Source organism: Takifugu rubripes, chromosome 21 (assembly GCF_901000725.2).
Source record: "Takifugu rubripes chromosome 21, fTakRub1.2, whole genome shotgun sequence".
Classification (NCBI taxonomy): domain Eukaryota; kingdom Metazoa; phylum Chordata; class Actinopteri; order Tetraodontiformes; family Tetraodontidae; genus Takifugu; species Takifugu rubripes.
The window spans coordinates 8,041,387-8,151,562 of NC_042305.1; the positions used below are offsets into that span (position 1 = coordinate 8,041,387).

A 110,176-nucleotide genomic window follows, 5' to 3' on the forward strand; every position below is an offset into this window, starting at 1 on the left:
AGTGTGGTGACGTCTATCAGGCAGCAGGGGGCAGCAAAGATTCACAGGGAAAAGTATAAACTCACCTGAAGAAGAATTGCCAGAGTGGGAAAAGAGGTATTATTTCAGCTCAGGGAAACATTTATAATCTGACTTAGAAAATATAAAACGTACATTAAAATAATATTTAAATATATAAACAACTTAAAATTAATCAAGTCATTTTGGTGTCAAAATTCAACATTTTGATAAAATTAGTCAAGGATAAAAATCTTTTGATGAACATCAAAGTCTGTTCCACATGACAACTCTTGTGTGGTATGTGCCAGTATGCAGTGTTAATAGATCAAACACTAAACAAATGATGCTTCCTTTGCTGTTTTGTTTTTGAAAAACACAACCTCCATCTCAAGAGTTGCTCACTCATCTGGATTGAGTCTAGCAGTTACATTTTTCTCCTTGTCCCCAGCCTTACAACATTTTTCTCCCAACACATGTAGAATGTTTAGATGCTGTCCCCTGAACTGAATTTGAAACATAACACACACAGTTATCAACTGCTCAGGTGCCAAGTGACTGTTGATTTTGTTTACGAAGGTCAGAGGTCACTGTGGTAACTGAAATACATTTTAATTGCTAAACTGGTGGTTGAACAGTTTGATTTTTATTTTTGTTTTTGAAAAATTGGCTGCAGTGACGGAGTTATTCTAAATTCTAATACTGTTGTAATTCATGAGAGAGCCCATTGTGTCAAATCTGAGTTTTCAGACTGATGATGCTCAGCAGCTCCTGGTCTTAGTTAATGGAAAATATCTATGCCAAATATAATCAACGACATAAATTCAAGAGGATAAAAAGCAGAGTACCAAAGACAGAAACTCAACAGTGCCAGCAACAAAACTGCAACAGGAGGCCGATGAGCTTAATTTCCCAGACCAAACATTCATGTGAACCTGCCCAAATGTGGCTGCAAGGGCAACTCCTTCCTGCACAGACCGTAAACATCAGTATCGAGGCTGTCTGGTTTCATTGTTGCACCACTCCCCCTGCTCTTAAAATTCTCCTGACAACCCTCAGAACCTCTACAGGTCCATGGGAAAATGCTTTTAAATTCTTTTTAAATTTATAAAATTGTTTTCTGAATAGGAATAATATGTGCTATTAAAAAGCATTACCTGTTACCAAAAATAATAATAATAATAATAAAAACTCAACCTGCACTGTTTCTACCGTTCCCGCAGTACAGTAATCTGTTTATGTGCACGGTTTAATAATCTGTGCACACATTTTAGATTATGTTGATGTTGCTTCAGGAGCGGCTTGTATTCTTTAAAGGAACTACCGGTACACCTTGGCTGTGACCTTTGACTGGAAACATTAAATCGGTTAAAGAGTTTACTGATTTTTTGATTTCTGAGGTGTATTTGAAAGCACCACAATGTCTGGTTCACCTGTCTGTAAAATGCGTGTGTTAGGGTTTGGGTTTAACAGATGTTGCTTTACATCTGTGTCTGGTTAAAGCTAAAAAGGCCAATGTGTGAGTCAATGCTGTAATGGTCTTGTAGAACACCCACAAACACCCACCCATACACACACACTTGCATATTTCCAGGAATGGGAGGATTCATCTCAATATTTTTCTCCGATTCTGTCTATATCATCCATCTCTGCTCCAAAAATCCCTCAGTGTGTGTGTTTAAAACCCAAGCCTTTGGCCATTATCCAGATAGATGTCATTAATTATCGTGGAGGAGGAAGAGGATGAGATGGTTTATTTCTGGGTTATCAACAGACAGAAACTCCACAGTCGTCACGGCCTGGTTTTTTTGTTCAAGTGCAGCTGCAATGATGTGTTCACAATCCCTGCAGACCCCTTGTGATTCATCCAGGCTGGCGAGGGACTGAAGGTCAGCCACATTTATCTGGACACTTTTGGACACATCAGAGAAGTCATATCTGTGTTAAAGAATTTTCAGCATTACTCAACCCATGTCACCGCTTTTTGGTGGTGCAGAAGAAAATCTCTAAAATCCGTTTGCATCATTCAGCTTCTGGTGTCAACATTTAACAAATGGGTGTGATGCTGGGTCACTGTTCTGCTTCCAGATTCAGGACATTAAGAAACCTGGATTTCCTGTATTTAAAGTACATATAAAAGGATTCATTTTAAGGCGGGAGCTCAGATTAAAGTTGGTAATACATGTTTGATGAGGCGTTAATGGCTTAAGGCTGAATTTTAAAAATTCTCTGAAAGACTAGATTTCCACCTCCGCTCTCTGTACGAAATCACTTCACATGAAAAATGAAATCTCTCTCTGGTTGCGAGAGGTGTGACATCACCTGGCCAGACATGCCTCGGCGTATTCCTCACTCTCGTCCAACATTCCTGACCTGAGGCCAAAGAGGAGGGACATGTCAGACATAATTTAGCAGGAAGCCTTACAAAACCTGAGCGAATGTCTCAAGACACATCTAAAGGAAGAATCAAGAAGTTCTGATGTGGGCAACGAACTGTTGGCTTTAAATTTATGAGCTAAAATGCAGCCATGTTCTGTCCTCAAAGTGTATTTCCAGTTTGTCAAGACTAACGTCGTGAGGAACTGACGCTGGTGAACAGGTTCCACTGATTAGTTTCCATCTGCCAATTCATTGTTTTTTGTCTAAATTATCTTTTATTTAGAGAAACATGAATGCATGAAACTGTACCTTTAACCTACACAGGAATGGAGACTCTGGGATGCTCTGAGCTTAAACTGGGAAGAACTTTGACATATTTCCTATGAAATGTGTTTGAAGGGCAGATGTTACTAGCTAACCGCAATTTCAAAACGGTTTCATCACTGATAGGAGAGATCCCGTTTCATCACAGCACTTCCTCCTCTGCCTGCCTAGGGTGTGCCAGAATAAACCAAGAGATATGGAAATAAAGGGCTGGGTCTGGGCTGGTAAACCACTCATTTAGAGCAGTTTAAACTGGGGTTCACATCAGTAATCTGCACTTTTCTCTGATCTTGACCCCTGGACTTCCTTTGTGGTACCAGTGATAGCTTCTTCCATGGACAGATTATTAGATAACAGTTAACTCCTATATCTGTAACTATAATGAACTATGGCTGATGTTAATTTTGATTTTCTCAAGAGGCATCTATTGCGGGTCTGTCTGTCCCAGAGAAACGGGTCCCTATTGTTTGTCAAATATTGTTTGTGGTTTAGGGCTCTATATAAATCTGATTTCATTTGATTACCGTACCTCAAATATTAGCTCTGATGAAGAACGCTTGCGTAGTCCCAAAAATCTCAAGGTAGATTTGAGGTGTGCCACAGGTGAGGTGTGCCACATCATGTCATCATGCCTCTGTTCCCTCTGCTATGTGCGGCACGCTAACAGTCATGTATGGCTAGAGTTTATACCTGAGTGGAGCTCCACTCCAGTGGAGTTAAAGGTGTTGCCCTTTACACAAATATTCCAAATAGTTTTCTAATGTCGTGGTTTTCACTCTGAGGGCGACAGACATGACTGTCCAATTCAGGCCATAAATCAATCTCTGGAGAGATTAATAAATCACTGTATATTTTTACTCCCCCTTTCTTTCCACAAATAATGCCAATTTATTGCAGAAACATCACAATTTAAATCATTTCTATTCAGTAACTAAATATGTGATAACTGACCTGACAAAGAACTTTTAAGATGGATAATGGAATCTATATTTCACAAATATAATAAACTTGTTTAATGTAAAATACTAAGAATACTATCAAAATAACTTCATTTTGTCTAGCAGTTGTGGATTTATTGTCTACTTTACTCTGCTGTCTTCTGCTACAACTAACGGGATTTTGATTCATGGAGAAACCCTCATTTCCTCTTTTCTTTCCTCAGATATTTCATGGGAATCTCCAAAATCATTCCTCCCTTCCTGCCCTGTCATGTCTCCTCCTTCATCAGCTTCCTCTTTCCGCTCTGCTCCGGTTTGTACTTGATACTTGCCAGCAATGACTCACAGCCTGAATATTTCCAGGGAAAAAAGGAGGAGGGCCTGGAGAGGTGGAGAAGGTGCGGAGAGAGTGGAAAACCCTTTTGTCCTCTGTTCTCTTTATTGGCCTTCCTGCTTGACTCACTGTGACAATTAAAATAAGATCCTTTAGCTTCTGTTATTAAAAACCCTTCTTTCTCCAGCCTTGATTAAAATATAAACCAGTTTAGTAATTTTAAATAGGTAAAATACATTTCCATGTAGAAAAATATGATGAAAATGTCAATGTGAAATAATCTATAATCCAATAAGTGAAAGAAGACCAGTACACCTCTACAACAAAGTAATTCGATATAATACTGTCAACTAAAATACAAAAAAACACATATTATGTACTTTATTACATATATATTTATTTGGAGAAATAAAGTATGATAGTTATCACGTCGACTCCTGATATGATGTATTTATATGACTTTCTGTGATCATATTTCAACTTTTGCCTAAACTTTATAACCCCATTGTTGGGCACTGCAGACACGACTCAAGACCCCCCAAATGCCAACACACACTCGACTGGGTGAGGTTGGAATTAAGATTTTCTGAAAGTTGGTTCAGGGCAAAACCAAGTGGTGCTGGAGGCAGACAAACACAGTCAAACTGGAGCAGGCTGGGTGGTACGAACAGGTGTCCGAAAGGCGATCTGCGGGAGAGACTAACAATCAGTTCAGAACTGGAAACAGGGATCACGAAACAAACTTGCGTTTAGAGTTACAGGAGCCAGGCTGTACCACGGGGGGTTAACAACAAATTGACGATGATTCGAAAGTGGTCCAGGCTTTTAAAGCAGGAGACAGGTGTGGGTGATTAGCTGGAGATGAGTTAAAGGTGTGTTGATCGCCTGACAGGAGAGAAGCTGGAAGAAGCCCTGCCCAGCCTGGAAGTAAACAGACACACAAACAAAAAACAGAAGGGGGGGGCAAACACTCGGGAACTCCTAACACCCATTATATTGTGCTGGTTGTGATTCTTTCTAGCTTCATGTAGTCAGTAGTTGATGCACCAATTTCGACAAAGATCCAAATGTGTTAATGGGTGGGAAGATGACACAAGTTGCAGCATTAACGCACGGGCAGGAGTGAAGAAAGAAAAAGTGGGTAAACTGGTTTTTGCCTGCAGCTCCTCTGTTTCCTTCTTATCTTATCTGCTTCCCTCTAGTTCCCCTGCAAGAACCACCAAAACAATGCTGCAAGATATCTAACGTGGCAAAAAAAGTGCATTCGTGTTTATCTACTTTTCATTTGATTGAACACAAACACAAGCTGCTGCAGTGTGTGTTTGTTTTAGTGTGTTCACAGCAGATGGAGTGTGTTTGCAGTAGCCTCTCATTTGTGTAAAAAGCTATCACGACAACAGTTTCCAGGGAGATTCCTGCAGCACATTTATGGTGTGCTGGCGTGTGTGTGTGGGATGACTTCCTGTCAGCAGCTGGTCACTGAGGTCACCTCTGCAGTACACGTGAGCAGTCAGGGTTTTCTTTTACTGCAAAAAGAAACACACTTAGCCGCGGTTAGGCTGAATTACAGCAGTGTGTGTGTGTGTGTGTGTGTGTGTGTGTGTGCGTGTGTGTGTTGAGGGCTGACACTTGTGATGCCTGCAGAGCTGAGCGTGTTATCACACTGCGGTTAACCTTCAGTGATGTCGGCCTGTTATTCAGACGATCCTGATAAAAATAGAAGAATAACGTAGCCCTTAAATATGAAGTCATGCGGCTGTTTGGTGAGACATTTAAAAGGATGCTTGGTTGTGAAATTTTGACCATCACCGTTTATATTAACTTCACCATCCACGCATATACAATTTCTAAATAAAGCTAATTTAACACGTGTCCCCCTCACAGAGTAAAAGGACACCACAAAATTGTAGCCTGGAACCTAAACTCATCAAATGGATATGACCTCTAATGAAAATACATTTCCAGAGGTCGTCTCCAGAAGTTGCTCATTCTGACCTGCAGTTTCCAAGATTAGCATCAATTATTGGATACATGATACAAGAAAACTGTACAGTAAATCCTGTGAATAACCGAGCCCCTCAGTGCTAAAATAACTTTATATGTGAGAACAGATGCTTGTAGAAGGCATTTCATGATGATTATGTGATCACGTTGGTCACATAAGTCAGTTATACATTTCGCCACTAGGGGCGCTCGCATACGACCAGGTTCGCTAACATGGTTAGCGAAGAAAGGCAGAAAATAAGACCTTCCTGAACAGGTAGGAGGCAGAATATCTGTTTAGATATGTAAAAGAGAGACCTACCTGTCTTGTATGTGGAGCCAATGTGCATTACAAGGAGAACAACAACAGATGACGCTATAAAATGGAACACCAAGACAAGCACAAATACCTGGTAATGACTCAAAGGTGCCAGAAAGTAGAAGAGATGAAAAGGCATTACATTTACATTACATTAACTTACAATGGAAAAAGATTACTGTTGAAATTTAAAAGAGAAGAAATGAATGCCAGTGATGTTTTTTTTTTATTTGAATTTCGATTTTGAATGTGTGCAATAATAAATTATATGTTGTATTGTGTTAAGCTTTGCTTGTTCCATGTTCAGTTGTTGAGCAAAACTAGGTTGGGTCCATAACAAAAGGTTCCGCGTTGTAACTGGAGGAAGATTTTTTTTCAATAAATATCAATGTTGGCCCGTGACTTTGTCCCAGTTTTGAATTTTGGCCCACTGGGTATTTGAGTTTGACACCTCTGCCCTAATCCGTTCCAAGCCCCCAAAAATTCGGACATATTTTTTTTTAAATAAATCATAAAAATGCATCAAAACATGTAACAAATACATGTTAGAATTAGATTACCGCACAATAAATGTAGGAATTTAGTGCAAGGCTTCTCCAGGAACAAAATGAACTTCATTACAGGCTAACACTTGTGGTAACACCGCCATCTAATGGACAAACATACGAACACCCACAATAAATCCCGAAGACGAAGAAGACGCTGGGATACACACAAAGTTGTACATATTGACGTCCCTCCTAGCCAATGGGATTACAGGAAGATGCTAGGTGATAGCCAATGGCAGAGCAGCTACAAGCATGTTTGCGTTCGCTAAACTCCGCGAGCTGCGAGTAGCAGTGGTAGCGTATTTTTACCTTTCGTATCCTGAAATTTCTTTCGTAAGAAGAGGAAATATTTTCCCGTTGACACGTTTCGTAACCTGAAAATTTTGCATGTAGAGACGTTTGTAAGTAGAGGTCCCACTGTACCACAATAAAAAAAAATTCAATTTATAAGGAACAAATAGGTTAATTTCATTAGCTTTATCATTTAATCTCTAATTCTACTAAAACTTTGAAGAGAATAAATCACTTTGCTGTAATTTTCCACTGGACCACCATTATGACTCAATGAAAGCATCTCAGTGAATACGATTCCAGCACGTTTGGACAAGAGAATTGAGCTCCGCAACATTCTTTATTTAAATTACATAACGTGAACACGTGGCACGATTGAAACACTGCCGAAGCTCTGATTGGTGTTGTGGTTCACAGTCAGTCAACGTGGTTGGTTCCCATAGCTACACACATGGGTGAACATCAAACTCCAATAACATTTTCCTTCCTGCTGAAAGATTTCTGCACATAAACCACAAAAGCCTGGCCTATTCCTAAATCCTAGTGGACATTTTAATAACCTAAGTTGTGGCCACGTCACCATTAAACAACTATCTCTTTACTTGATGAGAAAAAAGTCTCTTCTTCTTGCCAAGTCTGTAAACATTTTTCTTGACGGATCTCTGCAGAGATAAAGCTCAACCTTCCTGCTGACAGTGTCTTCTGTTTAGACTGTTTGATGGTCGCACAGACGTCATCAGTGTGTCGATTAGTGAGAGATCTCTGATTGGTCAGACTTATATAACAAGAAGCAGATGATTTTCTTTAGCTACAAAACGCTTTTCTCTCCCACACACACAGGCTGGCGATCAAAGAAACTCACCACTGTTTATTTGGCGTTCGTTCTCTGCATGGCTGCTCAGAATGAACCAAAGCGCCTCTGTTTCTACGGTGTTCTGTTTGCAGAGATGCCCTCGATTTGTTTTAAAATCTCAAACACTATGTCTCACTGACACCCATGTATTTTTATCTGACAACCATTTGTGTTTCTGCAATCGAATGCAAGGAGGAACAGTGGCCTCATCTTGAGGGATTTCCAATCGGATGCACAGGAATGCAGCAATTCATCATTGGAACAACAGTCGAATCACTTCAGATGTGATGTCATCACCACACTCAGCATACATCAGATTTGATGGGTCTGGCAGGAGTGAAGATAATGAAAGCACTTCTGCAGAGGACACATTTCCTGCAAGGAACACTTTGGTGTCAAACTGTAACTCAACATTTTAAGGATTTCCTTCCTGTGAAACCAGATTTAATCTGTTTCGCAGAGCATTTTTACTCAGGCAGCAGCGATTTTCTAGAGATCTGTGTGGCACAATCATTTCATCACAGCTTGAGAGAGAACATTTAGTTTTGTGTCAAATATGCCACAATACCTGTCCTATATGTTTAGTTTTATTTTCTAACATTAACAACTCTGAGAGGTTTGAAATGAAGTTAAAGGCAGCTGTTTTATTTCAGCACTGTAGATTTTTAGAAACTTTAATTGATGCAGTTTTTTTCCCCATTGCAATGAAGCTATTGTGCCACATATCCTGAAATGTATAAAATGTAACATAATATGTTTAATATCATATCCAAATCCCTCCCAACAATGAAATTAATCAATCACTTGAAAGCCAAAAAGCAGTTTATGTTGATATTTTTTTATTAAAATTATGAGTCAATAAATAGTAAATAAAATAAATACTAAATAAGACATAACACAACATAGAAGAACAGTTTCAGCTTTACAGCCTACAGTAACGACTTTTCTTTTTAGGCTTTTTTTTTTTAAACACCATTCTCGCACAGGCGCGTTATTGCATTAGTACATTTGTGTGATTATTCTGTCACACTGAGATAAAAGTTCAAGTTTTCTTGGTTTCAAGTTTCAGGCTTTTTAGAATTGTTCACAGTTTTTCTCCGTTTTCCCCCCCGTGTCCCGTCTCCGACCCTCCATCTCCGCTCTCAGGGGGCAAGTCGGCGCTTCTTTTCGGCTTCGCTGCACAGGGCGCATCGGTGCTCTCTTGAAGCTACTTCGGGATCATCCCCGACTTGGTACAAGTTCGAACCCTGAAGAAGGATTAGAGTCTTAGCTGTCGCTGCCGAGTCTATGGTACACCAGCAAAGCCACCATGCTCTTCCCGGCGCCGCTCCCCTGCTGCTCGTACCGGCTGCTCTCCGCCTTCTCCTGGGGCTCAGAGCAGGTGACGATCGGCACCATCTGTGCGTCGGATGAGTTGGCGTCCTCGGAGCTGGGTGTTGAGCCGGAGATTAGTTCGGCTTTGCTGGGAAAGTCGCCTTTCTCCTCCGCTGACTTGAAGGGGAAGCCCTGGCAGTCGCTGACCGGGCCGTCGGCGGTGGCCAGCGGCGTCTCCGCGTTGGGCTCCTCGGTGTAGATCTGCCACAGCACCACCAGGCACAGGATCACCAACCAGCGCTTGGCCTGGTTCTTCTCTGGCGGCGGAAGGTGCATGCGGACTTTAGCGGGGTACATGACCCGAGTGCAACGCTTCTTCGGCCGAATGGGCACATAGGAGCGCACGGCGGTGGCCTGAGCCGGCGCCTGCTCGAAGGTGAAGACCTCGGGCTCCGTGCTGCGGGTGGCCATCCCGGCAAAGGCGAAGCGCTCCTGCTGGATGGTCAAAGTCATGGTGTTTGTTCGTGAGTACATTTCTGCTGGAGTTTTGACCTTCGTTTTGTAGCCCTCTGTCGCGTAACTCGAAGTCAGATAGCCTTGAACCGGCAGGGTGCTCACATTTTATAAGTTGTAGACCATGTTGTACTTTTAGAAAACGCCCATGGAGAGCAGGCCACTCCCTGAAGGTTCAGCCAACGCACTTTATTGCTCAATTTAGAAAATAACACAGTTGAAAGCACTTTTCTGTGGTTGAAGTCCACTCATCGAATTCCAGAGAACGATGGCACAAAGCGGATTAGGAGGAATCAGCATTGTTGCTAACAAACCACTTAAAGATATTTAAACCAATATTGCTCTCAATATTGAAAGTTAAAAACAAAAAACATTTATTTCTGTGGAAAATGCCTTAATAATTATCATAAAAGATGATAAAACGTCCAGACTCTTCGTGTGTGTAAAACTGGAAAACCTACATTCAATTTTCATGTGACGGAGTGACGCAAAGCACGGAAAAGGTTTAGGTTGACAGTAAACATGGCTGCACACAGTATGTACCCAGTCACATGTGAGGGCCACTCCGCTGGAAAATTCCCCCTGATCATCACTGAAGACCTCAGAAGCCTGAACAAGATTGCATGGATGCCCTTCTGAGAGACTTCATGTTTGGATGTCGGATGTGACACATAGATGATGTAAAAGTGGACACAGCGTTGTAACACAGGGTTCAAATAAATGAAATGTAAGAGTGGTGCTTATTATCATTCATTTCCCACATTTAAAAACATCCTTCTCAACAACTCTGATCCAAAATAGACATTTATCTTGTATTAAGACATCAGACTTGCTTAAAAGCTGTCCCCATGATGGCTTCCTTGTGATTACGCTCATCCTAAAAATAGCTCTGATTGCCTTCTTGGGGAATTTTCACGCTTTTTTTCCTGTTTGGTCACCCAACTGTTTTGAATGTTTAGATTACAGGATGTTGCATCTGTGAAAACCCCAAAGAGGAAGACATATTCCTGTGAAATACATGTGTTAGCAGATGGCAGCTCAGCTTCTCGACCTCCTCCCCTATCCTGTCGGGTACTTCCATGGAGATATCAGGGTTTAGCCAATGAAAGCATACTTCCATTGAATTCCCGAATTTGCCTGTCAGCGGCCTGTCAGCTCTTACCTCATCATATAAAAACAAACCCCCTCCCCCAATGAAACACCATTCTCTTTGAATCCAGGATGCAAAGCAGGAAAGTAAATATTTTCAGTTTAAAAAATTACCGAAAGCCCATCTGATCAAGCTGGCATCTGGGGAAAAATGAATGCAAATAGAATCTGGTGCAACCAGCTCGGAGGTCATGTGATTTGAGGCCGTTTTGCACAGTTGTGTGCATCACAGTGAAGGAAATCATGTCCTGGGAGCAAAACATGATGTTTTTCCCCACAAAAGAATCAGAGAATCTGATTAAGAGGGACCATTAAACACATCCCAGTGTTCACACATCACAGAATCCTGAATATTGGATTTGTATGGGGAGGACTTTGAGAAAAGTTAGTGCCAGATGATGCTGATGACAGTGAGTAGCCAGATAAAGAGCCAGCCAACAAACCTTCTTTTTAGTGGGAAGAACTCCACCAAATCCACACATCAAACCACCAGCGGTACGCACAGATCTCAAGTATTATTCAGAAGTCCCCTTGAAGGAGCGTCACGGATATTCCTTGCAAAGCCTCCTAATAACATGTTGGACCTGTACAGTCACAGTAAAATAGGGCCTTTCTGTACTTCCCACCAACTTTCCTGTTGTTTTACTCTACTACTTTATTTCTGGGAATTGCTTTTTTCCCACCCACTCGCTCAAAGCAGTTTAGGCCTCACAGTGGTGACCAGAAACAAATCTATTTTTATCCAGTCGGCTTAATGTTTTTTTAGAGAATAGAATGATCCAGGAAGACAAAGTACAATAATGAAGCCACAGGATTTAGCCAACTTTACATATTTAAACCTGTGAAACTAATGTTTACGCAGCTCTACTGTGGATAATAGAGGAAGTGTTGCCATAAAGTCTACATCTACAGAGCAGTGATGCAGGTAGACTGAGCCAGTGTCCCCTTTTCGCTTCTTAGAAATTCCAGTTGCACCAGAACCCTTTCAAGGAAGCCTGTGTTGTTTATTTGGGCATGCCACACATAGCTGCCATGTATTTTAAGTTCCTTTTGATTCTGTGAGCTGCAGCAGAAGGAATCAGAAGCATGTGAACATGCTACAGGGTGAGGACACCGTCGCCATGACATCGAGGCTTTTCAGCGTGAGACTCCTCACCCATAGGTGCAGACACAGTGAGTCCAACGTCGTCATCGTCACCACCAGCGCCAAAGGTGAATGAAATGTGGGCTGACTCAGGGATGATTTGATGGGTCCGATCCAGCCCACTGTCCCAGATATCCAGTCTTCTGTAAGTGGTTTTCACCCAAGTGACAGTTGTGTGACACTGAAAGGTGGAAGGGAATCCTGGAAAACCTTGAATCCTGGAAAGTAGGCAACTAAATGCCTGTCGACCCAAATATCTTTTGTCTGCGGCTTTAACTGTAGTTATCGGTTTTCTCTTCCCTGTTACAGTAAATCAATGACAAGACAACAGTTTCTCTCTGTCCATAAATGTAATTTTTCTGAACCTGGGACTGTCAGTGTAAAGCTGTACTGTATTCAGGAGAATACAGCTGCAAAACATCTCTGGCCAAGAAAAACCTCAGTTTTATTAAAAAAAACAACAAAAAAAGTCAGCATTCTTTGTATGTGTTTCATTTCCAGCAGCGACGGGAACCGACCTCACTTTCTCCTCTGTCTGGAATTCAAAACTTCCATGCCGTTTACAGAATTAAGTAACACACACACACACACACACACACACACACACACACACACACACACACACACACACACACACACACACACACACACACACACACACACACACACACACACACACACACACACTTTTACTCGATGAGCTAAAAGCGACTTCCAGACTTTGGGCTGACTCAGGATTACAGTTTGCACCATGTGGTGTGTTTTACTTTCCACCCTGTTTGGTTTCACTGTCGAGGATTCAGAGCCTTCGGACCGGTCTCGAGCTCCAATAAGCTTCGGCTCAGCGTGCACGCGGCTTCCAGGTCGTTATGGCGACATTGTGATGTGGGTCACCATTGTGTGGTAATTCTGATCAAAGGGGGCTTTGATTGGCCATGCTGGCTCATGACTGGCCTGTGGCCAAGTGAAAGGGTCTACGTGCAGAACAGGACAGCGTCCATCAGGCGACGGGCCGTGTTTACTTCCCCCTGTGCCAACAGAGAAATCCCTTAGAAACACAAAGCGATCCGGCAGCAGCGCTGTTTGTGCTGACAGACGCTTTTACTGAGCCCCTTTTTATGCATCAAACTCTGTCCCTTATCGACTAATAAAAATTACCATTCATTCCTGGTTCATGACCTCACAAACGCCGCTTGGAGATGGTACATTCCACTCAAAAACGATCACATTATAAAAGTCTCAGTCTTGGTTTAAACAAATGTACAGTTTTCATTTGTTAATTTACATCAGCCTTTGTTGTGTGAAGATGAACGCACACACAGCCTGTCGACCATTAAAGTGTTAAACACAGAAAGGACATGTTTCAGCCTCAGCTCCCGTCAGAGCAGAAAACTGTCTCTGCCATATCGTAATTTTCCGTCTGCGTCTGATTGGACTAGCAGGGCTGAGAGCCGGGAGGAGCCAGGGCGGAAGAACCTTACGCACGACCCAGCTGCATCTGATTTCAGGAGGCTCGAGGTGGTTTGGAGAGCAGCAGAATCTCACACCCAAGTTCACTTTGTAGCAAACCAAACCGATGCTCCCCCAGTGCTCTGAGTAACCGCCGATCCACGTCAGCGGCTCATCTGAGTTTGGAGAACACTCGGGAGAGTTGAGGTCACGCTGTTGTGTCACGGCTTTGGCTTTTTCTCTGCTACTGTAACGGCTGCACTCAAACTGACCCACGGAAAAACCCAGAGACTGAGGAAGTGTAACGGATTGATCACACGGTCTGACAAAAAGATCCCTCTCATTAATGACACGGGATGAAACAGGATGAAGTGACAGAGGGTCTCCCATTTCTGAGCTCAGGTGAAAAGGTTGCAGCCAAACGTTTGGATGGTCAGAAGCTTTTAGACCCATCCAACTACCCACCCATCTTATTATTATGGCAAACTAACTAAACTTAAGAATGTCTCACATCTGTTCCTGGATATTTCCTTTAAATGTAAAAGTGGTAAAACATCTTGAACATGACAAAAATGACTCCTTCTATTGAAAGGCTATGCAACAAAGCATTTGTCAGAAGGTCTGCCTGCCTCGGGGGGGGGGGGGGGGTTTGTAGGCAATGATGACTGTCACCCCATGATCAAATCACTAGTGACAGGTGCATTTGCTTCCATGGCAATGCAACACCAAACAACAGGAGAGCGAGGTCACCAAATAAAATCAACATGTGATGCTTAAAAAATGTACACTTGACTATGAGATTTAACCACTGGGCCCCTCAGAATGGACTGTTTGATTGATGGTTTGTGGCATCAGTAGCAATTTTACGTAAAGATAATAGAAACTAAGGTATAAGCGCGCACACATGTGCGGGGACATGTGCGTGTGTACGTGACGGTTGCTTCAGATGATTCCAACAGACAGAAACTGACTGTCATGCTCACCAAACTCGTCCTCTGTGGTGACGTGGTGTCTCGTTTCTGTTTTATACCAGTCACCTTGCCCTCCTTGCTGACTCACAACGACAATTTTCAAGCCAGAACTACGAGTCATTAATACTTCTTATTTTGCTGCATATTAATGCAATTCTCTACTCAGCAAAATCAAAAGCGATTGAAATCACAGGCGTTCAAGTTTAACTTGAATTTTCAGCGCACACTGAGGCTCAAACACATCGATGCTTGTAGATATTTAGGTGAACCAGTAGGTCCGGCTGTCTAAGGTTCTGGTCCCCAACATGTTGCTGTTGGCCTCCATCGTTCTCCGAAACAGAAACAGGAACAGCAAAGGCAGTTTTGGCATCTCATATGTGCCAGCAGTCTCAGTGGTTTGCACGGCATTTAGTTTTAGTTTCGGTCTACATCCTTCTGGTTTGTGTAGGGAGAAAAGAGACCACTCTAAACACACAGGGTTTCCTTATAAAGTCATCCTGCTTCAGTTGTGTGATTCAACACTGAGTCTTTTTATGCTTGCTTGTGATGCTTGCTTGTGATGTTTGGGTGAGCTCAGATGCTCAAAGTGCTGTGTTTTCCTCTGTAGTTGCCTAATTTGGCCCTCCACATAAAAGAGATATTTCCTGATTATGGTACAATTTGGTTTAACAGTAGATTCATTTTACTCCTCAGATTTTATGTAGATAAAAAAATCTCTCGATTTTTATATTTGCATAAAAAAAATCCTGACCGATACCAGCTAAAGTCACACTTTATGTCTCCAAGTCAAGTTAAAACCTGAAGGCTGAGCTTGAAGCCAACAGTATAACAGCAGTGGGACTTTGTGGAATTCAGCTTCACACACACACACACACACACACACACACTGTACATGTACGGACACATTTAGGGTCTAATACAGTGATACCAGCCTGTGCAGCAGTTACACAGTGGTGTGTTGAATGCCTTTTAAAGCTGTGTGGGCTGCATGAGGAACCACATCTCTGAGTCACGGGCTCAGTGGAGAGACCCCCTCTGCTCTGAGGAACCCCACCCACGCAAACACTCCGCCTTACATACACGCCAGAAGTCCTCACACGTTTATAGCATAGCAGAAACAGTTTGCGCTCCTCACCGGTGGTGCAAGAAAGAATCCACATCCAAACAGAAAACCGCAGTGAAGTAAACATCCCGCTGCATGTGGCGCTTAAACAAATCCTGAATCTGCATCAAAGCGGTGCTGTTCTGCCCAACCAAGTAACTATTATTAATTAAAATGGGCTCTCCAAAGCAAAATCACTCACTGACATTTATTCAGCGAACAATTTATTAATTTCTGTGTTAAAATAAATACATGTCAAGGGTCATGCAGCAAGGTCATGTTCAGTAATGCTTTTAAGTGGATGTCCTCTTCATTTGCTGCCCTTATTCTGCTCTATGGGACATGAAATACGTAAAATGTTGTTCCATCAGGACACCACACACTGCTGAGGTTCTGATGGTCCAGTCCCAGTCTGAACCCTCCAGGGTTCCTCACCTGGTTGTACCTGAGCTGCGGCCAGACCGCCATCACCCTCCTGGGACCGGGACGATGGCGTGCTCCGACTCTGACTCTGGAGATCTGCAAGTTAAAGCTCGTAAGGTTTCATCTGGCACAGAAAGTTACAGATCAGGAAAAGGTGATAATTAACAGAGCTCTTATCACTATTTTAGTCCAACCTGTGCAAGTGTGTGTCTCCTCTGTGAAGACCTGCAGGAGGACGCATGCAGAGAGGAGCAGCAGCCAGCGACAGGCCTCATCTGGGTCTTTCCTCCCTGGTGGCCTCCTGCATTGGGGAGGTGGGTAGAGGACATGGCGGGGGTGTAAAGCACGGAGACAGCGGCGAGGGTGGGGTGAGGAAGACGTGAAGGTGCCGCTTGCCTCCATAGGTGCTGGTTGCAGTACGACGTGTGCATGATCGATGTCCAAACTCCTGCTCTCACATCAGCTTCAGTCAGACCTGCTGGATTTCCTCTCTGTCACCAACATCTCCAACCTGCTTTCAACAAGAATACAGACATTTTATATACATGCTGACTATGAGTACGTGTCTTCCCCCACAGGTGGAACCAAACCAACTCAGAACATTTTTGTTGTTGTTTGGGAGTCATGGCAACCCCTCCTGACTGCAGGCAACTGTCTGCTCGTCGTGTGTCGCTGAAGGGGACAGATAACGGTCACGATTCTGTCCTTTCAGCTGAATCTGTCCTCATTTTACATCAAAGATTAAATCAATTTGCCGATCTTTAGTTGTAAATCATTGTAACAAACAGTAATAGGTCACACACACAAATAGGAGCTATTTTTAGCCTCCTGCTGCCAAAGCCAGGTGGCATGGTGGTTATTACACAGATTAATCTAGAACACCTGTAGACAATCACACCCCCCCTCCACAACAATAAAAGTAACTTTCTTTTGACAAGGACACAAGCCTCTTTTGTCCAAGATTCTATTTTTATTCTTGTTTATTTTCGCACAGATCTCCTTTGAGACGGCTCAAAGCTGACGTGCGTCACTGTGCTAAGAACGAAAACCGGATCCTTCATTCACACAACATGCTTTTAGACACTTGAGCAGCTCATGTTCGTGCTTTTGACAAGTACCCAGACAAACCTCTGACCTCCTTCAATAATGTAGACAATGTTAAAGGGCACATATGCAAACGAAAGCAGCCATGGCTTGACTGTGGAGGTTCTCGCTCTTCCAAGTCACTGTAGTGACATCTATTACAGATTACAGATACGTTATTCTATATGGAAAAATTATTTTCTGATCTTTGTCAGTTCTCAAAGGGGGGTTATTGCCCCCCCCCGTATTAGTTGGAAATTACCAGCTAATACAGTATTGCTTAAATTCAGAGGGAGGATTGGCAGAAATGTCTGTGCCAAAGTATAATTCCTCCAGGATGAACCACAAAGACAACCGGTGAAAGATTGCTTCAGAAAGGATATGACTGATTTCACAGGCAGAAGGAAGTTCTGAGTATGGTTAAAGATGTTGGCTAATGGGGTCACTGGTAGATCAATAAAGGGGAACTGGAACTATAATTAAAAAGATCCAGGGTATAAACTATTATTCTCTAGATGCTTCTGTAGCTTATGTTTAATTTTCTGTGCATGTGAATGTTTGTTTGATGCTACAAAACATCTGAATACCGATGTGCTGGGTCACTGCTGCCAGGAGGAAAGGCTTGGCCTCTGGACCTGCAGTGAACAAGAAGAGACAGGGGCATGTTAGAGCATAATCGCTGGTATTTCACCTCAATAATAAGAGGCCAATTATTCCCAGACCTGTTATTATAGCCGCTAATACCCTGGAGGTCCATCTCATGGTGATGGCTTAATTGTAACAGGGATGACTTGAACCGCCATTCCTTTTCATGTGGGCGCAAAAGATCACAGCACACGAGCTATCTGGCTCCAAACAGGACACTAACTTCCGTTTCTCTTGGCCAACGTCACGTGTAATTCTCCGCTCAACCTTCGACCTGCTGCGCAGTTTTCCTGCCTTGCAAAACCTACAGAAATTTCTGTCCTCTGCAATTTCCTCATTTCATCAGCACCGACTGATGACACTTTGCTACCATTACTGGGCACCAGGCAGCGCTGTCTGAGGTCAAGGTCAAACCGGGATGACTGCTGGTGACAGGGATACGTCCCTTTTTGTGGAGCTGCTGGTTTGTTTACATTGTGCACATCGATGTCTTGCGTGTTGACATCATTCCAGATATCCCATTACACCAACCGACCTGCTGTCTTTATGAAATGACTTACATTCCCAATTAAACTGATGCTTTCTGATCAACCGGACCCTAGTGGCTGGAACCTTCATCCTCTTTACCTGAGCTGTGCTTGGGTTTTGTCTTGCACGTGATCCGCACCACCCAATAATAATCCCCCGAGGCCGTTTTCCCTGGTTGTGTTTATGTTGTCTGCATCCACCCAAAGGCTAACATGAGAGGCTGATGGGGTTAAAATAGAAATAACTGGCCATCGGCACCAACAGTGACAGGAGTGTGTGTGTTCTTGGGCATGGTGCAAACTGAGCACCAGGATATACTTTCATTTTTGACAAGTGAGGACATTTTAGCTGGACCTCACAGCTACAAAGGATTGTTGTGGTTTAAGGCGACTTAAGGCTTCCTCATGCCATGTCGTGGTCACGGTTTGGATCAGAGCAAGGGAAGAGACTCCATTAAGTAAGGCAAAGTCCTCACAAAGATAGAAGTGTGTGTTTTATAGAAGAAGCCAACAGAAACACAAATGGAAATATAAAGCACTTTGTGGTGAAAAATGAAGGTGTCGAGATAGAGGGAGACATTTGTAATGAATGTCATTGTTTTCTCTTTAGAATCAGATTGGTTTTTTAAAAAAAAAGAAATTTTAGAAAATGAACATTGGCTGACAAGTAGACACACTTATGAATGAGGTCAGATTGTCACATCCCTACTTTCACTGACAGGATGCATGAAAACAAAATTAAGATACTGACATTCTTAATCACAACAGCTATTCTATTTGTTTTACATTATTTTTGGATGTGCAAAGCTTCAATCTTCCAGATTTTCCATTACCTATAAGATGACAGAACCATGTCAGTTCAAGCTTTTGGGCAATAACATTCTGCAACCTTGAAATTGTCTATTTAAATTCAGTTTTGTGGGATTTTTTTTTTTACTTTTCTGGTGTAATGTAATGAATCAGTAATGAATCACACTAAACACTGGAGCCCACAGGGTGGCCAGCACATGCCAACACCTTCACCTTTTTCCCCTGTAGTGAAGCTAGTGTCAAGAATGTTGTCAAGAATGTTGTTCCTATAACACATTTTTCAAACCAAGTGAAACAGTAAAACAAGCTCTGTCCTGGAGTTTAGTCACTAACATTTTAGCTGAAAAAACTAAATGTTTGAGACTGAACTTCAGGATGGATAATCCTGAAAGGTCACATGATACTGATCATAAAGTATTTTTAAGTTCTCTAGATCTTCCCAACAGCAGAGGACAGTGTTGTCTCCATTTTTCAGCATTAGTGTAATTAAAATGTTCTCCAAGTACATAAATTAAAACAGCAAAAACATTGTTTTGGACAGTAATTTGACAACACAACATACATCAGTAGATTCTATTGCTTGCTGTGATCTCTTGGTGGGCAGATTATAGGAGTTTGAGATTTCAAACACCTCCCAAAATAAAACCCGTTTAACAAAATTGGGAGCTTTCCTGTAAAGAACTGCCTTTTTAAAGAGCATACCAAATGAAAAACGACATTGTGAAAGCTGCAATTATAAATTTATTTAAGCTTTAAAGTGACAATGGAGTATACGTCCTACTAAAAAGTTCCATAAATATATAAAATCATTTATTTTGTGTGTTGCACTAAAACAAGACACCCCCCCCCCCCAACACATGGAATCCGATATTAAATTTTTTTTGACAACTGACAGAACCTATGCTACAAAGGAACATTACAATATTAAAACAATTAAAATTAGTTGTGCTTAACGTCAGTCGGTATAAGCAACAGTTTTAGGTAAAGAAAGTGGTTTGGGAGTTTGTGGGACAAAAAGTACCACAGAAGACAACTATGAAATATTTAGCTCCTTCCTGTCACAGCGAAGGTTGTCTCAGATCATTTTCAGGGCCCCTGTTTAGTCAGATTCAAACGTGGAACAAAGCCTTTCAAAATGCCAACAGCTAGCAGACAGCGCCACCTGCCGGCAGGGTTATGTACATCTAGCCTTACCCAGTTTGTGTCTAAACTGGGTTAAATCGTTGAACGTTATTCCAAATAAGAACTGATGACATCAGGCAGTCAAAAAGTCCAGCTTCACTTCAGTGCTGCAGGTCATCCCCAGAAATGTGTATAAAGCTGTGTTCTGTAGTGTTTAATAGTCCATTTCAGCTCAAGAGTTCCCATTATTCCAGAAAAAAAATAAATGATGCAATCCCTCTTTATCTTCTTGCAGTCTGGGGATGATGAATGTTACACATCTGGATCAGTTTTCAGCTTAGTAGCAGCAGAAGTGAACCAGATGTGGCTCACAGACTACACATAAATCCCCGGAGAAGGTGGAATTCTACAGCTCACTCCGGAATCCCTTGTGTTTTTCCATCACAGACTTACGGAGAGGCAGGACTTGACGCAACGCGACGTTACTCACTTTTGTCATTTGGTCTGAAGGTGAAGAGGAAGACGATAATGCCCATCAGCAGGACAATCATCAACACCACAGATGTCAGGAGGAAGGCTCGGCACGCCGGCCTTCCCATCAGCCGACTCAGAGCCTCACTCACACCGCTCGCTGCGTCGCGATCCCTCGCGCGTGGGCTGGGAAGCCCGACGTCTAGAGAGCGGTCTGACCTCCGACGCCATCTTCGCATACCTGCAAAGGATCTTGACAGGAAAGAGGATATGACTGTTTCTCTTCCTGTGGTGGATAATTGAATTTTACGGTCAACAGCCTGACCTTTTGACCTGAAGCCTCCCTTTGTTGCGCAGGAAGCGGATGCTGTAGACTCTCTGCATCGCGGACGGCAGGTAGGTCAACACGCTCGCGTCTGTAGCCAGCCTGGGCAGCCCGAGCGCAGGCAACATGGTGACCCCGCGGCAGAGGGGGCACTGGATGGTGCTGGGCTGGGCCGACTTGACGTTGATGCGTGCCAAGCACTCCAGGCAGAACGTGTGTCTGCACTGAAGCATCTTGGGACAGCGGAAGACATTATTGAACTGGCTGAAGCAGACGGCGCACTCCAGGTCCGGGCACGTGTTCTCCGAGCAGCGGGACTGGAGGGGGGACAGATGGAGGTCCGGGGATGGGATGATCACAGAGACCTGGTAGGTGGGGGCAGGGAAAAGGTTGGGGGTAGAAGGGGTTTCTGGTGGCAGAGTTTGACCCGTGTTTGGCTGGTCGGGTCTGAGACCAAAGCCTGGATCAACCCCTGGGAGCATGGAGGTGGAGTGATCTGGGGATGGGATCAGATTTGGGCCTGAGGAAACCTGAAAGGGAGCAAATCTCACAACCGACACGCAACTGTGGCCCGTTTGGACGGCTGACGGTGGCGACGGCGTGGCCAGGAGAGCTGGATCATGGGAGGGGTCACAAAGAGGGTCGCGAGAGGAATACAGTGGCAGAGACGGCTGCGAACCCAAGGAGGCGACGTCACTTGGATCTGGGGTCCCGTAAGAATTCATGAATGTAGGAGCACGGTTCCGTGAGCCGGACTTCTCAAACTTTCTTCAGGTCTTCAATCTTATGAACTAGTGAAAGTGGGGGGGGGGAAGAATCAGGAGTATAAACTGTTTTTCAGTCGCAATTTGCCTAAAGAATAGACACCTTTTTAGAAAAAATAAGAACTAAACATTGCATCGTGGCAGCAAAACAAACGCGCGCGCACACACACACACACACACACACACACACACACACACACACACACACACACACACACACGCGGGGGTGGGGTCATATTTGCATGGCACCATTTTCTTTGTTTCATGCAAACCAGCCTGGACTCCTGCTGGGAAACATACAGGGAGAACAAAGATACACTGCAGCCATGTTCCCAAGGTGCAGTCACATACCTGCAGCAGAACCTTTAGAACACACTCATGGTGCACAAACGTGAGCTGAAGTTGAAATCCCCGCTTGAAAAAGCCAAACTGACACGCAGCCTCCCGCGTGGATCTAAGGATCAAACGGCAATATGAAGATCAAAGGAACTGAAAGACTTGTCTTTTTAAGTCCTACCAGAAACTCAAGAAGCAACATTTAAAACGGGCCATTTCAAACACGATGGAATTAACGGAAAACAAAAAACGTTTTCGCGTAATTTGCGTGTCGAGTTTATTAGAATCTGGTTTACAAAATGAGGTGGATTGAAGCGGCAGATTTTAAGACAAAACACTCACGACGAAATCTGCAGCTTTATCTTCTCGCCTTGTCTAAATTCTTCCAGCCAACAGGTCGGTAAATCCTCACAGAACCCGCAGAATTTCACATGGTGCCAGTTTCCTTGTGCATCCCACAAGTCAGGTTCCCTGTTGCTTTTTCCATCCCCGCACATTTGAATAACAGGAGGAAATTGTTCAGTTGGCGCACCTGCTGGCCTCCAACCTTCAGCTGCTCCAGCAGACACACCTGAACAAGGCGAGTCTCATTACGAACCTTCACGCCTGCGTCTCCAGCAGCAAGTCAATATTGTTCTAATCAGCACAAACGCAGAGGCCCATTTTATTTAAATCACACGGCTGACATGGATTATTTTATATATAGTAGGAATACATGCATATTTACAGGAGGCCAAGGTGATGCAAAACTGTGAATTTAAAGATTTAGAATGAAGGAACAGCAGAATGGAGAAATTTCAGGTTCCTCAAGTCTCCAGGATCTGATGTCTCCAGCAGGGACGTCCATGAAATGGCAAGAGTTGGAGAAGCTGCTGTATAACCAATATATTCAAAAACATTACAAATCTCAACAATCGGAAAAGCCGGAAGCAAGTATCCCATTAGATGAAGAACACAGGGCAGAACACCATGAGGTGAAAATAAAGGATTGGAGATATAACATTAAAGCTCTAATGATTAAATGCAAAAATCTGCATTAATGACATTAAACTTCAACACTTCTCCTGTAAAACTCAGGATTCATGAATGTTAATCAAAAACATGTATTAGCGTCCACAGGATGAAGAAATTAAATCCACGTCATCAAAAGGAACCAAAATGTCCACTGCTGCAAACGCACAGAGAATATGGCCGACTATACTGATCATCAACAGTCCTAGGTATTCATTTCCATGTCGGCCTCTCCGAGACTGCAATGACATCACTCATCTAATGTAAGCAGAAGAAGTGTCTCGTCAAATATTAACAAAGGGCTAAAAGACAGTCAAACTAACATTGTGGTTTGGACTCAATGAAAGGAAGGAGAAAACGTCTCATGTTACAAAGTAAGTACAGAATTTAGAAAACAGGGGTAGCTGGATTTGAACATTTCTGGAACAGATTCAGGAACTGAAGCGCTCAACTCGGGAACAGGATGTGCAGGACACTGCAAGAGCTCAGAGGAAGAAGAGCTTATCCGATAGCTGGATGGATGGCTCCGCGTGCAGGTACTGGCCCGACAGGTAGGCCAGCTTGTGGGCGTACTTGCATGGAGCCGGGACAGGAATGGTCCCAGGCCAGTTCCAGTACAAATGACACATCTTAAAAGTGAGCCTGGGTGGACATCAAAGTGATTTGGTTATTATTTAGATTACCTTCAATCCTTACTATAACATGTTGGCAGTGCTCACAAAGAGCAGTGATACCTCTGCAAATGGTCTGGAGTCAGGTTTGTTGTGTTGTACAACGATATGTAGTGTGTCGGGACTCCATGACCCTGGCGGATGTGATGGGACATCAAGTAGAAATCCACCCTGAACACAAACCAAACCTGTAGCGTCCAACAGGAAATACGCTGCGTTTGAAGACACATTCAAAACCCACCAGTTTCTCTGAGTAAGGGTGTGATCCAGAATAGTTCCAGGTGGAGGTATGCCAAAGTTGTTTGCCGCACAGGAATAAAGAGTTGTGGCGATGCGTTTTTGGACCACGATGAAAACCAGCTTTGGAGCATAGTTGGGGAAGTTGTTGAAACATTTGATCAGCTGTGGAATCTCAAACTGCTCCACCAAACTCAGCTGCCCCTCTGACACGCCGTCCCGGTACACCACGATCTTGTCGGGCAGGTTGTGGTTCACCTGCACCAAGAAGACAGAGACACAAGGACGGGTGATCAGGAAAGTTTTCTCCTGGATATACCGCCAAGAGTATGAGCCAGATAAAATGTGTTTCTCCACTAAACCTCGTAGTACTTCTGCAGTGCTGCAACAAAGCATATTCTAAAGCCATGAATCAGTTCTTCGTTGGGTGTCTGGAACATCACTCTGGAGTACCAGCGGGTCAGAGTTCTACAGCAGAAAGTGTCAATAAACGTGATAAAACCAGAACATCGTTTATCTGATGATGCAATTTGTGTCAAGTGTAGGAAAAAAGTTCACCCATTGACAGTTGCGACGAACCCCATGACTGAGTGATGCCTCTTGCTGGTGTCATGATGAACATCAACTCCAACCACCATCAGATTTTTCTAGCAAATATACATTTATGTTAATTATGATGATAAATGTATAAACACACACACAATCTTGATAACCACTCACCAGAGGAATACCGACAGTCCACAACTCTCCTCCCAACTTGCTGTTCACTTGCAACAGAATCTTCTGTGCGATACTTTTTAACTTTGCTTGTTGGGAAATTGTTCGCACATTTATAGCCTAATGGAGAAAAACAAAATTAAAAACATTCAGTGCCCAATGCTTCACATAAAATGTGTACAGACAGTGGACAGTGTTGCAAACCTGGGATGGAATGGGATTTTTGACACAGCAGATCTTCTTTATGGCACTATAAAGGTCATCTCTGTTGCCCATTATGATGCACACTACAAGCTGTATATTTGGCTGAAATAAAGAGCATCACAAAAACTACAAATAACTGAGTCAAAACCAATCACACAACCACAAAAACATTCAATTAAACTTTAAGGACAACATAAAACCATAGATATATTTAAATGTCCCAGTTAAACAAGCCAGAAAAAGAGAATGAAAAGTCTTCTTGTGACGTTTGAGTGTTGTCACAGGTTTGACCTAAAGGTGGCAGCATTACACCACAACGAGGTGCAGGAGGCTTCCTGCTCACACGCAAAAATAAAGGAAATCAAAGCTGTTCTTAATCCTAATGTACTGGCATACACAAATAAGGTTCTGCCAAATCCTTAAATGAATAACAATTACAATTATTTGATCAATCCCACTATTGAGTGATTAAACTACACCTCATGCATCCTGCAAGTACAAAACTTAGATGCAGTCATTGCACTTGTCTGGCAAAGCTTCAATTCATGCCAGTTAACGACAGCAGATATAGGCCAAACCATTATGTCGTACCTGGCTATTGAGGTGAGACTGAATGCTCTTGACATAAGTGTCAGTGTGATCATCTCTCAGCTCTACCCACATGGGCTTCTCCATATGAACACCAATAGGTCCGGCCACCTTCTTTAAGGTTGTAACCAGCTCCTCAGTCTGCTCTGCACAGCGGCGAGGATAGAAGATAGCCCAGATACTGAGGGGAATCTAAAATAAAATGAATAAAAAAGGAGTCAATCGGCACTCTTTTGGGGTGGGGGGGTGTATGTCAATATGCACACATGTCACCATCAGAAAAAGGAATTTAGACTGTCCAGAATGAGACAATTCCTCACACAGCTGATGGAGACATATCTGACAACCTCTCTGGACCAGGAAAAATCGGTGCCTGTTGTAAAAGATGAAGTCTGGAGGCAGATGGTTTCAAGAGGTAGACTTCTACCTTGAATCTGCAAAACAGGAAACCAGTACTGCTGATGTAGAACGACGCAGAACAGCGGCAAACTTGGAGGCATGTGCAAAGAACAGAGGACAATTGTAATCTAACGCAATAGTAACGCACACTCACCATCAAGATTTGTGAGCCGATCTCCAGCCCCCACTGCCCCAATTGCTTTACGCTCTCAGGGTTTGTGCTGATGTTCTTCAGCAGCTGTTTGACCGAGTGTGTGTGCTGTTCTGGAGTTACACTGATGTGCATATTCAGGTCCTGCAATACAAGAGAAACACGGCACAGTGCACAGCTGATTAAATGAGTCCAGCCCTGAGGAAAAGAACATGAGAGTCACCTTTAAACTCTTAGGATGGTTCTCTTAACAAAGTGAGGCACTTTGCCCACCTATTATGCAGTTGTTCTCATTCTGTGTATTATGTAAAACAGCTGAGCTGATCACAAGCTTCTAAAAGCACCAACGGCACCCTGACAATTTACTCTGAGCTTTGCACGACAGAGACAAAGAACGCTGTAGATCAGCAGACAGCAGGGAAGACCATTGTGTTCAAAAGACACCATCCAAGAAAATGTCTTAAGTTCCAAGTGTCTTCGCTCTTAAACAGACACACTACACAAGACAAAAAGCAGCTGGTTCACAGAGGAAACTCGAGCAAATATCACAAAGGGAAATTTATGTTTGGCTGTGATGAAGAGTTTTTACAAAACCAAAGCAGAAAGGTCACGGATGATATGTTATACCTAAAGGTTAGTGAAAAACGTGCTAGAGCACCTTCATAGCTTTGAAGTCTTTCCTCATTTTGTCAGGGATTCCTGTCATGAAGGACAGCTCTGGCACCAAAAGGATCTCCCCACTGCTGATTTGCTAAAAAACAAAACATTATTAACATTTCAATTATATCTAAAGTACTCCCTGTAATATCACCTGTAATACCATCTCCATCCAGGTGGTGGCGTCTGCACATCTCACCTTTGGTGGCAAATTCCTCAAATATTCAATACACTGCTGCCAAATTATTGTACATCAAAAATGGAAGAGATCTTATGTATATTTAAAGAACTAAACACAGATTTTTGATCACTCTCTGGGACAAATCATCATTCGAGTGTTTCAACAAATTTTATACATGTTTTACATCACAACTTCTTTACATTTGCTCAAACTTATTGTGTAAAATGAGATGGTGATTCAATTTTACCTTCCCTCCTGGTTTCGACCTCTCTTTTGGCCAGTGCAGGAGCAGGGGCTGGTCGACCTCTTTAATTGTAATCCCGTAGTTCTTACTGTCGACACGAGGAAGCCCAGTGTCCAATGAGCAAACGTTATCACAGAACACAAAAGGGCAGCGTAACTTTCTCTTTCACCGATGTGATGGATCATTGTCACCTGTAGTACTCCACAAAAGTGGTTTTGGTGCCATCCATTAAAGTGAAGGTGTCTTTGGGGGATTTGTTCCACTTGATATCATCAACCCGGTAGGTGCGGTTGTTGTAGCGGGTGATAACGATGCTGCCGACGAGTTCTTTGGTGCATTCCTCTTGAAAGTTTTCTTTGCTTTGATGGTATAATGTATTCCTGGCATTAAAGACATTTTTTTTTTCCAATTCTGAGTAAGAGAGGACTGCCAAGACTTTGTAAAAGACTGCACATCTGATAGATGAGCCACTCTATCTGGAAAAGGCTGCCCCCACATTTACCCTGCAATCCCACCGGGTCCCCAAGTGCAGTGTTAGAAGTGTTAAGGATGTTCACAATAGACAGGCTATGGATATACCATATTCAAATATGCATGACTCACATGTCCATCAGTATGAAGCATCTCATGTAACTGTATTCACTGCATGTACTGTTTGAAGTTGCATTTTTATAGTTTTTATAGTTTTATATTTATATTCATATTCTATTTTTAATTTATTCTATTTTATTGCTTATTTTATTATATTTTTATTATCTTTAATAGGTTTAATGGGGTGTAATGGTGGTGGGAAATTTTGTACAGTGCTGTACGTTTCTTTGGAGATGCTAATTTCCCTGATGGACACCCCCTAAAGGGATCAATAAAGTACTCTTGAATCTTGAATTAAACATGAAATGTCCTGTAGAATTTAATATTAATCAGAGCCAATTTCTAACTCGGTGCCAAAAAATGTTGTCAAACACACCAAACCATAGCTAAGCCACGCGAAATAACATGTGGTCAATATTCCAAACTCCGTAACTCACATGATGTCCATTACCGAGTCGTTCCTCAAGACTTTGTGAGAGACATCGACACACATGTAGAGGCCTCCGTCTGTGTGTTTGATGCAGGTGGAATAGCCCGGCCACACCTGCAGCCTAGAAAAACCGAGAATAATGAAGAGACTGAAGCCGTTGCCTTCGTCTTTCCGATTGCGACTCTTACCGATGTTTTCCGATGATGATGGCACTTTCGGGATCGTAATGGTTTCGCCCCACCAGCTTCAGGCCAATGATTTTCATTACCCTTGAATGACAAACCAACACCAGTGTAAAACCTGACAGAAGATGTGGCAAGTAATTCCATTTTATTTATTTCTCCAGCAGTCTCACTTTCATACACATTTTCCCTCCACAGCCAGATCTGAGTCAACATGGGAACTAATGCGAGCTTGTGTACAATTCCATTATATCTCTCAGACACCTAATGCAATTTAAATTGGATATATTCAAAACTTCATTTCCAATAGCTGTCAATAGCTTCATTTCCAATTGCATTAAGTTTCCTTAACACACAAAATTGATCTATTTTAATGTCTGTGTACATCGAAATAAATTCATTTAATTCAGGTTTTGCTCCCTGAGTTCAGGTCATGTTTGGAAACCTGTTAACAAAAGATTACCTCCTCAGCACAACGTTGTAGAATGGGAGACACAAGTCAGAGGTGGGTGGTAAAATCTTCGTCATCTGGATTTTAATTTGTATCTCCTCTCCATCAGTGCGTCTCACAGCTTTGAGATTAACCTCCTGCAAACACAATGGGAAAATAAATTCATTAGAATTCCCTGACACTCCCCAACGCTAACCCAAATGCCCTGGAGACTCAACGACTGAAACATACATTGTCCAACTTAACAGGCAGGTAGAGTATGGAGCCATCGAAAGCTACGACGCTCCCTGTGGTGGAGCGGTGAGCCTCCATCATGGCAAAACGCATGGCCATTGATTCAATATTGGGACTGCAAGAAATCACCCAATACGGGAAAGAATCGTTTAAAAAAACATACCCTTTCAAAATGCATCTGTGGATTTATTTTAATACAGGAAATAACAAAACTATTGAAAACCATCTGTGTAGACATTAATTGCAACCTGAACACTTAACAGTTAAACTATTGCTCAACACGTAACATTCACAGCGATACTTACGTGAATGAAACATGGTATTGATAAACGGCTTCATTCCTGCAGTTTACTGGGATGTGGTTTGAGCCAATGGCTAAAGGAGTTCCTTTTGTTCCACTCTTGTCAAGCGGTTTGCTGATATCAGATGGAGAACACGACATTCATCGCCACACGATCATTCATCCAACTCCTATCAATACAGCTGCTAACGGTCTTGATACAGGAGCAGTTGTCACAGCATCATTGTGAACGTCAAGACACTGGGATTTTATGTGCATTTTGCCTTCTCTTTAAGAATATTTACCGAACTTCCTCCATTTTCAGCTCCTTCTTCACAGGTTCAACAGCAGGTACATCAAATACGTCTTCAGTGGTCGGTGCTGAGGTCAAAGTTCATGACATTATTTGCATTCTAAAATGCAGTTATCTTCTTAGATATCATCTAGACATCTCTTATGTTAATAAAACAGAAGGACAAGGCAAGTATCCAAGAGACATTTTACTGTATTTCTTACCAGTAGGTTGACTCTCACAGATTGTGTGTGCCTGTTTGTCAGCTCCAGGAGGAGTGAGACCTACTAAAAAACCTCTCCCTGCTGCCATTTGGGGAACCGCAGCTCTTCCTATCCCCACCATCGTCTGGTGAGAAAAGGCTGGGCTTCTGAAACTGTAAGATCAGGGGGTGGAAGGGTTTTTGAAACGTATGCTCAAAATTAAAGGTAAACTACTATAGAGAAGCTCAAAAATATAAGACTCCTGAATGTTACCCAAGCACTTCCACAGAATTCTCCTTACACACGAGTGTCCCACAAAATCACTTCAGGACCACTTGTCTCTCCTGATTACATACCTACTTCCTCTCCCCATCATCTCCTCAGGTTGGTGCCTGCTCTCTGGTCTACTTATCCCACTTACAGGGGAACCTTCCAGTGGCTTCACCTCTCCCGTTTCTCTTCCTGCACAAAAAAATTAAGTTCACCAGAATGGATCATGTAGAACATAAACACTACAAATTTAGAATTCCACTGATATTACTGGTGAAGCCGATACAGTGATTTTTCAATGAACTTTACTGACCCACAGGACACAATCCTCTTCCCAGTGGGATCAAAGCATGATCAATGCCTATTCCTCTGAACATGGAGACAAGTGCTGATCTTTCAGCATGTGCTGGCAGTCCCACCTGCAAACAGCCAAAGGCGTTAGCTTTCATAATATGGGGAAATATATCCAGAGAAAAGTGACCCCCAATTTCCACATAAAGCATCTCGCACTGTGAAGCAGATACACTTCCATTCTAGTGAGTAGCTGCATTTCCACAGCGAGTGCCTCAGTGCGTCCCAGAGGCACCACGGCGCTCCGCTGTGGTGGAGGTACTCTCCAGTTCTATTTTTCAGCAACTTCGCCTCCACGATGTTCACCACACCGAAAACACACACGACACATGGTAAATGCTACGATACGACAATCCTGTGTATGGACAGTTCACATCCTATTACGCACGTTGTAAAAGCGAGGTTCCGAGGAAAGATAGACAAGGAGAAATTGATGGTTAAAGTGGAATTATTTTTTACAAACACCGTGGAGCCTTTCTACAAGGATACAAACCAAAATGAGTTTTGGGTGTGAATGTCAGGTTCAACCATCCAGCTAATTGTCAGCTCAGGTTTCTGAGGTGTTTAAATTGAGTAGTAATAATGATCGAGCATGTCGCACTCGATTAATGGCGACGTGTGGCAGAGGCTTTATGTGGAATTTAAGGGGAAAGCAAGCATCTAATCTACACCGGTTTCGTAGCAGCAGGTTCTTGCGTTACATGTTGGGTTATGGGATCAGATAGACTGCCTGGTTGCTGTTGTGGCTTCAGACCCTGGAAGATGGCACCTCTTGCCACCCCTACTTTTGCTTCCCCAGTTGAAAGGAGAAGGCCTCTGCCTTGGTCTGACTGTGCCACCAGTCCTTGTGCACGTCCACACACGGGTTGAGTAGGTGGGAGTGTCTCTCCCCGTCCTTGGGAAGTATCATGGGAACTGGGGAAACTTCTGGTCTGTCCTATACCCAGCGCTCCTGCGGAGAGGGCCAGCCCTCTACCATGTCCTGCAAAAACCTGCAGAGGCTGCATTGCTCTTCCTCGTCCCAAGGGCGGAACGCCCGTCATCCTCTCGAGGTCAGGCGGCGTGTTCGAGTCCATTGGTCAGCTGTGAAATTAAATTGCAGAAGTTTACATAACGAGTACGTCTACACAGTGAGTAAAGCGCTCCCATTTTAGTAACAGAGGATTTATTGTACATCAATGACACAATGTGACCAACACCATCATGACCTGAGGATTTTTTCTTTTACATTATTTTTGATTTAGATTTCCAACACGGTTTTTCCTTCATATTTCTGGACCGACCGCACTCATTCAAACTGCGCCCGTTTCGTCGCTTTTTCGTGATGGAGGCTTGGGCGTATTGGCTCTATCTCCTCCCTCTTCTCCCATTTCAAATCCCAAAAAGAGATCGTTGTTTAAATTGGCCATTTAAAGGCCATTTAAAGTTGTCTGACAATTTAGCGGCAACGGTTATTAGCCAGACAATATGGCGCCTTAATCCTCAGCCTCCAAACTTACCTTAATGTCACCGTCAACCAGGGTGCTTATTAATCCGTCCAATAAAATAAATAAAAACTTTTCACCTTAACAACCGAGGTCACCTTGCTTGAACAACAACAAAAAAGTGAAAATACCTAGGTAGCTATCTAGCTAACAAATCACGTGACCAAGCAATTAAACGTGAGGCTAAAAACCCAATTAAACGCAAGTATAAACTAAAGAAAAGGAAGATTTTGCAGATTTTGTTAAACATCATGAGCGCAAATAGTTGACATTGTGGTAGAAACTACTTACATTAAAGTGGAGCGCTATTTCTTCTACCTGGCTCGATGTCGAAACAAGTCTAAATTAATCCATCAGTCCGAGGGATCACCACCCATTCGCTGTTCTGATAGGACAATCCCCAGATTCTGCAGGATGGTATTGGTCTACTGGACCTGTCAGTCACAGATTGTAGTTGTCTTGAAATATGAAATATGACGCCACCTAGTGTCGATCTTCTGTTATATCGTGAACGAAAAACTAAAGAAACAATTTTTGGATTTTAAATGTGTGTCGGGAACTATAAAGGATTAATTGAATTTCATAAATGTTTTGTAGACCTTAAGAAAGTGTGGGAAACTGGAGGTATTTTGTCAGGCAGAAGGTGATTACTGCTCTTTAAAATGTATAACTGTACAGAGATTTGGTTTTTGGGTCAGCAGTGACACGCATGGCCAATCAGTCTAATGCACTTTTTAAATATGACAGACAGAAATGCCCCCAGAGGCATTGAGGCGGCAACATTATGCTAAACTTTGGTTCTTCTGAGAACAGATGATCTTTTTTAAATTTATTTTTTTAGAAAGTAACCATTCTTTTGCACTCTCAACATACACAGACTCCCCCTCTAAAAAGGAAGTTCAAGATTGACAACAGGAATTACAATATTTATGTTAACCTTACACTTTTGTTGTATGGGGCGCCTGCTCCTTTTATCTAGAAAGAAAGAAAATATCTATCATATGTATCAGGTTCAACATGCTTGATCAACAAATCCAACATCTTACACATATTCACAAACTGTGGGGGTTGTCTCCTTCCACGCATAAAAGAACACCTATTTGATCTTTGGTACACGTTGAAATGGGAATAAACCTTGACAACTGCTTATGAAAAAAGCTAAAAATAATAGACTCCTTCCTTCAGCAGAGTTCAGCTTTATGTTAAAAACAAAATAAAGGTCATCTTCCTCTTCAGCATCCCACCTTTAACAATCCAAACAGGAAGCAAGCTGAAGAAGTGCTTATTACTTCTATTATTAGCATTTATTTATTTACCCCAATTCTTTTTTGGAGATCACAGGTGAAGGCAGACGCCTCCAAGGGGAGGAAAGCTTTGGTGTCTATTATTGTATGCAGGGAGGTGATGCTATTGATGTTCTAAGCCCAGCCATAACACAGCCTTGGGTGAATATATGCCATTTAAATCTGTAACATGTGTTGCTCTGCAGAGAAATAAGCCTGTCCATGTCAATAACAACAAAGTGAGATGACCTCTTTCTCCGTTTCAGGATGTTTGAACACGGGCTTCTAACAGACACCCTGTTTTAGTCTTTGAGGTGATTTATTTTATTTTATTTTATTTTGCTCCACAGGAAACAAAGATGAGAAATGGAATGTGACGTTTCCTTCCTCCAGTTCATCAGTCGGTCTCTTCACAGAGTTCTCTTTTCATATTTGGAGCTGTTGAGGTGCTCATTTGTGAAATGTGTTTACTCTGTTTAGTCTTTAAATAACTGAATGAAAAGCAAGTAATAAAAAGATCAACCTTCTCTGTGCTATTTTTTTTACCTCCTATTCATGCTTCTCTCAACATAAAGCAGTTACATCAGATAGTTTTTCTTCAGTTGTCTTTTTGTCCTTTCTTGGAATGAGGTTTTTTTTAAGTGAGCTGTTTGCCGCCTCCATCCAGGCCTGACTGGGTCACATTATTAAGGTTATGGTCACTCTTCTCCCTCTTCAGAAAGACAAGATGTTTGATGTTTACGTCCCTCTGGCCTTTGAAAAGACGAGGGCAATCAGCAGCCACTGGCCCTCAGCTTTAATTTGCATCTCAGCGGCAGATATTTGGCTACAAATGATTGACAGAGAAGATTACGCCTGTTCTGTTCAATGGCACAATTTGGCTCCAAACTGGGACAGTTAATGGTGTTACCTGTCACGTCTAATGCAGCATGTGTGGATCAGACCCGAGGGCAGCTGTTGGCAGTGGACTCTGACATTTAACTGTCAAAAAGATGATTGACACGCTGATGTAATCACAGGTCAAAGCTGGTAGCAGCCCGCATCTTTAACATTTTGGATTTTCGGCCTATTTACAGCTGCTGCGGCGGCCTGTGAGCAGGAATGACTCAGCCTCACATCCTGACAGGCCACAGAGGACAATGACAGCAAGGGGGATCAATCAAGTTCTCATTTTGAAGTCCTTTTTACAAATTGGTTCAAATTAGACAATGAATCATTGGGCCTCACCTCAGGAGTCTTCTTGTTGGAAAGGAAGAAGAAACAGCAAAATGTTGGAAGCAACCACAGTAATATGTAAAACCTGACATTATAATGAAACTGTCTCATTTTCTAGTTACTAGTTCATGCTGTCCTGTCTAACGTTTGTCTCTACCATCTCCACTTGTGGGTCCACATTATTTAGATTGTTTATTCTAAAAGGTGTTGCTATGTTGTCAATCCAACATTCAAAACTATCATCAAGGCATCGTCTTTGCATTTTCTGCTTGGTTCAAGCATTCCTTCGTATAAAGTTTCAGTTTTATAGCTGTTTTGCCTCAGTTTGCAAATGAAGACTGAAATAATAAAAGAAAAATCATTCACCTTAATTCCAGAAATATGTCATTAACCATGTTAAAGCCTCTTTGCCCAGCAAGCAGGTAAAAGTATTATTTTGTATTAACTGTGACTGATTGAAAAATGAAAAGTTAACAGAAAAAGGCTGGTAGATGACAGCCTGGGCCGGGTCCATTCTGTGAGTTCAGAGTGAGTAATAAATGGTGACTTGATTAATTCCATTTGAATTGGAAATAGGGGAACGATCCTCCATTCCTCCAGGAAAGGATTATTTGAAGGTTCTGCAGAATCATTTGTTATCTCACTGATTCTCATCATTGCTGTCAGGGAGCAGTAATCCAAACCTATTTAACCCCTCAGACAAGACCCTCGCTGGGTGCTTTGCATAAGCCCCGAGCATTCATCTCCGAGGCTTTCCACCTTGGAACCCAGACCCGTCTCCTCTGATGCTTCTGTGATCAGTTTTGGTAGAAAAGACCAGATCTTAGTGACAGCAGGAGCTCTCACTGGCACTGGTCACTGGCGTTAATCTGATGTGACAGTCATTACAAGCCTGTCTGTCAGAGGCCAGTAGGTAATGCGAGGTAAAGGCCACGGCTGTGGTGGCTGATGTGTGATGGCTCAGTGAAGGCAGGCTGAGAGATTGTGGGGTAGGGAAAAAAAAAAAAAAAAAGCACATACAGGGTCCTTCCAAAGCCTGGGGGTGGGTGGGGACCCAGCTGTTGTGGCCTGCAAGGGGCCATGTTAAGAGAGACTTTCCCATATGGTGTCACTCTTTTTCAGAATCATTGGCAATGCTTGATTTCATTCTGGACAACAAAAATCACAACTAAAAAGTACACAATAGTATATAAACACGTGGTTTCTGTCAAATAACGTTATTGCTGTGATGTATTTATAAAGAATAATTTTCCTTGTTTGGATTGATGACAAAATGGCTGCAGTCTCTTCACATTAAAGAGGCTTGTGGGAATTGCATAATGTATATTTAGATCACAGACCACCTCTTTTAGGCATCATTAAAACTATAAATGATTTTATTCAGTTGAACTTGAAGGGATTCTGGTGCTGAAGTGATTCGGTTGTGTTTGTTCACGTGTTCGGCCAGTGCAGACAATAGAGATGGAAAAAATAAAATTCTATCAATAGAATTCAACTTTACAGAATTAAATAGCACGCAGGCTATTTCGATGTCGTTGTGGGAGGTACGGGGGGGAATACTTTCTGCTCGTGCGCAAAGAGAGTGAATTATTCGGATTCGGAAGCGGCGTCGCGCCACTCCAGCGCGTCTCCAGTTATGCGTCACACGGATAGGTGCGGTTTGCGCAACGCAACTCCCTGAGCAGACCACGTTTGCCCTTTAAGTGAAACGAGTCCCACATTTGGAGCTGCTGCTTCGCGTCAGACCTGTAACTTTTATCGTCTCCCTCTCTTTATGGAAGTTGCTTTTTCTTCAGGGATGAAGCGCGCACCTATCGCACTTCCTGGACTGCTTTCTAAATAGAACTCGGTGAACAGCGTCAGTGAATTGTTGGTGTCTCTGATGTGGTTCATTGGGAATATAATCCATCTCAAACCGCTGACGGGGAGCCGAGCGCGGCTTGCACGAATCCAAACATGCGCGTAATTGGCACTGGCGAGGCGCCCTTCGCATTGCTCTTGAGATAACGCTGTCGTGATGTTCAATACTTCGAGAATCGAGCACACTTTTAACAAGAAGGAGGATATTTCCGAAGTTCTAAATGGCACTCTGCAGCGTCTTTACACCGTCCTGGTCACCATCAGTCCCACGAGCATGTGGAACGAGTCATGCGGGGAGCAGCTATTGGATTTCGGGCGCCCGCAGAAGATCTTTATCGGGGTGATGCTGGCGATCATCACGGCGGTGACGGTGATGGGGAACACGCTTGTGGTGATCGCAGTGAGTGTGGTGAAGAAACTGAGACAGCCTTCCAACTACCTTCTGGTGTCCCTGGCCGTGGCGGACCTGTCAGTGGCCATAGTTGTGATGCCCTTTGTGATAGTCACCGATCTCACCGGGGGCAAATGGCTTTTTGGAGAGGTATTCTGCAACATATTCATCGGGATGGATGTAATGTGCTGCACGGCCTCCATCATGACCCTGTGCGTGATCAGCGTGGACAGGTGAGTTTCCAGATGCATTCTGAATATTCAAACCATCTGTTTGAATCTTTGAAATGGCTTCAGAATTAGGCAGGAAATAAGGAAGGACTGCTTTATGGTACACAGCACATGGGATAACTCATTTAAAGGAATGGCCTAATAGAGGGTATTAGCATGCCTGAAACCCATGAAGCAGAAAATTAGCAGTCAGATAATGCAAACAATTAGAATTAGAGGTGATGTGTCTGTAGGATCTGTAGACCAGGTCAGACAAACTTCATTTGACATGATCTGCTCCTGATTATGTCTCCATTACATTCAAACCCATTTATTACACAGGAGTTGCAAATTGTACTTTCTGCTTGGGTCTGCTCTGACTCACTGCCACCTTGCTGTTTTATATCAACAGTGTTGGAAAATTATTTATGAAAGCAAGCTCCAGCATGTCCTCTTTTTACATGAGTTGCTTCAATTTTGGCACTACGTGAAGCCCCTGCAGCCCATCCTCCGCATCCCTGCTCTTTTGGGTTTTGTATTAGCAAATGATCCTGATAGCTTGAGACAAATGAGAGAGGTCCACTGCTCCCAGTACGATCCACAACCAAATACAAGTCATGAGATCAGTGTTCTGCCTCAGTAACCACCAGTTCCCCACTGAAGCAATGTTATCCTCTCGTACAACTGTAGATTTAGTGGATGTGCTGAGCCCACGGAGCTAAATACAAGAGAGCCAACGGCATTATTAAAAGAAGTAGATCATGGCTGTCCTACTGTGATGAGGCAGCCGGTCAGCTGTATGTCTGATAGAAGCCTCAATGTTTTAGGCTGCAGGGTTTGAAGGTAAATGGATTAGTTGTGGGTGAAGCGAGGGTCATTATGTGTGCTTATAGTGTAGTGTTAAAATGGGTTAAAAGGCATAAGAAAAGATAATGTAACCACTTAATTTAGACAACAGGTCTGAAAATTAAATGAAGCTTTAACCAAAATGAAATAGCAGTAAAAGGAATCCAATTAAAAGCTACTGTAAAACTCTAAAGACTCTAATTACAAAGCAAACAAGAGTCAGGATGAACTTTTTAACTTTTTGACTTTAATTAAGTGACACAATCATGATTATCTGTGTGGAGTAGATAACACTAATACTCATTCTCAGGAATGGGGGGGGGGGGTGGATAAAGGGACTTTGTTAGATGGATATTTAAAGTTAATCCCAAACCCCTAACCCTAACCCCTAACCAGGAAGTGAAATATGTAAAGGGGGCGTGGCTTATTCTTCCCCTGCAGCCTGTCACCAGGGGTCAGACATTAGGTCAGAAAAACCAATAACCCATTGCTCTGAAGTGCCTTTACAAAGAGACTTTTTTTTTTGCCACCATCAATAGGAAAAGATTTTTATTTTAGTGGAGGTTATGGGGTGGAGGTTACGAAGGGCAGCTGAGGGCATTTTGCTTTACGGACAGGCTGCCCTTAACTGTTTTAACCTTGATTTTACAAACCAGGCCTGTTGTAATGAATTAATAGAGGATATTTGACACATGATCACAAGTGGCATAATAAATCTGATTCAACAGAGTCACAAATTGCCAGTTAGACACTTGATTAGCGGGAGCAAGATCCTGTAATTGGAGAGTCCCATGCAAGGACAAATGAATTAAGGGAAGCTCAGGCTAAGCACAGCTTTGCTTGTGGATGATGACAACTGGGAGTTCTGGGGATGATGATCTGCCAGATCTCCATGGGGAAGCGGCTATAGGTTATGCCAATACGTTTGTGGACGCAGCGACCACCCACTGTATATGGGGCCAGTGGATTCTTGACCTTGCTGGGAGTTGACAGGATGTGACAGATGCTGCTAACGTCCTGCTGGAGAACAACTTTACTGAATTCTCCATCCACCTTAGCAAGAGTCCTGAGAGTCTCCCTTTAAACCACGTGGGTGGGTTTTTTTTTTTGTTTTTGTTTTTTTAAATTTTAGCTTCTTCAGCTAAAACAAGCTGCCAGCTCTCACTGTTGGAACCTAAATATTACATATTAAATTTACTTCACATTTAGATTCACATGGATGAAGTTATACTGAGATTTACAAATAAAGCTCCTCTTTGCCACAAGGATATGCTGGTCCCACATCAATTACACAGTGGAGCTGTTAAATGAGTCGTTGTTCAGTTTTGTACTTTCGTGTCACTGCGCTCAACACAAATATATTTTGTTATATTATGATTGATGACAGCATAACACAAATTATTGATTTTCTTGTTTCCCAGAAGTGTAGAGTTTTAATACAATTCTTATAGGTTGTGTGTTAATTGAAAGCTGCATTTGGGGGCTTTGCTAATCCATCCATCCATCCATCCATCCATCCATCCATCCATCCATCCATCCATCCATCCATCCATCCATCCATCCATCCATCCATCCGTGGGTCAACATCCGTGGGTCATGTTGTGCAATAGTTTACTGGCTAAACTGTTTACTCTGAGGCATTTTAAATATTTAAAAGAGAGACCAAATATGGATAAAGCCACCAGAAAAAGAGGAGAGCATGTCTTCTTTTCTAACATTTCTGATTCTAAATTCTTAAAAAGACACATGACATAAACTCACCCCTGCCTGGATCAGGAATGGCTCATCCTCGTCATTTTCCAGGACTTCAGAGTAAAACAGCTTCAACGTCTCATTTAATTAAATAAATAGAAAGTTAGCATTTTGCCTGGAGAGGTCTTTACAAGAAATGTGTAAATATTTTTAAACTCTCTCTTTATTTATCTGAGAATCTAAATAGTTAATAAGGTAGTTCATTCAACAAAATGTTTTTTATGTTCCGACCATGCTGGAAAGAATTTTTAGTCGTAAACCTACACAAAAGGTTTGATGTAATCATAAGAAATAACTTTGGTGAGGGCCCAATAGCAATATATCTGATGAGCCTTAACGTATTCACAATTAAAACATAATGATATACAGTTTTTCAAAGTTATACTGTTTAGTGTTGTTAGTATATAAAAAAATCAAAAATTACGTGTTCAAAAATGGGCATAATGTTCAGATATTCACACATATTCATTCACATATTTACAAAGCAAAATAATGAGTTTTGCTTCCGTAAAACCTGGATTTTCTTTAAAGTTGGTTTTTGGGTCAACAGTTTACATCAGCAACACAAGCGTTTTATCTTCTGTACTCGTCTCAGGTAAACATTAGCTTTGCAGTCATTCCTCACAGATTTGCAGAAGCAGAAAAGGTCATCAGTCCTGTCAACCGCAGACTTCCGCTATTGTATTGATTTTTTACCGTGGGTGCAAATGCTGATTTGCAGCCAGGAAGTGTTGCTTATGGTTCACTACCCATTCATCTTCTCCATCCTCCATAAGTGAGACTTAAATGCAGCAAACTGAACCTTTGACACACTTACACCTCGACCCAACCTTCACAGCAGTGTCGTCTGAAAATCAGGGCTGTTTGTGCACGTCTGTTTCATTCGATTTCTCCTTTTTGACGCAATATCCCAGCATGCACTTCCTGAAGAACTTGCCTAAAACTAAAGATCTCTTTCTTTTTTTTACCATCAGTGAGTAATGTGCTGTATGTTAAATAATTCAAATCTCAAATATGAATGATTTATTCACAACTGTGGGAAGAGTAGGTTGTCCTTTTCACCAGTTCTTCTCAGACATCTCCAAAAAGAAAAGAAAAAGCCAGCATTAAAGGAACAGTGGAAGGATTGTGGAGCGGCAGACAGAGCTAAAACTGCAGCAGATCAAGAATAACCTGCTTTGATATGTTGGATTTAGGTCAAGAAGTGCATCATGTAACATGAAAACCGAGTAAACTTTCCTGCTAAAGTTCTGCTGGAAAGGAAACAAAGTGTAGGTGTGATCAAACCTTTAAGCTTCTGCTGGGGATTTTCGTCCAAAAATCTCGCTGCTGCTCCCGCCTGTGGATGGCGGCGGGATTAGCCACAGCTTTCACATCAGCGCTGCCTACTGGTATGTCACCGATGAGCTGATTTTCTCAAGCAGCCCCCGCGTTGACCCGCCCTCCCTCCTCTGCGAGGGTGGTGCATATGATTGTCCCAAGAGAGGCTGTCCTAGCTGGGGGGTCGCAGCATTCCACCTGGGTGATGCAGCCTCAGGTAATCCGATGTGACGCCTGGCTCCGTTCCCACAGGCGCCGCCCGCATCCCAACTGCTCGGCCACCTCGCTGAAGCGTGGAGGGTTGGGCGTCTCCCTGATAGATAGGCCAGTGTGAACACATCAAAGGCCGCTTGTGCTCACGAGGGAAGGCGGGAAGTGTGTTTCCATACTAAACAGCATCCTACAGTGATTTGTTCAATCCTGTGATCCATCCATTTTACACAGAGTTCTATATTTCAGGGGTTTTGAGATGCAAACATGTTTCAGCTCAATCATTACTCAAGCAAACCTGCACCATTAAGTTAAATCGTCGATGAATGTTGCTCCTATTATCAGCCACAGCTTTGCTTCCACCCTGTTTGACTTCTAATGCAGCAGCACATGAGGAGGAACCGGAATCCTCGGGTTTCGTGATCAGATTGGGTCCCATGTGGAGCAACGGCTCCAAGCAGAGCAGAAAATCAAAGAACAAATTTAATGCGGCGGCTCATCATTCATGTCACGGTTATTCTTTAACCCTGTTTTAGCTGAAATATATGCAATCTCTCTGGCAGTGACAACCAGAGGTGAGTAGTTTGGAGGATTATTGCGCTGGATTTTCATGCATAGGTAAAATATCCTAATGTAGATTTGCAGTTTGGCTCATGGATCTTTTCCATTTAAAATAAGCTTTATTAAAATTTGAGTCACTCTACAGGCGATGCAGACAAATGTTTGGTGTGTGTTGCTTAAAAGTTACTACGGCAACAATTGACGGGTGCTGTATAGGGTGTTCTGCCCTTTTCAACTTTGCTTCACCTGTTGTGCTTTATTGTGTCATTTTTCTATGAAAATTCACTCCGACAACCGACGTTGCGCTTTCACATCCTGTTTCAGGAGGGGGTGGGCTTCAAAGTTGTGTCGTGGTGTGAACTGCTCTGCATCATGGGTTTCTGTGGCGCTCAGACGCGGTGCTTCTTCGCTCTTGTGCTTGTACACAAATTGGCCTGAAGAGTGGTGCATCCTGCTGCCGTTAAACCCCAAACAACAGTGACCTTAGCTAAAAGCACCGCCACCTTTCTCTGTTTCTGTCTTCATCCCTCAGATTGACTGCTCCCCTTTGTGCTGCTCTCTTCGCAAGACTGAATTCTTTGTGGTTTCTTTGTCTTACATTTTGACCCATCAAACAGTCTTTCTGATGCCGGGGCGTACGGATGCAAGTATTTGTGGACCCATCATTTTTCAACAGTGGGAAACGAAACAGAAACGTGAAAACATATGCCTCTCGGGCGGTCGCAGACTGCCGTTGCATTATTGAGGAAGTTCATGTCAGGCTGTGGCACAGGGTTCATCGCTGTAGCTACGCTGTTCTCATGGTGTCAGTGACACCACTGCTGCATCCGTGCTTTAACAAGGAGCCTGTTTAGAATTGACGAGACGCCTATTTGTGTTTAAACAGCGCAGAGATTCACTTTTCACTGGCACGCGCCCTGTGATTTGATTTATTTGGCTGATTTATTGGCTGCCCCTGCAGAGAGCCACTTAACTCAGATTCGTGAAGTCAGTGAAATCTCTGTGAGCAGCAGCTCTGCACCATGTCTGAATTGTGGAGTGTAGTATTGACAGATCAAAAGGCTTCCAGGAAGCGCGAGTTCATGATTTTTATGCGCCGTCGAGTGGGTTTACTATACTATACTAAGTTGACGTTCCTGCTTTACTTTATGGAGCTGGAGTTAACAGCGTTATGATGCAAGTTCCTGAAGAGCTGCATTATATGTCACCTTCCCTGTACATTTTGAAACTGAGCAGTCAAAATTCAGAGATGAGGTTTATTTTGTTTGGCCCTGCCTGTCAGTCTATTTAGCCAGCAATCTCCAGAGGCAGCGAGGAGAAAACAGCAAAGAGCTGAGTGACAGTAGTGTGGCATGAATCACGCTTTGTGTTTGGTAGATGGTTCATTATTCATCAAGATTGAAACAAAGGGCCACCAAGCTTTTACCAAACGCTGAGGATAATTTTTTGTATAATGAAGCAGCGGAGAGATCCATCATCTTGTGAATCCTTGATAATATGCCTTGAATATTTATATCTCCAGCTTTAGTATTTGCGGTTCTATGATTTAGCATCAAGCTAGAGCAGAAATAAGAGCCAGCTGTACTTCTTCCTTATCTTTGCTTGCTCTTTTGGCGTATCGATATGGAATGGAATTCGAGTATTGGAGCATTTCTCAGCAGAACGCACACAGCTGCTGGAGGACATGTGTTCACATTACTGACTCCAAAAGGTGGATCCAATCTGGCGTCCACTCCCATGGAAAAATAAGGAACTGTTTGTTCATATAGAAAAGCATTGCTGTTTGTAGCACCAGTGTTAGTTAGATGGAAACTTTTGTTTCATTGTTACACAAGAGGAAGTTGTGCAATGAGATTTTTGAGATGAAAACAAGTTTTAATTTTACACTTCCATGGCGGCAATTTTTTTTTTTTTTTGGTACTTAATGAAGTTTGTGATAAAAAAATGAAGGAAACTTCCCTTGGGCAAGACACAGAACCTTGGATGTGACCACCAGAACTGGGTCACGGACCAGCGCTGCAGCCATTCTTGCATGCTTTAAAGTGCCTGTGAGTGCAGTCCTGTCTGAAACTTTGGAGCGCTTTACCCCAGCACCTCCTGAGACTCCTGTTAGGGTTCAACAGAAAACGAATGATTGATTCATTCATCACTCAATCAATTATTGCTTAGTTGTTGACGCTGTTGTTATTTCTGGTGATTAAGCTACACTGATGTGAATTAACAAGGTTCATTTATCAACTCTGAAATAGCAAAAAATACACTTTATACAGCTATTCTCACTCATTTACATGTAAAAACAATATAAAATGATCAAAATAGATGGTAATGCGAACAGTTAATAAAACATGGTTTGCATCAATATCAACAAGAAAAAGATGTACCGTACTATTCTCAGAATTAGGAAGCTAAAAAAAAAAGATTAGCTTCCTAGCCAGGAGCGGTGCAGCAGTGTGGATTGTGTGGGAGTGTCTGTGAGGATGTGTGCATGGAAGTAGACCCAGTGAGATGGGAGAGTGTGCACTATATTTACTCCGTGTCACAGCAAGGTTAAGGCACGTCTGTGCTTTTCTCCTAATTTGAGGTAAAGGACTTTTCTGCAGCTCAGCTTCTGTGGTAGAGTGTGCGACTGTGAGGGAAACGATCTGACAGGCACAGATGGGGGACTTTCTCACATTAACCATCCCCCAAAAATCTTATAAGATTAAAGATTTGGTGATTAAAAGTTGATTTTTCATGCCCCATCCACTATTGTGGACTGCTGAAAATAATGCTTTGGCCCAGATGAAGCTGGATGCGCTGTTTATGTGGGCTCTTGTTTGCCCCTGATTATGCGCACTGCTCTGGAAATGCAACACTGACCTTTATTCCACCAGATTATCAGGATCATTACCTTGTTTTCACAGCTGTGTTTATTCACCTACAGCAGCAATTTAGCTCATTTCTTTCAAATGATGCCGCACGACAGACAGATGGTGACACCGTGGGGCAATGTCATCACACGAATCGTGTATGTGAAGGAAAATACACATATATGAGCTCAAATGAGGATAGGAAGGACCATATTTAAGACAGCATTAAAATATTAAAATAACTTATAACGCTAAGCTAATGCATTCAGGAAGTCAACTCAATAAAATATGCATAAGGGCCTAAAATTATTTTTAGGCTTTTCCTTTCTAACCTTGTTGACTAACAACCATAAATAATATAAAACCACAAAGCTCGTGTACCCAAGTATCTATATTTTTGGATTCTGCTGAGTTTACTTGTTATTGTGGGTGAAGATTAAATAATATATTTCCCAGATCATTCTAATGTAACAAAGCAGAAAATCATCATGTCTTTTCACGTTGCTGACGCGTGGGAGAAATGGTGCTCGCGGCTTTAGGGACCCTTCAGGGAGGCCAAAATGAAAAATGCGAAGTGAAATTCTGAATTTACACAATATTCAGTCTCTGTCTCAGCCCTCGCTGTGTAGATAAGCGATGAAGATTCTCCGCTTGTGCGCATAAACTTACATGTCTGTGTCTGAAGTCCTGATGTGGTCATTTGGTGCAAAATTACTTTAAAGTGAATTGACTTTCTCGTCGACAATCACGTCCATCTGTCTGATTTTATTGGTACAACCTTGGAGTGTCTGATCAAATTAGAATAGAACATCACATTCACCTTTCTTAAACCGGTTTCAACAATAATATTTCTCAGTAAAAGACTGAATTAATTCATTGTATATTTTCCTGCAACTGTGACCCGACCTGTGACCTTTCAAACACACAAAGTTTAAGGTCACTTGCATTAAACTATTCAATTTGACTTGCACATTTAAAACATTTGGCTGCATTCAGCTGATATTTTAACCTATCTGGCACAATACAAAGCTTCTATAGCCTTAGTGGGACTTTCAACTTAGCAGATGTTAAATTGTTTATTTTTGTAAAGTACAAAGCACAATTTGTCTCAACTAAAATATATTTGCCTATATGGGAGTGACTGTGGGCTTCTATATTCTTATCATACTAACATTTAACAGACAGATAATATTTATGCAGTGTGTAAAAATACCAGGATTTTGTCAATGAATGAGCTTTACATTTTCATCTTTTCTTTTCATGAAATATTGTTGATATTTTCAGTTCCCCAAAATAAAAGGTGATAAAAGTCTCAGTGTTCTGCTGGATGTTACACACAGGCTGTAGTTCCTGAAGAACAAATGGGATATATTTCCTCCTCTGCTGTCCTGTCACATTTGTTGAGCCACCGCATGATGGCACATAATGGTCCGTCCCGTTTCCCCAGATATACGAACCGCCGGTGAGACGCCAAATTGGAAGAAAACTGATTCGACTGACGCGAGGAGATGCCGGTTGTATCCTTGGCAACAAAATTACAAACTTTTTCCCCCTAAAATGTCAGCAGCAGAGCAGGGGCTATTGAAGAATTATATTCCTTCCACGCATCTCAGACCTCCTTGAAGCTTATTCAATTTTTTGAAGGTGGCCTTAGTAGGAGTGTGAGAGTCAGGGGGGCTGGTGACGGCTCCGAAGGAAGGTGGCAACGATGGAGGGGCTCTTCACACTCGTGCTCTCGCAGCACCATGATGGGAAAGGGAGAGGATGATGGACTCTCCGGCACTTCTTCGCCTGCCTAACAGACTTGTCTAACAGTGAAGTGAGGATCAGCACAACTCATTAAAATCTGACAGCTTTGCCAGCGCGCTAAAATAGCCGAGCTGTTAGGGGGACGCTGAACACAGCAAACGTGTCACTGTGTGCAGTAAAGGCACTTAGATGTGACGTGGGACATGCAAATGAGAACGTCTTTGTGGCCCCTGCATGTAATATTCCTGCAAACAGAAGCCTGTAGAGGTCTGGAAGCTACACACATCACAAATCATTCATGATAATGGAAGCCTATTGAAGGACTGACAGGGAAAAAAGGCTACATGCATAAAAAGTAGACAGCAATCAGCTGGTGCAACAGTAGCCTAAGGCTCTGAGGAAGTTACTGAAAACCACACAGAAAGATCTCAGCAATCTTCTGACATCTATGGATATTTGAAAGACAAAAAGTACAAAACCTTTATCTTTTACTTCTCAGTCTCTCTCCATGAGCTTTCAAATGGACACAAAGACCAGGGTAATGTACGGTACAAGAGGGACATGAGAGCACAGAGAGGATCTCTCATGGCTGCTGTTATTGGAGTGTGAAGGTTCAGATTTCCAGAAGTCTGTTGGGATGCTGACTCTGGCGAAGGAGCTGAAAGGGAGCGGTGTTAAATAATGAGTGTGATGGAATTCTAAAGTGTTTTTTTCCCCCCCAACATAAGCTCCCCATCCTGCAAATAGCTGTGCGAATATCAGCCCCTCACTCGTACCATGCTCCAGTCTCTGCTGGTCAGATGGCTGCAGCTCAAAAAACGTAAGGGCTGAGCAGAGATTGCCATGAGATGACTGGAAACATACTGAAAACTATATAAAGTGATGCTCTATGATGCTCACTCAAATCTGTGACGCACAAACTGTACAAACGGTGGTTTAGTGGTCGCCAGACACAATTGTGATTCACAAACATTCCTCCGTGGTCTCCGTGGCTAAACTTAGCTCTGATGGCTATTCGCAGGCTGTTTGACATCAGTCTGACCTAACCTGGCAGCTGTGCAGGTATAAGAAGAAATGTGAGGGAAGAAGTGCGTCTATTCAGGCATGAGTCAGTTGCATTTACGTAAGAGTCAAAATGAGATACAAAATAAAACCAGCAACCTCCAATGATGCTGTTTACTTATTCACCACAAACTTGCACTGACTTTAAACAGGTCAGATGAGATCACTTTCTCACGAGAAGGAAAACTACAGCCGAGCTGGTGTCGTATGCGGGCTGTTCTGAGAGGAACGATCTCTGAGTCACGTGTGCTGTGGGGGTTCCCCCAATGGGGAGACGGTCGGGGCATTCCTGGAGGAACGGTTTCCTCGTTCTGGAGAATCCCACCATTGGGAATGCTCATAGTTGAGATGGCTATTATTTTACATTTTTGTATTTACATTCATTTATTTTACATAATGAAATAACTAATTCTGTTTAAGAGCAGAGCAACTGTGCCTGAAGTAAATGCAGCCAGGTTGGAAGATCAAAAGCAGGCACGCTGCACAAAAGGCCCTTATCTCTTCAAGAGGAGACTGTTTATAGCCTCCCCTCAAGTGCAGGAGGACAGGACATTTTAATGGATTCTTCTGCAAAGTTTTTTTGGCAAAACTTGAATTCACAGACCCGTAGATTTCTCAGTGACTTTTTTTTGAGAGAGCGAGCCCATTCTAAAAGTACCCCTCTTCTGCCCAAAGCTATTTCGGCATGGTAAATATTTCACCGTACATCCTCCCTCAGATATAAAGGGCTTGAGAGGTGCTTTTGGAGATGACTGATGACTGGTGCTCACCGCAGAGCCGGTTACAGAGTTTCAAAGCTGAAAATTGTTTACTTGATTGTGCCCTACCTGGCAGCCCCGCAGGGGTAATGGAACTCTCCATTAGGTCGGGTTCAATATTTGTCTCTGGCCTCCCAGTCCCAAATGACTGCTGCTGCTGAGAGTATCTGCTCCACATCCTCCAGAGATGAGAGAAACACTTCACCGTCACCGTGTGTGTCACCGAAGTAGTTGAATATTCATGCAATTATGTGCTTCAGCTGTTTTTGTTAAGTGTTTCAGGAAGTAGTTAACAGATATTTGAAGCTGAACGGTGAAAAAAAAATCATGCTCCACATGGAATTTATGAACCATTGTTGTATATTTAAAGCAATCTTAACAGGAGGGGGCTGGATTTGTTGGATTCATGGCAGTGATTAAGCCGTTGCTTTAAAAAACATCACTGGATCCCGATGTGTTAGCAAATTATAGGCCGATATCCAACCTTCCTTTTATCTCTAAAATTCTTGAGAAGGTGGTGGTGACTCAGTTACTGGAGTAACTGCAGAGAAACAGCCTGTTTGAGTTGTTTCAGTCAGGCTTTAGAGCTCACCACAGCAAAGAAACAGCACTTAATAAAGTTACTAATGATCTTCTTATAGCTTCAGATCATGGGCTGGTTTCTATGCTGGTTCTGCTGGATCTCTAGTGCTGCTTTTGATACAGTTGATCACAGCATCCTGTTACATAGACTAGAACATGTGATTGGGATTAAAGGGACAGCACTAGACTGGTTTAGATCATATTCATCTGATAGATACCAGTTTGCTCATGTCCATGGCGTTCCCTCTTCATACAGTAGGGTTAGCCATGGAGTTCCTCAAGGTTCTGTAATTGGACCAATCCTCTTCACATTGTACATGCTTCCCTTAGGGAACATTATTCGGCAGCATGGGATAAATTTTCATTGATAAATTTTCATTTCACTCAGCTTTATTTATCCATGAAACCAGAGGAGACAGAGCAGTTAGTGAAGCTTCAGACCTGTCTTAAAGACATAAAGTCCTGGATGTCTTCAAATTTCCTTCTCCTTAAGTGAGGAAAAACTGAGGTCATGGTGTTTGGTCCTGAACCTCTCAGGGATAGATTAGATCACATTATCACTAGATGGTATCTCATTAACATCTAGTCTCTCTGTGAGGAATCTAGGAGTAACTTTTGACCAAAATCTCTCCTTTAACTCACACATTAAAACAGTCTCTAGAAGTGCCTTTTTTCACTTGAGAAACATCACAAAGATCAGGAAACTACTGACGCGGCATGATGCTGAAAAGTTAGTCCATGCATTTGTTACTTCCAGGCTGGACTATTGTAATTCTTTATTATCAGGGTGTCCAAACAACTCTTTAAGAAGCCTCCACCTGATCCAAAATGCTGCAGCCAGAGTTCTGACAGGTATTGACAAAAGAGATCACATAACTCCTGTACTGGCGTCTCTTCATTGGCTGCCCGTTAAATTTAGAATAATTTTTAAAACCCTTCTTTTGACCTACAAGGTCCTCAGAGGCCTAGCTCCATCCTACCTGGAGGAGCTAGTGACACCTTACCAGCCCAATAGACCGCTCCACTCTCAGAATGCTGGTCTACTTGTGGTTCCCAGAGTCTCTAGGAGTAGAATGGGGGGGCCGAGCATTCAGCTACCAGGCCCCCCTGCTATGGAACCAGCTCCCTGTCCAGGTATGGGAGGCTGACTCCATCTCTACTTTTAAGATCAGACTTAAAACCTACCTCTTTGAAAAAGCTTAATGTTACTAATTCTGCAGTTCCAGTTACTATCATAGACAGATTATCATACTTAGGGGGTCGTCTAATCATTAGGTCACATCTTAGCTATGCTGCTATAGGCCAAGGCTGCCGGGGTCCAGAAACATGATCACCTGACAGGCCTCTGTCACCCCACTGGGTCATGGTTTCCTCTCCTCTCCTCTCCTTTCCTCTCCTTTCCTCCTCCTCATCAAGCAGGCTAGCTATGCTGATTATTGTGTAGTTTTTCTGCTTCTCTCCCCCCCCCCCTCTTCTGTATTCATTTACAGGTATCGCCGGCTTCGGAGCTGCATGATGACCTCTGGCCCCGCTAACCCGCTGTATAAATAGTGTATTTTGTGTGTGTTTCTGTACTCTGTGCTCTGTGCCCCTCCTCTCCTCTCCTCTCCTCTCCTCTCCTCTCCTCTCCTCTCCTCTCCTCTCCTCTCCTCTCCTCTCCTCTCCTCTCTCCTCTCTTTACCCAGCCGGCCATCAGCAGGAGGGTCCCCCTACATGAGCCTGGTCCTGCTCAAGGTTTCTTCCTGTTAAAGAGGAGTTTTTCCTTGCCACTGTTGCTTGTCTGGGGTCAGGCTCTGGGATTCTGGAAAGCACCTTGAAACAATTTTGATTGTAAAAGACGCAATATAAATAAAGATTGATTTGATTCGTTCAGGATTAGTAGCTAATCTGACCAGATGAACACTTTGTGTTTTCTTCCCGATTGTCTTGGAGACACCAAACAACTGATCCTCCTGGGAAATGAAACTGCTTAAAAAAGGCTCCAAACTCTTAACATTTCTTAAATCAAACATTCGGATGGACTCGGAGCTCTTTAAACTTCTTGTGTGTGTTTGTGTCCAAACAGGTGAAGCAACTGAGCTCAGCAGCTGCTGCCAATTAGAATCACTCAGAAGTGAAGAGGAGGACGTGCAGGAAATTTGGAAACCATTTTGGCTCATTTGCTGACAGATTCATATTCAGGGTTACGTTTTTGTGTCAAAGTAGTTTGTGTTTTCCTCAAAGGTACCTAGGAAATTGAGTGTGGAGTTTAATTCCGACGTGACGCGCGTGATCTTCACCACTACGACTGATTCCTTACTGATAAGGTGCAGAACCATCAAGCTAGAAAAAAGAAATTAAGAGGCCCATCCTCATGTTATCTCATGTTTGCTGTCAGTTTTAGTGTTCTGCTATTTTTGCTGTGCACTCTCACCATTAGCTGGATGTTGTCATAACTCAATGTACAGAATAATGGCTCATTATCTTTAATCCCTTAATGTCAAAATGCGCCAAGAGCAAGCAGACATCCCACAGCCACTCACAGCTGCTCCACTTGGAGTATTAAACGCGTTTATGTTTCTGTTTGTCTTCACAATGAAGAAAGAAACACAGCTATAGGGACTGGATGCACAGAACGTGAGATTTATTTCTGGATGAGCCAGACACGCCATCCTCACAAATAAGCAGCACAGCCACCTTTGTTATGCATGAATAATGCATTTACTGTGTTTCCATTATTTATTCTAAATTCCCACAGCCGGTGGTCCACCCATCTCAGCATCTGCCTTGTATCTTCGTGACATTGCTTGCCGGGATCTTTTCCTCTGCTCTTGTAAAGCTAATGTACTGCACATGCCAGCGAGGGTAATAGGCCAGCAAGAAGAGAGGTCTTGAGGGATTGGTTGGTGGATGAACAAAAATTATTGTTATTACATAACGTTCCCCCACTGTAAGTAACCTGGGCCAAGGGAAGCTCAGGAAACACCCAAAATGAAGCTTTTGTATGAGACGTTGCCTGAAACATGATAACAAAATAGTCTATTTAATTTCACCCAGGTCCTCGAACGAGGGAAGAACTGCTGACAAATCCATTTTTGTGGTTACTTGTTGTGTCCGCGCCTGTCCTTAAAAGGCTGCCCTCGATTAGCACTTCTGTACTTTGCAAAGTTCTGTAAAACCTTAATAAATGCCCGAGCTGTAGTTGGGCTTTGGCTCGTGTAAGCTCTCTATCTAAGCTGCTGATGAAGTGGAACCCACTCAGGCTGACTGGGTGTGATGACCAGGGTGCTTATGGCATCACTGATGGATGGCGAGGCGAGCGGGCGACCGCTGCCTTTTCGTTGAGATGGAGTGAAATTCTGAAATACTGCCGGGAGAAAAAAAAAAGAGTAGAAAAAGTTGCAGCTTTTGTCAATGATGCATTTGATGCTCATGAAGCGTCTGGGCATTAAACCAGAACAGAGATGTAGACACAGATTTATCATTTTGTGGCTATTTTCCCACTTTTCTATACAAATCAGAGCTGGCTCATTTTATGTTAATTTTTTGGGACTCCTCCAGATGGTGTTTGATATCATTGAGCTGCCTGTTTGATTTATTCCCACATGAGAACCTGCCAACTTTTCCAAAGCAAAAGAAGAAGCTCAGATCAAGACCGTTCTGTGAAACTGGTCATTGTCACCATAGAAGACAACATTCACTTATTAAGCAGCGATAACGGGGTCAATACCGAATGTCAAATATGAAAATGAGCCACTTTACATTATATACCTGCCTAGAAGTTAATCCTTTTCTTTTTGCCTTTCCACAGATATCTGGGCATCACGCGGCCCCTCACCTACCCAGCACGACAAAATGGTCAGTTGATGGCGAAGATGATCCTGGGGGTGTGGCTGGTGTCAGCCTCCATCACCCTGCCGCCCTTCTGCGGCTGGGCCAAGAACGTCCACAAGGCAGGTGTGTGCCTCATCAGTCAAGATTTTGGCTACACCATCTACTCCACGGCGGTAGCCTTCTACATTCCTATGCTGGTCATGCTGGTCATGTACTACAAGATTTTCAAGGCAGCCCGCAAGAGCGGCGCCAAGCACCGCTTCATCGAGTTCTCCCGCCGCGAGCGCCTAGAAACGGAGGCTAATGAGGCGCTGCGAATGCAGGGCCTGAAGCCTGCCGGAGTGGCAGAAGAGTGCGCCGCGTTGTCCCGCCTCCTGAACCGCGAGCGCAGGAACATATCTATCTTCAAGCGGGAGCAGAAAGCAGCAACGACACTGGGGGTTATGGTGGGGGTGTTTGGCTTTTGCTGGCTGCCGTTCTTCATCCTGACCACCGCCCGGCCGTTCATCTGTGGGGTAGAGTGTAGCTGCGTGCCCTTCTGGCTGGAACGCACGCTGTTGTGGCTAGGCTACGCTAACTCCTTAATGAACCCCTTCATCTATGCCTTCTTCAATCGGGACCTGCGGTCAACTTATCGTGACCTTCTGCGTTGCCGCTATCGTAACATCAACCGCCGGCTGTCTGCCGTCGGCGTCCACGAAGCCCTTAAGGTGTAAACCGGGATACTGGAGACCCTGAGTTGGAGGATACCCTGTGTTTGTGCGCCTGGTGCTGAATGGCTGCACACGGAACCTTTAGACGAGACAAAAACTGACAGAATGGGAGTCCTCGTTGGGAGGCTCAATTGTATGCCTGCAAAATCTGGAGACAGCAAAATCACTCCTGTGTGTGTGACTCAGTCATTCTATTTTTAGAGATAAAACACAGAGTGAATTTGATGGGCTATTCAAGTCGACACGTAAAGTCAATGTTTTGTCCCGCCTCAGCTCTGGATTGATGGTGGGATAATGGAGTAAAGAAGATGTAAACACACTCAACAACCCCCCCCTTCCCACCCGGACCTTTTTTTAAAAGAGACATGCAGCGAAAATGTGTCTGTATATTAGTAAATTAATTAAAATATGTTTTATTGCGCAGGGTCTCATCTGTGTATATCCCAGACCCATTTGTAACACAGAGATGCGGATACTTTGTGCCAAGATGAACGACTTCACTGGTGGCTTCCCAGTCGCTCCTCTTACAAAATTAAATGGGAGCCCCTTAAATATTTCACACTTTTCTTTACAAAATGCTGATGCCAAGAGAAAGGAGACAGATGGAAAATTATATAAAAATGCAGTTTCCATTCATGGAAGTGTTTGATCCTTAAAAAAAAAATCCTAAACCTCCCCCACTTGCCAGGTTTTTCACATTTTAGCTGAACACTTTAGATGAGCTCATCATGTCGTGCGTGTCCACTGTTTTTACTTCATGTTCATTGGGTTCATGACACCCTTTTCTCAGAGCCGACCTGGTTTTCGACAGCTACTTGTGGACTTTGTAGTGTCACTTCAAAGACCTGATGTGTAGATAATGGAGTCTCTCTCAGAGTCGAGGGTCTGTCAGTCAGACGACCTGAAAAGGACACTCGGCATCGGGAAAAATGCACTTTTCAAGATTTCCTCAGACATGCTCCATCACTCTTCACTCCATCACTCATCACTCTTCTTATTTCAATAGAAACCAGGATGTGGTCACTTCCTACCTGTTTGCGAGCACCCCCCCCCCCGAGCTGAACTCTCTCGCAGTGTGTGTCAAATCAGTCATCAGTGGTTACGTTTTTCTACCTCGAATTCAATGGCACATCTTGCACGGGTGGCCGTGCTACTGTGTCGCATCGTTTTTGTAATGAAGTGCTTTTATATCGTGGAAAGATCCAGACGTCTGCAACTGAAACCTTTGTGGCTATTATCAAACAAACAGCTGTGCAAGTAGAGAAAAAAAAAGTCACTTTGTGAATAAAAACAGTCTATCATACTCCATATGGCTAATTCTAACAATATATAACAATATTACTTCCTCACACAGGTGATCTAGAATTTTGTGGGCTTTGAAGCACAAACATACCTCGCTCTAAGGTCGCATGACTGTGAAAAATAAATAATTCTGAAATGAAAAAGTTGTAGCCGAGCGTATGAATGACTGTTATAACCCCCCCCCCCGGCTGCCTTTGCCCTTGTTATCTACTGTTGAAATAACGGCTTCTGAAATAATAGGACAGGGGTCAGAACGCAAGCACAAACAGAGTTACCGAACAATTTATTTGATGACTTTAGATGGAGTACGGCTTGAATTTCCCACCAGCATTTGAGCTAAAATAATGAGGATGCTGCGGCACACACAAAGAAGAGTATCTCTTTTTTGGAGCAGGGGAAGGAGGCAAAAACCAAAGGGTGTGTGTGTGTGTGTGTGTGTGTGTGTGTGTGTGTGTGTGTGTGTGTGGTGCAGAATATGCTGCCCTCAACAAAACACATTTGCATACACAGTTAATGCATAATGAGGTCTTATGATGATCCAAAATTAAAGTTTTTGGGACTGTGGTGGCTCCTGCGTGGGCAGAACAGCGATTCACTGCAACTAGAGCACGAGGGCCCTTTTTAATTATAGAGTTCATTATCACAACGAGTGACTTTCCACCGCGCACTTCCATCAGGTATGGCTTCATTTACATTAGAGCCTGTGGCATTGCAAGTATCAGTTTTAGCTATTGTTGGATCGCAATACCTCCTGTATGTAGCTGCCGATCCGCGTGTTCGTTGAATGAAGACTTCGAGAAGTAAAGTACCAATTTCAAAATGTATTTAACAATAGAATCAATTCCAGATACAAATATTACAGAGCTCCGGGCCAGTTCATAACCCTAGCAACAACAAAGTTAATTGTCAGGGCACGAAGTCTGACAAGCTAACTATCCCTTGGCCCAGTCCTTTATAGTCACACACATGCAAATTCACAATGTCCATGCAATCCCCCGCTGAGATGTCCCCGTCCTCTTCCTCCAGTCCCTTTGGTGTTGGTAGAGTTCTTCTCTTCCATTGTTTTCCCAGGCCAGATCCCATTCTTCATGCAAATGTGATCATCATCAACCCCCCTGATGTCCTGTTTACAATGAGTGTTTGACACCCCCTGCCTGACTGGCTCCTGAGATAACAGTAGATCAAACAACAATCCTGCAAATGTCTCTGTTCTTAATTACATTTAGTCTACCTTGCCTAACTTCTAAGGGAAGACAGGAACATATGGTGAAACACATAACAACAAGATAAAGACAATTCTCAACACTATGAAGCACAGATCTTTACAATTCCCTGCAGAAAAGTGCAGCAACACGACCCCGGCCAGCCAGGTTGGCATTTTGTTAAGCACATAAGATAACAGGCCAACCCCTCTGGACTTTAGAGCGTCTCCCCTAAAATGTCCGTTCTTCTAGCAGCAACGTCAAGAAGTGTTACTCGCAACGGAGTGAGCGCCGCCACGTCCCCGGAGGAGCTCGTCTGGCTCACCTCACGCTCTGACTCCCCGCATGTGTCATCGCTATGAGTGAACGGGACAAAAAGGTGTGTGATGTAGGAACTCATTAAAGCGAAGAAGCAGAGCAGATGAGTACTCCACATATGCTGTCCACAGGCTTTGTTGTCTCACACACACACACGCACACACACGCACGCACGCACACACTTCTAATTTTAATCCACTCTAGTAATTAAGTGGAAAATCTATGGGGACCTGGCTATCTTGCAACGAATCTGTCACTCCTCTGTACATAAAAGAGGGAAAGGAAGAGCTGCATTTACCACTTCCTGCGGTAGCTGTGAAACATTCATGTGATCATTCCTTTTCTTCTTCCTAAACTGTGCACGTGTACAGCGCACTCGCTGTCACAGATACAATTTAGGTGAGCGACACACAAACAGCATGTTCTTTATTTATGGGATCTCTGATGCGCTCGGCTGCACCGTCCTACTACATCTATACTAATGATGTCATGTTTATACATTAAAGTAAGAGTCTCCATTCAGCTTTGTTATGGTGGCAGTTTTCAGCATCAGAAAATTACTTTCCTGCTTGCAGTGAATTTACCATCACTTGGACTGTAAATGTTGGCTTTCTTCCCTACGTTCCAATCAAACAGATGCCATAATTTCCCCTGTAAACATGTCACTTACGTCTTAATCCGATTTATGCGAAATGTCCCAAAATATCAACTTCTTCCCACAAAAACCACCGTTGGCAAATCCCAGCGCACGTATCTGCTCTTCCCGCGGGGTCGGGCCTGCAGCAGTCGGTTGTTGGGGGGGGGGACGTCTTTTTGCAATTAGCCTCCTTCATAGCGCTGGAAGGGAAATACATGCTTTTTAAAGTTGCCAACATTAAAGTGAGTGCACGCGGGGCAGCCGCCCCCAGTACCCTTCAAAGTGAACACAGACATCTGCCTGCTTGCTCTGTATTGATTTCACTGTCACCTACAGCGCGTTATGAGCATCTGAGCGTTGACTCATTGCTTCGTATTTGCACAACATGCAGACCAAGACTCACAATCCTCCTACATGATGTGGTTTAAATAAGCTCGTCTATTGTTTTCATGCTGTGCGCGATAGAAAAACACGCATATGTTCTAATAACATTATCCCTGTCTTCAATTAATATTGAGTCCGCTAATGGAGATGCACTCTCTCCTATCTTTTAAGGGATCCAATAATCAGCTAATTACTACATTTTAAGGAAGACGGATAAAAGGTCTGTTTCTTTCCCCTCTTCTTAACAAAGTACTTATCAAGCACAAAAGTGTTTGTGCTGTATGTAGGTTTCTTTTCAAAGTAGCTTATATTTTGAATAGTTGACTCATTAGTTAACTCCAGATAAAATAACAGATGGGATGATGCCATGTTTACCCCTGAGACTGGCCAGTACAGGAGGAGATCCAGACAGGGCCAGAAGAGCACATCAACCCGGCAGCAGGTCCAGGAGGAGCAGCAGGAGCCGTGCCAGAGCCCTACAAACCCCCCTGCAGCAGGCCGCCGGTGCATGTTTCAGACCAAAGTGTCTGGAATGAGCAGCCCAGGGACGTGGCTGTGCTGGCGGAGCTGGACCGATCGTGCTCCAAGTAACCTGCAGCATTCATCTCCATCACGGGGACTTTCCAAACCTAAAATAAACTTCATCGCATTTCAACCCGCTGTCCTTTCCTCTTTTCTTATTCACAACAACTCAAACTAATCTGAGTGTTGTCATGCATTATTTTGTGTTATTCCCTAAAAACAGAAAACGGTCCATTAAATAATCAGGCTTGTAACCCAGCGCCCCCATTTGTGATGCATCTACGTATGTGAATCTCCACTTATATAACCCAGGTGACATCATCAGAGAGTAGCTGTCAGCTACTTGACGTTCCCTCAGCTGCTGCACCTCTGACTTTGGAAATTAGTTAAAAAGACAACAGCAGTCAGATGAGATTTAGATAATGGACAACATTTTACACCCTCGGGTCTCAGCATGCTGCTTATGAAATATCAAGTATCGTATAAATGATGTCTTCTGAGTTAATTATTTGTCATGCTTGTCTGCCAGACTTTTTTTTTTTTTTAAAGCAAAATCATTCATCACACATTAAGCAGCAGCCTTGAGACGGACTCATATTTCAATTTGAGGCTGCGAGTTAGCTTAAAAATCCAATTGATCTCCCACTTGTTAATTTGGAGTTAAAATAATACATTTTCTATGGCTTTGACATTCCTTTTGAAGCGCCAAGATTAGACGTTCATTTCCTCTTGCAGGTTGTACGTTACCCTGACAGGTTTCACTCACTAACACGTTTCGACTGGCCCTAATTGCGCAAAGATGGTACGGCTCTGCTGTAGGTGCATGGGGGCAGCCAGGAACGGCTGAGGTGAAAGCATGTCAGGCACCTAGCGAGGACTGACAGCAGTCTGTGAGTGAGGACTGGAGAAAACTGGAACGTTCCTGTGCTGTGTGAGCTGCTTCCTGCTGCAGTCAATCTGCCACTTACTCCCGACTTTGCACATTGTTGCTAACCTGTGTGGAGGAGGGCGAGCGGTTGCCCTTCTGACACCCCGACTGACCCCCAGTCCTGCCGTCATCTCGAGGCGCCTTGACACTGAATCATCACTGCACTGTGCCGGTTAAAGCTTTGATCCACAGCCGAAAAGCAGTTGAACAAATCAAGTAAACTTGTTTCCATGTTGGTTCACCTGTTTCCTTTACTGTACTAGCAAGGACACACTCTTGTGGTATTCATGCTGCATCTGTGACCTTTATGTTGGCAGTGATGTTTGGCAGAAGCTCAGACCATGCAGCTCCAATGACCTTCAGCACATAAGATTTAGAGGACAGCGCTTATGGAGCGTCCATCCTAAGATTTGTGCGCTCACTGACACAAGCCTCGTGCTGCTGACCTTCAGCCTTCCTGTGGCCTCTCACAAGGCAGCTGCGTGGTTAGAAATGTGAAAGCTTGGAGCAGAATTTCCAGCAGGGCTACTGATGGGGAGAGCTGCTTCCCTTTCTGGTTCCCATTTTCCCAAGTTTTTGCTCAAGCTTGCATGTCAGTTTTGACAGTTCAGGAGGCCACACATCAACAGAACACCAATATTCTGTTGCAAAAGCCCCACAAACGCTGGTAACAGAATACACGTGTGTGGTGACGAACACAAATGTGTCATTAATCCATTCATGAATCACGTCCTCCATCTGGGCCGACGACTCACGTTCTGTCCCTTCAGTAGTGTCTGTGCCCTTTTCATCATTGTCTCCATCCTGGCTGAAGCCGTGCAAAATGAGGACGTGGATGGCTGCTTTTTATTTGCAAGAGCGAGATTAGTGTCTGAGATTTCCTTTGCCGATAGCTCGACTCGTGTTACTCAGGCCCCCCACAAAAGGCAGCTCGGCGCTGCTTGAATGGGTCAGTTAACTTGTTCATAATGAAAATGCGACAGACACCAAAACCGCCTGATGCACATGCTGGTATTTGGGAGGAATTAAATACAGATACCACGGACACCGAGACCAAATGAGAAACGTAATGAGATTTTCTCACTTTTCTTTGATGTCAGAGATTCATTCGGAATTCCTCCTAAAACAAGCTTGGTTTGTGTCGATGCCAACGGTGGCACAACCTCCCTTAAAGGCACTAAATGTTATATGCTTCTGGTTCATAATTCCATAATAAAGAACAACCCATTTGCGCATGGGTGAATCTGAAAAAGCAGAGCTCCAAACCAATTAGACTGGCAAAAATATCTCACGAGAGTGCTTCTGTCCTGTGTTTCTGTCTGTCTGTAGATGGAACAGATAGATGGATCCTTTGTCGCTGAGCACTTTGCAGTGTTCCTGAGAAAACAGCCCATCTCTGCAGTCTCACATCTGGTCACTTGAAAATTACAATGAGGAGGCAGTTGGGTGTCATTAGAATGATTTTTGAGCGTGCACAGATGTCAGCTGCCTGCCCTGATGTTGCCTCAGATGCTGTAACTCACATTTACACCCCCCCCCCCCACACACACACACACACACACCCCCGCCACACTGCTTCACACATTGACATGAAATAATGAAGCTGAAAAGCATCAATACTTCAAAAGGGTTTAACAAGCTCGGGGAATTAGGATGGTTTAAGTAAGTATGTAATTTACAGAGTATATAGGAGACTTTCGCTGAGGCGTTTCTGCAGATGTGTGGCTGTGGTAGAATCAGCTGAGCAGCTTCAAATGTCATTTATCATGTTCCTTCAACAGCAACATCCTGTGTTTAAAATGCATTTTGTTACCAGTTCCTGTTGGGTCCCGGAATGAGGGAAAAAAGGACTCTTATCCCGGAACTTATACTTAACTTTGACATTCACATTATTCCTTTATTTAGCAGTGTTATTTCTTGAAGTTCCAGGCGGCCGCTTGTTGTATCAGCTGTAGCTTATACGGGCCAGGTATGTGAATAAATCAGGTCTCGTGATTTTAATTTAGTAATAAAAATCTTTTTGATAGCAATCCAAACTCTGGCAGTTTAAAAAGTTTGTCAGGAATGTATTTTTCTAAGCATTAAGACACTGAAAAGGATATTATCACATTAATGGAAGGTGTTACAAATGATGTTCTCTTATTATTAAACTCATTCAGCCAGCGTCCAGTGCTGGAGGGGAGGAATCACACGATTATGACAGCATAAAAAGACTAATGACACCTCTCTGCTCAACACCCGCGCTTTTCACACTTTCCTGCTGCAAGAATCAGAAGTAACACCGTTTTTTCCTCAGTGGATTGTGCATGAGAAAGTTGCTCTTTCTCATGTTCGGCAGCTCCGGACGGAGAGCTTTTGAAAAACAAGGGAGATAAAATGGAAATGAGTGAATCCAAGAACAAGGCAGAAACTGCAGAGCCTTTTCCGTGAGATAAAAAGCTAACAAGTAAATAAATTACCATACCTAGCATGAAGAGTTCCGAAGAAGTTCGAGAAATATTTATAAAGTTATTTACCTCCTTTAAAATTCATATCACAGTCCAGTGAATGCCGCTTTGGCTCTGGAGTTTTACCACTTGTGAATCAATTTCTGCACTTTCTTCACGCCTGTAATCAAATTTTGAAGCTGGAAGCCAAAGCCGTATTTTGCATTTCACAGTACTGGCAGAGTTGTTGTAAATACCCTCGCAGATGAACGCTGAGCCCGACAAGTCTGCATAACAAACAGCACAGACATGAAAAATGCTGTGAGCTTTGTGATTCCTCTAAAAATACAAGCCATATTACGCAATCTCTCATGGCTGGAGCACTTCCTGTTAACGGTGCGGCGTGTGAGAGGTCGCCTTACTTGAATGCTTTTCGGTGTCATAATCCACGTCTGCTGTAGGTGAGATCTTGCCACCGAGGAAGTGTGTGACATGTGCTTTTAGGAGGTTTTTCTATAAGCCTTGACAAGCTGCCACAGTTCTCCCTTTAGGATGCCTCCTTCACACTGTTGGGGGGGGTTATTATCTCTGCAGGGGCTTACAGACTTCAGGTAGATCTGAAAGTGACAACAGCTTCTGCAGCTCCATAGAGTTCTATGTATTATTCCATCACAGAATCCTTTATTTTAACACGTGATGCTCTGTGGGGCAGGATTCCTCCAATAATTATTTATCCTTCTTAAACACATCTTTTTAAAACAACACCTTGCCTTTGCTTTGAAAAACCTCCCAGCATTCCACACCCTCGCTGCCATTGCTGCCGTCTGCCAGAAAGCAGAGAGCAACGATCAGGCCATTTGCCATCAGCCCTCTTAAAACTGTGAGGATCCATGTTGGGAGACGACATGGAATCATGGTTAGACTGACTGCGGTCCAGTTTGGAGTCAATGTGCATTTGGATTGCATTCCTAATGTGTAAATCACGTCTTGTTGTTCAACGCTGCCGTCACGCTGCTCTGCAATTGCGCGTCTGCCCCGGTTACCATGGCAACCGGTTCAGACACTGTAGGCTCTCAAGAGAACCAAATCCGATTTGGCAATTTTTGCAAGAAAAAGTGATTAACAGTCCACCGTTCCACTGGCCTGTTACAGTCACACATTATTATTCATTTCTTTTCAAATTTTGGAGGCTCATCTTCCCACAACTGACACGTGGGCCTGAAACGCTCACTGCGGTGCTTAACTTCCCACTTCATGCAGCTCATTTTGGGTCAAACTCATATCTGCACTCAGCTTCTCAAGTGTGACAGTCTTTCATCCACGCATCACTATTTTATGACCATGGCTGTGCTGAATAACGATCCTACAGGAGATTCAACACGAGACGCTCTCACAGGACCGACATTACAACACGTTACTGTGTTGCTTTTTACTGTGTTGCTGCTGAATTTCCTGCTCAACACTTGTCAGTTGAGTTTCAGGAGATTCTCTGCCTCAGCCGCTTCGGCTCTCTTCCCTGCATCCTTAATGCTGACACTAATTCACAATTACTGGTTCAGCCAGGCTCTCCTGCAAAGCGACATATAATCGGCGCCGCAAAACTTGCAAAGACTCACTTGCCAGACTCACTGTGCTTTCCCCCGTGTTCCTGGTCACTCAAAGCAGGATCTTCTTTCCACTCGGTCCCCAATAAGATGACGGTGCTGGGCGAGGTGGCGCTAATGACTGTTGGATAGATTTTCTGTCACCTGTCTCGCCCTCATCGCTGCTGGACGCTTCAAGCTCTCGGCTGTCTGAGTCAGAGGCGGATCAGATTTCATCCCCTTAAATAGAAATATTAATTCTTGAGACCATATCGTCCGCTTCAGAAATTCAATTTGTATTCAGAGTTCATAACTGCTTCAGAATTTTTACATCTACCCTCAGGCTTAAGTGCTGTAATGACTTGATTCTTTGGGGATAAATCTGATTACATGTCACGTTTATTTATGTGGCGCAAAAATATTTGAAGCATGAAAATATTAATCATCTTTAATGACAGTGATGGAATTCAGGGCTTGACTTGGTGGAGATATGGCGGCGCTCACCTTCCTCTGCCCCTCCCACTTCATGAAGGGAAACCACCAAAAATATTGACAAAGCAACCAAAAGGTCATACATGCGCTTGCAGTGTCATCATTAATTCAACATGTCATCATTAAATCATGTATGCGGTCATAGTAAATCAATCTGCTTGCGTACTGCTGCTTTTACCAGCTACAGCTACGTCGTAGCATCAAAAGGTTGATGTCAGCATCCTTCTGCTCATAATTCAGCTGCATTTTGGCAGTTTTATGTTTAGAGTCACGTTTCATGTTGTCTCCAATTACCTTAGTCTCTGCCTTCTGCTTATATCAGGCCATCCTTTTGTTCCTCTTGTCTAGTCCGATCTGGTTCCTTCTAATTCCAACCTCTATACCGTATCCAAAAAAACTGTTTCCTGATGTCCTTAATGTGTTGTGATGCTTCCGTTGATATTTGCTGTTTAAATGCCTCTCATCTCTTTTCCATCCACCCAACATCAGTGGTGTGCAGAGCAGCGTGGGAGAGACAACAACTCTCTGCACACAAGAGCCGTGATTGTCGAAGCGTCCCACAAAAACAGTCCAGCAAAAGTGGGGTCAACACAAGAGTTGAACTGGTGAAACTGGTCTGTTACTCAAAATCATGGAACATTGAACAATGACAACCTCCAGCTCAAACTCTAGTTAGATCGTCTACTTTTAGATCTGCCCCACAGCGCCACGGGTCATGTGATCAATCACCAGATCCCCTGTGAACTAATCAGTGCGATGCAGATGAAATAAAGTAGTGAGAAAAGCGCATAGATTATTTCCATCTTTCATCAGGCTCAGCTAAGTGTTTACACTGCAAATGAAATGAGGCAGGCGGGATATGTACAATTAACAGCTGGTTATTCCCCAAAGGTGAGCCCTAAACACACTCTGGAAGTGACTGCTCACTGCTCACTAACCCTTCCCTTCAATGAAGCTAAAATGTAGCAGAGCCCCCGGAACAGATTAAAACTGGTAACAGAGTGCAGCTGCACCCTCCCGAGCCAGCGTAAAGCAGTGTCTCAGAGGCATGCGAGTGTTGCTGCTCCCTGCCTTTGCAGTATTCTCATTATTTATAATTAAAACGTAGTAAAAGAGTGTTTCTGGGAGGACATGCTGGGAGGGGGCTGCAGGGGTGAAATAATAGCCAGTGGCTCTAACATAAGCTATTACAGATACAGACGCCTCCATTTAAATGAAGGTTTTCCCTTTTTCTTGCTTTTAAACCATCATTTTACTGTCTCACTCATGGGGCCGGTAGACATATGCACCCACGGTGGCGGTGGTGGTGCTGATGTGTGTAATAAACGTAGATAAAGGGGAGGGAATCTTACTTGTGTCCTTTTCTCACGGCTGCAGTAATTTAAACCTCTCCTGCTGTAAAAAGGAGCAGAGATATGAAATCAAGCGCGGTGATGAGTCATTATTCTGCTGCAGATACAGGATAATGACCTAGGGAGATTTTTTTTTAAATGGTGGGAATTATTGAGGAAGGGTAAATTAATATATGACAGATTAAAAAACAAAACTGTGGGTATACAAGCACCTGATTGGGCAAGTATTATAAAGCCGTTCATGGAAACAGATGAGAGGGGCTATTTTCAGGTGTAAACAGAGACTTAGTGCTCTGTTGTCTTGATCCTGCAAAAAGAGGCCTCGGTGCCAGGACTGAACAAGCTGTTCACTTTAAATACTTAGAGGCTGATCCAGACACCAGTTTATCGATGCTTCCAGCACAACAAACAGGATATAATTCCATATTCATCGCATTATAAATCAGAGGGCAACATTTTGCTTCTGGTGTTGACTGCTGCTTTAAAGTTCCTCCACCTTAATATTAAATATTGTTGAATGGGGCAGAATTCATTTGCATTTTGATTAATTTCATATTGCTGAAATGGAATTCGGAGCTCTCATGGACTCCTCATGGGAAAAGGGGCTTTTGTCTAAAAGGTCGGTGCTACATTGATACGACCCCCCGCCCATCCTGCTCTCCGGGGGGAGTTTTTGGGGGGTTTATCTGGGCTGCCAGACCCGCTCTCCTTAACGTACAAACAGGAGCGTTCACGCTCACTGTGTAATTACTGTCAGGGCAGCCTCTGCACTCCAAGTGGGCTTCAGCCACATCCTCCATATAGATTCACGCTCCTCAGATTGTTTTCAGAACAATGGGAAGCTGACTGATTTAGTCTGCCAGGTCCTAGATAGAAATTACTGAATGACCTGGAATAACATTTATTTAACAGCTGCTGTTTTCCAACTGCTGTTGTCAGCAAGCTCCAAGCTTCATTTTTCACCCTTGTTTATGTCAATGCCACGTGTCTGTTTAGGGTTATTGATAAAAGCAGGCCAACAGTGTGGCCAATTACCAAGAGAGGAATAGTGTAAAATATCCCGAAAGGTTTAAAATCAATTCAGTTTCAGATCAACATGGTCTGAAAGACTCTTTAGAAAGGGAACTTTGTACTCTGACGGCATCAGTCAATCAAATTATGCTGAAATTTTGACCCCTTTTCCCAAGGAAACCCTTTGCAAACCTCATGGAATTCTATAAACTATCGACCATCTACACCAGCGTGATTCAGTTCCATCCTTCTGTTGGCCAGAGTCTCGGAAACACACCACTGACCGTCTTTGACACGGAATTGAATTTGTCTATAATCTCAAATGTAAGGAGAGCACCCCGAGTAAACATTTCCTGCAAATGAAAATCAGAAAAAGCCAAGGTTGTAAAGGTTTGACTGCAGCGGCAGAGGAGATGCAGCACGCATCTCCTTCATATCTCTCAGATTTACATATTTACCTAGAAAAAATATGATCTAACCTGATCTATTACCGCCATAACAGTGGAAAATATGCATATTTTTTCTGCCAGCCAACAGTGTGGTGGGCAAAGGTGAACCTTCATCCTCTCAATGCTCATTTGTGAGAGGCTCGTACCGACTGCACAAACAAAATCCACTGTTCATTTAAAAGGCTTATTTTGGCTATTTGTCTATTTCCAGGATTTAGGACACCCATTGACAAAGCAGGATGTAGACACAATTTAGGGCTTTCTCAAATACATGTAGACTTTCTGCTGTAAGTAAAGCTGAGCCTCAGGGCAGCAAATTTTTACAGTTTTGCCCCCAAATTTCAAGTTTTGAGGTTTGGATGAGATATTTTTGATTAGATATAATCTTCCAACAACCAGTTAGGCAAGACTCCAGTGCAGAATTAATTACAGTCAATTTGGGAAGTTCCGCTTTGTGCCTTGAATCAGACAGGTATAAACGTCCAAAAACGGCAGACAGAATCAGGTCAACAATCCAGGCGGTAAGACCCAGTGTGTAATCCAAAACACCGGAAGAAAACACAAGGAGTGTACTGGATTCTTGCAGGAAAGCCAGATTGGGCCGGGAGGGAGAGAGAAGAGGGTTTAACAAACGTGGGTGGGAAGGGGGACAATGAGACGCAGGTGTGGACACATGAGGGTAATTAGGGTGGACGGGACAAAACTCTGACGTCAAAGATCAACACAGATGCCGACAAAGATCAACTCATGTCTCTGAAGTTGGGCGGGCAAGTCATCGTTCATGTGAGGTTTTTTAGGCTGTAAGTTCATTCCTAAGTTATATTGTTGGTTGTCATAGTAACACAACACACAGGGTACAGCGATATTATAAATAGCTGCTGTCGACAAGAGTGAAGGACAGATTTGTCACGAAAGAAAGGCTCAATACTGCCAGCCTTCTCTTTTTCTGAGGCTAGAAAAATGAGCCAAACCGAAGGCCAAAGTTTCTGCAGAGGAATTCATGAATGAATAAACCCTCAGCTGTGTACATCAGCCACACATGACATGACAGACTTTAACTATTTATAACATAACCATATAGCGACAATGCTGACACTGACTTTCGAATCAAACTCACTTCTCCCTGTGGGTTTCTGTCGATTTCACATTTTTGTGTGTCCACTGTTTGATTTTCACAGTCGTTCATCCTGTTTAACTTTGTGTTCACATCGTATCTGTTTAAATATCCCATGGCTGAGTCGGAGCTTTTCCTTTGGAGTAACTGTAAATAAAGCAGTGTTTAAGGCTCTCTGTGACATGTTGTAAATCATTGCAGACTCTATTTGCATTTCAGTGAAGGCACCTTCTGTTTAAAAGTGTTTTGAACCCTTTTTTAAAGGTCCAATTCTGTGCTTTGTGCAACCATAAACCAAAGGAAAATGACTGCTTAAGTGAGGTGGAGCTGGTCTTATTGAAATGGCATCTGATCTGATATGAAACGGGTCATCTTTGATTTTGGAATTTAAAACAGCTGGAGCTGAGCGACATCCTGATGGTGCATCTACGGTGACAGCAGCCGGCTGGTTGCTGCATCAGACGTGGTTGCGAACTGGCGGAATGATGGGATAAACAAAGAGGGTACCAGGAAGATGGAGGAAAGCGATTTTGTTAATAAGATTGAGCTGTGCCGCCGCTGGCTTTTTAATCTGCATCAGAACGTCTGACGGGTCAATGGCTGCCCACGCTGAGTCACAGAGGTGGAAATAAGTCAGCAGACTCCCAGGACACGAATATCACACAAAACTTCAAAAAAGCCTGAGTACTACCCACAACTCACTCACAGGCTCCTTCGTCCTCCTGCGGGATGTGATGTATCTGCAAGAGGCGGGAATGCGGTTTGATTTGTGCAATTCCTGTTTTTCCAGGGGGGGTGAGCCCACCTTTGTTAAACACCCTCATCTTTCCCTTATTAGTCCACTACCTGACATGTTTGGGAAGGTCAACATTTATCACACAGCTAAGAAACTGATACATTTAAGAACATTTAAAAAAAAAATCACTGCAAGAGTTAAAACCTTTAAAGGTTTGCTAATGTTTTCCAACACATTCCGCTACTTATCAACTCATTTCATAATTACTTCTACAACTCATTTGCATTAGCTAATTATTAAGTAATAATTACATTGGCATATCTGTCTGAAGGTGTTTCCACGAGAAACAACGTCACAGTGCAGATTCCTGCAGCTAACTGAGGATCTTTATGAATAAAGAAATATGAATAGAGGGTCATGCTTGCATGAAAATGTAATTGGGGCTTTGATGTCTGTAAAAAGATGTTGTGTTGCGCATCACTCAGGAATCTGTAAGCCAGTTGATTCCTGTTTTCACTGCTGTCAGCAGAAGTGACAGTGCTGAGCATTGCCAGACAAACCAGCCTCTATGATTTATGACTGTGAAGTTTTTGCCAGGACCAAAATGCAATACAGTTGAAGAGAACAAATTAGAAGTACAAAAGAGCTCTCAGAGAGCACAGACCTCTGCCAAGCAGCTCATTTCCCCACATATTGGGACTTACCCGTAGTAAAGTATATAGAGGCAGTAGTAATATAAGGCTATAAGGTTAATATAGTACATTGCTTCATATTCAAAGACCCTTGGCCTTCATTTTTGAAAGCTCAAAGGTCCCTCTGGAATCATCTGTTCCTTGGGCCATTTTCAGCCTTTCCTGCAATTTTCATTAAAATCCGTTCTGGTCTGGTTATTTTGCTAACTGTCAAACACAAACCACAGCTGACGTGTAACCTTGGCGGAGGTAAATATTTCTAGTATCATTTGCAAATAAAGGCTACTGCAGCTGTTTCATATCTGAGAGGCCAAATCTTTAGGACAGGAAAGGCCGTGGCAAAAAGAATAGACTAGAATAGAATCCAACTTTTTTTTTGTCATTGCACATGTCCCAAGTACAGAGCAACGGAATACAGTTTCAAAGGATTCAAATAACAAAAAGGTTTCAGTTGTATAACTGAGAGCAGTGTGCCAGTGCTGCCCCCTACAGGTTCGGAGGTCTAGAAATTTCATCCAGGAATCATGAGCTTCTCTTCCCATGAGGGTGATATTTTATAAAATATGTGATAAATTCCTTTGATGTGCTGAAGTCTACACTATACATCAGACATATACAACATGAATTAAGTAAAATGAGTGAGTAGTTCAGCAGCATCATAAATTAAAATCCACTCATCTTTCACAAATGATTTTATATAAACAACTGCGAAAATAGTGCAATCAGTTCACCTTTTAATAGTAGATGTTGGTAGCTCGGTCTGTTGGGGTCCGGGCTGAGAGCTTTGTTCAAGCCCCCTCTGGGAAGGCATTCTGGTAATAGGGAAAGGTACCAGAACGCCTTCAGAGCACTGTCGAGGTACCCTTAAGCAAGTCACCAAACCCCGAAATGCTCACAAATGCTCTTGGATGAACTGGTGACTCATGCCACCGCCCATATGTGCACCCTCCCCGTGACCCCGAAAGGGGTAAAGCAGTCAAGGAGACGAGATTGTAGATGTTAGGGATGGTGGACGTCACAAACAGCTCCCATTGATACCTGACGTGCGCTCTGTCTGCCCCTCCTTGTGTTTGATCTGGCTGTTGCCATTACATAAAGCATTTCCAGCAAAGCGAAAATGTTTTCAATCAGTCCCACCGGCTTTATTTTCTGTTTTGTCGCAAGTGCAGGGTCTGTTGAAGCGTGTGAAGGCAATTCAAAGCAATCAAACTTCGAGGTTCCAGTCGGAGCGAAAAACATTAAATGAGAGAAGAACAGGTCATAAGAACAGAGCAACAAAAGACCTGAATCTGGTGAAAGAAAATGCCTTCAAATCGTTGTATGATAACAACTACTGCTGAAGAAGATGTCTTTTCATGACCCATTACCTTCTATATGCCTCTGTTGTATGTTAGCTCTCTTTAATTTGCATTAATTTATCAAATTATGTCCAACTGATAAATATATCCTGCTATTAAAGCTCAGAATGATGTAATTATCTGTATCTTGTAGCTTATTTTTGGTCGAATTAACCAATTGACACTGAAACAACATGGATCATAATAATTAGGAAACAAAGCATCCTCTGTTGAGGTGAGACACATCACCCATGACATAGGTGGAAATTCCTGGAATTGTGGGTAGATTTCTGAGTCAATTTTAGGGCTATAGTACAACACTGAGCTGCCATTGCAGATGGGATTTCTTTCTTTTTGCTTTTTAAGATTCAGATCTTTGAGCGTGTCAGATGATTAATTCAGTTCAAATCAGTCTTTATCCAAGACTTTTGGTCCACAGTGGGGGAAAGAAAAAGACAAAGACAGGGGAAAAAAAAGATGGCAAACACAAAACCATGCACAAGTCACACACTTCCATACCGGCAGCAGCGCCACTGGTACCACAGATCAGAGGAGAACCCGGCTGAGCTCTGACAGGAGAGGACCAGGTCATCGATGTCATCAAGTTAAAAGGTTTTTCATGATTAACCATATCAAAGGCTTCAGTGACATTTTGGAATGGTGCCCTTTATATAAATCCAAATCTCCTTCAGAGCTAAGATGCCCCATCTGTAACCCATGGACACGTGTCAGTCATATTTTATTTGGAATAGCACCACTGGCTGGTGCCACTGAACAGCTTCTGGCTGCGATAACGGCATCTCGGTTTATTCATTTGCTTCCTGTGTGGAGCCTTCAGGGGGAATGAGTCATTCCCTGCTGCTCCCGTGTCTCAGAAATGAACTACATGGCCTCCCGGTGCATGATTAATTAGCCGTCATTATCCCATCTCCGCTCCCCTCAGCAGCTTCTTTGCTTTTTGTCCTCGCCTGTATTGCCACAGCTACCTGAACGCCACCAGCTGCCTTTTGACATGTCTCTAGATGGAGCATCGGACTGACGGCGCTGCTGGCGGACTGTTGGCGGCTGTCTATGGTGCCCCCCCCCCCCCCCTTCGATCTTTCATTTCAATTCCACAAGAAGAAAAGGGAAGCACGGAAGGAAGGATACTGTATATGTTCAATGGGTGACAGCAGGGGTGTCATTAGACCTATTTAGAAAAGCATTAGCCAGAATTTTAAAAAGAGTAGCTTGTTCACATTTTGGGTCAGAATCATATCTACAACTAGCAGATTACAGGAATTGTTAATCGCTGAAGCAACCGGGAGGGAAAGGAAAGGACTTTCAGGTTTCATTTATCTGTTCCAGTCATGTTGTGCTAGCTTGGTTTCACTGGTGAATCACTTTATTTGTGCCTGGTCTCGTCTTATTCTTAATTTGAAATTAGCAGAATGAGAGCAGAAAGGGTTTAGTGTGTATGTAGGAATAAAAATGGCACTGTTGTAGCTGGTCTGGCAATGCTTGCCAGAACTGTAATGAAACAGGAGATTAAAGAGATTTTTGATCAAATTAAAAGGTGGAGTAATTATTTTATCTTCTGCATATGCGGCGGATTGGAATACAAAGCAGATGACTGATTCATGGAAAATATTTTATGACGGTTTTGGCGAATATGAACGGGACAGAGTTGTGATTATGATGTTTCCTTTTTAAGCTGTTATGCTGATGTCATTTTATTGGTGTTGACGACTACCCAGTAACGAGGTCAGAGACGCTCTCATACTTTCTGGAGGATCTTTTCGAATAGAAAAGTTTTCCTGTGGAAACAACTCCCTTTGGTTCACCTCTATAGCGGTCCAGATGGGCTGGTTCACCTCTTTACATCAGGTAAGACAGAAACACACCTTCAGATGAGCTTTGTCCTGCTGCTGCTGTGCTGGAGACACGTCTTCCACATCTGGTCAGGCGCGAGACGAAGCAGGTGGGAAAGATGAATGGTGAGCAAAGATGGATCGCTCTGCACCCAACGGAAGTATGCAACTTGTCTTTCACTTTTCAGATTAGTGGCAGCTCAGTTCACTAAAATCACAGGATTGGAGACCTGCTGCCGCCGTGCTGGGTCGGAGCTGTCAGTCATCTCCTATTTATGGCGACGCCCCGGTTTGTGATGTCACAGCTGCTATTTACCATCTGTAGAAAGCTCCATTTAGTATGTTGTGTTGGCAAATCCACTTGAGGCTTCCAATCTTTAATAAAACAGAAGTGTCTCAAAGGCACAAATTCAATTTTGGCTTAAGTCCCTGAACAGAAACACTGAAGCTCTAAACTTAAAGCTCTCACTGCGGTGACTAATATTTGTAATTAGGCCTCTTTCCCCCACACAAACAAGCCTGACCAAATGGTTGGAAAACAGGCTTCTTTATATTCAGAAATTTTAAAGACCGGGAGCTTTTGAAAAGCTAGTTAGCTTCATGTGGCTAATGATACAGGAAGCATGTGAAAGATTCATCCTGTTTGACCCCCTATTCAGTCTCCGATCAGCTCTTATGTGCATAATGGTCGATTCTGAATGTTTGAAGTGTAATTAGCAACATTCAGTGTTGGCGACAGATTAATATGCTTATCAAATCTAAAGATGAGACATTTGTGAATACACGGACACACAAGTGCATCGGTGGAGCCGACAAATCTGGAATGACATCTAGAAAAGCGCCTCCTTGTCTCAAATGGCATCGACTGTGATTTAAAACATTGTTTTCAAGTTCTGCAAACTAACAGCTCCACTTCTTTTTTCGTATCAGCCTGGTGTTGGCTATAATTATTTACATTCTTCTTTTTTAATTTCAGACTTAACTGTCTTTTTACTGTCATCAATGACTGAAATCACCGCCGAGCGTATTTGTTTTTCCCTTTTCACGCTGCCTCATTGCCGCCATCAATCTTTAGCATTTTCAGCCAAACTGAAAGGTTGGTGAAAAGACTTATGTCCCCCACTGCAGAGCTTCAAGCCTTAACAGCTGGCTTCCACTCAGATTGCCTTCACAATTTTGATGCATGAGGTGCTGCGACCGTGTATTTGTGCTGTACTGGCTAATTGGTTCTGTTTAGATTGAAATCGAATATGTTCCCTGAACACTTTTGTCTTCAAAAGTGAAGAAGATGGCCGAGACTGAACTGCTTCTGCTTTATGACAGCATAGCGGTTTAGCCTCTGGCTCCACCTGAGCTGCTGGGGCTTCCAGTCTTGGGAACATAAAGCAGATATCTGCAGTTTTCTTCTCTGCAGGTAGGTTTCAAACAGACAGCTCTAGCCACGGGGAGGGGGGGCCCTGCTGCGACTTTGCTGCCTCATTATGTATAATTATGCCTGAGAGCCTCTATAAACATGACGCTTACTGATAGAATTATAATGACATCAATAAAAATTCCATAATCACATGCATACGTGGGGAATGTAAAGCCACCAGTGTTAATGATGATCAGGGAATGTGTTGAGGTATTAGAAAGCAGGCTGCTCACAAATGAGGGCAAAAGCCAAACTAAAATGCAGCTTCCTGTTAATGCGATTGAGGCTGCGGCAGCTGCAGGGCGCAGGTTCAAATCTGAAGTTTTTGAAAATCGTTTAAAAGCTTTTATTGCAGCATATATCATCGCCTCCCCTTTAAATCTGTAGCTCCTGTGTCTCGTAAAGACATGAATACACAAAGATGAGCTGATTTACAGAGACATTTTAATGTGATGACTACATGAGCAACTTCCTCCTGCTGCAACTGTCCATCCTGGGGTGATTCAGGCTTTTCTGGCTTCACTCACTTTTTTTTTTCCCCTACAGCAGCACTCACATAAATAACACAAGCATCATCAAAGTGTTCCCTTTAGAGCCCTCAGCGCCTGCAGAGTTCATTCAGGGAGGTTTAATATAGGTCAGAAACTCACTCGATGACATTCAGAGTCCCCCAACCCACCGGGGCTGCTGCACAGACCCCCACAGCTGGATGAAACTCTACACGGGGGTGGGAAACAGACATGATTGTATGACCAGTATGACCATGTTTTACAGCACATGCACACAGCTGTGACTGGAGATGGAAGAACTCCATGCGTGTTTCTGTCTTCAGGGACATTCTGCTCGTCCACAGCTGCTGTTGACGGTCCAGAGAGTCCAGCCAACGTCGTCAGGACATCCTGGTCCGCATCATCGTTGGAGAGTTCAGCGATGATCATCAACATGAATGAAGGAGCGGATCAGCCTACTGGGAGCCCAACATGCAGCAGGAGGAGGAGGAGAGCCGGCACAAAAAGATGGACTGAACTAAAGACAAGAAATGGAAGAATCAAAGCCCATCTGGAGAGTCAGCATGGACGCTCCTGGACTGGGGAAGAACAGAAGACGAGACAGAGAGTGGGGGGATGAAGGGAACAAACCCTCCAGCTGCAGGTTAACTGACTCCTCTCATCATTTCACAGCACTGACCCGAGCTAGAGTTCATATCTAAAGTCAGCACATGTGGACTTCTGTCCAGATCCGAATGCTAAGATAGCAGAAGATCTAAAGATTGAGGTGAATCCTGATGACCTATAATTTACAATAAGGGCAAAAATAGAGATGGATTAAATGAAGGTTAAATTGCGGACGAAGGTTAAATTTACAGAGCCAAAAACACGTAGGAAAACCAGAAAAGTGACACACTGAAGAGGATGAAGAAAAGTGAGGAGAAAGAAACGTTCTCTGCCCAAACACCAACATCTTCCACCTCCTCACGTCCTCGAGTGTAAGAGTTAAAGGAACAGATTTCAAACCGAAATCCAAAAAGATACTTTTCCTTTTCTTATTTCTAGAATTTCAGCATCAACATGAAAGAGAAGAAAACATCAAGAGAAAGCAATGAGGGGGGAAAAAATCCCTTGTTATCATGTTATTAAACCATTTATTGACCAAATATTTAACTGCCGTCATCTGATTGTTAGGAGGTCACTAGATAATTCTGCAGAAATTGTGAGGGTGTGCCTCACCCTCTGGCCGGTCCCTGCCCTCCGACGTTTGCCTGTTGCCCCCCACCAAGGCAATTGAGTGCATTTTGTGCAGCGCCATGTTGTGCAGAGCCTGCAGAATGTCTGCTCGCAGCCCCTCCCCTGGTGAATGTATGCCAGAGCTACGGGCAGTCAAACCTGGGGTTAAAGTCCAGCCAGGTTCTGGGAAAAATTGGTGTCTCCACACCAAACCTCCCTAGAGGAGGCACACCCAATTAAAAGCTTTACATATTATCACTAAATATGTCTCTGATTTGCTTTTATTCTCAGCTTTGATTTGGGGTCCTTTATGATTCAGTACAAGGATTTGATAAAACCATCAGCTAAGTGCACGTAGACTTTAAAAGTGCAACAATATATTTGCTTTGGTTCTTTTATTTATGCTGTTTATAAGATTAAAATGCAGCACTTCAGACAGAATAAATGACATATCTGGCCAGCCAACCGCCTTCCTGTTTTCATTATAAATATACCTCATAAATATAAAGCTATAGAATACCTTGATTGTAATTCTACCTTACTCTGATGGAAAGGGTTTATTCTGGAAACTCCGACCCACACGAGGAGCTAACTGATTTCCATCTTTAAACTTCAGTTCCTGAATTCTGAGTGTTTGAAATGCAGACTTTCAACTTTTCAATTTGCGCATCTGCCCATGCGATAAAAAGACTAAATCAGTAAACCAAGCGTTCTCTGGCCAAACAGCTGGAGGCCCATTTTCCACTGTGGCACCGCTGAGCTCCTGATTATGCTTCCACAATAAGGCTTGTGTTTTTTTAAAAAAATGATCCTAGGTGTGAAACCCTGAACATGGGCAACAGCCAGGGCACCCTGCTGAGAAATGTTGCAGCGATAACAACTGCCACTGGTTTTTCTGAGCTCGCTCGATCATGTCTGATAGCTCAGAGGCTTTCAGCGGACAGTGACAGAGCAGAGAAGGGCCATTATGGCCTCTCTGCACCACTTCTTTCTGATGGATAAAAGCCTGAGCCAATCAGAGAGGCGCCAAGAGCGGCTGTACAGTCAGGCCACGGCCAGGGAGAAGCGAATCTGTCTGTGCCCGAGCTTTTGTCTCAGCGGGAGGCCTTTGACATCTCCCACCGCCTGTGCCTCAGTTTTCTCTGTGTTTACCGACTGTGAGCCGTCCTCGAGTCGAAAAGGATTAGAATACAGACACAAATAGCTCGTCAATAAATTCATGAATAACTGATCAATGATCAGAAGTGCTCCTCTCATTGGAGGCAGATATTCAAATATAGCCTCACCATCTGCCCTCATGCAGGCCTCCGCTAAGCTTTTGTATCGATCTGGTGCCACATGAGGCACTGCCACAACACACCTGTATATCCCATAATACTGCCTCTATTGAATTAAGGAATGCAAGACTTTCACTCTCAAACAAGTTGTCCTCGTCTGAGCTTTTGGTGGAAGCTGTTAAATAAACGGTGGTTGCACTGTTGGCCGGTTTTATTGGCTCGTTCATCCTTCAGAGGCTGCAGGAGATCTCTCAGCGTCCACAGGAAGGTGGATTCTGTGGATTCAACCCAAGGATCGACCGCTTAGCCTGTCTTCTGTTGATTTGGGATTACGTTACTAAGTTACTTACTTACGTTACGAGACTAATAAAAAGGAAAATGTGCAAGCAATGAAAACTGGCGGGACTCTAGTTTGATTAAAAGAAGAAACATTTTTGTTGTAAAAAAAAAAGAAGATAAATATTTACTTTTTTATCATGTATTAAATACACATGAGGTTTAAATACAGCATCATATCAACACACTGTTAACAACCGGGTTAAAATGACTGAAAACGACACGCTGGTGCGACACCACGACGAACAAACTGATATCATATTCAGAATTTGGGACTGAACCACAGGTGCACAGTCGCTGGTTTACATGGCAACGTTTCGACCTTTCACAGTCACCCGAGGGGCGCTAATGAAAAGCAGCAAGCGCCAGAGGATCAGAGAGCCTCGCTCGCCTTCCAGACCGATGATGCCACAGTGCCACCAAGTGTTGGTGGCCGAACGACAGATTAGTGGCCCCCGATCTGTGGAGGCGAGCGAGAAAAGGTCTGCAAACAGAATCACGGCCACACGCTGCGACTTTGTTGGGTTTGTTGCACATAGTGAAGGTGGAACACGGAGTTACGGCTTCAGACTGACAGGGATTCAAAACAAGACAAGTGAGCATAAAAGAGGACTGACAGGGACCCCCGATGTGCAGCGACAGACGCAGCTGTCACTCCCTGATTGATGCCCAGAGAACATGAAAGCTCGGAAGTAAAAAAAAAACAACAAAAAAAACAAAACAATGCTGAAGTAGAAGCTTTGAAAAGTTTGACGAGTAACAGCTTAAAAAAAGTTTTTCATATGAAATGGAGAGAACCATCAGCACCAAGCTTCCAAAGTCAATTTTCCATCAGAAATATGAACATGCAGGCTGTAAAACGCAGAGGTACAACCGTGTGTGTAGAGCTGCTCCAGCTTCAGGACATTAGGGGGTCTGTGATGAGCTACTGGATGGATTTCGGCACATTCACGTCTTGATTAAAGGCAAACAAATATTTACAGATGTACTAAATGTGTGATCATACACTCTTACCAGCAGTGATCACGTTGACTACAACAGACCAGGCTTGTTACAGGGAGAGTTCACCAAACAATGAAACGTCACTCGCTATCTCATCAGGGGTTGGCAACGTGAAGGATGAGTTTGGGGAGTTTTTTTCGTTTTGGGGGAAGAAAAAGTCCCATCGGTGGTGCATAGCAGAGGCATTTTGGATTTAATTCTGTTCTGCTGTTTGGTCTTCGGTCACATCTGACTTCTGCTGTATTGGATTTAGCTGCAAGGCTGCAAACATGTTCTGAGGAGTCAGAAATAGCAGCGAGAAGAGGACGAGTGAACTTTCAATATGGGTGGAAATCATCCCTTTAAATGTGAATATTTACAACGTGCGCTCCGTGGGAGCTGTAATTAATTACATGATCAACTATCTCCGAATCTTTGTCTGCGAAAAAAAGGGAACTGAACTAAATAAATGAGATAAAGAATAAACCCTCCGGCGTTAAAAAAATAAATCTCGAATGCTTAATCCAATCCCTTTGATCAGGATTTTAGACGATATAAACTGGAGTCGTAGTTTGTGGTATTTCCGTGGTAATTGAACACAAATCCCTACTCTTGAGGAATACGTGTTAATCTCTTTCTATTGTAACCTCTCAGGTCTGTGTTTAGCTGGAGAGACATCACATGTCGACGGGGCAGAACCGGACGTGTGCGAAAGGATCGAGGTCACAAGAGCTGCAGGAACATGTTAAGTGCTGCAGGTTAGTCCAGAGCGACCTCAGGGACGACGGGCAGCATGAAAGCCGAGGCCTTCTTCGACTCCTTCATCTTGTCTAGTCCGAAGAGAAGGTCCAGCTGAGTGATCGGCCGCAACCGCTCCTCCTCCACAGCTCTGGTAGCAGAGGGTCAGAGGTCAGCAATAAGACCAGCATCATTATTTCATGTCATATCATGTTTCTATGTTCATTGGTGAGAACCCACAGTTCATTAATTCTAGCATTCTGTTCATTTTAGAAATAGAATTAGGATTTGCGTGTTTGACGTCACGGTCGAACAGATGTTTCATCACCATCGTTTCACAACTGAGCCTTTAATGGCCTCTTATGGTACTTTTGCTTGGTTTCGAGAAACAAATCCCTAATCACACTTGTAGTTACTTTGTCCTGTTAACATAAGTGCTGCCACACGGACTGAAGAGTGCACGTCTTCAAGTGCTGCCTTAAATCAATGCAAAAATGAGGTTGTGTGAAATGTGTCTTTAGAAGGCTGCAGGAAAAGTTTAGAACACTTTCAGCAACAAGAGCCCTTCTCTTCCACAGGGGACACAACAGTCGCTTAGCAACAGCTAAATCCTGGGAAAGTGAGATGAGAAATTGCAGCTCTTATATAAAATATAAGCTGTCAACAAGATGCCGTCCAGCTGAATGACATTATGGAGGAGCTCATTGCCGATTGTGCGCGTTAGAAATGATTGACTGCTGTTTCAAAAGCAGAAACGCCTTAAAAAGGGAGATCTAATGAGCTGAAATCATTCATATATCGGGCAAAATAAGACTGTTATCTGCTTTCCTACACTATTGTAGCCTCGGACGGAGGGCAGGTGTAAGAGTGAAGAAACGAGGTGCTCTGTGGATGCGTTGCCCTATAAAATCTTGTGGGTGTTTGGCTGTGAGTCATACATTTCCTCCTCCAAGCCACCTTGGAGCTGCTGAGCGATCTGCCTCATCTGTTCCTTGCGGACGAAGTCTCGGACACGATACATGGCGGCATCGCGGCAGAGCTCCCGGAGGTCGCTGCCAGAGTAACCCTTGGTCTTCTCTGCGATCTCCTTCAGATTAATGGCATTGCTCATCTAAAGGAGGGGAAAACACGCACAGACTATAATCTGCAAATCATAGTCCGTGTTTAATTATTGATTCATTCCTCTCTGGAGACATTAGGGCAGCATTTGCTTTCATTTGTGTGGAACAGAGAAGAAGCTTTCTTGTAGATTCAGAGGGAAAAGGTGAGAGATAACCAACAGAACATCTTTACCTGATGTTACTCTCTGTGGCTGATGTAAATACAGTCACACTTTATTAGTCACTTCAGCAAAGCAAATAATCCCAAGCAGGCCTGTAATCCTGCTTAAATGAAGCAAAACAAAAATATGCTTCCCTATGTTTCAGTCTAAACGCCCCATTAAGCTGCTGCTGGTGTTCGATTAAACAGGATTTGACAGTGAATATGAGGGCGTAAATGATCCTCAACGGCTTTTCTTACATTCTCTCCAGCTAAAATCAGCCTCAGGATGTCCTGTCGCTGTCTGGTGTTCTGCAAAAACAAAGAGGGAGTGTAAGATCATTATTTCCTTTTTTAGCACAACAGTCATAAGACAGTGAGACAGGGGTTCAGTGTGTTTCCTTTTACTTCTCATGCACCTACAATTAATATTTGACTAAAAATGGATCAACTCGAGCTTGTGTATTAACTTACTGGCAGGCCAACGTGAAACATCGCTGGCATCCTTCGCAGGATGGCTGGGTCCAGGTCCTGAGGACGGTTAGTTGCTCCCATCACCATCACCTACAATTTGAAGCATCACAACGGAACATAGTGATCAACCGGCTGGTCATTACTGATCAGCAAGCTGCGTGATTACTGTTAATATTCATTTATCGGTGCTGGCAAATAGGAAAACACGTGTCAAACCACCTTTCTCTCAGCACCATGCTCACAAACAGAAGACTTTAACTGCTTTGCATCACACCTCCTACTAATATCTCACCCAAATTCTCTCCCACTCGCAGGATTTTTTAATTATTCTCTATAATCTCTCCCACTCTGAGGGCGGTAACAGAACTGGTGCAGGGATGTGCTTTAACCTGGGTAGTGGTGGAGGTATCCAGTCCATCCCAAAGGCTCATGAACTGGGCCTTCATCATGGCCGTGGCCTCGTGGTCCTGACTGGAGCGGTTTCTTAAAAAGGACTCTGCAGTAAAACCGCAGATGGAGATAGCATTAAAGGAAACCCCATGAGATAAAACTGAAATAACAGCAAACCCACTGTGGGCAATATCACGGGGATGAAACAGGATTAGAGCGATTTGCTTGTTTATTAGGCTGATATTACTGGTTTAATAAAGAATAAATGGATTATAGCCAGACAACTTGTTTATTTTGCCCCAAAGGACTTTTATGATGAAGAGAAGCATCTGGAGCTGCAGCAGCAGCTGCAAACACGCAGATCTCACAGCCACTTTTAAGAGGTCAAACTGAAATCAGAACCCAGAAAGCTTTTAGTGAGATGTCTACAACAATTAGCAACTGTGCTACCTCAGCATATTAAGTTTGATGCCGCTTTTTGATGATAGGTTGGTAAATGTGCATTGGCCTCATCCAATACATAAATAGACATGTTAAAGAGTTGCAAATATTTATGATTTATTTTCCATTAGATGCTTACCCTACTTGTAAAGTTAGAAGTTATTAGTATGTAACTACTGCAAAATATCCCTACAAAATAACAGAAAATAACATTAAAATTTGAATTTAAGGAATAGTTCAGATACTCCCTATATAAAACTGTAGAGGACATGTTACAATATCAGCACCAACATTTTAGCTAGGTTGAAAGGCCAGACAAAAACGTACCAATCTCATCAATAAAAATAATGCAGGGCTGGAGTTTGACAGCCAGTGAGAAGACGGCGGCGGTCAGCTTCTGTGACTCCCCGTACCACATGTCTGTCAGCGTCGAGGCCTGAAGGTTGATGAATTTGCAGCCCGAGGCTTTAGCTGTTGCCTTGGCAATCATAGTCTTCCCACAGCCGGGAGGACCGAACAATAGAACACCTGCAAGAATCACCAGATGTGTCGCACTCTACCACATTTTACCCAAACTACTTCCCTGTTTGTGATATTCTCAATATTAGCTAGATAACTGTATTGACTTTAAACGAACAAATCTGTGTGTTTTGTATTCTAATCTGTAACAGGGTACCTTTAGGGGGTTGAAAGAGTTTTGATCCAGATAAAAGGTGCCTTTTCTGGATGGGCAGGATGACTGTGTCTTGTAGTTCATTGATAACCTCATCCAGACCTGCGATATCTCTCCATGTCACCTACAGGAAAGGAAAGGAAATACAAACAGATGGATGTTCATTATTCATTATCGATGTTGTCACTCAATGATCCCAATTCTACAGGCCAAAGACTAAAACTGTTGCCTTCATAGTTTGTGGATCCACAAGATGAGATGCGATATTCATTTCGTATTCAGTTAGTTTGACCCCCTCGACACCGATTCTCTTCATCAGCTGCTCTGCCTGAACACACAAAGACACAGAATATTAACTAAATGGACAAACTATATATTTCCTTTTAATTCTTAATCATGACTTTTCTGACTAAACTAGATAGCCAGATCCGCTTTTAAGTCCAATAATACAGTCCCAAACATGCTTTGTTCCAAGTACCCTTTTCTTGGCCTGGTTCTTCTGTTTGGTGGTGGGGTCCATAGCTTCGACGACCCATTTAATGCTGTAGTAGGTGGCTGCTCCAAATATAGTCAAGCGTAGCAGCATTCCCACCACTTCATTCCTGGTCAGGGGCCGTATCAGGGCATCTCTAGGAAGATCTTTAAACAGCATATTTCACACCTTCTATCAATCCATTGGCTAGACGATACTGTGGGCAAACATAAGAGAAAAACTGTAATTGTAATTGCTGACAGTTTTTCCAGTTACACAGGTCATCAGAGACAAACGTCACAGTTAAAATTGCATTTTATTTTCTATTCTCCGTTCTATAAACAGTGAATCGTTGCCATTGCAGAAGTGCTCTACATAACCGATCACATCAGTCAATGACAGATAAAATCAATATTGATGCACGAACTTTAGTAGTGAATAGTAATAACCGAAGTTGTCATTTTAAAATGGGACGCATTATATGATCTTTTGCGGTACACCCCAATGCTGTCGTAATAGCTATCTTCTTCTGGGGACTGTAATGCGAGAAACAGGTCTAACATAACGTTACGCAACATTTATTTAACGTCTATAGTGTAAATATTCATTGTTCAAAGTCAACCGCCGGTTAGCATCTGAGGCGAAGCTAATACCAGAGCAGCAGCAATAGTAAACACAAAACTGTCGTTTAAATTATAAAATATTTTATACTATAAACCCCGGTGGTTTTCCCATAGTCAGTATGTCGGCTCATATCGACTTCACCACTGAAAGATACATAATAAAACAATTAATCTTACTTATAAGTGGTAAATCCCTATGCAGATGCTAAAACACCGCAGGTGCACCGCACTCAGTCACTCGGGTAGAAACAAACGAATTCAATACGGGATTTGTTGTTCCGCCCAACCAGTGCACCGGCATTCTTTCAAACTGGCCACTAGATGGCAGAGTTTGCATAGAGATACCGCCATTCTCAACAACAAGGCCGGCGCCCCCATCACCCCTGCTGCGAAGAGAACAAGTTATTGTTGCTTTAATGTACCCTTGTCTCACAAGCAGATGCTTTTTGTAAAAACTAAGTCTTAATTATACTTTCATTGCAAAATATAATGCTACTATGTGTGCAAATTAATTGGAATAATTAAACAAATGAATTATGCAGAATTATAAACTGTGCCTACTGAAATTGAGGAAAAATACGTTTTCGTTAAATGTTAGAATGTCATTAACATATATTAAAGTAAGGGACATTGGATATGGAGTTGAATATTTAATTATGATTGTCGACTGAATAGCAACGTGTTTCCTTAAGAAAAGTACATATTTTCATTGGACCAGTAGCTCAGACCTGAAGCGCTGTTCTTCTGGGGGGTTTTACATAAGTCTGGAGCTTCCTAATAAAATATAGCCTCATGTAATTTCATCCCACAGCAGCCTCAAAGGTAAAGCTGGAACTAATTAAAATCTCCCTTAAGCAATGTAGCATGCATGAGCAAAAAAACAGTGTCGCAGTGTGTTCCAGGTTGTGGACACATTTTTGAAACGCTTGTATCCAAATTTCAGTTTCAGTATTTCATTAGTAAAATGCCGAATAATGCAGTTCAGATTGAAAAGCAAGTGAATTTTCATAAATTGTGCTTGTGACTACTCAGCTTCCACTGCCGTCTCTCCAAAAGGCTCATATATTCATGTGAGCTTAAGTACAATCTGGCCACACTTCTCTGAGAACATAATTAACTGGATTCTGAACAATGCTCCAAAAACCAAAATGGGGCTTTTTTCCCATTGCTTTTTTTGTGCAGTCACTTTGAAGTGCAATAATTTGCTCAAATTGGACCCAACATAATAACCAGCACAATGCCAGCTTTAAGTGTCCCACACCGTCCAACAATTTTGATGCCAAGCACACAGGCTGCTGTTACTCTGACCTTTGCCTGAGAAAATACCTCATAAATCACTTCAATCCTCCAGTCCTGCACCAGCATGAAGTCTCAGGAGAAAGCAGCTTGGCATGACTATTTTGATGGGTTCGGGCACGAAGGCGCAGGCTTGTGTATCTGTAAAGTGCAGCTGGGGCTCCCATAACGCCCAACGCTGTTCCCAACAACAGCCTTAAACTGGGTGGGTCGGAGAGGAGTAAAAAAAATACAAAACAGAAAACAAAGCCTTTAGCGTCCAGGTTGTCACAATGCCATTTCGCAAATAAAACTCAATTTCAAGAACACAGACTTCAATTTGACGGTTTTAACGTGATAAAGATGGGTGGAGGTTGTGAATACACACATAAATGTCCCCATCCTTTCATAGCTATACCGCAAACTTGAGTTAATTACCCTTTTAATTTCACAGAAAAAATGAGGAAAGGTTTGAGGAAGGTTATTTTTTCCCCGTCCGTTACTCAGAGGCTCTATTTTCATAAACTCTCAGCACAATAACAGACCACTCGCAGGAGTATACACTGTTCGGTTATAAATGGGCTGCATCGCTGTTCTGTTTGTGTGCTCTCTTGAGAAAGGATAAAGGCCAGACTGCTGTTCAAATTTAATCACGTGCAAAGCCGTCTTTAGTGCATAATCTATTATCCTGGAGTCTATCGAATATAGCTGTTTTCTACAGTTCTGCATGGAATATTCCCCAAAACTTTACTTTTATGGTCCTCCATCTCTTCAAATGCAGAGTGGGAGTCCGTATCTGTCATGGAGCTTCACTAAGTTTACAACAAAAGGAAGTTACACCCTTTGAAATGTGCGTCATCATCTGCAAGGTGTCTTGTCACACTCGAAGGAAGGAAGAAAAAATCAGGATCACTCCACACCTCCATTCATTCTCCCCATAGTCCACATAATTAGGACCATTGTGTCCTCCCAGGATGAGGCTGAAAGATAATAGAAGCAGTTTGTGCGCAGAATTTTGCCACTTCTTACAGAACATGCAATGTTATCACTAGAAAATGAGCAGCAACTCATTGATGATTGTGACTCTAAATTTCAAAAGCGAGTCAGGATGAGCTGCTATTGTCTGTCTGGTGCCCTTCTTCCATTACACGGCTGCCACTCTGACTCCTGGCTGCTGCTTTGGCACCGATCAGCTGACAACAGTTCAGAGGCCGAGTATAAATGATTCATTTCTCCTATCTGATAAATAATCCCCTGGCTGTCATTTGGCATCCACAAATAGAGGCCTTGACGAAAAGCGCATGAAAGATGCATTGTCTGGGCGAGACTCGATACTCCCCAACAAAGGGATTTCATGTGGCGCTGTCTTCCACAGGCGTCCTGCAGAGCCCAGGTAACTCGTGCAAGTCGATATCCTGCTGGAAAAGGATGATTGCAGCGGTAGTTACAGAGTGCCTCCTCCTCTCCGCGCGCCACCACAGCTACAGAGACGCAACAGTAACGGCTTATTAAAGAAAATCTTTTGTTTTCCGCTGCTGCTCCATCACCTGAGACAGGTGAGGAAGCAGTGCATCCTCATCCCATATGGATCAGGCTGATTTCAGGTGGGTTTGTGTCCTCACGCTCCTTCAAAATCTCACCCACAGTTTTTCTTTTCCTGCAACAACGTTGAGCAGTAAACAAGAAAGGACTGAATTATTCACAGAAACAAGGGATTAAAGCATCAAAAATACAGCCGTGTTATTAAAGCTGGAGGGAGGAAGGCGAAGAATTCCCAGACTTTTAGCATTAAAAACAACATTTGGAAAGAAAGAAAGAAAATATATAATTCAATTACTGTTATTTATTTATTGCAATAATGTTATTTATGTTTTTTTAAAGCCAATTTAATTCCATAAGACCCAAACTAAATGTGAATATTTGCACATTCACATGCAGCTGACTGACAGATAAACTAATTTAAATTATCCTACTTAAACACTTTGTTCTTTACACCACTTATTAAAAAAAAACATTTCTGGATGTATTGTGTTTTTACATTAGTTCATGTGAGTGTGCACGGGGCGGCCGCGCAGATCTGCAAATAAATGTCATTGCGGCTCAGGAGTGAAAAGGGTAACACTCGCGCAACATGTTTGCTGACATTTAATTGGCTCGGTTTACTGCTTATGTCAGGCTGGCTGAGCAGTCGGCCTGGCTCTGCTTCTCCTGTTTCCTTTTGCAGAGGCAATTATTAGCCTGTTTTATAAAAGGTCAGGCATGTATGGATGAGGGTCAGAGGTCATTCCTCCCGTGGAACTTTCCTTGCTGTCCGTTACAGCGCACGTTATAACAGAAAGAGCTGAAACAGAACCACGTCATGCGGGTTGTGAAGATTTTTTGAAATGAAAACGCCTCTCATCTGAAACAGCTGAACGGTTGTCTGGATGTGATCGGGGTCCCATTTCTAACCCTCCCCTGGGTGATAGTTACGGAGGTACGCTCTAACAGGGAAGGCGGCAGGCTGTCTGAGACAGGCGCTGGGGTACGTTTAGGAAATTGGCAGTATGAAACTTGCCTTTAAAAGGCAGATCCTGACAAGGGGGACGTCTAAGTTCCGAGAGTTACCCTGTCTGGTGAAGGCAACTGCGCAGCTCCATCTCCCATTCTTCACAGTGGCAGCGCTAGTCCAGGTGGAAATGAGTGAATAAATAAGGGCGAATACGCTCAGCGTGCAGATAAAGTGGAGCCTGCAGGGTAAAGTGCTGTCTGTGTGAATGCCGCTCAGCTCTGTCTGGCAAAATGACACGACTGAAACGCCCTTCTCCTTAGCCAACTACGCCGAGTACGCAAATGATTTCTGACAGCCAAAGCAAAATTCCATTTCAACAAATGCGCCTTTCACCTCACATTAATGGCTGCAGGGGCCCCTACTGGGCTGCTGTCTGGTTTTGGTCCTGCTGTCTGCGCCATGCAGGAGAAAAAAACAGCACTGTTGACCTGAGAGGATGCACATCAGCGTGCCTTTGTTGATGTGGAAAAAAAAGGCATTCAGGTACAGAGAATTATGCTTCACCCTCGCTTCCACGCTCTTCGGCTGGGACCTGCCACATCTTCTCTGTGGAGCCCGGCTGTTGGTTGCTTGGTTACCTGCCTGTGCAGGCCTGGAAGCTCTCCTACATATGCAAGTCAAAGGAATAAATATCTTTGATTAGGAGGCAGCCTGCATCGCAGAGGAGGATCTGAAGACCTGCTGGGGTCATCTCAGCAGATCCTCTGTCTTTTTAATGTTAATGGGGAAGCTGTCAGGAGGGCTCTCAGTGACCTGTGCACACAAAGTTTTTAAAGTTCAGTCCTAATGCAAATAATATAAACACACACACACACACACTTTAGTCCATGAATGTAAAGCTAATGTCAGTGACAGAGCAGGTAAACCCCGGCTGAAGGTGAACAAAGACAGGCTGCGATTTAATCAGCATATTCATAAAAGTCCACATGCCAGATGAGCTTAGATAAGATGGAGACACTGTATTAATTTCATTTCTTTTAAAGGTCATGCAATGCTTCTTTTTTAGAAAAAAAAGAGAGATTTTATTTGAGGATTTAAGGATTTATGGGTAGCTTTTTATCCAAACACAAAGGTGCAGCTGATACCGCTGACTTCATTACCATTCAGACCCGAGATTTGAATCATTATCGTGATCAATTCAACTTTGGGTTGCATTGATTTTCCCTCCAAATCTAAGCATAACTTAGGCTGATCAAAAACAGCAGGACTCCTGTTTCCCTTTCCATCAATCTGTGTCTCACGTAGGCCATTTTTCTCCATTATCATCATGGGAAAAGACAGATGATGGCTGCAGACACGCGTGAGGCCGATCGCATCAAGAGTCAGAGCCGGCTAATGAAAGGATGCACATCATCAGTGGTGCTCTCGTCCTCCCCCATCCTTCCCCAGTGAAGCCACTGGAGGGTAAGGCAAAAAAAAAAACCAAAACAATTTGTTGTTTGTGTGATTAAAACCACTGTCAGGATATGAGACATCTTCACTACCACAGTGAATTCACACCATCTATGCTTCCTCTATTCCTCCATCAGCCAGGCTTGACTGTGTGTGGAACGCCTCTCGTGAGTCCACCAGATTTATTCCCCCCCAGCGCCGGAGTTTGGTCGGTAGCTCAGCTCAGCCCAAACCTCCCGGTGCTTTCGCCAATCTATCAAGTCCATCAGCGCCTCACGTCTTCAGGGGGATGCTGGCCGACAGCCTGGTTGAGCTTGCTCATCTCCCACCTGTCTCTCTTTCTGCCGTGTCTGTCAGTGGACGCAACTGTTTGCATTTCTCACTGAAGAAAGGTGTTTATTTTCTTACTCTTCTATGCTCACCTTGGAGTAAATTCCAAAAAGGCTACAACATAAAGTATTTAAAAAGTTATAAAAATAGTAGAAAAGAAAAGAAATCCCAGGGACCGACTACTGTTGAATGTAGCACGCTAATTAGCAACAGCCTTTGCACATGGCCGATCAAAAATGTCTAAACAAATAAAACCATAAATCTAAATTATAACATAATTGAATATAGAATTAGCTTATAGATTAGCATCACTCTTCGGGCTTCATTTGATAAATGGTTCAGCGATGCGTCGATCTGTGTACACAGTATATTTCAAATCATTCAAATTTTTATCTAAATGGGTTTAATTATCGAGTAGGAGTTGCAGATTATTTGCTGCATGTGGAGCTCGCTGACACGTGTATTGCTAGTCTTAGAGCTTTGAATTAGAAGTTGGGGAATCATGAACCCATTTGTGTGTTCTAATTCCCTTGAGTATGAAAATTACTATTTTTTTGGTTAAATCGGTAATTCATCTTCTGACCTGGGAAGGCTCATTTAGACAGTCTGTGATTAAAGTGCTGCGCCTGCAATCATATATCAAGCTGAAAATCAGCCACAAGTGGATGAACAGTGTTTAAAGGCCTCTCTGTCTCTGTTCAGACAAGAGCCAATGTTGTGCAGAGAATCGGGTTGTCGGTGCATCAGTCACTTGTTGTGTTGCTGTTCTTCATCATGTGAGTGTGGTTTCATCAGTGCATGCAAATTAAACCACTTAATTATGTTTTCTGCTCGATTTTTTCGAAGGTTTAAACATTTAAGCTTCTGGTTTCTGCCACCACCTCCAAAGCTGACAGAAACAGCCAGGTTTGAGAGCTGGATTGAGCTTCCTGTTACTCCAAACCCACAACTGTCTCCCAAAATGTTTCTGTGCTAAATGACTACCTCAAAGTCTCGCACAGGCTCTTTAATCATTGTACAGTCACTAATGGACCAGTGCATCATTACGCTCCTACAATCGCCAAAGACATTAAAATTCCATACCCCAAGTGGGGAGCTAAATGGTTCTTCCTGAAGTTATTTTTGATAAATACTAAAAACCCCCTTGGACTGAAATTAAACAAAGGCCATTAATCACTCATAAGTACAGAAACACAAGTTTCATGCTGCGCTGTGATAGCAGACAGCAAGCTAACACATCTGAAGGAATGCCTCATGGGAAAAATGCATGGAGGTCTATAACTACAATCTCTGTATGTAAAACTGAGTATATGAGTGAAGGCAGGTCCATCCCTGCAAGACTTGCCAATTCATCGCAGGGCACTGTGTGAGCATTTGCGGGTTTGGTACCTTGCTCAAGGGTACCTTGGCAGTGCTCTGAAAGTGTTCCGGCGCCTTCCCCTATACCAGAACAATTTCTGTGTTTTGTCTGCACTGGGGCTTGAACAGAGAATGTTGAAATTGGTAAAAAAGCAGAGATGCTGGAAATGTCACTGACCCTAAAGCCTAAAAAGAGATGGGTCAAATCGTGCAGGTGAAGGAAATTCAGAGATTGTTAAGAGAAGTGAGCCACTGTGAAGAACTCCTGGAACTTTAAAGGAAAAGTATTGGTTGAGGTGCATTGCCATCTTTTCTGGTGTATGTTTAATCACTGAGAAAAGAGGAAATATCTCTATTCTGATTTGGCCTGTCTTACAAAGGAGAGTCTAAGATGAACTTGAAGAATGCAAACATGGATCATGTAAGTGTTGCGGAAAATGGGACTATAATAAAGATTAATTTTAAACTGACGTGGACTCACTTGGACACCAGGACATATTACCAAAAGAAAAATCAAAAGGTAATGAAAAATATACTAAAAAGTATACTAAAAATGCACTTTTCTCTATCAAAGCTGTTATTGAGGTCACCCGAATAAGCACATGTCTGATAACAGACCTTAATGAAAACCTTGATTTTTTTGTCTGTTCAAAGAAAAAGTCATGGATTTCTTAATTTGTGCTAAACTCCTCAGCAAGGCATAAAGACAAAAGTGTTTGGTGGAGCATCGGCTTGGTGGTGAGTCGCTAATAAGCGAATTGTTATTTAAAACACAACCTTAACTTGTAATAATGAGCCCCGACAAAAACAGTAATAAGTGACAATTGAGGGATGAGAAAAGGCCTGCAGATCAATCCATGTGGTTCAAGTCTCAAAGTTTTCTTAGCTTGATCAGAATTAGAAGTGACAACACTCCACACAACACAAAATTTCACGGTGATCCGTCTTATTAATCATATTGATGTTTCTGTCAAGGCTAAAGTAGGGGATGTCGGAACATCTGACAGGATAAAATTGCTATTGATCCACCGCTTCGAACAAACAAAGCAAATGTTGTTCTTCAGATAATTCAAAAGCTTTTGTCAATAAATAATTCAGTTGTTTTAACAGGAACAAACTTTTAGGCAACACAACTGTAATCGAAGCTGTTCAATTTACATACACAAAAAACACCCAGGTCATCTGGGATTTATTATAAAAATCCACCCAATCAGATCGGCTCAATGAGATTCTGCCCATTTCCTTCTTTTTGACACTTGAAATGGTGAATCAGCTTTTGTGCTTTTGGGCATTAGCTTAGCATTAATGCTCATTCTAGTTGATATTGTTACGAATCAGTATTTTTACTCAGCCTTTGTTATGCAGTTATTATCTGGTTTCACTAGAGAAAACCTAAACACCTTGGCTTTTCTGGGCTCCCTGCAGACACACTCTCCTCTGCATCGTGTTTGTTGAGGAATGCTTAGTCTTTGTTGGACTTGCTTCACATCTAAAGTGGGAACATCTAATGTTCCTATTGTCAAGATGTGGTTTAGAGGAAGAAAACAGCGCAAAAGGACACTTAGCTGGGACTTTTAGGGCAATTGGGCCACTTTGCTTCGTAAACAACAATGCTATGAGCGCTTCTCTAGACTTCTTAAATAACATTTTATTTTCTTCACATTCTTAAAACTGAGTGGACAGTGTGTCCTCTCAATGCTTTATTGGAATCAAAGAGGCAAACAATGAAAATATCAGACAGATATTAGACAAATATGACAGCATCTAATGAACAGAAAGGAACAAGGCCTTGGGCCCTGAGCAGCATCCTGGAAAGATTAATGAGTGTTCCAGAGGGCCCCAAATTAAAATAGCACCACTTCAGATATCATCAGGACATGGACTACGGTAATTAATTAGCAGCCCACATGCGCTTATTTTCAGAAACGTGTTTGCATCTCATGCACAAAATGTTGCATCTTCCAAAAACAAAATTTGCCACTCGGTTAAAAGATGTCTGCATTGGTGGGTTGCCAGTAGGTTGAGCACACACTTGGCATCCAGAACTGCTGGCTCAGTTACTCACTCCTCAAACTGGAACATGGACACAGTATGGTCCTGTTTTTAAATGAGAGAGCAGCACCTAGAGGGAGAAAATGCACTCTAAAAAGCCACAAGGACAGCACTTCAGCACTTTAAGTCACAGGGACCGATGGAACATGCAGTATCTGAGAGCAACCTGAATAAATTACAGGGTGTCTAACTGAACAGATAGCACACGCTAAAAGCAGATAGAGTGTGTGTTTACTTCAACCCCTCATCAATCAAGTAGGGAAAGCAATTTAAACATTGTCAATATACGACAGCATGGAGAGGTCTTGGTTGAGTAGGGCCAGAAAGAATCCATACTACTAACACAAACAGCAGTTGCTGTTGGGAAAAGTTACCCTTTTGAGATGTTGCAGTGGAGAAGCGTGCCAGTGCTGCAAAAAGAAAACTAGTTCTTGTGGCCACTCTTCTGTTAGTAACCGTCTGAAGGGCTGGAAAGAATCAGGAAGGGATAAATAAAATTTTCAGATTCTGTGCCGTCCTGCTGCTTATACTGCTCTCTTTATTCATTCCTGCCTACCTGAGCCAAGAGGGAAGAGGCAAACCACAAGTGAATCCTTCCTGTGAACCTGAAACCTCATTATTATGTCACTCGGGGATTGTGTATCACTTGAGAAATGGATGAAAAGTTTTACAATAACGCTGTTGAAATCCAGACAAAACAAATCAATGAGCTGACAGAAACTGTGACCTTATTTGAGGGAATGAAAATCGACAATTTGGGCACCAAAACCCAAAGTTTTTATATAAAAAACACTGGCAGATTTTAAAATCACAGTGAGATTTTTTTTTGTATTATTATTATTTCCATTCTCTTCTCTTAAATAAGGGCACATATGAAGTTTAATTCTGTGTACCCATCCATGGAAAGTTGTCCGTGTGTAATGTGTGCAAGTCTACCACATGGTCTACCAATTAGTGAGACTGGGATATTAACCCACCGCACTAATCCAGGTGGCAGCCCACAAGCGGCACAGGAAGACAGAATACCTAATGACACCTGTAGAATAGAACAGACCACAAGGTCAACCATCCCCTGATCAACCACGATCCTGCCCCTGAGGTAGAGCAGTCAAGAACTGCCAAATGGGCTCCACAGAAAATAGAAAAAAAGAAGAAAACTCTCCTTGTCCAATGTTGATTGTCAGATTGTCCGTTTAACACCTATTGAAAGCCCATATGCAGGATATCTGTATGAATCTTGCTGCCACTGCCGTACCTTGAGGACCATTGTTCTTCAAGCTCTGAATGGTGGACAGATGCTATTTTCCCCCAACAGGAGTAATTTCTGCCACTGCTCCAGGGCACACAGGTACCCCGGGGACCCCCACTGCTCTCCCCCCAAACTGCTGGCAGCTTCCTGTCTGGAATGGGGTTGGAGAAAGTAGAGTTTCATATTTATGTGATGCAGTGAACCTCCACTGCAAATCTCCTGTAAATCCCTAAATTTCTGTGCATTTAACATTTTTGGGCAGAAAAAATGTAGTTAGACAAAGGGAATGGCTGCCATTTAGCACCCCACTTTCATCCGCCTACACGTCCCTCAATCCCAATCGTACAGAGTGGAAACAGTGGGTAGTTGGGTGTGAAATTGAAAAGGTGTATGTGTCTTGTTAAAATGGTCATTTTTATTTGGCTTTTGACACATTTAATCAACTTATTATTCTGTAATGTGAATAATAGAACATCTATAGATATGCTTGAGACCTCTCGCGCTTGCTGAAGAAATGCTTCACTGCAGAGAAGATCTTGTCCAAATAGTTCAAATTTTTGGTCGGTTCCTTCAGAAGACTCTTGGCTATGGATGTAATGCAACGTGGAACCGTTGTATCACAGCAATCAGTCCATAACTGCATGATCTCATCTATTGTGCCCAACTGTTTGCACAAGCTCTTGTGGATTGTCTCATCCAGTCTCTTGAATGAGTTGGCTGTGATATGACACTCGACATCCTGGAGTTCACTGCAGACTTTCTGAAACATGTGTTCGACTAAATCAATGTTGTAGTTGGGTACCATCTTTGCATCTCGGTATAGGTGGTGTACTATCTTCTCAATTAAAAACCTGATGTATACTTGGTTTGCTGTGTAATGGGCATCGTGTGCTCTTTCAGTATGATCCAAAGGCACAACTTCTGGCTGTGTTGTGGTTTTCCGGGCTGGGAGGTTAACACTTTCAACGAGCTGTGTCAGCACAGTTTTCAGGAACCAGTTCATCATTACTTGACATGTCCAAGATTTCCTCCATATGTCTGCATGTAATTCATATTGGGATTTTGGAAGACCCTTACTTCGGCCATCAGCTTTTTGTATATTTTCCTGCCAGTATTTGTTCAGAAGTTGAAATAGTTTTTCAGTAAAAACCAAGTTATTAGTGTTGGAAACATTGTCAAGTGCAAGAACTATGGATGTCTCATTTTTACTATGAAGCCAAGACTCAATGTTATCTATCAGCTCCTTAACGGACTCGGTGCTCTCCGCCTTCTTGCTGGGGCAGTGCTTCCTCTTTAGTTGGTCAATTAGGTGGTGAATCCAGATGTTAAGAAAACACTTCATAAAGAAATTTCTCACCTTGCACCTTATTTTCCTCAATTTCTTTTTGTCCTGGGTTTTGTCATGTGACTTGAGGAGGTCACCTGAGAGGACACTAATTTCTAGAGCAGTGTCATTCCACACCTTCTCATATTCTGTGGCAGGTACATGCTCCAACATAGGACTAACAATTTCATTCAACTCTTCTTCCAGTATTTCTTGTATACCTTTTGGTGGTCTATCACTGCCACTTAGGACCCTTCCATATTCCTCATGTTGAACTTTACATTCTTGTTTGTGCTTTTTTGGCACAAAAGATTTCTTCATTTTCTTCCCAAACCTCTTCAAAAGTCCAGAGGCATAACTTATCATGGAATCCAATCCAAAGAAAGGAGTGACCCGCTCCTTATTCTTGGAAAGGATAGCTTCCAGGTTTTTTCCAACCTCTGTCTGAATCATTTCAGACAAGCTTCTTAATGTTTCATCTTCAGCTTGATCTGGAATGGCCAGAGCCTCAGAGAAACTCCTGGGAAATGATTCATTCATACTGGAAACAATACTTGCCCTACGTTTGGGATTTAATTTGATTTCTGTCAACAAGCTGGCTGTAGTTAAAGTCATAATGTCCAAAAGGAACTCGGCCAGCAGGATTCTTGTTTTTAAATCAGTGCAACCAGATATAATCAAGTTCCATTGTTCTTCTGTAATTTTTTCAAAAAGGGTTTTGACAGATGACCTGAAGTTGTCCACTGTCAATGTCTCAATACGTTTTCTTGAAGAGCTCATCATTTTTAACAGTAGCTGTGACTATTATAGTTTGCTTCTACAGTATTGCGTGTAGTTAAATTTCTGCTTGACTGGTTTATGCTTGTATGAATGACTAAAATGAGAGGCATTATAACATCAAAGGCACTATAGCTTTGAATTGTTAATGAAAGTGTAGATGGCTTGTCCTTTGACTACATGTTTCTTGTATAAACATGAAAGCTGCCTATTACAGTCCTGGAGGATCAGTCAGTTTGAAGAAAACTTCAAGACCATGAAAGCTCAAGGGGTCTTTTTTCATTCCACGTTCAAAAAAGGTCACTAAAAAATGAATCCAATTATTTAAGTTAACAAAGATCAGATTTTAAGATGTTCAAAACCTCAACTTTCACTGAAATTGTGTAGGTCCACTTTCATTGTTAACAGGCATGCATGTTCAAATGTAGACTTTTTAATATTGGATTAACTGAGTAGTTTGTATTGTACATTTCGATATTGACACTACAGTACAGTATGGTTGAGAAATCAATACCACTTTGACCAGTGATGCAAAAGAAATCCACTAAACTTGTTTGAAGTGGAATATGCAAAAGGTAATCCAAAACAAAAGAATAATGGATACAATTAAATCTGTGCGCATTGTTTTATTCTGGATGCCAAGGTGTTCATGTCCACTGTGACCACCTGTAGCATATATAGTGTATAGGCAGCAGTGATACAAGGTTGCATAACAAAGCTTGCTGTCAGGGTTTTGGGGTTATGTCGGTCATTGTGCTGTAGGGGGTGGTGTGGGGCACAGTTGGTTGCAGCTGGCACTGCTGGCAGGCACACCTGTGGGCAATTTACATTGGGCTGCCTATTTAAGCAGGTTGCGCCTGCCTGTCAGGGCCAGGGTGTCTGTTTGTGTCGTGAGGGTGTTTGTTCGGGTTCCCTCGTCGTGTGTTGGATCTGCGGTCCTGGAGGACTGCTTCTGTTCCTGAGTTCTCTGCAGTCCTGGAGGACTGCTTCTGTTCCGAGTTCTCTGCAGTCCTGGAGGACTGCTTCTGTTCCGAGTTCTCTGCGGTCATGGAGGACTGCTTCTGTTCCGAGTTCTCTGCGGTCCTGGAGGACTGCTTCGGTTCCCGAGTTTCCTGTTGTCCTGGAGGACTGCTTCTGTTCCGAGTTCTCTACGGTCCTGGAGGGCCGCTTCTGTTCCCTGTGCTCGGCTGCGCCCACTTTGATGGTCCTTGTAGGGCGGCAGGAGGCGCCCGTTGAGGGGGGGGTAATGTCAGGGTTTTGGGGTTGTGTCGGTCATTGTGCTGTAGGGGGTGGTGAGGGGCACAGTTGGTTGCAGCTGGCACTGCTGGCAGGCACACCTGTGGGCAATTTACATTGGGCTGCCTATTTAAGCAGGTTGCGCCTGCCTGTCAGGGCCAGGGTGTCTGTTTGTGTTGTGAGGGTGTTTGTTCGGGTTCCCTCGTCGTGTGTTGGATCTGCGGTCCTGGAGGACTGCTTCTGTTCCTGAGTTCTCTGCAGTCCTGGAGGACTGCTTCTGTTCCGAGTTCTCTGCGGTCCTGGAGGACTGCTTCTGTTCCTGAGTTCTCTGCAGTCCTGGAGGACTGCTTCTGTTCCGAGTTCTCTGCGGTCATGGAGGACTGCTTCTGTTCCGAGTTCTCTGCGGTCCTGGAGGACTGCTTCGGTTCCCGAGTTTCCTGTTGTCCTGGAGGACTGCTTCTGTTCCGAGTTCTCTGCGGTCCTGGAGGGCCGCTTCTGTTCCCTGTGCTCGGCTGTCCTGGAGGGCTGCCCGCGTCTTCCTTGTGTTGCTCCCCTTCCCCCGTAAATAAAACCTTGTGACTATTTTACTACTGTGTCCTGGCCTGCGTTCGGGTCCTGTTCACCCCCCTCCGTGACACTTGCTCTATGATGTAAGTCCCTTGACTTTGATATTTGGAAGATCAAAGTCCCTCTAGAATCCAGAAAATCAGCAAATCAGCTCTTCCTCGGTCCACCATAGTTTTATCCGTCAAAGTACACATCTTAAGGTTAAAAATATATATGGAATCAAAATTTATCCAATGAAGGCTTCATGTAGGTGTATAAATTACATTGTGGCTGGGCATTTATTTAATTTAACGATACTCCTTGAGATCGTTAACTAGAATAAAATAATATTCTTCATTTCAATCCTGAGCCGGACAGACTGCAAGTTATCAAATAAGTTAAATTAAACAAAGAAATCCCCAACTCTACACGCTGAAAGAGTCCTGTCCATCTAGTCCTTGGTTGATTAGTTTCCCCGATTATCAAGAAAAACTTCATTGTGCCTGATTAATTAATATATACTGTAACACTGATAACCAGCTGTCGACTTTAAGGCCACTGAATACAATGATTCACACACTGACAGTAAAGGTTATTTAAGAAGAACACAAAATATCTATTGTGTCTGAAAAACAGCTTGGTCAGATATTCATTGTGGTTGCCAATGGTCTTTCAAAACATTAGAGGACCGGTGTTGTCAGATTCAGATGTTACATGAAAATAAACATTTTTGGTCCTGAAAAGAAAAAAAAGAACAAAACTCACATTTCTCATTGTACAATGTTGATTGTCAGATTGTCCGTTTATCACCTATTGAAAGCCCATATGCAGGATATCTGTATGAATCTTACTGCCACTGCTGTACCTTGAGGACCATTGTTCTTCCAAGCTCTGAATGGTGGACAGTGAGGGTGCAGACAGAACAGTCAAGAACTGGCAATGGGGCTCCACAGAAAATGGAAGAAGCATCAGATGATCAGGAACAGCACATTCCTAACCCCACTGGAAGCCAGACACACTATACACCGGCATATCCACACGAGAGTTGTCACAAGCCCAAGGGTACAAACCTACCCGACTATGGCCAACCACCCTCCAGAGAGGCCAAAGTACCTGCCGCCCACCAAGCCCAGTGAGAAAAAGAGGACCCAACCTGAAAGCAACCCCAACGTGCAACACCCGAGAGAGCCAACTCATACAAACTCATAACCACTCGCAACACACACAGGTGCACTCAAATACCAACAACACACATATCCGCAAACACACAGAAAAGAAAAGAAACAAATAATCGGATCCTAAATGGTCAGTTTTTGTGGGCACTCTAGAGCACAGGGTCCAACAACCCCCCATGACGTATGGGTACCCCAGGCCCAATGCTATTTTCCACGAACAGGAGTAATTTCTGCCACTGCTCCAGGGCACACAGGTACCCCGGGGACCCCCACTGCTCTCCCTCCAAACTGCTGGCAGCTTCCTGTCTGGAATGGGGTTGGAGAAAGTAGAGTTTCATATTTACGTGATGCAGTGAACCTCCACTGCAAAACTCCTGTAAATCCCTAAATTTCTGTGCATTTAACATTTTTGGGCAGAAAAAATGTAGTTAGACAAAGGGAATGGCAGCCATTTAGCACCCCACTTTCATCCGCCTACACGTCCCTCAATCCCAATCGTACAGAGTGGAAACAGTGGGTGTGAAATTGAAAAGGTGTATGTGTCTTGTTAAAATGGTCATTTTTATTTGGCTTTTGACACATTTAATCAACTTATTATTCTGTAATGTGAATAATAGAACATCTATAGATATGCTTGAGACCTCTCGCGCTTGCTGAAGAAATGCTTCACTGCAGAGAAGATCTTGTCCAAATAGTTCAAATTTTTGGTCGGTTCCTTCAGAAGACTCTTGGCTATGGATGTAATGCAACGTGGAACCGTTGTATCACAGCAATCAGTCCATAACTGCATGATCTCATCTATTGTGCCCAACTGTTTGCACAAGCTCTTGTGGATTGTCTCATCCAGTCTCTTGAATGAGTTGGCTGTGATATGACACTCGACATCCTGGAGTTCACTGCAGACTTTCTGAAACATGTGTTCGACTAAATCAATGTTGTAGTTGGGTACCATCTTTGCATCTTGGTATAGGTGGTGTACTATCTTCTCAATTAAAAACCTGATGTATACTTGGTTTGCTGTGTAACGGGCATCGTGTGTTCTTTCAGTATGATCCAAAGGCACAACTTCTGGCTGTGTTGTGGTTTTCCGGGCTGGGAGGTTAACACTTTCAACGAGCTGTGTCAGCACAGTTTTCAGGAACCAGTTCATCATTACTTGACATGTCCAAGATTTCCTCCATATGTCTGCATGTAATTCATATTGGGATTTTGGAAGACCCTTACTTCGGCCATCAGCTTTTTGTATATTTTCCTGCCAGTATTTGTTCAGAAGTTGAAATAGTTTTTCAGTAAAAACCAAGTTATTAGTGTTGGAAACATTGTCAAGTGCAAGAACTATGGATGTCTCATTTTTACTATGAAGCCAAGACTCAATGTTATCTATCAGCTCCTTAACGGACTCGGTGCTCTCCGCCTTCTTGCTGGGGCAGTGCTTCCTCTTTAGTTGATCAATTAGGTGGTGAATCCAGATGTTAAGAAAACACTTCGTAAAGAAATTTCTCACCTTGCACCTTATTTTCCTCAATTTCTTTTTGTCCTGGGTTTTGTCATGTGACTTGAGGAGGTCACCTGAGAGGACACTAATTTCTAGAGCAGTGTCATTCCACACCTTCTCATATTCTGTGGCAGGTACATGCTCCAACATAGGACTAACAATTTCATTCAACTCTTCTTCCAGTATTTCTTGTATACCTTTTGGTGGTCTATCACTGCCACTTAGGACCCTTCCATATTCCTCATGTTGAACTTTACATTCTTGTTTGTGCTTTTTTGGCACAAAAGATTTCTTCATTTTCTTCCCAAACCTCTTCAAAAGTCCAGAGGCATAACTTATCATGGAATCCAATCCAAAGAAAGGAGTGACCCGCTCCTTATTCTTGGAAAGGATAGCTTCCAGGTTTTTTCCAACCTCTGTCTGAATCATTTCAGACAAGCTTCTTAATGTTTCATCTTCAGCTTGATCTGGAATGGCCAGAGCCTCAGAGAAACTCCTGGGAAATGATTCATTCATACTGGAAACAATACTTGCCCTACGTTTGGGATTTAATTTGATTTCTGCCAACAAGCTGGTTGTAGTTAAAGTCATAATGTCCAAAAGGAACTCGGCCAGCAGGATTCTTGTTTTTAAATCAGTGCAACCAGATATAATCAAGTTCCATTGTTCTTCTGTAATTTTTTCAAAAAGGGTTTTGACAGATGACCTGAAATTGTCCACTGTCAATGTCTCAATACGTTTTCTTGAAGAGCTCATCATTTTTAACAGTAGCTGTGACTATTATAGTTTGCTTCTACAGTATTGCGTGTAGTTAAATTTCTGCTTGACTGGTTTATGCTTGTATGAATGACTAAAATGAGAGGCATTATAACATCAAAGGCATTATAGCTTTGAATTGTTAACGAAAGTGTAGATGGCTTGTCCTTTGACTACATGTTTCTTGTATAAACATGAAAGCTGCCTATTACAGTCCTGGAGGATCAGTCAGTTTGAAGAAAACTTCAAGACCATGAAAGCTCAAGGGGTCTTTTTTCATTCCACGTTCAAAAAAGGTCACTAAAAAAATGAATCCAATTATTTAAGTTAACAAAGATCAGATTTTAAGATGTTCAAAACCTCAACTTTCACTGAAATTGTGTAGGTCCACTTTCATTGTTAACAGGCATGCATGTTCAAATGTAGACTTTTTAATATTGGATTAACTGAGTAGTTTGTATTGTACATTTCGATATTGACACTACAGTACAGTATGGTTGAGAAATCAATACCACTTTGACCAGTGATGCAAAAGAAATCCACTAAACTTGTTTGAAGTGGACTATGCAAAAGGTAATCCAAAACAAAAGAATAATGGATACAATTAAATCTGTGCGCATTGTTTTATTCTGGATGCCAAGGTGTTCATGTCCACTGTGACCACCTGTAGCATATATAGTGTATAGGCAGCAGTGATACAAGGTTGCATAACAAAGTGTTGAGAATTGTCTTTATCTTGTTGTTATGTGTTTCACCATATGTTCCTGTCTTCCCTTAGAAGTTAGGCATGGTAGACTAAATGTAATTAAGAACAGAGACATTTGCAGGATTGTTGTTTGATCTACTGTTATCTCAGGAGCCAGTCAGGCAGGGGGTGTCAAACACTCATTGTAAACAGGACATCAGGGGGGTTGATGATGATCACATTTGCATGAAGAATGGGATCTGGCCTGGGAAAACAATGGAAGAGAAGAACTCTACCAACACCAAAGGGACTGGAGGAAGAGGACGGGGACATCTCAGCGGGGGATTGCATGGACATTGTGAATTTGCATGTGTGTGACTATAAAGGACTGGGCCAAGGGATAGTTAGCTTGTCAGACTTCGTGCCCTGACAATTAACTTTGTTGTTGCTAGGGTTATGAACTGGCCCGGAGCTCTGTAATATTTGTGTCTGGAATTGGTTCTATTGTCAAATACATTTTGAAATTGGTACTTTACTTCTCGAAGTCTTCATTCAACGAACACGCGGATCGGCAGCTACATACAGGAGGTATCGCGATCCAACAATTTGGTGACCCCGACGTGATGAAGAGAGAAGTCATCTGAGGCAAAGAATTCAACAACGGTCACTTCGGAGGACAACTGACGACAAGGGATCCCTAATAAAAAGGTAAGCAGACACCTGTTTAATCAAGCTCTGCAGATTGGCTATTTCCAAAAATTTGTCGTCACTGTCAATTGAAGTGTCCTAGTTATAAATTCCAGATACAAATATAAAAATATTGACTGCAGGAAGTACTGTTGAAATATACAGGGAAGTACTGTTGAAATATACAGGGAAGTACTGTTGAAATATACAGGGAAGTACTGTTGAAATATACAGGGAAGTACTGTTGAAATATACAGGGAAGTACTGTTGAAATACACAGGGAAGTACTGTTGAAAAACAGGGAATAGACGGTTAGAGTAAACCGTAACTAGTACAGTGCTGTAACGGTTAGAGTAAACCGGAACTAGTACAGTGCTGTATTGCTGTATGCAGTGCACTGTATATCATAAAGATTTGGGTTGGGACTCGGAGCGCAGTTGACGGGACGGACACTCCCGACGCCCGAGATTTGTGTTTTTGTGTGGGGTGGAAAAGTGCCAGAGTGAACGTGAATTAAAAGGCTCTTTGTCCTTGGGAATTAACCCCCAGAGTGGAACCGGATCAAAGACGTTTGATCTAGAAGCTTGTTTCACTGAGGCACTGAGTTGACCGTTGGAGTCATTCACATTTAATCTCACTTGGGAGCATAGTTAAAGATGGAACTGGATTGTGGAAAAGCGTGTAGGGATCAGGGAGAATGTTCTCCCTATCCTCAGTCTGTGGAAGAACAGTGGAAGTGGACTCTTGATCAGGTGGTGAGTGGCATGAAAGAACGGGACAGGAAAAGAGAATTGGATGCAATAAAAAAGTTGTGGAAGAAAGCTCAGAAGCAAAAGATCCTTCCCCCTCCAGAGGTGAAGGTTAACTTAACTGAAGCATTGTGTAAGTGGGAGTCAGAAATTCATACTATATTACAGGATCATCTTGATAATCCAAAATTAGGGTTTATAGCAGGAAAATCATGGCAAAAACAGGGTAAGCAGTTAGAAGATAGGCGTCGAAGGATACATGTTGTGGCTGTGGCCTGTGCACCCATCATTGCCTACTACTATTTCCCCACCCCCGTATCAATTGCCAGTTTTGACTATTAATAGTGGTCAGTTAGATGTGGACAGGGATGAAGAAATAGAGGATTTACGTGAGACAGTGTGGGACCTTCGGAGACAGGTCAGCAGGATGAAACAGGGACAGGAGGAGAATGGAGATAAGTCAGGAAACAATGAATTTAAAGAGGGAGCTCAGGTGGTTCGCTCTAAACTCTCCCAGCAAACTACATTTAAAAAACAGGATAGTCAAAAATCTACTTTAGATAGTTTTAAAACACCTAGCAATCAAATAAAACAAGTGAAAAGAGTTGATCCCTCAGGAGGTTTTGCCAGGGCTGACCGCAGGGAGGAGAAGGCAAGATTGATTTATGGCAGTGATAAGGAGGAGAGTGAGAATAAGACAGATACATACAAAATTCCGGTTACATTTATTGGGGAATTGGAGCATCAGGAGCATGTTCATCCTCAGACAGAATTATATGAAAAGGATCAGGGTTCAAGTATGGGAGATTGTGAAGTAGAATTATGGGAAGAGAGTGAGTGTGAGTATAGAGGTGAACCGTTGACAGGGGCCATAAATAATGAGGAGGCGGCTCAAATAGGAATACACATGCAGAGTAAGGGGCCCGTTTCAGGAATGCCACAGTTCCAGCCCCCTCTGATATAGAAAAGAGGAGGACAGGAACCAGTATATGTTCCATTTGCTATTACAGATATCAATTGTTTAGTGGATAAGATGCCCCCACCCGCAGAGGGAGGCGGCAAGTGGATGTTTAGCCTTTTTAGTTTAACACAGAGCAGGCAGCTGGCATTAGGAGATTAAAGAGGAATGGATGTGTGCCACAAGGTGCCATCCTGGCTCAGATAATCTACACATTACTTTATTCCGTCAGGCAATAATTTTAGGACTTCCACAATTAGTGAAAGAAGCCATGGAAGGAAATCCTGACCTTCCAGGCAGTACGGCGGATGTCTGGGAGAGACATCTTTCACACCACATCAACACATCTAAAGCTAAACAACAGGGAAAGAAAGAGGAGGTGGTGACAGCGCAGGAACAGCTCCTAAAAATGCAGTTAGATGAGGCACGGAAAAAGCTTAATGATAAACGAAAGGAAGAGAAACAGATGGTTCAGCGGTTTTCTCGGCAGGTGCAGCCAGATCAGTTATGTCCGCAACAAGATTTTGCTTCGAGAAAAGTTACAGGGAAATTTCTGGATGATTACATCACCGTGTTTGTGTGTTGGGCCTGAAGGTGTGGCTGCACAGGTTGACCTTACTGCTGAACAGAATGAGTGGTATGAGAGACTGTAAAGGAAATGTTGTCATTTCTGGGTCTCGCAAGCTATAATAGACATTTTATTCCTGCATTTTCAGAAAAGTCTACGCCCCTACGTACAATGGTGAATGAACAGGGAATGCGTGATTTGGCAGCCCGGGTAACATGGACAACTGAGGGAGGGAAAGCGTTCATTGCCCTTAAACAGGCATTCACCACAGCGGCACATTTGGCAGTTCCAGATTATAAAGATACTTTCTTTTTGGATGTTTCTGAAGGAGAACATACAGCAAACGGTGTTCTCTTTCAGAAAAAAGGGGGTGACAGGAAAGTATTAATGGATGCAAGTATAATACTGGACCCCATTGAAAACAGGCAGCCACCATGTGTAAGGCATGTGGCAGGGGTAGCAATTTTTTTTTATAAAAAACAGCACATTTAGTGATGGGTCACGCTCTGACGGTACTTACAACACATAGCGTGGTATCACTGGTCAGCTCAGCAGCATTCACCATGACCTCACTTAGACAGACCAGGATGGACAAGATTTTAACTGCACCACACATAACACACACACATGAAGGGATAAATATGGCAGGGTTTAACACAGCATCAGGCTCACCTATAAAACATGAAGTAGAGATGAGGCAACTGACACAGGCACTCATGGAGCCAGCGGAGGTCGCAGTTGTAAAGTGCAAAGGTCACAGCAAGGAGTTTAGAGGGAAAAAGTAATGAGGCGGCAGATCAGGCAGCAACGAAGGCAGCAGGTTATAAACCAAGTGACAGTTTGTTGTTGGTAGAGAAAACGGTTCATGAAATGCTTACAAGATACGACAGGGAAAGACTTGGTTGTGATCAAGAAGAAGCTCCTCCACATGAAAAAAAAACAGTTTGGAAGGAAAAGGGGGGCTGTGAAAGTTGAAGGAATTTGGCGGGTCCCAGACGGCAGACCTGTTCTCCCGCCCGGTCTGTTAGATGCCGCTCTGGAAGAGGCCCACGGCCTGACACACTGCGGGAACCACGAATGATGCAGAGAATGCTCAATATGTACACACTTTAAGGTAAAATTAACAATTCGACCACAATTCGAAGTTTCCAGTTGCCCCAATGGGCAAGAAAATTATAGATTTCACTGATATGATAGACCGAGTCAATGGGTTCCGATACCTCTTGGTCGCAGTGGATGCATACACTGGCTGGCCTGAGGCGGTTCCCGTAAAAATAGAAGATGCAAAAAGTGTTATTAAATTTTTTGATTAATCCGGCACATGGTTTCCCCAAACAAATTAGATTTGACAATGGAACTCATTTTAAGAATAGAGATTTACAATCCATAGGCCAGCCCAGCATTTTTATGAAATGTAGATTTTATTTTGTTCAACTAAAAACGAATCTCTAAGTTCTCTCCCAACAGGCAACCTCTGTAACCAGTCAGTAAGGATCCAGGAATTCCACACACAGCTGAGTGGGTTCTTCTGAGAGTCATCAAGTAAAAGTGGTCAGAGCACAGGTGGACGGGCCACTTTGAAGTTGCAGAGCAAACATTACTTGTTAACCCTAACCCTAACATACTAACACCCTAACACATTAACCCTAACACTGGTATTACTGGAATCAATGTACCCCAGCAGATAATTCACAGAGAACGCTTGGACGGATCGAGGAACATCTAAAGACGATGGCACCATGATTAAACGTCTATTATTCTTCATTACATCAAGAGGAGTTGTCAATGAATTGTTGTATTGGCCTAGCTTAGGCTAGGCCAAAAGGGGGATTGTTGAGAATTGTCTTTATCTTGTTGTTATGTGTTTCACCATATGTTCCTGTCTTCCCTTAGAAGTTAGGCATGGTAGACTAAATGTAATTAAGAACAGAGACATTTGCAGGATTGTTGTTTGATCTACTGTTATCTCAGGAGCCAGTCAGGCAGGGGGTGTCAAACACTCATTGTAAACAGGACATCAGGGGGGTTGATGATGATCACATTTGCATGAAGAATGGGATCTGGCCTGGGAAAACAATGGAAGAGAAGAACTCTACCAACACCAAAGGGACTGGAGGAAGAGGACGGGGACATCTCAGCGGGGGATTGCATGGACATTGTGAATTTGCATGTGTGTGACTATAAAGGACTGGGCCAAGGGATAGTTAGCTTGTCAGACTTCGTGCCCTGACAATTAACTTTGTTGTTGCTAGGGTTATGAACTGGCCCGGAGCTCTGTAATATTTGTGTCTGGAATTGGTTCTATTGTCAAATACATTTTGAAATTGGTACTTTACTTCTCGAAGTCTTCATTCAACGAACACGCGGATCGGCAGCTACATACAGGAGGTATCGCGATCCAACAAAAGCTTGCTCTATGACCTAAGTCCCTTGACTTTGATATTTGGAAGATCAAAGTCCCTCTAGAATCCAGAAAATCAGCAAATCAGCTCTTCCTTGGTCCATCATAGTTTTATCCTTCAAAGTACACATCTTAAGGTTAAAAATATATATGGAATCAAAATTTATCCAATGAAGGCTTCATGTAGGTGTATAAATTACATTGTGGCTGGGCATTTATTTAATTTAACGATACTCCTTGAGATCGTTAACTAGAATAAAATAATGTTCTTCATTTCAATCCTTAGCCGGACAGACTGCAAGTTATCAAATAAGTTAAATTAAACAAAGAAATCCCCAATTCTACATGCTGAAAGAGTCCAGTCCATCTAGTCCTTGGTTGATTAGTTTTCCCCGATTGTCAAGAAAAACTTCATTGTGCCTGATTAATTAATATATACTGTAACACTGATAACCAGCTGTCGACTTTAAGGCCACTGAATACAATGATTCACACACTGACAGTAAAGGTTATTTAAGAAGAACACAAAATATCTATTGTGTCTGAAAAACAGCTTGGTCAGATATTCATTGTGGTTGCCAATGGTCTTTCAAAACATTAGAGGACCGGTGTTGACAGATTCAGATGTTACATGAAAATAAACATTTTTGGCCCTTAAAAGAAAAAAAAGAACAAAACTCACATTTCTCCTTGTACAATGTTGATTGTCAGATTGTCCGTTTAACACCTATTGAAAGCCCATATGCAGGATATCTGTATGCATCTTGCTGCCACTGCTGTACCTTGAGGACCATTGTTCTTCCAAGCTCTGAATGGTGGACAGTGAGGGTGCAGACAGAACAGTCAAGAACTGGCAATGGGGCTCCACAGAAAATGGAAGAAGCATCAGATGATCAGGAACAGCACATTCCTAACCCCACCGGAAGCCAGACACACTATACACCGGCATATCCACACGAGAGTCGTCACAAAGCCAAGGGTACACACCTACCCGACTATGGCCAACCACCCTCCAGAGAGGCCAAAGCACCTGCCATCCACCAAGCCCAGTGAGAAAAAGAGGACCCAACCTGAAAGCAACCCCGACGTGCAACACCCGAGAGAGCCAACTCATACAAACTCATAACCACTCGCAACACACACAGGTGCACTCAAATACCAACAACACACATATCCGCAAACACACAGAAAAGAAAAGAAACAAATAGTTGGATCCTAAATGGTCAGTTTTTGTGGGCACTTTAGAGTACAGGGTCCAACAACCCCCCATGACGTATGGGTACCCCAGGCCCAATGCTATTTTCCACGAACAGGAGTAATTTCTGCCACTGCTCCAGGGCACACAGGTACCCCGGGGACCCCCACTGCTCTCCCTCCAAACTGCTGGCAGCTTCCTGTCTGGAATGGGGTTGGAGAAAGTAGAGTTTCATATTTATGTGATGCAGTGAACCTCCACTGCAAAACTCCTGTAAATCCCTAAATTTCTGTGCATTTAACATTTTTGGGCAGATAAAAATGTAGTTAGACAAAGGGAATGGCAGCCATTTAGCACCCCACTTTCATCCGCCTACACCTCCCTCAATCCCAATCGTACAGAGTGGAAACAGTGGGTGTGAAATTGAAAAGGTGTATGTGTCTTGTTAAAATGGTCATTTTTATTTGGCTTTTGACACATTTAATCAACTTATTATTCTGTAATGTGAATAATAGAACATCTATAGATATGCTTGAGACCTCTCGCGCTTGCTGAAGAAATGCTTCACTGCAGAGAAGATCTTGTCCAAATAGTTCAAATTTTTGGTCGGTTCCTTCAGAAGACTCTTGGCTATGGATGTAATGCAACGTGGAACCGTTGTATCACAGCAATCAGTCCATAACTGCATGATCTCATCTATTGTGCCCAACTGTTTGCACAAGCTCTTGTGGATTGTCTCATCCAGTCTCTTGAATGAGTTGGCTGTGATATGACACTCGACATCCTGGAGTTCACTGCAGACTTTCTGAAACATGTGATCGACTAAATCAATGTTGTAGTTGGGTACCATCTTTGCATCTTGGTATAGGTGGTGTACTATCTTCTCAATTAAAAACCTGATGTATACTTGGTTTGCTGTGTAACGGGCATCGTGTGTTCTTTCAGTATGATCCAAAGGCACAACTTCTGGCTGTGTTGTGGTTTTCCGGGCTGGGAGGTTAACACTTTCAACGAGCTGTGTCAGCACAGTTTTCAGGAACCAGTTCATCATTACTTGACATGTCCAAGATTTCCTCCATATGTCTGCATGTAATTCATATTGGGATTTTGGAAGACCCTTACTTCGGCCATTAGCTTTTTGTATATTTTCCTGCCAGTATTTGTTCAGAAGTTGAAATAGTTTTTCAGTAAAAACCAAGTTATTAGTGTTGGAAACATTGTCAAGTGCAAGAACTATGGATGTCTCATTTTTACTATGAAGCCAAGACTCAATGTTATCTATCAGCTCCTTAACGGACTCGGTGCTCTCCGCCTTCTTGCTAGGGCAGTGCTTCCTCTTTAGTTGATCAATTAGGTGGTGAATCCAGATGTTAAGAAAACACTTCGTAAAGAAATTTCTCACCTTGCACCTTATTTTCCTCAATTTCTTTTTGTCCTGGGTTTTGTCATGTGACTTGAGGAGGTCACCTGAGAGGACACTAATTTCTAGAGCAGTGTCATTCCACACCTTCTCATATTCTGTGGCAGGTACATGCTCCAACATAGGACTAACAATTTCATTCAACTCTTCTTCCAGTATTTCTTGTATACCTTTTGGTGGTCTATCACTGCCACTTAGGATCCTTCCATATTCCTCATGTTGAACTTTGCATTCTTGTTTGTGCTTTTTTGGCACAAAAGATTTCTTCATTTTCTTCCCAAACCTCTTCAAAAGTCCAGAGGCATAACTTATCATGGAATCCAATCCAAAGAAAGGAGTGACCCGCTCCTTATTCTTGGAAAGGATAGCTTCCAGGTTTTTTCCAACCTCTGTCTGAATCATTTCAGACAAGCTTCTTAATGTTTCATCTTCAGCTTGATCTGGAATGGCCAGAGCCTCAGAGAAACTCCTGGGAAATGATTCATTCATACTGGAAACAATACTTGCCCTACATTTGGGATTTAATTTGATTTCTGTCAACAAGCTGGCTGTAGTTAAAGTCATAATGTCCAAAAGGAACTCGGCCAGCAGGATTCTTGTTTTTAAATCAGTGCAACCAGATATAATCAAGTTCCATTGTTCTTCTGTAATTTTTTCAAAAAGGGTTTTGACAGATGACCTGAAATTGTCCACTGTCAATGTCTCAATACGTTTTCTTGAAGAGCTCATCATTTTTAACAGTAGCTGTGACTATTATAGTTTGCTTCTACAGTATTGCGTGTAGTTAAATTTCTGCTTGACTGGTTTATGCTTGTATGAATGACTAAAATGAGAGGCATTATAACATCAAAGGAATTATAGCTTTGAATTGTTAACGAAAGTGTAGATGGCTTGTCCTTTGACTACATGTTTCTTGTATAAACATGAAAGCTGCCTATTACAGTCCTGGAGGATCAGTCAAGTGTGATCGGCCACTATTTTCTGTCATGCGTGCGAAACCTCTCTCTCATTCCCATGAGATTGAGGACTGATTGCGGCACGGAGAACGGAATCATGGCTGCAATTCAGTGCACCCTACGCCACCACCACAGAGACTACTACTCTGGACCGTCCAGCCACATGTATGGCTCATCCACAAATAACCAGAGGATTGAGTCCTGGTGCTCCATATTCAGAAAGGGGAGGTAAATGGCCTTCATCAAGTAATTTACCTTCTATTTCACTCATTCACTTATACATATGTATATGCTTAGAATGATCATTTATTTTACCAATTTCCATAGGAGTCAGTTCTGGATGGAGATATTTGCAGACCTTAGAGATGCCGGATACTTCAACGGGAGTCATGAGCATCAGTGTCTACTGAGATACTGCTTTGGTGATGTCATTCAGAAGGACTTGGACGAGTGTGTTGGATTGTGGAACAGCCACAGGATCCGGCCCTCCAAAACAGCATCATGTCCAGGAGGAGTGCCCAATGAGCTCTACTACTTACCACACCGGTAATATTTGATGGTAGATTGTCTGCAGTAATTTTGTTTTTCAAATAAATGTAATGATATCTTCTGTGTAACATAGGTTTGACTCCAGAGACTGTAGATTTCAAATCGAACAGACTCAACTGGATGCTTTTCCTGAGGCTCACCTGACAAGAGCTCCATGTGGGGATGCAAAGATGCAGGAGTACCTGGACTTTGCCATGCAGAGCAATCATTTACAGAAGGCAGAGTACTGGCAGTCTGC

General features: G+C 42.9%; 4 protein-coding genes across 10 annotated transcripts; 1 reads left to right on the plus strand and 3 right to left on the minus strand.

The window, feature by feature from the left end:
- Nucleotides 1-15,811: 15,811 nt before the first annotated feature.
- LOC101064877 (RING finger protein 225) lies at nt 15,812-22,704 on the minus strand. Of its 5 annotated transcripts, none has more exons than XM_029830014.1 (7): nt 22,457-22,704; nt 22,130-22,232; nt 21,015-21,805; nt 20,709-20,941; nt 17,702-17,749; nt 16,226-16,542; nt 15,812-16,127 (listed from the first exon to the last, which is right to left on the minus strand). In XM_029830014.1, exons 3-6 carry the CDS (start codon nt 21,737-21,739, stop codon nt 16,526-16,528), a joined length of 1,023 nt encoding a protein of 340 aa, XP_029685874.1. In that variant the 5' UTR covers nt 21,740-21,805; nt 22,130-22,232; nt 22,457-22,704; the 3' UTR covers nt 15,812-16,127; nt 16,226-16,525. The 5 variants fall into 5 exon arrangements, with proteins under 5 accessions (XP_029685874.1, XP_029685873.1, XP_003974745.3 ...); XM_029830013.1 differs by having other exon boundaries at nt 16,226-16,545; XM_003974696.3 differs by lacking the exons at nt 15,812-16,127; nt 16,226-16,542 and having other exon boundaries at nt 17,622-17,749.
- Nucleotides 22,705-22,748: 44 nt separating this feature from the next.
- Nucleotides 22,749-32,325, minus strand: piwil2 (piwi-like RNA-mediated gene silencing 2). Of its 2 annotated transcripts, none has more exons than XM_011615388.2 (24): nt 32,234-32,325; nt 31,130-31,541; nt 30,421-30,526; nt 30,194-30,299; nt 29,859-30,010; nt 29,648-29,723; nt 29,368-29,478; nt 29,060-29,177; nt 28,841-28,965; nt 28,384-28,464; nt 28,203-28,316; nt 27,366-27,554; nt 27,178-27,262; nt 26,751-26,843; nt 26,096-26,236; nt 25,863-25,976; nt 25,546-25,734; nt 24,955-25,056; nt 24,754-24,870; nt 24,592-24,680; nt 24,396-24,501; nt 24,038-24,291; nt 23,860-23,967; nt 22,749-23,767 (listed from the first exon to the last, which is right to left on the minus strand). In XM_011615388.2, exons 2-24 carry the CDS (start codon nt 31,532-31,534, stop codon nt 23,611-23,613), a joined length of 3,138 nt encoding a protein of 1,045 aa, XP_011613690.2. In that variant the 5' UTR covers nt 31,535-31,541; nt 32,234-32,325; the 3' UTR covers nt 22,749-23,610. The 2 variants fall into 2 exon arrangements, with proteins under 2 accessions (XP_011613690.2, XP_011613691.2); XM_011615389.2 differs by lacking the exon at nt 32,234-32,325 and adding an exon at nt 31,958-32,100.
- A 3,725-nt stretch (nt 32,326-36,050) lies between these two features.
- On the plus strand, nt 36,051-55,138 carry htr7c (5-hydroxytryptamine (serotonin) receptor 7c). The gene is made up of 2 exons (XM_003974698.3): nt 36,051-36,924; nt 52,380-55,138. Exons 1-2 carry the CDS (start codon nt 36,458-36,460, stop codon nt 53,116-53,118), a joined length of 1,206 nt encoding a protein of 401 aa, XP_003974747.1. The 5' UTR covers nt 36,051-36,457; the 3' UTR covers nt 53,119-55,138.
- Nucleotides 55,139-76,276: 21,138 nt separating this feature from the next.
- atad1a (ATPase family AAA domain containing 1a) lies at nt 76,277-82,515 on the minus strand. Of its 2 annotated transcripts, XM_003974699.3 has the most exons (10): nt 82,431-82,515; nt 81,637-81,847; nt 81,388-81,486; nt 81,162-81,282; nt 80,813-81,013; nt 80,044-80,150; nt 79,655-79,744; nt 79,442-79,492; nt 78,859-79,031; nt 76,277-78,071 (listed from the first exon to the last, which is right to left on the minus strand). In XM_003974699.3, the coding sequence occupies exons 2-10, from the start codon at nt 81,808-81,810 to the stop codon at nt 77,942-77,944; spliced, it is 1,146 nt and encodes a 381-aa protein (XP_003974748.1). In that variant the 5' UTR covers nt 81,811-81,847; nt 82,431-82,515; the 3' UTR covers nt 76,277-77,941. The 2 variants fall into 2 exon arrangements, with proteins under 2 accessions (XP_003974748.1, XP_029685853.1); XM_029829993.1 differs by lacking the exon at nt 76,277-78,071 and having other exon boundaries at nt 78,893-79,232.
- Nucleotides 82,516-110,176: the final 27,661 nt, after the last annotated feature.

Bases quoted from the DNA above. Each gene is read 5' to 3' on its own strand.
- LOC101064877 (XM_003974696.3), bottom strand. From the start codon at position 21,739: ATGAATTCTTACGGGACCCCAGATCCAAGTGACGTCGCCTCCTTGGGT. The intron at 20,942-21,014 runs GTCAGGCTGTTG...TTTCCTGTCAAG, and splicing joins GGGAGGCTTCAGGTCAAAAG to ATCCTTTGCAGGTATGCGAA. The intron at 17,750-20,708 runs GTGAGTAACGTC...TGTTCACTGCAG, and splicing joins CTTCAGACCAAATGACAAAA to GTCCAGAGGCCAAGCCTTTC.
- piwil2 (XM_011615388.2), bottom strand. From the start codon at position 31,534: ATGGACTCGAACACGCCGCCTGACCTCGAGAGGATGACGGGCGTTCCG. The intron at 29,479-29,647 runs GTAAATATTCTT...ATCTGATATCAG, and splicing joins CTGAAAATGGAGGAAGTTCG to CAAACCGCTTGACAAGAGTG. The intron at 26,844-27,177 runs GTAAAATTGAAT...TTTGTTTTTTAG, and splicing joins GGTCGAAACCAGGAGGGAAG to CAAATCAGCAGTGGGGAGAT.
- htr7c (XM_003974698.3), top strand. From the start codon at position 36,458: ATGTTCAATACTTCGAGAATCGAGCACACTTTTAACAAGAAGGAGGAT. The intron at 36,925-52,379 runs GTGAGTTTCCAG...GCCTTTCCACAG, and splicing joins TGCGTGATCAGCGTGGACAG to ATATCTGGGCATCACGCGGC.
- atad1a (XM_003974699.3), bottom strand. From the start codon at position 81,810: ATGCTGTTTAAAGATCTTCCTAGAGATGCCCTGATACGGCCCCTGACC. The intron at 81,283-81,387 runs GCAACAGTTTTA...CCTTTCCTGTAG, and splicing joins TGGATCCACAAACTATGAAG to GTGACATGGAGAGATATCGC. The intron at 79,745-80,043 runs GTTAAAGCACAT...TTCAAATTGTAG, and splicing joins ATACCTCCACCACTACCCAG to GTGATGGTGATGGGAGCAAC.